This window comes from Vombatus ursinus, unplaced genomic scaffold (genome assembly GCF_900497805.2).
Source record: "Vombatus ursinus unplaced genomic scaffold, bare-nosed wombat genome assembly UNPS02014847.1, whole genome shotgun sequence".
Taxonomy (NCBI): Eukaryota; Metazoa; Chordata; class Mammalia; order Diprotodontia; family Vombatidae; genus Vombatus; species Vombatus ursinus.
In genome coordinates, this window is record NW_020954625.1 from 1,022,966 (window position 1) to 1,133,604 (window position 110,639).

The 110,639-nt window shown below is 43.2% G+C and overlaps 3 protein-coding genes across 5 annotated transcripts; all 3 read left to right on the forward strand.

The window, feature by feature from the left end:
* Positions 1-17,343: 17,343 nt before the first annotated feature.
* IREB2 (iron responsive element binding protein 2) lies at positions 17,344-59,775 on the forward strand. The gene is made up of 22 exons (XM_027840639.1): positions 17,344-17,493; positions 19,610-19,699; positions 24,864-25,029; positions 26,104-26,241; positions 29,206-29,427; positions 33,142-33,211; positions 33,507-33,690; positions 34,741-34,880; positions 37,002-37,173; positions 40,254-40,354; positions 42,765-42,881; positions 43,391-43,550; positions 44,862-44,997; positions 46,330-46,414; positions 47,601-47,757; positions 48,026-48,150; positions 50,778-50,882; positions 50,982-51,124; positions 52,437-52,584; positions 52,676-52,798; positions 53,797-53,982; positions 56,579-59,775. The coding sequence occupies exons 1-22, from the start codon at positions 17,475-17,477 to the stop codon at positions 56,687-56,689; spliced, it is 2,898 nt and encodes a 965-aa protein (XP_027696440.1). The 5' UTR covers positions 17,344-17,474; the 3' UTR covers positions 56,690-59,775.
* A 3,914-nt stretch (positions 59,776-63,689) lies between these two features.
* Positions 63,690-74,959, forward strand: HYKK (hydroxylysine kinase). Of its 3 annotated transcripts, XM_027840730.1 has the most exons (6): positions 63,690-63,791; positions 65,486-65,671; positions 66,429-66,779; positions 68,191-68,330; positions 70,990-71,173; positions 72,842-74,959. In XM_027840730.1, the coding sequence occupies exons 3-6, from the start codon at positions 66,434-66,436 to the stop codon at positions 73,297-73,299; spliced, it is 1,128 nt and encodes a 375-aa protein (XP_027696531.1). In that variant the 5' UTR covers positions 63,690-63,791; positions 65,486-65,671; positions 66,429-66,433; the 3' UTR covers positions 73,300-74,959. The 3 variants fall into 3 exon arrangements, with proteins under 3 accessions (XP_027696531.1, XP_027696530.1, XP_027696532.1); XM_027840729.1 differs by lacking the exon at positions 65,486-65,671; XM_027840731.1 differs by lacking the exon at positions 65,486-65,671 and having other exon boundaries at positions 72,567-72,935.
* Positions 74,960-78,862: 3,903 nt separating this feature from the next.
* Positions 78,863-89,262, forward strand: PSMA4 (proteasome subunit alpha 4). The gene is made up of 9 exons (XM_027840725.1): positions 78,863-78,969; positions 81,268-81,293; positions 81,558-81,600; positions 81,879-82,041; positions 83,935-84,012; positions 84,857-84,945; positions 86,099-86,229; positions 86,540-86,663; positions 88,859-89,262. Exons 2-9 carry the CDS (start codon positions 81,291-81,293, stop codon positions 89,011-89,013), a joined length of 786 nt encoding a protein of 261 aa, XP_027696526.1. The 5' UTR covers positions 78,863-78,969; positions 81,268-81,290; the 3' UTR covers positions 89,014-89,262.
* The last annotated feature ends 21,377 nt before the right edge of the window (positions 89,263-110,639 follow it).

Consider the following 110,639-nt stretch of genomic DNA (forward strand, 5'->3'; position numbering starts at 1 on the left):
TATCTATCTATCTATCTATCTATCTATCTATCTATCTATCTATCTATCCACCTATCTGTCTGGTTTCCAAATGTTTCTAATGGGATATGCAGGCCTTGAGTATGTTTTTACACACTCAATTACATATAAAATTGCATTAATAATTGCAAAGAAATTTTAAATCATTGTTAATTTTAAGAGACAGAAGGGCTCTGCCTGATAATTTTAAGAGACAGAAGGGCTCATTTTCCAAGTCAGGTCCTCATGGATTTTTTTTTTAGATCCCTCCTTCAGCTTGTTAATGGCAGGGTCTATATCAGGTAGAGGGTTTAGGTAAAGATAGAAACAGCAAGTGGTGTGTAAAAACTGAAATTCTCTGATGTTTCAGGTGAATTATGGCTTCCTAATTTAATGTTCTTCTTATAGCTCCATTGTTAATAGGCTTAGAACTATAAGATACTAACTGGCTTTCACCACATGAACAAGTTATTGGAAAACTAAATTTATACTAAATTATATTGAGTTGTTACTGGCGGATTTTAGAAGAATTACCCAGGAATCTGTGCAAGTGACTTAGAACCAGAGAAGCAAATCTACAAGGAGAAACTCCCTTCAGAGCCGTCCTTAGAATGAGACTTATTCTAGAATGTACAAGCTGACATGCTTCCAGGGACCAGACTACTACATGGGACGTCTGGGCCTCAAGATGAAATGTGCTGATTAGATGGACATTGGGAGTGATCACTAATTTACAAGGAGATTGATATTACTTAATACTGATGATTGTTATTGTATTACTCCAGCCTTTTTGTTTCATGGTGTTTGCTGAGTTTTCTTGGTTACCATGGTGATGTAAATCTCCCTTCTCAAATTCATCCATGGTGAGCCCTCTAGGTAGTTTGATCTGTAGCCTGACTTAGTCTACATATTGAGCCTATTTAACGAGGGTTGTCTCCTTACAGATTTTTGCCCCCTTAATAGTATTTTCCCCCCAATTCCACATAAAGATAGTTTTCAATATTCCTTTTTGTAAAATTTTGACTTCCAAATTTCCACCCTTCTCCTTTGCTCCCCCTCCCCAAGACACCAAGCAATCTGTTACAGGTTGTACAATCATGTTAAACACATGTCCCCATTAGTCATATTGTGAAAGGAGAATCAGAACAAAAGGGGAAAATCACAAGAAAGAAAAAACAAAAACAAACAAAAACAAAAGAAAAGTGAAAATAGTATACTTTGATCTGCATTCAGATTCCATAGTTCTTTCTCTGGATGTGGTTAGCATATTCCATCATGAGTCTTTTGGAATTGTCTTGGGTCATTGTATTGCTGAGAAGAGCTAAGTCTATTATAGTTCATCATTGCACAGTGTTGCTATTACTGTGTATGATGTTCTCTTGGTTCTGCTCACTTCAGCCAGCATCAGTTCATGTAAGTCTTTCCAGGTTTTTCTGAAATTGACCTGATCATCATTTCTTACGAAAAAATACTATTCAATTATATTCATATACCACAACTTGTTCAGCCATTCCTCAATTGATGGGCATCCCCTCATTTTCCAATTCTTTGCCACCACAAAAAGAGCTGCTATAAATATTTTGTACATGTGGATCCTTTTCCCTTTTTTATCTCTTTGGGATACAGATCTAGTAGTTGTACTGCTGGATCAAAGGGAATGCACAGTTTTGTAGCCCTTTGGGCACAATTCCAAATTGTTCTCCAGAATGACTGGATTAGTTCACAATCCACCAACAATGCATTAGTGTTCCAATTTTCCCACATCTTCTCCAACATTCATCATTTTCCTTTTCTGTCATATTAGCCAATCTGATAGGTGTGAGGGGGTACCTCAGAGTTGTTTTGATTTGCATTTCTCTAATCAATAGTGATTTAGGGCATTTTTTCATATGACCACAGATAGGTTTAATTTCTTCATATGAAAACTGCCTGTTCATATCCTTTGACCATTTATCAATTGGGAAATGACGTATTCTTATAAGTTTAACTCAGTTCTCTATATATTTGAGAAATGAGGCCTCTATCAGAAACACTGGCTGTAAAAATGATTTTTCAGCTTTCTGCTCTCCTTCAAATCTTCGCTGCTTTGGTTTTGGTTGTGCAAAACTTTTTTTAATTTAATGTAATCAAATTTATTCATTTTGCATTTTATGATGTCCTTTGTCTCTTGTTTGACCACAAATTCTTCACTTCTCCATAGATATGAGAGGTAAACTATTCCTTGCTCTCCTAGTTTGCTTATAGTATCATCCCTTATGTCTAAATCACATACTCATTTTGACCTTATCTTGGCATATAGTATGAGATGCTGGTCTATGCCTAGTTTCTACCATAGTATTTTCCAGTTTTCTCAGCTGTTTTTGTCATAGTGAGTTCTTATTCCAGAAGCTGGAGTCTTTGGTTTAACAAACAGTAGATTACTATAGTCAATTACTATTTTGTCTTGTGTACCTAACTTATTCCACTGATTCACCACTCTATTTCTTAGACAGTACCAAATAGTTTTGATGATTGCCACTTTATAATATAGTTTTAGATCTGGTATGGATAGGCCACCTTCCTTTGCATTTTTTTATTAATTCCCTTGATATTCTTGACCTTTAGTTCTTCTAAATGAATTCTGTTATTATTTTTTCTAGCTCTATAATTTTTTGGTAGTTTGGTATGGCACTGAATAAGTAAATTAATTTAGATAGAATTGTCATTTTTATTATATTAGCTTGGTCTACCCATGAGCCATTGATATTTTTCCAATTGTTTAGATACGACTTTATTTGTGTAAAAAGTGTTTTGTAATTGTGTTCATAAAGTTCTTGGGTTTGTCTTGGCAAGTAGATTCTCAAATATTTTATATCATCCACAGTTATTTTAAAAGGAATTTCTCTTTCTGGCTCTTGCTGCTGGGCTTTGTTGGTAATATATAGAAATGCCAATGATTTGTGTGGGTTTATTTTATATCTTGCAACTTTGCTAAAGTTGTTAATTGTGTCATGTACTTTTTTTTGGTTGACTCCCTAGGATTCTCTAAGTATACCATCATATCATCTGCAAAGAGTGACAGTTTTGTTTCCTCATTGCCTATTGTAATTTCTTCAACTTCTTGTTCTTCTCTTATAGTTGAAGCTAACATTTCTAGTACAGTATTGAATAATAGTGGTGATAATAAGCATCCTTGTTTCACCCCTGATCTCACTGGGAATAATTCTAGCTTATTCTCATTACATATAATACTTGCTGATGGTTTTAGATTGATACTGCTTATCACTTTAAGGAAAATTCCATTTATTCCTGTGTTCCCTAGTGTTTTAATAAGAATGGGTGCTGTATTTTGTGAAAAGCTTTTTCTGCATCTATTGAGATAATCATATGATTTCTTTTAGTTTTGTTATTGACATGGTCACTTATACTGATAGTTTTCCTAATGTTGAATCAGTCCCACGTTCCTAATATAAATCTCACTTGGTCATAGTGTATCCTCATGATAAATTGCTGCAATCTCTTTGCTAATATTTTATTTTAAAATTTTGCATCAATATTCATTAGGGAAATTGGTCTATCATTTTCTTTCTCTGTTTTGGCTCTTTTTGGTTTAGATATCAGCACCATATTTGCATCATAAAAGGAATTAGGTAGGACTCCTTCACCTATTTTTCTAAATAGTTTATATAATATTGGAATTAATTGTTCTTTAAATGTTTGGTAGAATTCGCTTGTAAATCCATCTGACCCTGGAGATTTTTTTCTTAAGGAGTTCATTGATGGCTTGTTCAATTTCTTTTTCTAAAATGGGGTTAAGTATTTTATTCCCTCTTCTGATAATCTGGGCAATTTGTATTTTTGTAAATATTCATCCATTTCACTTAGATTGCCAGATTGATTGGCATACAGTTGGGCAAAATAGCTCCTGATTATTGCTTCAGTTTCCTCTTCATTGGGGCAAATTCACCCGTTTCATTTTTGATACTAGTAATTTGGCTTTCTTCTTTCTTTTTTTAATCAAATTAACCAAAGGTTTATCTATTTTATTGGCTTTTTTCATAAAACTAGCTTTTATTTATTAGTTCAATAATTTTCTTACTTTCAATTTTATTAATCTCTTCTTTGATTTTTAGAATTCCTAATTTGGTATTCAATTGGGGATTTTTAATTTGTTCTTTTTCTATCTTTTTTTAGTTGCATGCCCAATTTATTGATCTCCTCTTTCTCTGTTTTATTCATGTAAGCATTTAGAGATATAAAATTTCCCCTAAGAACTGCTTTGGCTGCATCCCATAAGTTTTGGTATATTGTCTCATTACTGTCATTATCTTTGATGAAATTATTGATTGTTTCTATGATTTGTTGCTCAACTCACTCATTCTTTAGGATTAGCTTATTTTGTTTCCAATGAGTTTTTAGCATATTTTTCCTTTGCCCTTTATTACACATAATTTTTCTTGTACCACGATCTGAAAAAGATGCATGTAATGTTTCTGTATTTGATTGTGAGGTTTGTATGCCCTAATACACGGTCAATTTTTGTGTAGGTGCCATGTACTGCTGAGAAAAGAGCATATTCCTTTCTATCCCCATTCAATTTTCTCCAGAGGTGTACCATATCTAACTTTTCTAAAATTCTATTCACCTCCTTACCTTCTGTCTTGTTTATTTTGTGGTTAAATTTATCTAGTTCTGAGAGGGGGGTGGTTGAGGTCCCTCCACTCCCTAGTATAGTTTTGCTGTCTATTTCTTCCTGTAACTCACTTAACTTCTCCTCTAAGAATTTGCATTCTATAACACTTGGTGCATAAATGTTTAGTAATGATATTACTTCATTGTCTATGGTACCTTTTAGCAAGATGGAGTTTCCTTCCTTATCTCTTTTAATTAGATTTATTTTTGCTTTTGCTTTGCTTGAGATCAGGATTGTTACACCTGCTTTTTTTACTTCAGCTGAAGCAAAATATATTCTGCTCCAGCCTCTTACCTTTACTTTGTGTGTGTCTCTTCTTAGGTAATTTTTGAGATTATGACTCTGATTGTACTTTGTGCCTTTCACTTCCACCCTTTGATGCCTCTTAAGGTAGACTATCATTCTGTCTAAAAATCTCCAATAGATAAAGCGATTAAATAAGTGATGCTGGAGGTTGAGAACCCCGGGATCAAAGGGGAGAATGTTACATTAAAAATAACATTAATGACTTCTTTTTGCTTTTATCCACCATTTTGTGAAGCTAAGTCTCAGCTGCTTGTAAATCACCTGATTTTAAGAAGCCACAAGATTGCTCCCCTCCCAAAGGGGGAGCTTAAGGAATATCACAAGACTACTCCTCTCCCTCTTACCTCAGTCTTCCAATTCCCTCCACTAGTAAGGAACCAGGTGTCTCAATCCCTATAATCCTGTTTTTCCTGTTTTTTACTCCCTCCAAATTGTACATTAACTGTGTGGAAACCAAGGTTCTGGGTCCTTGGCTACTAAGAGCCTTGGACCTGATGTGTTTTTGCAACCACATGCATTGCTAAATAAACCATTTGTCTTGATGAAACTCGGTTTTTTTATCCCACCATAACACAACATCCCCTTAAGCACATCCAATCTCTCTTGAGCTTCTATTTCCCCCATATGTAAGATGGAAGATAATAATCCCTTTCCTACCTAGCTTTCAGGGAGGGATGTTTGAGGATCAATTGAGATATCCTCTATTGAGCACATTTTGTCACTACAAAGGGCTATATAAATGGCAGGTACATTTACTAGCTGTGTGACCTTGGGCAAGTCACTTTGATGGGGTACAGGCCCTGGGAAACACACTGCCCCCAACTCTCCTTGAGTTTTCTCCTTTTCCCACATGGTCAAATCTCTGGCCTTCACCATTGACCCATTCCAGTAATCTTCTCAACTGACCTTTCATTGTGGCTACCTCTAACCTAGCCCAGCTCTTACCTCCCTTGGTCTGTTACCTCCCAATTGCCTCCAGCCACTCTCCATATTCCACCTAGACTTAATTCCATCTAGATTCCTTCCGAGTTCATCTTGGGCACCTGGTCCTTCAGGGATCTTCTCAGTTACCTTATAGTCACCCCAGACTACTTGGCCACTCCTAGAGCTCTCCCATAGTCTCTCTGTATATAAGATCCATCTTGGCCTCCATTAAGGGGCTCAGATTCAATCTGGCTCACTTGCATTAGTGATACAAATGCTTATATTCCTTGAAAGTCTTGACAATATGGAGGATTCTTAAAACCTCACCTACCCCCAAACTGGTGTTCTAATAAATCTTGTCTTTGGCTGAAAGAAGATTTGGGTCAAATTCATATGGGCAGGACCCACGTGTTGCTATTTTGGGGTCCCAGCACCTCTAAACCTCAACAACTTAACCCTATTTGCCTCAGTTCCTCATCTTTAAAATGAGCTGGAGAATGAAATGGCAAATCACTTTAGTATCTTTGCCAAGAAAACCCCAAATGGGGTCACAAAGTCAGACAAGAGTGAAACAACTGAACAGCAACAACACTAGGGTATAGTAGAAAAGGTCAGGAAGTCTGGATTCCAGACCAACTATATCATTTGGGCAAGTCAAGTAATCCCGGACAAATCCCTTAACCGCTCTGGGTTTCAATATTCCTATTTGTGAAATGGAGGTGTTGGACTACATAAATGAATGAATGAACACTCATTTCTTAAGTGTTTACCATGTGCTGAGACTACAAAAAGAAAACATGAGACGATCCCTGTTCTTAAGGAGCTCATGCTTTAATGGGGAAGACAATATATACAAGTTCATAAAAACATCTCATGTATGTTCAAGTGAAGATACAAAGTCCCAGAAGGCCTAAGGGTGCAGTGGCAGGGCCCAGGGGCCCTTAGGGTGCACCGGCAGATCCGATGACAGAGCCTAGGGGTCTGGAGGGCATAGCAGCAGATGGTACAGTACCCAGGTAAGGCTCAGAGGACTTTAATCTTCAGGAGCAAGGCAGATGGCAAAGCCTGGAATTTCTCCTTAGAAGATCCCTATGGTCTCTTTCCAGCACTAAGATTCCAGGTTCCTGCTCTAACATACACAAAGCTGTGTCTGAACCTCATCCCTGGTTCTTCTGTGACACCCTGGTCTATATTCCCAAAAACTTTTCATGCTAAAGAAAACATTATCACTGCTTCTAATATAGGGCTGTCATATAGAAAAGAGACTAGGCTTATTCTGTGCAGCACCAGAGGGTAGAACAAGGAGCAATAAAGAACATGGCAGGAAGAGGGACAGGAAGGCAAATTCAACTCAAAGGCTACCGTCAAGAGGCCTTTTCTGATTCTCCCAGGTGTTAGTGTTCACCACCCCCTATCACTTTGTATTTCTGTTGCATATATCTTGCATTTACTTATCTGTGAATATGTTTAATTTCTCCCAGTAGAAGGTAAGCTCCTTGAGGGCAGAGACTGTCTTCTTTTTGGGTTTGTATCCAAAGGGCCTTTAGCTGGTACTTAATAAATGCTTGCTGATTGATAGCCATTTCCTCTCTCTGGGCCTCTACTTTTCTCATAACCAACAACCACAACAACAAAAATGAGCGGGTTGGACTAGATGATGTCTAGACAGCTCTAGACAGATGACCCTGCGATCGCCATGACTGAAGGAAGAACCGTGCAATAACGGAAGCTCATCCACAGCAGAACTGGAGGCCTCAGTGGATGAGGAGCTCCCTGTTGTTGCCACTGTTCAGGAGGAGGTCATTAGGCAGGTTGTAGAGGACTCCTTGCAGCACACAACCTTGGAGTTCCCTGGCAGCTTTGGAGCCCAGGATGCACAATGATCCTCAGCTGGTACATCATATGGTGGTATTTCCGGGCAGAACACGATGCACTTACTTATGTACACGAGCTCACCAGCATCCTGCTAATAGTTCAACTAAGCCCCCAGCTATTTGTTTGGAACCGACTGAGAAACTTCATTCTCAAGTTGCTAAGAAGACCTCTGGGCATCTTTCTGTGCCATTCCTAGTCAACAACTTCTGCGGCAAAGAGATGCTTCAGAGTAAACCTGATCCAAGGCCACAGTTTCTGGAAAAGTTTAGTCCTTTCTAAAACAGCTGCATCTGTTAGTTAAACATCAGTCTTGCAGCCCAGCAGGAAGTGCCAAAGTGATCTATCTGTGTTAGAGAGCATTTACAGGATTTAAATCGTTCCTAGGATACAGTATTTTGGCCTGAACTCTAATGCCAGAATTATTCAACTGTGAACAGAACTAGTATTTGCTTTCCCTCAGGATCAATGAGATCTTCCAATATGGTATTATTTCTTCTTCATGCCAAAGACAGAGTGTGGTGAACTGGAATTAGCATTTCTGGGCTGGCTTGAGTCCCTACACTGTCACTGCCTATTAGTATGACACTTGCCAAGTACCTTAAACTCCATGGGACTCAGTTTTTACATCTCTGTAAGATGAGGTGATTGGACTAGCTGTTCTCTAAGGGCCCTGGAAGCTATAGACCTTTCGAGCCTTAGAGAGGTTAAGTGATTTAGCTCCAATCACAGCTCGAAGTGTCAGAGCTGGGATTCAAATTCAGGTCTCCAGATTCCAAGCCCAGCGCTCTTTCTAACTCACAAGCTGTGACTCTGCGTGTAATCAGCACTGATGTGTCTGCTCCCTCTCTCCTCCCGACTTATGTGCCCCTTCCCCATTTGAATAACAGGGGGAAGCAAAGTGTATCCATGCCAAGGAATAACACATACACACACATCTGTATGTACATAGAGGTGTGTATGTGAAAAATGACTGAACTGAATGCGTATGTGGATGTATGTGTGTATATACATATATGTGTAATATTTACATACATATATGTAACATATATTTGTTCAGTTCTTAAAGTTGTGTCTGACTCTTCGTGATCTCATTGAGGGTTTTCTTGGCAAAGACACCATATGAAGTATGACTATAGAGTAACCGGATTTCTTAGCGGATGTACCAGAACTTGGGCATCTACGTGAGTGACATCCTTAAAAGCTGTCCCTCTTGAGGCTAGCCACTTATTCCACTGCTCAAAATACTTGCTGAACGTCTCCCTTGGAACTTCATTGGGAGCCAGGATGTGAGCTACTACCCAAAACGATCCATCTCATTACTGCAGTCATGCCGTACTTAACCTGAAACAATACACCCCAACTTGATAGAACCCATCTGCTTCCTCAAACTTGGCTCTAAACAACTTCTGGTTTCTTCCAAAAATCAATTCTACCTTCTGAGGATGACTGCCAACCACTGCAGCTTTTCATCAGAATGTGCTACAGGCCCTGGACAGAATTACCAAAGAGGAGTTTCAGATTTCGAGTCAACTAAAGTTTATAAAGCTCCTACTGTAAGCAAAACATGGTGCTTGGGGAAGACACAAAGTTTAGGTATAGCAATCCCACTCAAAAGACTTCACAGTACGGTAGGGAAACAGCAGAAACTACTATCATAGAAAACAATACACAAGTGCATTGAAAAGTACGTACTCCCTGAGGTCTGAGGAACCAAAAAATGCTTAGAAGGATGGTAGTAGCAGGGTTGAAGTAGGTAACTATGAAGGACATTATGAATTTGAATGTATTGATCCTACTATATTCATTAAGAAACCGGCCTCACTATTTTAAATTACATCTCATGTATCTGCATAGTTAAATCTGGGCCACTATTTCTAATGCCATTACCAATGTGTTATTAACCACTGATACTCAGTGCCTGTACTTGGTTCACATTTCTCATCTGTAATGTTTGCATTTCCTGAAGGAATAATGCCATGTTTTGCTGCCACATAGAGGCTGTCATGGCAAACAACACCTGAAAAAGTTAATACTGTATCCATCTATCTTTACTAATCCTTGCATCCTTTCTTTCTTAAATTTTTGTTATTTTTTTTAATCACAAAATTTCCCCTTGGTATTCCTCTCCCTCTCTCCCCGAGAGTCCTCCTTATAACAAATATTTTTAAAGACCAAAAAAAAAAAAAAAGGGAAAAAGGAAAAAAAAAAGCAATGTATCAATACATTGAAAAAGTCTGAAAATGTTTAATATACTGCACTCTTGGAGAGCCCACCTTGGCAAAGAGGTAGGGAGGGGATATCTTCTCACATCTCTTCTTCAGATCCATGTCTGTTCTTTGTAATTTTACAACTTACACCTTTGATTTTTTTTGTGGTTGTTCTATTTGCATTGTTGAAGTCCTTGTGTATATTAATCTCTTGGCTCTGTTTGCATCCCTCTGAATCAGTTAATGCAGATCTTTCCATGCTTCTCTATATTCATCATTTCTTATAACACAGCAATAGTCCATTGCACACATTCATGGACGGACCACCATTTTTTTAAGCCATTCCCCAACAGATGGGACACGTACTTCGCCTCCAACTTTTTGCCATCACAAAAAGTACTGTTACTTTGGTGTATATATGAGGACTTTTTTTTTAATTAGTGTCCTCCTAGGGGGTATAAGACTAGCAGCAAAATATCTGGGTCAAAGAGTATGGCCATTGGCACATAGTAAGTGCCTAATAAATGCTTGTTGAAATGAAGCTTTCTTTGAATAAGTTTGGTCTTCATAATTCTATAGGAAGAATCCTTAGGGAACAATGAGATATTTTTGTTCCTTAAATGTTTTTCCATCTGACCCTAAGTCTAGACCCCTTCGTATTGTTATCTGAATGTTCAGAATCCCATGTGTAATGCTCCTCTTGACTCTGTCCTCTTTGGGTATGGACTGTTAGAGGCAGAAGCACTATGGCAGGGTAGAGGCAGCCACCCAGATGAACTCTGCCAACATTCCCCTCCACACAACTTTAAAATAACAGCTCAAATCAAATTTTAGAGCAGCAGAGACAACAAAAGGTCAGCGTGAGACCAGCCTAACACAATTTAGGAGGTTCGTAGGAGAGGCTTTGACACTAGGGTTGGGGCTGGCTTGGAATCCATGGGGGGGGGGGGGGGGCTTGGGGGCGGCTGTGATAGTGGCAGCAGCAGCTTCAGCGTCAGGAGCTTTCAGTCCAGAGACAGTAAACGGGTTGGACAACTGGCCAGAGGAGTACTTGCGGTTAGTTACAAGGAAGCAGGGGTTTTGGTCATATTACCAGCACCGAGAGGAGCACTAGCACTTGCAGCTACAGGAGAACAGAGGACCTGGTCACAGTTCCAGAGTCGAGAGAAGCACCAGTGCTTGTGACTGCAGGGGGGCAGGGGCCCTTCATGGGTGAAGACCACAGTGCAGACCAGCAGAGCAGGGACCACATCTGTCTTCACATCATGCCACCTTGGAAGCACCAAAAACTTACAGACTCCCCCAGAACTAGCTCTGAAAACAGTAGCAAAAAGAAGCCTGAAGCTTGGGGTAGTACCTTCCCACCTTTAGGTGGGCAGACCCCAACTTTAATGTAAAATTTGAAGTCAAGAAACAGACTGGAAAAATGAACAAACAACAACAACAACAAAAACCTGACCATAAAAAGCTACTATGGTGACAGGGAAGATCAAGACACAAATGCAGAAGACAATACCGTGGAAACAGCTACAAGCAAAACATCAAAGAAAAATGCGAATTGTACCTAAGGCCAAAAAGAATTCCCAGAAGAGCTAAAGACAGAGATAAAGGTGGTAGAGGAAAAACTAGGAAAAGAAATAAGAATGATGCAAGAAAATTATGAAAAGAGAATTAACAACTTGGTAAAAGAGGCACAAAAATACTTTAAAAAAAATAACACCTTAAAAACAAGAACTGGCCAAATGGTAAACAACTGCAAAAATTCATTGAAGAAAAGAATTACTTAAAAAGCAGAACCAGCCATTGGCCCATTCCTTAAAAATCAGAACTGGGCAAATGGAACTAGTGAGTGACTCCAAGAGGCATTAATAAATAATAAAGTCAAAAGACTAAAAAAGATAGAGGAAAATGTGAAATATCTCACCAGAAAAACAACTGACCTGGAAAATAGATTGAAGAGAGATAACGTAGTAATTATTAAACTACCATAAAGCTATGGTAAAAAAAAAAAAAGAGCTTAGACATAATATTTCAAGACATTATCAAAGAAAAGTACTCCAATATCTTAGATCTAGAGGGCAAAATAGAAATTGAAAGAATCAAATGATCACCTGAAAGAGATCCTATAATGTAAACTCCTAGGAGTAGTATAGCCAAATTCCAGAGTTCCCAGGTCAAGGAGAAAATATTGCAATCACGCAGAAAGAAACAATTCAGATATTGTGAAGCCACAGTCAGTATCACACAAGATTAGCAGCTTCCATGTTAAATAAGTTGAGGGCTTGGAATGTGATATTCAGGAAGACAAAAGAACTAGGATTATATAACCAAAATCACCTACCCAGCAAAACCGAGTATGATCCTTCAGGGAAAAAATGGATATTTAATGAAATAGAGGATTTTCAAGCATTTCTGATGAAAAGACCAGAGCTAGATAGAACGCTTGATGTTCAAACACAAGACTTAAGAAAAGCATAAAAAGGTAAACAGGAAAGAGAAATAATGGACTTAAAAAAAGTTAAACTGTTTATATTCCCATATGGGAAGATAATACCTGCAACTCCTAAATATTTTATTGTTACTAGGGCAGTTAAAAGTAGTCTACATAGACAGAGGGCATGGGAATGAGTTGATTACTTTGGGATGATCTCAAAAAAAAAATGAAGAGGTGAGAAAGGAATGTACTGGGAGAAGGGGGGAGAGGAAGAATGGGGGAAATATGTCACATAAAAGAGGCGTGTAAGGAAGAGCTTTTGCAGTGCAAGGGAAAATAAGGGTGATGGTGAGCAATACTTGACCCTCACTGTCATAGGAATTGGTGAAAGAGGGGAGAATACAGAGACATTCTCAGTTGGGTATAGAAATCTATCTTACCCAACTAGGAAGTAGGAGGGGAAGAGAGTAAGAGAAACGGAATGAAGGAAGGGAGATGATAACAGCAAGGAAGACTAAGGAAGGTAGTGGTCAGAAGTGAATTCCTGTGTCATTTTACTTTTGACTGTCCTATCACCAAAAATAATTTTTACTCCTCTCTCAACTACAAAAAAAACTTCACAACATGGAGTAAATGCCATATTTTGGTTCTGTGATTTCAATGATATTTACTCTCTTTACCCGCCACATGCCATCTGTAACCCAACCATGCCTTCTCACCTTATGTTCATATCCTTCCAAAATTCTCCGGAGGATCTACCCCCACCAGTGGAAATTAGTGCAGACTGCAGATACTTCGTGCTGAACAGATTGTTTCACTAGTTACTGTAGCCATAAAAGTTCACCACCTAGTGATTGACCTTCTGGTGTTACTAGATAAACTTACCCATATAAATTTTATGGCAAGTTCACTGGTTCAAGAGCTGTAAGAGAAAATGTCACTATGTCTCTCCAGAGCCTCAGTTACCTTATCTGTAAAAAGCACATAGCGCTGGTGGTACCTACCATGCAGGGCTGTTATAATGAAAGGTTAAAGCATAACCCAGATTGGAGCTGTTGTTTCTTTAGCTAGGTAGCTTACTGGATAGTGTGGGACCTGGAGTCAGGAAAGCCTGAGTTGAAATCTTGACCTCAGATACTTATTAGCTGTGACTTCTGAAGAAGTCACTTAACCTCAGTTTCCTCATCTGTAAAATGGGGATAACAGCACCAACCTCTCAAGGTTATTGTGAGGATCAAATGAGATAATAATTGTAAAACACTCAGCATGGTGCCCAACACATAGTAAGCTATCATTAGTTCTGATATTATCATGAATATCTGGACCTGTCCAAATCTGCTACTGAAGGCAACAGTTTCAGGAGGGTAGCTCTGTGGCCTTAGCGTAAATGAAGTAATTTCATTCATTCTGTTGTCCAGAAGCCGGATCTACCCTCCCCTAATTTATCCCTCCCACTTTTGTGCTTTCCTTCCCTTCCTCCCCTCCAGGATTTTACAAGTGATTATCAATTTGAAAGACCAGTTCAATTGAAATAGCCCTAGGCATGACACCTTATGACCCCACACTCTCCTTAATAGCCTTCCTTAATATATTATTCAGAATTATACCACAGATTTTTGGGGTTAAGGCTGATCTTTAATTGATTGGCCAACATTGGGTTGCAGGCCAGCCCGCTTGGTCGTTGTTAATAAACCTTGTCTGAGTCTTGGGTCAAATTCTTTCAGGTAAGATTCGTGTCTCTCACTCTCAATATTTTGGGGTCTCAGCACCCCTAAGCCCCTAAACCTCAACATATGGTTCCCTGAGTAATTTCCTTATTTTTCTGAAAATTCACTTGCTTTTGAAATGCAGTTCTTAGGCAAATTCTAACAGGCAAATTACCATATAGTCTCTCTTTCCCCTATCCTCACTCTTCTGATAATCCCATCCTGGGTCAGTAGTGGGAATAGCAGCTGTTCCTGGGGGGTATTTTGGGGGTCATTGCTAGTCAAACAGTTCCCAAATTTTGGGGCTTGTTCCTAGATTCTCCTCTTCTCCTCAGTGGTACAACAGGTGGACAAAAGGACATGCAGATTACCCTAAGAAAGCTTGAGCCCTCAGTAAACTTAGTGGGATCTTTTGAGTATTGCCCCAGTTTCCCTTTAATCTGAATGAGGTCTGAAATGGAAAATGGAACATGCACCCCAATTGTCCCATTAGGCAAGACAGGAACTTCCCTTAGAGGAAAAAGCCCTGAAGGCACCGTGGGAACTGGGGCTAGGGGGAGGTGGGATAGGAAGTCTTGTGACTTCTTGTGACTAAGGGACCGGGGAATGCTGGCTGAACTGAACTGGACTACAAAGCTAGGGGATCCGGCTAGCAAGGAGTAAAATCAGCTGGCACAGGAGGAGGGGGACAGGTCAGGGGAGGAGATACCACTGAGACTGGGGCTGAGGCCAGGGCCTAGGGGGTCCTTGCCTCAGGGTAAAGGTCCTGGGGAGGAAATGCAGGGTAGGATCGTGGAAGGTGAACAAGGCAGGACACGAGGGGGGTGGGCCACAGGAAAAGGGAAGGAAAACCAAGGGGGGGGCATGGGAAACAAGAAGGGTAAGGGGAAAATAGGGTGGAGATAGGAACTGGGGTGGTGGTGTTAATGGAGGATGGGAAGAGGGATGCTCTAGCACTGGGGGCCATAAGAGGGTCATCCAAAAAGTCTAGGATCCCCATTCTCCATTTGTGGGGCGGCTCTAGCTAGGAGCATCCTACAATCTTTTCTGAGAATGGGGTCACGGAAAAGTTTGACAAAAGTCATCATGTAGAGAATCTCCACCCATTTTCCTTCTCTGCTACAATATCTTTCTAACTCTGAGAATGTTGCTGTAATGTCCCCAAAATGGGCCATGCCTCGTAATTTTCCAGGTGATACTGAGGCCAAACAGTGTTGCAAAAGAACATCAGCCTTTTCTTTCTAAGTTCTTCAGAGAAACTAAATTTTTCCCAATTTTGTAAAAGACAGCCCAAAGGTGAATCTTTGGGAATTGAAGAGGATTGACCCTTTGTGGGTGTGGAGGCTGGGAGTCCCTTCCTCCTTAAAGGTTTTGGGAATAAACCTCGGGGAAACAAATAAAAAAACCAAAAGCCCCAAAAAGTTCCTGAAGTTTACCAAGTCCCTAGCACTGAGAGAATTGAGAGGATTGGGCCTACACTTCCAGATAGGGAGTCCGAAGGTGTGCCCAGGTCCACGGTCAAACAGAACCACTGGACCAAGAGCCTGAGAGCGTCAGGCTGAGTTCGAGACAGCCTGGTAGCTGTCTGACCTCATGGGGCCTGAGCGGTCAGGCCAGAAAAGCACTTTGGAGCCAAGCCTTCCTAGTTGGTTGGAAATCAACCAACTGCAGAGCAAGAAAGGGAATATGTACCTTCCAGTCTTGGCTGAGGAAGAGCTTGGGATTAGGCAGTTCTTCCCGGTCAGGGAACCACAGGTTGAGATTTAGGGTTTTAGGGGTACTGGGACCCCAAAATATTGAGAGCAAGAGACACGGATCCTGCCCAAAAGAATTCGACCCGAGCCTTCTTTCAGCCAGAGACAAGGTTTATTAAAGACCCGCCATATTGGCCAGACTCTCAGGGAATCTGAACATTTGTGAGCTATGGGCTAGGTTCTTAAGGAATCTGAGCACCTTAACGGAGAAGAGAAGGAAAGCCTGTGGGAGGGACCTGGGAAGGATCTTGATGGCAGTGACTGAGAGGTTGAGAGCGGGGGAGGAGGTGGGGGTGGTGGCGGTGGTGAAGATGGCATGTAGACAGGGCCAAGGGTGGGACCTGGCCAGGGGCCATCGGGAGGTAATAGACACTGGCGGGCTGGGCTAGGTTAAGGATAACAGAACTGGGATACTGGGCCTAGCTATAATGAAAGGCCAGCTGATGGGACCATAGACTCCGGGCAGTCAGAGACCTCCTGGATCAAGTGGGAGAAGTCAAGGAGAATCCCTCAGACAATGGGACCCAGATTCTTTTTGGGGTGAGGGTAAAGGTCTCGGCTTGGACCCGTACCCCATCAGTTCCCTACTGCCTCCGGGATGGAAGGGACCATCCTGCGGGCTGGGAAGTCCTTCCTAAGCCTCCATCCCACTGCGCAGTGTGCAATCTACGCACTAATCCACATCTCCCCACTCCGAGCCTCTACCCTGGCCGTGCCCTCCGGCCAGACCAGGAAGTCTTTCCCAGTACCCCTTCCCCCCACTTGGGCCGACCTGTTCACACAGTGGTCAGCTACCCCTCCCCTCCCCCACTATGCTACGAGCTCCTCCAGGACAGGAACCGTTTGTTTTTTGTCTCTTTTTGTATCCCCAGGACTTAGCACAGAGCTTGGCACACAGCAGGTGCTTAATGAATGCAGGTTAACAAACTACATCCATTGGAAGACGGCCAGCTCCTTGGGGGCAGGAGTTGGACCGGCACACAGCAGGCGCTTATTAAATGCTGGCTCACGGTCTTCGAGGGGAGCCTGGAGACTGGGCTGGAATCCCTGCTTTCCTGAGGCTCTCTGGGCCTCAGTTTCCCCAGCTGTAAAAGGGGTGGGGCAGCCGGAGCTGTCACAAACCGTGTGGTGTAGCTGAAGCCTGGAGGGGCGCTCGCTTTCCAGGGACGGGGCGGGGGCAGCGCCCCCAGCGGCCCCTGAAGACATGACATCCCGCCCGCCTTTTCGGGACGCGGCTTCGGCGCGGCGGGGGCGGGGCTCCGCTACGGGTCGCTCCTGGAGCCACGCTTCCTCGAAGGAGCGCATGTGTGCTCGGGTCCCGGGCTCGCCCAAAGCTCGCGAGATTACAGTCGTGGTACCTCTCGCGAGCTTTCGCCTCCTCCTTCGCTCGCCCGTTCGCTTAGCTTTCTTTGTTCCTACGTCCGGAGGGTCTCGCGGGAGCCGGGCGCGGGGGGGAGCACGAGGGGGCCGTGGCTGTGGCTGTGGCCGTGGCGGCAGCTCTCGCGGTGTTTGCGCGGCTCTCCCCCTGCCCTCCGGGATCCCCCCTCCCCTCAGCTCCGCTACCCTCCCCTCCCCGCCGGGAGAATATGGTCGCCGGCGATGGACGCCCCCAGTGCAGGTCAGTCCGCGCCGGCCCCGGCCCCGGCCCCGCGTCCTCCTGCCCGGCACGGGCCCCGCCTCGAGCCGCTCCCGGGCCCCGGGCTCGGGCCGCGCTCCGCACTGCGAGCTGGACCGGGGCCGCCTCCGCCTTCGGGCGCCGGGGCCTCGCAGGCCGCGCCGGGCCTGTTCCCTCGGGAAGCGGGAGAGGCACCGCTGCCCCCGGCCCCCTGGCCGCCGCCGGAGCGGGCCCTGCCCTGGGGCGGCGCATCGGTCATCGCGCAGGCCTGGGCCGGCCGTCCGTCGGTCCGTCCTTCCTTCCTCCGCCCCCCTCCCCCTCCCGAACCCGCGTCGCTCCTCCGGTTCCTCGGCGGTCCTAGGATTTGTGAAGCGCCTTGGGGTTTGCCCCCGGCCCTGGGAAGGCAACCCCCTCAGGTCAAGCCACCTTTCCCCTTTTATCTCTTCAATCTCGGGCCTTGGGCGTGTGCCATGTGTCATCTCGTTTGACAGATGGGGGAACTGAGGCTGGGAGCGAGCAAGAGCAGCTGGCCCAGGGTCACAGACCTAGTGAGCGGCCGAGGCCGAGCTTGAGCCAAGAGCTTCCCGAGTCCGGGCCGGCCCCTCGTCACATCCCCTCCGGAGCCTTCCCTCCGTGCATCGTCCCCGTTTTCTCGGGCTGCGGCCTGGGAGCTGTTGTTCCCTCCGTAGATTAGGAGTTCCTTGCGGTCAGGGGCTGTCCAGCACCTGCGTGCCTGGCTACACAGCAGTGACTTAATAAATGCACTTTGAATGACCGAATAGCCACAGTCACCGCTTCCTGGTTCTCTCCTTCAGCCAATCAACAAGCGCTAATTAAATTCATTCGATATCAGCAGACACGGGTTAAGCTCCTGCTATGTGCCAGGCCACCTGCTAAGCATTTGGGATACAAAAAGAGGTAAAAGACAGCCCCTGCCCTCAAGGAGCTTGTAATCTAAGAGGGGAGACAACCTTAACGTTGAAGTGTTCATTGGCACCTCAGATCTTCATACCCATTCCTCCAGCATCATTAAGCACTTGACGTTTCTTAGTGTAGCTTACAAAACCCCCCCCAAAAAAACAAACCCCTTTGTATCTCTCCTTTGCCCCCATTAACCCCAGTGTTATATTTTGTGAGTGTCCTCTCGGGAAGGCTGTGTCTTTTTAAAATTTTTGTATATCCCAGTGCCTCACATGTAGTAGGTACTTAATGTTTGTTGGCCTGAATGGAAGGGTCTGAGATGTTTGGGTGCTCTCTCCAGTAATGTAGACTGCTCACCTTGGGAGATCAGAAAAATCCATCACTTAGTGCTGAGCCTCTTCCACATTTAGTTGGCCTGGTCCTAAGACTGACCCATTTTTCTAGCTCCTTACAGTTTACCGGGTGACTGGACTTCCCTTATAACAGCCCTACGAGGTAGGGCATGTGGGTTTTATTGTCATCCCCGTGGTTCAGTGACCTGGACAGGGCTAGTGACTTGTGCAGGGGATTCAGAATCAGAATTCTTCTGACCCTGGTGGAACTGCAGGTCTCCTTGGGTTTGGTTTTCATTATGATTGTTGTCATTATTGTTGTTGCTTTGCCAGTGATGGAGGGCACAACTATATAGGGGTTACAGCCTGCCATGAACAGTGAGTCTGTACAGAAGACCTCTGCCAAGGACTTTGTACCAACGAGGAGACCAGTCAGCTCCTGATCTTAAAAAAGCTGGTGACTCCCCCCCAAGGATAGGCCGCTTCACACTGTGCCTGGCCAGTTTGCTTTGCTTTCAGCACAAGACAGTCTTTCTTTGAGAAGTTTAGATTAATGAAGCTCATTCCATTATTAGAATTCCTGCTAAGGTCATTGCCACCTTTTCTGTTCTCTGTGTGAAGTTCCCCAAAGTCTCCTGAACCTCTCCTTGCCAGTGTCTAAGTAAGTCTTTGTTAAAACACACTAAAGTAAGGATCAGATCTCTTATCTTGTCTCAGCTGTTACCTTGGAAAGAGGTAGTATTTTATTTTAAGGAACTCAATCTTTTAGAAACCTAGATGCTGACTTCAGAATGTTACAGTGTTTGTGTGACAGCTTACAATAAATAAGAGGAAGTATATAACTTTTTTATATTTTTCCTCTCCAGGAAGAGCCTTTGAGGACTTTATTGAAGCCCTAAATGAGAGTTCAGATAACAAGTTCTTCAATCTTCCTAAACTTGGAGGCACCAAGTATGGTAATGTTACTGTTTGATGTTTTGGGTTTGATTATTTAATAACCTCAATATTCAGAATGAGGAAAGTATATACTTTATGTGCACCATTATGGTTATAATAATGCACAATATCTTGCTTAATATTTAATATGTAATTTTCTGAGACTGCCTTCCAGAAAGGGTAAACCTTTCAATTTTAAACCTTCAGGTTAAGCTGAACACTCTATACTAAAAGAGATAACTGCCTTTTTTTTTTAAGTTTGAGTGAGCTCATAAGTGATGTTCTATTAAATGAGTATTTTCATTTTCTGAAGTTTGATGTTTTCAGTGGTAAGTGTCTTGACAGGTTGTCCTTTAGTACTCTCTATATGAAGATGATACTACTGGCAATCCCCCCATTTCTCCCTATGGTTTAAAACCCAACTCAGATACCACCTCCCCCGTGAAAAGCCTTCCTGTCCCTCCCCCTATCTGCGGTCTCACTTTGCACACCTCTTCTGCATATCGTGTATTTTGTGTTATCTCTCCCCATAAGAAGTGTAAGCTTCTTGAGGGCAGGCAAGGGATTATCTTACCTAATATTTGTATGATTTTCCCAGCACCTAGCACAATCTTTTGCACACAGTAGACTTTTAATAAATCCATGGTTGTTAATTGAAAACTACGAATTCTTTTTCCACAGTAGGTCATAGTTTTGGGATGATCACACTATACCTTTCCTTATGATCCCCCTAGTCACCAATGAATTGTATTTGCAAGGCACCTAGCAGGGAATGCAGGTATTATCTGTGGTCACAAAATTTAGTGAAGCTAATTGGGTCACAGAAGATGGGGCAGTTTACTGGGCAAGGGACAGAAGATCCGTGTAGGGAGAGGATTTCCATGTCTGAGTTTGTGTGGAACCAGAGGAGACAAAGAGAATGGTGCTGGCCTGATTTCGGGCATGTTGGCAGGTGGCCACAGAGGGATGCCCCTCCCCTTTGTTCTTTGTGATTAACTAAATTAACAGAATTGTCTCTGTGGTTTGTCTGGACATTATATTGGATTTAAATCCCTGACTCTGACTTATTCAGGAATGCTGCGTCATCCTGGTACAATGAGAGGATTTAAATATTCTGAGGCACCTTACAAGATCTCCCATTTAGAGAGAGGAGAGTGGGGAGGGCAATGCAGAAAAGGCTCAGGATTTGGGCACAAAACCCGGCTGCCAGGGGTCTCAGACAAGACCTCGATTTCCTCAGTTGTAAATGGAGGAAGTTGGACCAAGTGATCTCTGAGGTTTCTCTCAGCTGTACATCTGTAATCGATGAGCAGTGTTGTCATTTTAACATGATTCATGTGTAAAATGTCAAACCAAACAAAGGATGTCACATCTTGCATTCTTAGTTGCCATGATTTGTGTATTGGGTTAATATTTTTGATGAGCACTTCACATTAGTGAAAGGATGCTAGCAAATTTAAAACTAAAAGGATATAGTAATCATATTTCATCTGAATTTTTTGTTCTTTTCTGGTTTGCTGTGAACAATTTGTGTCAGAAAGTGGGAGAACATGTACATTTTTCTTTCAAAATATTCTAATCTACTGGAAGCACAAAAGATCTTTGATTACCTGTATACCAGCAACTGAACTCAGTGTGAAAGCTTTTTTTTTTTTTTGTTAAACCAGAATTGTTTATTCTAACAGGTATTTAAACACTATATATATATACACATATATGTATATATATAATTAAATGTATATAATTTGAGTCATTTGATTCTTCTGTATGTTAAAAGGTTCCATATCTTTTGTGCATATATAAAAATGTGCCCATTTTCAGTCTGTCCTTACACATTGCTGAGAATTATTGAATGTCATTGAAAACCAACTGACATGGCAATGTACTTTGAAAAAAGGCTATTAATAAAGCAGAAATATATTTTCTGCTTCTAAGAAGTCAGATGTAACAAAATAATTAGCTATGGTGAAAATCCAAAGCAGTAGCCCAAAAGCTTTTCAATGTTAACAGGTGGTTTTGAATTTGTATTGGATTTGTTTGACTCTGGATGTGTGACTTGTCTGCCGATGGACAAGTATACACATGTGAATCCTAATAGATTTAATCTAAATATAAGCCAGTTAAAGGCAAATTGAGATAAACTAAAATTCAATCAGTAAATGTGTTTAGCCCCCCAAAAAGGCACCAAGGCATGCAAAGAAATGTGAGACCTTATCCTAAAGAGTTGATAGTTTAGTTTACCTGCCTGAAAACCAAAGAAAAGAAAGACATGAGACACCACCTCTGTCACGCAATGTTGCATTTTGTCATTGTGTGTAGTGCTTGTTTTTTCTTAATTACAAGGGAAGGTCCAATTTGGTTTGCATGGGATGGGTGGGTCTGTATCCAGAAATGAATGGTACAAGAACAAGGCATCAACAAAACTTATAAAATGTAAATACAGTAAATAAATTTTTATAAATATAATAAAGTGCAGAATTTTAGCTTTCTAACCAGAAATGCAGTTTCTGCAGTAGAATTTATGGTAGATGAAAAGATAAGAGTATTTAGAAGCCTTTGGGGAGGAAAAAGTACAAAGCTAAGCTACTGGGAAGACTTATTTTGATGGAAAGAGGGAACACATTTTATTAGACCTAGCTATGTAATAGCTTGAACAAAAAGAGAGAGACATGAATGAGAATGATAACATTTGGCATGGAGATAAACTAAGAGCGAGGAAAGAAGAGAACAGCCTAGAGAAACCTGGATTGAATGTGACATAAGGCCTTGGTAGAAAATGAGGCTAGCAATCCTTATCCCTGTTGGCCTTACATATTGGTTGTAATAAAAACTGTAAGCTGGAAACCTTCTCAGAAAGGTGAAGTATTGCTCTTATCTGTTTTCTAAATTAGAAAATCCATATAAAATTAAATTGAGGGGTACTGTACACCTCTGACTTAGAAAACCATAAATTATCTGTGCTGTATATTTATTTTGTTAAAACATTTCCCATTACATTTTAATATGGTTTGAACTTGGGGGTTTTTTGACTGAGAGTTTGGCACTTCAGCTGTACACTATTTTGGAACCCCCTTTCAGATGAGGATACACATCAGAACTAGTGAAATGACTTACTTGCTTAAAGTTACACATTAGCTCTCATTTGGCAGAGCTGTAGCTCAGACCTAAGTCTTTTATTCATGCTCTTTCAACCAGATTCATGATGATATGTGTAATATGTCTGTATCATGACTTGCAGTGTTATATGGAAAAGAAGTGTGAGAGACTGGCATAGTGGAGAGGGCTGGACTTACAAGCTATAAGTACTTATTTTCCCGTACTTGCTAGCTGTAAGTGCTTACTTTCCAGTACTTGCAAGCTGTAAGTACTTACTTTCCAATACTTGCAAGCTGTATTTACTTTCCAGTACTGTACTTACTAGCCATGGGCCAGTCACTTAAGTTTTTTGAGCCAGTTTTAATATACAGTGGGATAATATTACCTGTAACATTTACTTCCCAGTGACAGTGTATATAGTCAAGGGCTTAGAAATTCCTCATAAATGCTAATTATTCTTGTGGTAATAGATTAAGGATGGTAGGGAGGTGACAAAACACCTGGGGTTGTGCTTCCCTCACTCAGCCTTGACAGTCCTTACCTATTGCTTTTGACTTTCTTTTTTTTTTTTTTTTTTTTTTTGGGTGAGGGCCTGAAGGGGAAGAGAAATGAAGGACAGCCTAGGAGTAGAATTAAATCATTACTCCTTTCTAGATAGCCACACTTGCATGGAAATCAAACATGTTAGAGGCTTGCTTGAGAAAGCCTCAGCATTTCTGTGTATTCTGGCCTTGGACTTCTTTGATTATAGTCTTAAGTCTTTGATTTGGCAGTCAACTGGGAGTTGGAGCCAGATATTAAGGGTGGAATGAGGAAGGGAGAGATTTTGGGAGAGGGGTGAAAGAATACTTCTGAGGAAGATGGAAGACAGAAAACTGAAGGAAGAAATAGAAGAAATGATATAGAAAGAAGACAGAAGAGCAGAAAAAAAATGTTTAAGGGAGGTCTCATTGCAGTCAGGCCTCTAGCAGTCATTGTATTAAGAAATGAAATAAGATAGCCTCAGTAGTCCAAGTAATATGCTTTGGTATTAAATTGCCTTGTTAGCATATTATGATTAGGTAAGGTTCTTTCTCTTTGAAAATATTTCAACTAAAAAGTAATATATTCTCTGAGATTGTGTGTTTCAAAAATCTGAAGAGAAAGAGCTGTTCTTTTACTATTATATGTATGCCCTTATATGTTTTTCTCATAATTAACCAAATATGATAATTTATTCTTCCTCTTTTACCTCCCCTATCCCCAAAATGCACACTTCTAGGGTTTTCTTTCCTAGAGTACTGAGTCTGTGACTTCCTTTAGGGTTTCCTTAAAATCTTATTTAAAACTTGTAAACAGATTGAGATTTATGAGAAATAGCAAAATCTACTACCCAAAAAAATGAGATTTGAGGTAATCTTTGAAAATAGTGAAACTTCTTACAGTAATATTTCTTGTATTGCTAATAACTAAGGTATTCCACTTAATTTTTTCTGGATAATTGAAACTTACCCTTTTGAACATTGAAACTTTTTTAACTTGATCAATTTTGAGATGCAAATCTTTAAAAAAAAAAAAAAAACATACACACTTCCTTGACTTCTTAAACACAAGTGCTGAATGCAGTTTAACCTTAAAAAAAACTGTTCTGTGTCATTATTATGAACGTGTATTACACAGCATTATTGTATTCTGTAGTAATACAGTTCTGTGTGTTTTGGTTTCTACTTTCATTTTCATGTTGTTTCATTGGGGCAGCCTTTATTAACTCTGGCTTCATCCCTTTTTGAATTGCTGCTTTTAATCTGTTGTGGGCTGAGAAACCCAGATAACCAAGCTTGTTAAGAACTGTGAATTAAATTTAGTTAATGAGGCTGCCAGAGAAAAGCTTAGGAAACATGGAATGTTAGCTTTAGAGCCCAAGCTTTGTGGAAGCTGAATTTGGGTGTCCTTGTTAGGGAGGCCACAAAGATCTTTCTCTTAGTAAGAAAATCACCCTGTAGGTGGTGGTGTTCTCCAGGGTTTCTTACTTGACTTTTCTTTTTTTTTTTGAGACACAGTTAAAGCTAATCTCTCCTTAGCTAATTGAATGATTTTCTCTCACCCCAGATGCTCTGCCTTATTCCATACGGGTACTGCTGGAAGCCGCCGTTCGAAATTGTGATGGCTTCCTAGTAAAAAAGGAAGATGTTATGAATATTTTAGATTGGAAGAATAAACAGAACAATGTTGAAGTGCCCTTTCTCCCTGCCCGGGTTCTCCTTCAAGATTTTACGTAAGTCATATATACTCTTGACTAATGCATATTATGAAAATGTATTCTGTTTAGGATCACTGGTAGACATTTTTTCCTTACTTTATCTTGACCTGTAAACAATAAGATTGCATTTTCTGAACTGAAATATTTTATTAAAATCAGACTTCCTTTTCACTTCTTACATTTTGGCATGAACACTCTGTACTACCAGCTTTGAGAATGAAAATGTGAAAGCATTGTAAATTCATTGACAATGTCAGGATGCTGAGGTAACGTGTAGGACTTTTAACCATGAGATGATTTGCAAACAAAGTAAAAAACAAAACAAAAATAAAAAACAGACTTTGGCTTAAAGGCTCCATGCCACAGCTCCCTCTTCTGGAACAAGGGAAGGCACATGGTGGCTCAGATTTTTCCCATACAGTTTACTAGTTAGAGATTCCTGGGAGGGGGCCTAAAGTGTAAACAACACACCGCCTTTTGTTCTACCTCCTTTATAACCAGCAGTAGCTTTCTCCTGTGAAACTTTAAAGTGTGTAGGACATTTGGGACTTGTGGGGAGTTCTGAGATAATTTTGAACCTTGGCACGAGAAATGTCACGTCACAGTCATTGACTGGACAGTCACAGAGGCTGGGGGATAGAAAGGAGTGGGACCGGTGTGGGGGACAAATGTGAGAAACTACATTCTAATGAATAGGATCCTAACTGGAAGGGACTTCATTCCCATCTCCTGGTTAGATGGATGAGATGAGGGCAAGCAATTTGCACAGGGTCACATAATAGTAGAGCTGGGATTCAAACCCAGGTCCTCTCATTCAAAGTCCAGTCCACTTGGTGCTATACTGTGGAGCCAAGCAGAAAATCTCCTTGGATAACCAGTGAGTCTGTGGTTCAGAATGAATGCCCAATGAAGAGGTATTTTAAAGCTGAGGATATAAGAACAGACACAGTTTAAAGATATTTTCCTTGATAATTTGTACTGGGCCTTAGTGTTTTATTTACATCTTGAGTATTTTATTCATTTTAACTCTAGTTGAAGAATTGATTGTTCTTTTCCTTTGTTTGGTTTTTGGTTTTTTGTCCTATTTAGTGGGATACCAGCGATGGTGGATTTTGCTGCTATGAGAGAAGCAGTGAAAAGTCTTGGGGGAGATCCTAAGAATGTCCATCCTGCCTGCCCTACAGATCTCACTGTGGACCATTCTCTGCAAATTGACTTCAGTAAATGGTATTTCACTACAGCTGTGTTCATTAAAACAGCCTTGCAAATAACTAGCAACCTGCTCTCTGAGAGATAAACTGTTTCTGTTGCATAGCGAAGATATTGCTTTCTTTTAGTTGTACTTTTAAAAAAATTTTTAATTAATTTATTTTGAATTATCAACAATCACTTCCATAAGCTTTTTTTTTTTTTTTTTTTTTTTTGCCTTAGGCAGTTGGGGTTAAGTGACTTGCCCAGGGTCACATAGCTAGTAAGTGTCAAGTGTTTGGTCTGAGGCTGGATTTGAACTCGGGTCCTCCTGACTTAAGGGACAGTGCTGTATCCACTGCGCCACCTAGCTGCCCCCATAAGCTTTTGAAGTTTAAATTTTTCTCCCCCTCTCTCCCCAAGACAGCGCGCAATCTGATACAGGCTATACATATACATTCCTATTAAACATATTTTCACATTAGTGATGTTGTAGGGAAGAATTAGAACCAATAGGAGGAACCACCAGAAAGAGGAAACAAAACACAACAGAAGGAAAAAAATAGCAAATAGTCTGCTTTGATCTGCATTCAAACTCCATAGTTCATTCTTCTTTGTGGATAGCATTTTCCATTATGAGACTTTTGGACATTTCTTAGATCCTTGTATTGCTAAGAAGGGTTTAGTCTATCAATATTAGTCATTGCAGAGCGTTGTCTGTTACTGTGTACAATGTTCTCCTGGTTCTGCTCACTTCACTCAGCATCAGACTATACAAGTCTTTCCAGGTTTTTCTGAAGTCAGTCTGTTCATCATTTCTTACAGCACAATAGTATTCCATCACATTCATATACCACAACTTGTTCAGCCATTCCCCATTTGATGGGTATTCTCTCAATTTCCAATTCTTTGCCACCACAAAAAGAGCTGCTATGAATATTTTTGTACATGTGGGTCCTTTTCCCATTTGTCTGATCTCTTTGGGATATAGCCCTAGAAGTGCTTGTGCTGGGTCAAAGGGTATGCACATTTTTATAGCCCTTTGGGCATACTTCCAAATTGCTCTCCAAAATGGTTGGATTATTTCACAACTCCACCAACAATGCATTAGTGTTCCAGTTTTCCCACATCTTCTCTAACAGTTATCATTTTCCTGTTTTGTCATGTTGGCCAATCTGATAGATGTGATGTGGTATCTCTGAGTTGTTTTGATTTGCATTTCTCTAATCAATAGTGATTTAGAGCATTTTTTCATATGACTATAGATGGCTTTACTTTCTTCACCTGAGAAACTGCCTGTTCATATCCTTTGACCATTTATCAATTGGGGAATGACTTGTATTCTTATAAAATTGACTTAATTCTCTATATATTTTAGATATGAGGCCTTTATCAAAGAGACTGGTTATAAAAATTCTTTTCCAGTTTTCTACCTTCCTTCTAATCTTGGTTGCATTGACTTTGTGCAAAAATTTTTCAATTTAATGTAATCAAAGTTATCCATTTTGCTTTTCATAATGTTCTCTTTCTCCTGTTTGGTCATGAATTCTTCTGTTCTCCATAAATCTAATAGGTGAACTATCCCTTGCTCTCCTAGTTTGCTTATAGTATCAGTCTTTATATCTAAATCATGAACCCATTTTGACTTTATTTTGGTATATGGTGTGAGATTTTGATCTATGCCTACTTTTTGCCATATTCTTTTTCAGTTTTCCCAGCAGTTTTTGTCAAAGAGTGGGTTCTTATCCCAGAAGCTAGGGTCTTTGGGTTTATCAAATAATAGATTACTGTAGTCATTGACTACTATGTCTTGCGTACCTAACCTATTCCACTGATCCACCACTCTATTTCTTAGACAGTACCAAGCAGTTTTGATGATTACTTCTTTATAATACAATTTAAGATCTGGAATGGTTAGGCCACCTTACCTTGCATTTCTTTTCATTAGTTCCCTTGATATTCTGGACCTTTTGTTATTCCAAATGAATCTTGTTATTATTTTTTCTAGCTCTCTAAAATAATTTTTTGGTAGTTTGATTGGCATGGCACTGAATAAGTAAATTAGCTTAGGTATAATTGTCATTTTTGTTATTTTAGCTCATCCTGCCCATAAGCAACTGATGTTTTTCAAATTATTTAGATTTAAAGAAAAGGAGTGGTAAAAGTTTGTAGGCTAGTGAATTTTTTGTGCTAGTAAAGATTTTATTAGTGTTTATCCTGTATTTCTAGTTTGAATGTTGCTATCGACTTTTAGATAAGAATTTGTACCTTTTCTGAAGTTTTTAGAGAAACTACCTTTTGGTCAAAGGAAACTCTAAAGTGCATTTGTAACTTCCTTTTTTCTTCCAAAGGCCTTCTTATGGGTCATATCCACATGGATAGAAGTGATAGATGAAAGTATTGAGCCCCTTCAGATTGTTGCCCTTCCATTAACATTTCAGCTCTCTCCATTGACAGGCCTGTCTCTGATGAAGCTAAGAGAGGAATATGAGGCTTTTGTTTAGTCAGCTGTTTTACAAGCAGCTTTCCCATCCCTTGGATGGGTAGTAGAATGAATTTTAAACCAAGGATTCATATAACCCATGAGAGAGATTGTTATCCTATACACTAAATTAAAGCTCTGGCTGAAGAACTGGTTTTAAATTGGTGTTATTTAATAAGAAAAAGGTCCATTGTAGAATTTTAAAAATACTTTGTTATTTAAATGTAATAGAATATAACCTGAAAACCATGATTTCATTTAGATGCTTATATAAAAATCTAATTCTATCTTATGTATTAAATTAATTCCTATTTGTTTTCTGTAGTCTGGACTTTGCTCTCTTGTTTTATGTTGGGTTAGTTTTTGTTTATAAAATCTTCATTTTCCTTAAGGAAAGCTAATGAGCCCATTTTGAAGTCTTTTCTTAAACTTCACGTCAGTTATTTTGGCAAGCTAAATTTATTCTACTTTTATTCAACAATCTTGCTTTATGGACTGTTTTTTTCTTTTCGGAATAATAGTGCAATACAAAATGCTCCAAATCCTGGAGGTGGTGACCTGCAGAAAACAACAGGCAAACTTTCTCCACTTAAAGTCCAGCCTCGAAAAGTCTCTTGCAGAGGCCAGACCGTCTGCCGAGGGCCGTGTGATACTGGAGAACTGGGCCGCAACTCAGGAAAATTTTCTGCGCAGATTGAGAACACACCTCTCCTGTGTCCTTTTCATTTACAACCAGTGCCTGAGTATGAACCTATTCTCATTGCCATTTACTAGTGCTCGATTGTTTTTTTCCCAGTGGAAATGACATCTTTTTTAAAAAAAAAGCAAAATATGATTAATATGAAAGGTTACTAGCCTATAGTAGTGGTAGTATTGAGTGTTTTTGCATGTTTGAAATGACCTTCCAACAATATTTTTATTTTTCTTGGCAATGACAGTTTGAAGAATGAGGGAAACATTGTTATCAAAGCAATCAAATTTGTTATCAAGGGGATGAAAGCCGTACAGTTTTGAGAATTGCTTAAAAGCACCAAGGAAACTCTATTCTGTTGATTTTTGCTAATGAGGCAGACTGATTCACATGTTCTTCCCTCTCCACTTGCAAGGAAAGGTAATTGAAGAACTTGGAAGCCTTACGTCAATCTTAGTAGAAAGTTAACTTCCCCTAAATAATGGGGTCCAGAAATAGGCTTCAGCTAGTCTTGGAGCGACACCATTAAGTGAAGTTGGGGGACTTCAGAATGTTTGCCAACTGGCATTGCCCAATTGGTCTAGAGGTTCAAACAGCCAGGAAATGGCTTAGAACCTACCTGTTTCATTGTGTCCTAGTTCCTGGTTTGAACTCCATTTCAAAGCTGGGAAGCATTCAGTTCTTTGCTTTTCGAGTTTTCAAGCAAGCCATAGTAATGAATTTGGCCTGTCACCTGCCAAGTGTTGGCGGGCAAGAGAATCCATTTAGATGTGCTGTGCTGGGTGGCCTTGGGCTCTTCACTTGCCCTCTCAGAGACAGAGCTGTCCCATCTTTACAGTGAGAGTAGCTCCAAGGTCCCCAACGGCTCCAGAATTTTGTAATGATTTCTAAGTGCTCACTGAAATAAATGACTTATTGCCATCTAGATGGGGAATGATCATGAGCTCAGCTTGGGAAAAGATTTTGTGTAAAGTCAGTTTATGAATTTGATTTACTACAGAAAGTGTTATTTACTGCAGAAAATAGATTTCCTTTTTGGTGGACAGTCACTGAGAGCTTTCAAAGGTTATCGGAGCTGTGGTAAGCTGCTATAATTGTGGTAGCTTGGCTCTGACATTGACAGAGTACTTTGAGTTTTAGACAGCATTTTCCTCAGAACTGTTGTGTTACACTTGGCTCTTTAGGTGAGAAAACTAAGTGTCAGCAAAGTTACCTTCTTGCCCAGGGTCCTCTAGGAGTAGGTGCTGGGACTGGATTAGAAGCTGGCTTCAAGGCTTGCACTCTTTCCTCTGCATCCTCCTCTGTCTTAGTCTTCCAGAAGACATTTGATTACAAGTATTTTAGTTTACATTTTGATGGAAAATAATTTTTAGGGAACTAAAGGTTGTATCACTTTCCCCCATAAATCCTTCCAAGTAGAGTTGCTTATTTAAGCACTGGTAGAGCTATAACATTTTCTTCAAGTTTGTCATTTTTCACAGCAAATCTTGGGCGTGGATCCCTGATTGATTCTGAAGTTGCCCTAAATAATTTTTTTGAGACATGAAAATCATTGTAATTAACATAATGAAAATAAAGTACTATTCCTTTTAGTGATGGAGATGGCTGATATCTTGCTTAGAGCTCGAATTTCTTTCCTTTTGAAGATAAAACACTTAAAAAGAATTCCGAAAGGATTCAACCAACCTGTGCATTTTGCTCGGGCCTTCGTACACAGCATCTTGATTTGTTATTGAACTCCAGTATTTCTGCCTAGTTTATAAGTGACAATCTATAGAGCCCTCACTTGCCCTTTCCCAGAATTCTGTATAATCTGTAAATCTTTTAACAACCATCTAATTTTGTAGCCACTCATGTCATCCTGACTAATTAGATGGCTGTCAACTTTGAAATATAACATATCTTCCTATGTAGAAGCTAATCTGAAAGGGAAGATGATATAAGAATGCATTGATTCTTTTTTTGCTAATGCTCTAAATTCATTATCTTCAAGTTGGCAAAATGTGGAATCCTTTTGAAGTAGTGAGAGGAGAGTTGCTTGCTATTTTTTTTTAGTACTAGTATTTCTTTTGGACTTGACTTTTAAATGATAGAACTCAAAAAAGGTTACAGTCCACCCCACTGCTGCATGCATGGAAGCAAAGGTAGCATCTTATATATTCATGAATACAAGAAGGACCAGCTGCAACTATTGAGGCAAACATTTTATTACAATTTCACTGTGAAATAAAAATTTTCATTTTATCTCTATTTTCTTTGCCTTGTGGATTAAAAAAAATTTGCTATGTCAACTGATGCAGCTTGACCCTTCAAGATATTCTTAAATTCCAGCTCTTCTTACAAATTCATTAGAATTTGCATGATAGAGATGTTTGAAAGAAGTCAGTAACAGGAAGATAGAATTCGGCAAAAAGTAAGGGAATGGTAGTATGAACTCCACATTTGGAATTACTGCTGCCTACTTTAAAGAATAAGATTTAATTCACACATTTATTATAGAGTAAGACACTGAATTTGAGTGTCTAGGAAGATTGTTTCTTCCTTAGAGTCTCCCATAGGGTACCGAAAATTCATATGGGTTCAAGTGATTGCAGGTCAATGCATTGTTCAGAGAACCCAGATTGGGAAAATGCTGTAAGAACTGATAGTGCCTAGGGGATAGTTAATATACCTTAATTGTAAGGTTTATCATTGAGGATATAGTCAACAGTTAATTGTCAACTGGCCACTGAAATTTTTTCTTCTTAATTTCACCTTGATTGAAGTAACTTCAAACATTAACCTTATAATAATGGTTGTTTTGGGGAGGAAAACAATTTCTAATGATTTCTTCTTCCTTAGAACTTGAGTACTTAGCACTTTTGTATAATACACTGATTAGACCATTTAAAATACAGGCATTTCCTGTGGTGAAAATGTGATGCTGGAAACATTAGTTGGAGGGCCTGGAGAGTTAACGCTTCGGGGGTTTACACATGACCTTTTTATCTGGGTCTGAATATTGTTCCAGCTAGGTTTTGTGATGATATGGCAGGGTTTGGTTGTAATATGTTGGTTGACATAATGTAAAATCGCAATATATGAAGTGTACTTGTAAATTTCTGTAGCATAAGGATTGATAGAGGAGTAGCAGAGGAAATCTGCCATTTGGAAGGAGTCCATGTCTACACTCCTGGTCAGGTGGTTGGAAATTCATGTGTTGGTTTCTGAACTCACTTCCAATCATCTATCTTCTTCACCTAAGCTCCTTTAGGGTAAGGCTCACTATGGCACCCTTATATTTGTTTCTGTTCCCTGGGCCTAACACAGTAGTGACACATGATAGGTGTTAAAGGTGTTTATTTATTGATTGTTGATTTCCTTCTACAGCAAGGCCCACCAAAGCCTCTCACATGCTTTTATCTTGGTTTTGTCTAAACTGTAAGACAAACGAAAGTAAATTTCCCCAAACTTCTCCTAGTGTTGATTATGTTTTGAGGACCTAGCAGAAACAGGAGCAAATAACAATAATAGCTAATATCTATGTAGGCTTGTCAAAGGGTTTAACATTTGCTATCTCATTTGATATTATAAGATGACAAAATCCCCATCCTCTGGCTTAAGAGGAATGCTTTTTTATGGTTGCAAAATAAAATCATATAATTGGGGAAAGTCCAGTAAATCCTAAGGATTTATGGGGTGGAGGTAGGAGGGGTAGATTTAAAGAAGACAATGCTTGTTTTGTGTAGCAATGAGTAGGTTTAATAGTGGCTGTTTTCCTCTCTAGGCCTGAAACAGTGTTAAAAAACCAAGAGGTAGAATTTGGCAGAAATCGAGAGAGGCTCCAATTTTTCAAGGTATTTAAATCATTGGAGGAATTAAAACACTTGCATGGAGATGTGCAAAATAATGAAAGATTTCATACATCAGGAATATATTGAGCATTTTTCTTTTCTTATGTATTTGAAGTTAAAATTTTTTTCTTCCAAGTTTATTTTGTAAGGTTAATATTTTGATATTTTGTTGTCTTGTGGAGACCTTAAATTGGGCATTATCTCCTTAAATGTTGATTTATGCATAATTATGAAATAATCACAAATTGCTACATGCATGAACTAACATTTCCATTTTTTTTATTTGTAAATAATATAGTGGAGTTCAAAAGTTTTTAAGAATGTGACTCTAATTCCCCCTGGAACTGGAATGGCCCATCAAGTAAATTTGGAGTATTTGTCGAGAGTGGTGTTTGAAGGAGAGAATGTATTCTTCCCAGACAGTGTGGTTGGAACAGATTCTCACATAACGATGGTGAATGGCTTGGGCATCCTGGGGTGGGGTAAGTAACGGCACGGCCTGTTTGTTGCAACTAGCCTAGGTGCTACTGTTATTTCTTAAGTGAAAATTGATTCTCTCATTTAGTCTAGAAGTGACCGGTTTTAAAAGGTCCATCATCACTGTGTCTCTTCTTTTCCTGCTGCCTGTTAACCAGAGAGGTTTCATGCATGCAGACAGATGCCTAGGTCAGGCATATCTGATAAAGATGCAGCCTCAAAAGTTGTCATTTTAGGTCCCACTGCTTTTTAAAGCTGTCGCCTTTGCAATCACTGATGAGTCAGAGAGGCAGCCCAAATTCCATGTGTCACAGATGACCCGTCACTGTCATTATGAAATGTTGATGAAGCTTGTAGCTCTTCCTTCATCACACAAAGACCCGCAGTGCAGCAGTGCAGACCATCTTGGTCTTCTCTCATTTGGGCCCTGGGAAACTCACTCACCCAAGGAGGGTGCATTGAGTGGGAGTTGTGGAGAAGCCAGCGTGACCCCTGGAGGGAGTGAGAGCTTCATCTCGGGTGAGCTCTTCGGTTCTTGCACAACTCCTGGCTGGCTGCTCCTCACCCTGCTCAAGAGAGTTGGCTATCAAAAAAGAATGTCTAGGTCAAGGATAGAGAAACATACAACTGTTTTGGTGGGTGAACTCACAGTGTCAGGGTGGTAAGTGATCCCATAATCCCTGCCACAGGAGTCAGGAGACGGTAGGACACAGTGGCTCTTCCCCCGTCAGTGTAAAGCTCATGTGATTCACCCTACCCCCACCCCCTCAAGCCCCCAGCCTCCTCATCCATAAAGGTGAGAGGACTTAGCTATTCTGTAACTTGTTGCTCTGGAGGAGCTTGCCCATCTCAAATTGCAGTACTCTTAGCAGACTGACTTTTGGATAAAGACTGCTTCAGGGGTTGAACTGGGCATTGGCACTCCTTGTCCAGTGCCTCCTACAAAGAGCCACCTCTTATGACAGTTTGTGTGAGGTGACATAAAGAAAATGCAGACATCATTGTTTCTGAATACAGTGTGCATACTGATAGGTGCACTTTAATCTGTTTCTTAGGAGTTGGTGGCATCGAGACAGAAGCAGTCATGCTTGGTCTCCCAGTCTCTCTTACTTTGCCAGAGGTGGTCGGGTGTGAGTTGATTGGGTCGTCAGGTTCTTTGGCGACATCCATAGATGTGGTTCTTGGTATTACAAAGGTAAGTTAAAATACTATTTCAGTAGACAGTCTTGCTAATTTTATTTCTAGGAGAGTTTTGTCAGCCACCTTCTCCAGAGCCCTGCTCTGCTTTGTCCTGACATGTAGGTAACTTCGTTCTTGAAGGACAAGCCAGTGGAATGTAAACTGACCTGTCCTGCTGAGTGGGACAGGCCAGCTGAGGAACTGAGGAACATCTTTGCTACTGGGATCATCACAAAGGATGAATTTTTCAGCCAAAGCAACTCTAGGAGCTCTGCTGAGTCAGAACAGGAGAGTTTTGTGTCCCTCAGTGTCCCTGCCTAAATCACAGGTCATTAAACTGTTGAAATGGCAGTATTTTTCAGCTCAGGGCCTTGAGTAAAATTATTAGCTAACCATAACACTTCATTGGCTATAAATGCCTTTATAGAGAAAAGGCTAAACTAGATCTCTCCTACCTAATTTAATAATTGGCCCTTTAATTTTATTTAGTCAGAGAAGCAGCAGGGAGTAGTGGGTAGTACTGGCCTTGGAATCAGTCTCCTTCATCAGCTTGTGAGTGGTCCAAGGTCCTACAAGGAAAGGGGGGGAGGGAGTGTATGCTGGCATCCTCTGTGTGTGTATGTGTGCGTGTGCAAGCGTGCGTGTGTGTGTTTCACATTGGGTAGGTTGATTAATAAATGGGAGATAGTTGTTTCCTTCTAGCTTCAGTTTTCTGAACATTTTCATTACTTTTTTAACTGAACCTTGACAATTTTTGATCCTAAAAGCACAATGATGGCAGGTTGTCAGTGAACCAATTCTACTTTTTTAGTTGAGTGAATCTTTGATAGCCACCCCTGGGAGTGCATCTAGGGCATCCCACAGGGGAGCACAAAAGGGTAATTTCCCACCATGAGTACTGCCCTGTTCCCTGATTAGGAGATAGGTTGACAAGCTAGAGAAATGATTGATAAAGGTCTCAAAAGATAATAGAGGCTAACTTGAGGCTTGTGAGGGCATTTCTAGTAAAAAAGGAAGAATCCATTAGGTTTTAGAGAAAATCTGAGATACTGCCCCTCACCCTCCTATATCCATCCCTAAAAATTAGTGTTCCTTTTTAGAGCCATTTGGTATAGCATTATTTTAATTTGGTTTTGATGATCAGGTCCACTGGTTGGTTTATATCTTTCTTTTGCTGTTTCTTCCCGAGTGCTTTTTAATCAGTGGCCTTTCAGCATTAATTATCTTTTGTTTTTCAGGAAGGTCATTTGGGCCCTTTATTAAGCACATGACAAAAACATGCCACTCAGCATTTTTCTCTGTCTTCCTCTTTTAGCTACCTGGAAGTGTATCACAAATATTTGGTTTCCTAAAGTCACTTCTAGGTACACGTCCCCTCTTCTGTAAAAGGAAAGCGCAGGAGTAGATGATCTAATCATTAGGGCTCCTTCTGACTCTTAACCCTTCTGTGATTCAGTGGTTTGTTTTCAGTAGTGAAAGAGATGGGGCCCTTGGAGAAAAGTTCCTCCCATGACTCTGTGCTGGGCAGGCCTCTTCTCCGCTCTAAACCTCAGGTTTTCCTGGTCTGTGAGATGGGGGTGGGCCAGCTCAGACTGTCTGCCTCATGACTAGTCAGAAAAGATCTTGAAAGAAAGAAAAAAGAAAAGCTTGAAAGCCTGTGAAGTGTAAGGAATTCCTGCTGTAGCTCTTCTTTGCCTTTGATGATTGTGTGTCTGGTAGGGGAGTGTTGATCAAGCAGAGCTTTTCCCTCACCTCCCCTGGAGACAATTGCGCTGGTTGGACGAGGGTCAAGTCCTGGTGTTCTAGCTGACAAAGTCAGAACCTCCTGTTAAACTCAGTTACGTCATTGGGATGAGGGCCTGCACTAAATGCTCTCTTTGTGCTTGATTGACTTCAGTAACACAGGAAGTAGTTGGGTCTTTAAGATTTGAACTGCTGGTCATTATGAAGACTTTTCAGTGCTAATGGATTTGTAGCCTGTGATGGCTGAAATGCGCTTTGTGGATTTTCGGTTACCCACATCAGGACCTTGTCTCCTATGAGCCTGAAGAATTTGCTCTATTGGTGGTGATGGGCTTTGGATCCGACACTTTGGCCGTGGGGAATAACTCTCTTCTCTGTGCATTCCTCCATGCAGCACCTCAGACAAGCAGGAGTGGCTGGAAAGTTTGTTGAGTTCTTTGGGAGTGGCGTTGCTCAGCTCTCGGTGACTGACCGAACCACAATAGCAAACATGTGTCCTGAATATGGTGCTATTCTGAGCTTTTTCCCTGTTGATAATGTGACACTAAAGCACTTAGAACATACAGGTAAGAAGACCTTGAGGTAACAGACAGTGATGCTTGATGGGTTTTATAATGTTGGTCAGACGCGCTCCTGGAGGGGGCCCAGGGTCTTCAAGTGCTGTGGCCTCAAGCCAAGAGACACCTTCAGCCCATTCCCAGAACTTTGTGAAGGGTCATCCCTCCAAGTTGCCGCTGTCCAGCCCTCTTCCTTCTGCCCTTCCAGGGCTGGCTCTAGGTCGAGCAGTTTCAGGAAGCCAAACCTCATACAGAAGGCTCTTCTCCACTCTTCAGTGGGGATGAGAGTCCACCAGACCAGAGCATATAGAAGCTGCTGAAACAATCTCATGCGTCTTACTCTTGGGCTGAGAGCTGAGGCCGGAAGCAGGCCACATTCATTCTAAGAGATCCTCTCTGCTCCTCCCTGCTCCACAGCTGCCTTGTCAGGGCCTATGCCGCTCCTTTCTAGGACTCGATGGGAACTTTAGAGAAGAGGCCTTTGAAGGGAATAGAGTTTGACCCCCTCAGTTTAGAGTGAAATGCAGAGAAGAGTCACTGACAATCACACATGGTGTGAGTGCACTCAGGTCTCTGGCCTAAAAATCCAGGGCTCTTTGCACTAAACCATGCTTCTCCCCTTGTGAAACACACTTATTAGTGCCTACTGTAACCAAGCCACTGTGCTGGGAAGAGAGAGATGAAAAGTGACAGTCCCCTCCCTCTGTGCCATTACAGTCTAATTACAGAAGTTGGATTCAGAGAGAAAAGACCACTTTGAACTGGGGCAATGAGGGAAGGCTTTGTGGAGGTGGTGGCATGCTAACTGGTTCTTGGAAGGCAGAGGATTTCAGCAAGCAGAGATGAGGAGGGAGTGCAGTGGACAACAGCCTCCATCCATGTGGAGGATTGTGGGAAAAGGCAGGATAAGCATGAGGATCCAAATTGGCTAGAACTTCAGGTGGGACGGGGGAAAGAGTAGAAAATGAGGCTGCCCGGGCCTGTTTCCTAACCTCAACTCAGCCCTGTTTCTGTCATTTTGCTTCAGTCTGCTCCATGTCCTCACTCTTCCGGCCCTAATCTCTCCCCTGACCTCCAGCCTCACATCTCCGGCTGCCTAAGGGACATCTTACACGCAGCTCAGCCAAGACTGACCTCCTTACCCTCCCTCTTCCTGAGTTCTCCGTCACCACATCATCCTCCCCAGTCCTGAAATCTGGGCGGTGACCTCGATCATGCACTCTCACCCCTCCTAGCCAGTCTTGGTTGTATCTTCAGCAACATCTCCTGTCCACACCCATTCTCTGACATGGCCACCACCCTGGGGCAGGCCCTTGTTCCCTCGTCCCTGGACCATTGCAATAGCCAAGGGTGCTGCTTACAAACATCCTCATCGAGTTACTGCCCAGAACCTCCCTCCTTCCTCTGCTGCACATCTGGAAAGACCGGTGTATGCATACTGCCTCGGCGCTCCCTCGCTCCTCACGTCCTTTCAGTGTGACTCAGGCCCACTGCTCCACAAAAGCTGCTTTCCAAAGGTTACTGCTGCCCTCCTCATAACCAGCTGGGTCTCCTTTTCCCAGTTTCCGTCCTTCTTGACTTTTTGTCAGCATTGGGTGCTCTTAACCATGCCTTTTCCTGGGTACAGCTTCCTGTGACTTCCATGACTGAGCTCTCTGGGTTCTGCTGCCTGTGTGACCCTACCTCCTATCTCTCCGTGCCCTGATTCTGCTTCATTTTGCCTCCTCTGTATCTCCAAAGGTTTGTTCCCCAACCATATCATCCTCCCTTCCGTAGCAGCCACCGCCATCTTGTCCTATCCAGTCAGTTGTCACGTCTTGTTGATTCTCTTCCTAAACTGTTCCTAAACATGTTTTCTTCTCATCATGTACGGGGCCACCACCCTAGTTCAGGTCTTTATTGAACTTTTTTTTTTTTAACCTAGTCTATATTGCAACAGTGCTAGGTGTCATGGTGGATAGAGTATTGGGCCTGGAATCAAGAAGACCTGAGTTCAGATTTGACTTTAGACGTTTACTGACTTGGAACCCTGGCCAAGTCACATAACCTTTATTTGCCTCAGTTTCTCAACTGTAAAATGAGGATAATAATAAGACCTATCTTGCAGGGTTGTTGTGAAAATCAGATGAAATAATAGTTGTAAATTAGCTTAGCCCAGTGCCTGGCACATAGTAGGTGCTTAATAAATGCTTGTTCTCCCCCTTTCCCTTAATAGGGTGTCTTGCTTCTAATCCATCTTCTACACAGCTACCAAAATCATCTTCCTAAGGTACAAATCTACTCATCACTCTCCAGCTCCAGAATCTTCACTGGTTCCTCATTGCCCCAGGAAAAAAGACAGGCTCCTCACCCTGCTCTTCAAGGTCCTCCATAATCTAATTCAGACCTTACTCGTATTGCTTTTTTCATTGATTCTGGCTTTCCAGCTGAGCTTTTCCTCCAACTTGATGTATTATCATCACCTTTCTCCTTGTTTTCATGCAGCCCAATTCCCACGTCTGGAAGAGGAATCCCCTCTCTATTTTTCACATGTCTCCTCTTCTTTCAAGTCTGCTCCCAGGTACGGTCTCCATGTAGCCTTCCAGTCTCTTCCTCCAGTGTTCTTGAAGCCCAAGTAAAATCTCTTCTTGTCCCTCACACTGTGTCATGTCTATCTGTGAGGAGGGCTGGTCTCCGTAGGCTGCACGTTGCACAGGGCTCAGCACGTGGTGGACCCTTGGGTAATAAGTGATGATTGAGGTGAAGTTCATAGGAGCCAAAGGCATCTCTGGGGCAGAGAATCCAGGGAAATGAGATGATTGCACATCCACCAGGGACCGATTGTCTTTGATAAAATGAAGTATTGTCACATTTCCTGTTTCAGCGATCAGTGTTTCTGACCGGGTAAGAGAATGGAAAGAATGTCGATGTGTTCTTGACAACCCGTATGGGAGAATTTTTGTGAAGTACACAATCTGTCCAGTTTCAGGATTCTGTCGAGAACTGCGTTACAGAAAATTCAGTGTTGAGGTTTCATTGTAGTAATAAGTGATCTTCCTCCCTCCCTAAAAGAATTATTCCTTACAAAACCTTTCTGCCCTCCCCGTCAGGTTTTGACAGAGACAAGCTTGCATCAGTGGAAACGTACCTTAAAGCTGTGAAGTTGTTTAGAAGTGACCAGGATTCTCCGGCAGAGCCCGAGTATTCTCAGGTATGACGGGCCAGTTGGTGGCTCTCGTCTGGGGTCCCCAGGGCCTGGTGCCGTGCCTGGCACCGAGAGAGCACGCGCTCAAGCAGCACTTGTTGCTTGTGTCCTTCTACTTCATGTTAATTTCCCTTAGTGTTCAAACCAATTTCATAATTTCTTAGCAGTTAGTGTATATAAATGACTCTGTTTTACTCGCAAAAGGTAGGTTTCCCACTCCAAAATATATATTAAGTAGTAGGAAGAAATCTATATCAACTTTCATGTCTCAAAAGCTAGGATTTAGGGGCAGCGAGGTGGCGCAGTGGATAGAGCACCGGCCCTGAAGTCAGGAGGACCTGAGTTCAAATCCGGCCTCAGACCAAACACTTGACACTTACTAGCTGTGTGACCCTGGGCAAGTCACTTAACCCCAATTGCCTAAAAACAACAAAAAAAAAAAACTAGGATTTATTAGGAGAATAGTTATTTCTTGTTTGCGATGCGAAAGACTCTTGACAGCATCCAACTTTGAACTTTAGGACAAAACAAAAACTAATGCAGGGATAGATTTAATTGAATAAAGTCAAATGTGTTGTAAATTAGCAGTGGTTCTTCTTACGTTGGTATATTGAGAGCAGCCCAGGGGCCTCTGGTCACTGAGTGTTCCTTAGGCCTGTCTGGAGGCCTGCTTTCCTTCCTTCCCACCTCCTTTCAGTGCATTGCCCCAGGATCATAGGCACCTGAAGGACTACGAGGGATCTGAGTGGTCAGACCATCAGTCAGGTCATCTGGTCTCTTCTGTCTTAAAACTTCCATGATTCTCATTTCTTCTCCCCTGCTAAGTAGTTATTATTCCAAATAATAAGTCATTTATTCCAAATTAGGAAGTAAATAAATAAATCATAGAGTTCCTGCAGAACTTCCAGGGCTGATACCTCTGGTTGTCTTTCACATGGGAGAAGGGTAAAACATCTTTGTGGCGAAGATGAAGAAATGTGAGGGGAATGATAGTCTAGTTAGGTGCACCCATACCAACAGAATGTTGACTAATGGACCCATATATTAATATGGGAGTATGTTCCCTAATGGAATTCCACAGTCCACTGTTCAGTCTTGTCAGCTTTTCCCAACAACTGATAAAAAGACCTGGAAGGATATGTTTGCCATATTTATCGTTATAACAAAGCTGAATTCATTGGATATCAGAGTCAAGATTCAAAAATGTCTTGACAGGCCAAAACTAACCTGATGGAAATTTAATGTGCATACTTGTTATTCATTTGTTGTTACAAAATCAATTACACAAGTACAAGATGGGGGAGACCTGGCTTGATGGCAGTTGGTGTAGGAAAAGGTCCTGGGGTTTTCTTACTACAAGCTATGTTTTAACTATTAATATCCTTTGTGACTCCTGAAAGAAACAGATGCATTTGGAAAATGTTGAATTACCTTTGTTCTCTGTGTTGGTCAGACATCTAGTGTGTTGAGTTCAGTTCTGGGTACCACGTTTTAGGAAGGATGTTGACTATGCAATGAGTCTGGCAACCAGGCTATTAAAGGGTGGAGAACTTAAGTCTCTTGAGGAACAGTTGAAAGAAACTGGGGACGTTTAGCTTCAAGAAGAGAAGACTTGGATTGGATGTAACACTTGGCTTCCAATATCTAAAAGGCTGTCATGTAAATGAGGAGTTTAGAATCTCTGTAGCTCCAGAGGCAGAACCACAATTAATCCTTCCAGCCCCAGCTCCATGATTTCTATGACTAATCCTGTTACAGTGAAACAGCTTTTGGCTCATTGTGTACGGAAGAACTTTTTTAAAAATGGAGACTTCCAACAATGACCTGAGCTCCTTTGTGAAATAGTAATTCAAACAGTCAGGGATGTCATGAAGAGGAGAGTTCCTACATGGGTGGGAAATGGCACTAGACGATCTGATTGTGTGACCTCTCAGATCCCTTGTAGCCCTTCAGATCCTGTGATCCTGTGGTGGGAAGGAAGGGCAGTATATACCAACATAAGGAGAACCATTGCTAATTTATGACACATTTGACTTTGTTAAATTAAATCTATCCCTGCATTAGTTTCTATTGTATCCCAAAGGAAGGTTCAGCAAAGTCAGATGTACGCATGAACCTTTCATATTGAACTCAAGAATACATTTACACAAAAATAAGCAACTACTATCGTGAGGTGTCAGCAGAGGGTCATTCGAACTTTGGGTTACTGACTGCACACAGCCCCTCCTAGGGAGGGCTGCATAAGATTCTGCTCTGCTTTTAGCACAGTGTTCAAGCCCAATATGAAAGTTAATTAAAATTGGGCTCTTGAGTTTTAAAAATATGATCATATGGATGGACTTAGACTGCTAAGATAGATGGTACTCTACACACTGGAGACTGCAGCTATGAATACTAATTCTTTTTCCTCTCCTAGATAATACAGATTAATCTGAACTCTATAATTCCATCTGTCAGTGGTCCAAAGAGGCCCCAGGATCGAGTGGCTGTGAGTGATATGAAAAGTGATTTCCAGGCTTGCCTAAATGAAAAGGTAAATCATTTCGGGTTGTACTTTCCATGCTCATTTAATAGCGCGCAATGTTGCAAAAAGGTAATATACTTAGCACACCAGTATTTTGTATAATAGGAATGTAAGTAACCAAATACTGCTTGCCTCTTTCTCCAGTAACCCAGCCGAGCCATTTCTTTTAGTCAGCTCTTCCCAGGCTTGCTGGGGGAATGGCAGCACTTTCCCTGATGGCTTTTCTAGCCCTATTCCACAGCCTCTTTTTTAAGGCCTTTATGACTGCTCTGAAATTCCCGTGGTGGGAAGGTTATATGAGTGTTTTCTGTGGCCTTGGTCTGATAAAATGAGAGGCAGCTGATTGTTGGGTTACCTTAACAGGGATAATTTGAAAATTGACTCACTTGTAGAAAGATGTCTCCTTCCAACTGTACATGCTTGGTGTTGGTTAAATGGTGGGGAGGTGGTGGGGGGTAAAACTACTGTGTTGTAGACAAGGGCAAATGAAGGTAATGGATTTGTACGATTTTGTGCAGGTTGGATTTAAAGGCTTTCAGATTGCCGCTGAAAAACAAAATGATGTCGTGCCTATTCAATATGAAGGAATTGAGTATGAATTGTCTCATGGATCTGTTGTCATTGCTGCAGTGATCAGCTGCACCAACAACTGCAATCCATCTGTCATGCTTGCTGCAGGTATACCTTAGCTTACAGCCAGCGGCCCTTCCCTTCCCCAGCTTCTCTTTGGCTGTTTATCCTCACCACTAGGGAAACGATGCAGAAGCATCACCTCCCGCAGATGTGGCACCACATCCCTCATGTGGTGCCTCACCCCCAAGAGGCTTTCTTATGGGTTTTGATTGGCTCCAAGATGTTTTTGTTACAGACTTTGGTTTAATTATGCGGAAATATAATTAAACATAATTATGCGGAAGTTCTGGTGATTCTCCACCTATTTGTTAAGAAATAGAGTGACTGGGGGCAGCTAGGTGGTGCAGGGGATAGAGCTCCAGCCTTGGAGTCAGGAGATCCTGAGTTCAAATCTAGCCTCAATCACTTAACCCCGATTGCCTCACCAAAAAAAAAAAGAAAAAAGGAATAGAGCGACTATAAGTCTTAGGCTTTTTATTTCATGTTCCCATCTGGAATCATGGTAATCAGTCAGTGAATCTTAGGTTATTTACTCTGTCCCTGGTACTATAAAGATGTTCAAAAGAAACATCAGAAATGGTGCCTGCATCCAAAAAGTTTAAAAGACCAGACAAATATGAAGCATTTACTGAACACGTTTGTGTATAATTGAGTGTAAAACTTGCGTTATCATGATTTTTGTGAATATCATTTTTTAATGGCAGGGATCTACCACATTGTGGGTTACTTTTAATGGAAAAGGTTGACCAACTGGAGCAGCCAGTCTGGCGTATTTCAAGGCTTTATGATTTCATGGGTGTCACTAACTCCCTCCACCCATATAGCTCTCAGTCCCTCTGTGACTTGGTGATGGGCAGTCTTCAACAAGTTGCTGTCATTTTAAAATAAATTACCTTAAAGCCAACCTGTTGAGGAGCCTTTCAGAGCTCAGAAAGGCTGGTCTTTGGTAGGCGGACAGTTTGTCTAAAGTCTTTCTGGCTTGGGGAAGGCTCTGTTGAAGCTTGGGCAGTAGCACACTTACGTCTCATCATGATATGGAAATGACTCAGAGTCATTTCCATATCATGATGAGGCATAATAATAGGATTTTAGTTGAGGAGGAAGGTGATGTCTACAGTAAATGAGGGAGGCTTAGGTTTATTTTATACATAGTAAAAGATATTACCACGTCTCCTTCTGCCTTGAAGAGGAAGAGTTGTCTGTTACCCTTCTCAATGCAAGAGATCACTTTATTATACCGGATGAGTCTTGGGGCAGAGAATTAGGCTTTAAGGTATTTTTAAAAAATTTTTTTTGTCCTGGGGCTTATTGTTATTTGAAAACTGGTATAACATGTAGCATGTTGACTTTGTATAGGTCTGTTGGCGAAAAAAGCTGTTGAAGCTGGTCTCCGGGTTAAACCTTACATCAGAACAAGCTTATCTCCTGGCAGTGGGATGGTTACTCATTACCTCAGTTCAAGTGGAGTGTTACCGTACCTTAGTAAACTTGGGTAAGTGACAGTTACTAAAGTGTAGAGTAAGTCAGCAGCCCCAAGGGGAGGAAATTGGGAGGTGGAGGCCGCGGTTCACACCCCAGCCTTGCCACTCATTAGTGAGAAAAGCACTTTGCAGACTCTCATATGGGCTGTTAGGTCAGAGCTGGCACTGTACCAGTAGCTGAACGATGGGCGAGTCTCAGTCTCTAGCGTGAAGGGTGGATGACCGGCTGGGCGCTGGGCTGTGAGTACAAAGACGACGAGCATGAAACAGCCCCTGCCCTTAAGGATCTTACATTTTATTTAAATTTAAATATAGACGAAAAACGGGAAATATCTCAGGGAAGCAGGAGCATCCGGAGAATCAGGACGGGGCTCTCAGCAGCTGGCTGCAGATCTGAGCAGTTGGAGGCGAGGGCTCTGTTCTAGGCATGGGAGGCGCTCTACCCTGACGCATGCACTGGGGGACTGGGAATAGCTGGAAGGCCAGTATGGCTGAACCAGAGAGTTCTGGAGCTGAGCTTCAGTGCCGCGCAGAGGAGCTTGTTTTTGATCCTAGACGTGATAGGAACAACTCAAGCAGACTGAATAGATTGGGAAGTAGGAGTATTGCTTCATCAGATATATGGATGAGATTTGGAGAGGCATAATTCTTGAGACTCAGGGACCAATTAGGAGTCATTTTACTGGGGTAGATGAGGCCCGATGAGGGCCTCAGCTCGGTAGTTGTTCTGTGAGTGGAGAGAAGACAGAAGGGGAGATGTGTTGTGCTGGTCGACTTGACAAGCGGTTGGATGTGGGGGACGTGAGGGAAGAAGGAGGAGGCGTCCTCTTCACTGAGGAAGAACATGAATGAGAGGAGAAATGGAAGCCGTGAGAGCCGAGAGTGAATGGATGATAGCTGAGGGCACAGTAGAGTCAGGGGAAGGCTTTCTAAGGCATATTTGTCAACAGCTGGTAGTGAGCCAGTCATTTAAGAGAAAATGGAGATGGGGGCGGGGTGGTGAGATGGGACTGAAGAGCCAGAGGTGAATAGTAATAAGGGTCCAAGCAGAGCAGTTGTCCTTGGCAAGGAAAGGAATCCCCTCTTCCTCAGCAGCTGCAATCAAGGCTGTGGGCTTCTGTGGCCCTCAAATGCCATACCTGAGTCCTGATGCTGATTTGAGGTTAGATGGTGCTTGATGAGAGTACACAGATGAAAACACCAATGAAACCTGTGTCTGATGTGTGACAGATGAAGCAAATTCACTTAAAAAATGTTCAGAATGAAAAAAAAAATGCATCTGTGCTTTCCCAGTATAATGTGTAATATAATAACTTCTCCTTTCCTTTTTTTTTTAAATGTAGGTTTGAAGTAGTTGGTTATGGATGTTCAACCTGCGTTGGAAATACAGCTCCCTTGCCAGAAACTGTTCTGAATGCAATAAAAGAGGTAACATTTATAGATTAGCAAAGACAGGTTTCAGAGTTGCTCCCAGAATTTTCTTAACCACTTTCTAGTTATTAAACTAGTAATTAGCTTCATAATCTTGAAAGAATTTTGCAACATACTTTAGAGTCACTGTACTATTCTCATAGAAACAAGAGATGAAGTGGAGGTAGTGAGGGTAGGCAGCTTTTGCTGGCAGTGAAATGATGATAGCTGGAAGGGAAGTCAAGTTTCTAAGTTAGAAGGGTCCTAGAAGGTGCTTTGGTCTAATCTATGGCTGGACAGAAATTCCCTCACAAGTGATTATCCCATCTGTACTTGGAGATCGCTCTCCATAATGGGGCCTCCCTTCTGAGTTAGCCCATTGGAATCATTATTGCAGAACCAGGGAATTGCAAAGTGGCTTGAAGTTTGTCTAGCTCAAACTGTGCCTGAAAGGAGTCCCTCCACAATATCGGTGAATGGTCAGCCGGCTTTGGCTTGAAGATCTCTAATCGAGAAGAGAGCTGACTGGGCCGTGTCCTGGCACGGCCTTTTCCACTCTGGGGTAGCCCTTCTTCTTCTTAGAAATTTTTTTGCTTATGTCAAGCCTCAACCTACTCTATGACTCTCCTTGTTATTCCTATTCCTGCCCTCTGGGGACAAGCAAAATTATTTTAATTCCTCTTTTTGCGTAATAGCCCTTCACATAATTTGAAAACAGTGAGGAGATCATATCATCCATGCTCCCAGGTCTTGTTTTCTTCTAGTTCACTATTCCCAGACCCTTTAACCAGTTTGCGTATATCGTGGCCTCCATCCCTCTCAACATCCTTGTAACTGCTTCTTGTTCCAGAGAACAAGCATTGGGTCCATGACATGGGTGTTCACTTTCAGTGTCTATAATTCTCTTCTTCTGCTTTGGCAGGGTTTGGGAGAACTTGGGGCTGGGAGTCGAGAGATCTAGGTCTGCTTCTGTCCTCCTCAGTTCCTTCAGCTGTCAAAGGAAAGGATGCATTAAGTGATCACTTAGGTTCTGAATTCTGAAATTCTGGGGTGTCTCTGGTCGTTCTGAGGTTCCTTTCTGTGCAATCATTTTTTGCTGTTTGGTAATAGAACCTGTTTGGGTTATCTCGTTAGTCCTTGTTTTTGTTTATATCTGAGTTGTTTCTTCTCTTGACGTGAAATGTTTTTTCCCCTTTTTTTTTAGGGTGACTTAGTTGCCTGTGGGGTGTTATCTGGCAACAAGAATTTTGAAGGTCGTCTTTGTGACTGTGTCCGTGCCAACTACCTTGCCTCGCCACCTCTGGTAGTAGCTTATGCCATTGCAGGAACAGTGAATATAGATTTCCAGACAGAGCCTTTAGGTAACTTGATTTCTTTCTGAAAGAGGTGTTTATTCTCTGAAATGGAATCATTTTTATTAGAGTAAAAATTGGCTAGTACACTTACTTTCTTTCTATTCTTATATGTCAGCTAATATGGATACTCTAGTACATAAATTCTGTTACTTAACTTGAAGCAATCTGTAGGTCAGTTATTTACTTGGCTAATGATGTATTATCTTTGAAAAGCAATAAGTATTTTATCATTCTTTGCTTACATTGAACATTTTTAAAAAATCTTTTAAAATAGGTACTGATCCTCAAGGCAGAAACATCTACCTACATGACATTTGGCCTAATCGAGAAGAGCTTCATAAAGTAGAGGAAGAACATGTGATATTCTCTATGTTTAAAGAATTAAAAGAAAAAATGGAGGTAAGGATGCTCTCTTAAATAGTGCAACATAAGTGCACTGTTCTTCTGTCACATACCTGGATTTCTGAATTGTGTCACGAGACATTTTATTTACAAAATGAGCCTTTGGAATGGAATGTTTTCAGTGTCAGATCTGACATGACTCCTTTTAAAATGATTCAAGACTCTCAGGATCTGATCGCCTTTAGTTAATGAAAAGAATCGCCGTTATTTTGATGTGTGAAGAAGACTGGTACAGATAGGCTCCGTTGACATGGGGACAGGGATTTGAGAGCCAGGAAGCTGGGCTCGAGGGGCAGAAGGCATCCCAGTGCTGGATCCAAAGAAGGAGAACGGTGCTCAGGGGCCGTATAGAATGACATGGAGCAAGCAGCAGAGGGGCAAGAAGCCCCCTGCTTGTATTGGAGTAACTTCAGCGGGACTGCGCTGTGAAGCAAGGTAATAGTGGCCAGCGTTAGGAGGAGTTTGTAGACATGAATTTATTTCCAAATAAAAATCAAAGAACTGAACATTCAAAAATACTGCAAAGCATCAGTGAGTTAAAATTAGAACTATCTGTTAATATGGAAGGGTTTTTAAATTCCAGTTTGTTTTTTTAAATTAATTTATTTTGAATTATCAACAATCACTTCCATAAGCTTTTGAGTTTTAAATTTTTCTCCCCTTCCCTCCCCACCTCCCTCCCCAAGGTGGCGTGTAATCTGATATAGGCTCTACGTATACATTCCTGTTAAACATATTTTCACATTAGTCATGTTGTAAGTAAGAATTAGAACCAATAGGAGGAACCACTAGAAAGAGGAAACAAAACACAACAGAAGGAAAAAAAATAGCAAATAGTATGCTTCAGTCTGCATTCAAGCTCCATAGTTCTTTCTTTGGATGTGGATAGCATTTTCCATCACGAGGCGTTTGGAGATGTCTTAGATCCTTGTATTGCTGAGAAGAGTTAAGTTTATCAGTATTAGTCATCACACAACTTGGCTGTAATTGTGTACATTGTTCTCTTGGTTCTGCTCACTTCACTCAATATCAGACCATACAAGTCTTTCCAGGTTTTTCTGAAGTCAGCCTGTTAATCATTTCTTATGGCACAATAGTATTACATTACATTCATATATCACAACTGTTCAGCCATTCCTCAACTGATGGGCATCCCCTCATTTTCCAGTTTTTTGCCACCACAAAAAGAGCTGCTGTGAATATTTTTGTACATGTGGGTCCTTTTCCCATTTGTCTGATCTCTTTGGGATATAGCCCTAGAAGTGCTTGTGCTGGGTCAAAGGGTATGCACATTTTTTTAGCCCTTTGGGCATAGTTCCAAATTGCTCTCCAGAACGGTTGGATCATTTCACAACTCCACCAACAATGCATTAGTGTTCCAATTTTCCCACATCTTCTCCAACAGTTATCATTTTCCTGTTTTGTCATGTTGGCCAATCTGATAGGTGTGATGTGGTATCTCTGAGTTGTTTTGATTTGCATTTTTCTAATCAGTAGTGATTTAGAGCATTTTTTCATATGACTATAGATGGCTTTACTTTCTTCACCTGAGAAACTGCCTGTTCATATCCTTTGACCATTTATCAATTGGGGAATGACTTGTATTCTTATAAATTTGACTTAATTCTCTATATATTTTAGAAATGAGGCCCTTATCAGAGACACTGGTTGTAAAAATTCTTTCCCAATTTTCTACTTTCCTTCTAATCTTGGTTGCGTTGGCTTTGTTTGTGCAAAATCTTTTCAATTTAATGTAATCAAAGTTATCCATTTTGCTTTTCATAATGTTCTCTTTCTCCTGTTTGGTCATAAATTCTTCTGTTCTCCATAAATCGATAGGTAAACTATTCCTTGCTCTCCCAGTTTGCTTACAGTATCAGTGTTTATATCTAAATCATGAACTCATTTTGACTTTATTTTGGTATATGGTGTGAGATTTTGATCTGTGCCTAGTGAAATTCCAGTTTTACTATAGAATGTATTTTCTGTCTACCTTGGAGTTATTTAATGAAGGATATGGTGATATCTTTCTGTGCTGACATGCTTTGTAATATAACTCCAGTCATGGCTAATTCTCTTTTAATATTATTTGTTGTGAATCTGTCAGCCATGATTTTTTCTTTCAAAACTTGCTTATATTTCTTTAACTTGTTTTATATTTTTATCCTTTTGGAGCGAGGAAGGTTAGGGTGTTGGTTTTTTTTGTTCTATTTTTTTTTTAATGTTGACTCCATACTGTATATACAAGTTTTTGTTTGTTTGGTCATGAAACTCACCTTCAATCTTTGGAGGTGGCCATTTATTCTTATATCCCAGGATCTGATAAGGATCTAATTATTTAGCCTGTGCCTCCGCTTGAAGGTTTGTAGATGTCATGTATATCCTCTTTCAAGCTCCATAGCCAATGGAGATCTGCCTCATCTTTTGTCTAGTCTTGTGGGTGAACATTCTGGAAAGTAGAATCACTTCTCAGTACCCTTTCCCAGCTCCGTGTCATCTGGCTTGTGCCATGACAGTCTGATCTCCCCATGGCATTCCAGATTTCTTGTGCACCGTCCTCGGGGTTGCACACGGAAAAGACTTCCATAAGCTTGCCTGTTTATTAATGTGTTTTTTCTTCACAGAAGGGAAATAAGCGATGGAATTCCTTAGATGCACCAGATTCTGTTTTATTCCCGTGGGATTCAAAATCTACTTATATCAGATGTCCATCCTTTTTTGATAAACTTGTAAGTATTCAGTTACAAACTTTAAAACATGATACTGTTTCTGTAGTGGGGGGTTGTGCTATTTGTGATCTTTACACATTTTTATTGCTTGTCTTATAGGCCAAAGAGCCAGTTTCACTGCAGCCTATTGAAAACGCCCATGTCTTGCTCTATTTGGGAGACTCTGTCACAACTGATCATATATCGCCTGCTGGAAGCATTGCCAGGAGTAGCGCTGCTGCTAAGTATCTCACAAACAGAGGGTATGTATCCACAAGGGCTCTTTTCTTGCCAGCAGTGAGGCTGCTTCCTACCAAGATCATCCCCATTTGGACTGGTTCCCAGGGGAAGCCATACGTGTTTGAGTGTGGGTGTGCTTGGTTCAAAGGAGAGGTAGACCTCTAGTCAGATCCTTGCTTGTTTACTCTTTTGACTATGGAGCTCACTTAAATTGAGCCTTTGTCTAAATAGACAGCTTCTCAAAAAGAAAAAAAATAGCAGTTTCCTCCTTTTTTCTCCCTAAATCTTGTTGATTTAAGAGACTAGTTTAATGTGCCCTGCCAGAATAAAGACTGATCATTTGAATCCTGTTACATGCCCGTTATGAGAAATGCATGGAATCGTGTACTATGTTTACTTGGATAGTGACATACAAACTTGGGGTAAGTTGGTTACGAGCATTGTGGGGTAGATGGCATCAAGGGTGATGGCCTTCTGCATCCTGATAAATGCTTGGGAATTTACAGTGAAAGTAATTGTCCATTCATGAGATCATAATCTGGGGGTAGATAGATCTTATTTCACTTTTAAATGATTAATAATGCAGACATTGTCTTGTTACCTAATAGGTGCCTTGGCACCAGGGTGAAAGTTATGCACAGAACTCTCTTTGCAGAGCTATATTCTGGTTAGCTTAGAAAGGATTTACTTATTTAGTATATTAAACCATTCATTGAAAGAATTTATTGAAAATGCCTTGTGAAAAGTAAATAGCTATTCTGTAGAAAGACCAGTTTATTGTCACTTTCCACAGAAAAAGATTTGTTTCTTAAACTTCTGATATTAGGTCTATAAAAACAATTTTTTAAAGAAAACTATAAATAGATATTTGTAGACTAGACAGTGTTAGATCTAGGATCCTTCCCGTGAAGAGACTTTAGGATTTTGTGGAGATTTCTAATACTATAACAATGAGAACTAGAATAATGTCACTTTACCCTCATTTTGTGTATGCTTAGGACCTCCCTTAGCTCATAAGTTTGGAAGTATTTTGAGGAAAGGAAAGTCTTCGTCCCATTTTCTCTCAGCTCTAAACTGTAGGAGTAAAATCAATAATTTTGTTAATTTTTTACTTGCGTCTAACCCTTTTACTGTCTAATGGACAAATTTAACCGTAAGATTTCACAGTCTCCACTACAAGGAACCTTAGAAGTCATAATTCAACCTCATTTTATTGATGAAGAAACTGAGACCCAAGGAAAACAAGTGATTTTCTTGCTGAGAAAACAGAAAGCAAAGTTAACTTAAATGTTGACTGTACGTATCCCAGCAATCAATTGGTATCTTGTTTTCTAGCCTTACACCTCGTGAATTCAATTCCTACGGAGCCCGGAGGGGTAATGATGCTGTGATGACGAGAGGAACCTTTGCAAATATCAAGCTCCTCAATAAGTTCATTGGAAAACCAGCTCCCAAAACGGTCCACTTTCCATCAGGACAGACGGTGAGGAGAGACTCAGATTGTTCCAGTTACTGTTTACTCGAGTTCTGCCTGCTGACTTAATGGGGAATTTTTGTTTGTTTTTCATCTCTAGCTGGATGTGTTTGAAGCTGCAGAATTGTACCAGAGAGAAGGCATTCCCTTAATTATTTTAGCAGGGAAGAAATATGGCTCTGGAAATTCAAGAGACTGGGCTGCCAAAGGACCATATTTGATGGTATTTTATACTTTTGTACAACTTTTCTTAAGGAATGGAGAGATGGGAGTGTAAATTCCCTTAAATCCATCTGCAGCTTCTTAAATTTAAAATGCTGTCTAGACATTTGCATGTTGTTTGCCTGTGGTTAATTGTTCATTTTGACCTTTTTTTTTTTTAGAAGATTGTAGTTAAATTTTAATGTTCTTTCACAGATGTTGACTAGGACTAGATAAGCGTTTTTTTTCTTTATGCATAGAAAAAGTTGGGGCCAGGGATTTTGTTGTTATTTTTAGTAATTATTTAAAGATGGGTGGATGGTTGAATGGATGGACATGTCAGTCATTGTGCCCTCCCCTCTAGCTCCCTCTTCCACAGTGGGGATCCATCACACTCAGAAGGATTGTCAATTCTGTATTCACTTTGTGACTGGAGAAAGGTGAGCTCACGATCACCCATCAGTAGAACATCAATGTCCATTAATTGAGGACATCTTGAGAGAACATTCTCCAAAATCTCTTAAAAAATTTTGGCTACCATGCCCAACTTTTCAAATAGATTGATCTTAGCACCTGTCATTTGGCCATTATTATTTTGTTCTTTGTCATTCCTTTGGTCCTTGGTGGGTTTTCAGTGTTAAATCCACTTTTCAAATGCAAACTATCCCAGTCAGTAATAAGAGGGAATCAGAAAGACTTCACCAACCAGCACAGTTTCATCTAGTGCCAGCCCTGGAAAAAATGCCATGTTTCATGCCAGGGCCATAGCTTGCCAATCTCTCCTGCAGTTCATCTCAGTAGTACTAAGAAGAATATTTGTACATCTTGGGAGCCTGGTTTAGGGTCTATCCAGGAGGTGACAGGTTGTCCCACTCCAGGTCAGAACATAGAAGCCTCTTCTACTGAGCTTAGAGAAGGTGCTGCTTCGGCTCTACAGGCTGGAGAATCTTCTTGGAGTGCATGCCATATGCCATTTCTCTTTTCTTAGAATTTGAAAGAAATAACAGTTGTTTATTATAGGGTGTGAAAGCTGTGGTAGCTGAGAGTTATGAAAAGATTCACAAAGACCATTTGATTGGAATCGGCATCGCTCCACTGCAGTTTCTTCCAGGAGAAAATGCCAGTTCCTTGGGCCTCTCTGGCAGAGAGCAGTTTTCTTTTTCATTCCCTGAAGATCTGTCGCCGGGAGTCACCTTAAACGTAAAGGTATCTGCAAGGTTTTCAAGTCTGGGGCTGTGCACTTTCCAAAGGGAAGCTGGGAGAGCGGGGTCCTGCCTATAGATAGCCATGCTTACCTTACCCTAAGTGGGTGTCGGTGGAGTCCTGGGTTCCTTTCTTAATGCTTGTAACACCTCTGCATTCTGAGAGCCTCACCTACAGAAAGCGTGACCAGTGAGGGGGAAAAGCAAGCCAAAAATTATGCCAGAGAGCCTATAGGTTTTCCTCTTCTGAAAGCCAGCCTGGCTGTCCTAGAACCCAGTATCATTCATTTTCATTTCTGGTGAGCTCAGATATCCTGCCTCAAGCTGATTAGCATGGATAGGAGAAGGGGAAAGCTTTGCTGTACATACACCTCAAAGGCATAGCAGGGTAGGGCTATTCCATCCCCTGGAATGTCACTGCAGGGACCATGTCTGGTGGCCAGCCCGTAATGTTAAATTAGGCTTTGATATATTCTGTTTAAGAATATGCAGAGAAGTGGGATCCACTCAAGGGAGAATTCCATCTAAAATATAAAAAACTTTGGTGCTTGTACAGGTAAATCTTTGACTGGAAAATGGTGATCTTGAAAAACATATTTCCCAGTAGTTCTGTACAGTCAAACCTTCACTCTACTTTGGGCTTGTGTTGACATTTTTGGAGGTATATGTTCTAATGCCCCCAGTTAGAGCTTTGGTAGAGGGGTGATACTTGATTGGATTGATGGTATGTACATTTGCTTCTTAGCCATTTGGTTTTATTCAACTTTTCTAGCATGTCACCGTGCTGAGACTAAATGAAACTTAAAACCACATGACTTGGGTCCTAATAAATAACAAAGTTATTTATGTAGCCATATTACTGTCATTAATTACCTTAGCACCCTTAGGCATTGAATCACATTGGGTTTGTTGAGTAAATTCACAGGGCTCCTTGCAGCATTTATAAGTTGAATAGAATTTCCCAGATCCCCCTCCTAATGTGGGTTCTGTATGTTGGACTTTCCAGCAGTAAAAGTACCACAGACCTGTAGAGGGATAATAGCAGGTCCTTCAACTTGTGTAGAAAAAAAGTTACATCTTTATTTTCACTCATCTCTAGCTGAATTTTAGCATTTCCTTTTATTATAGGGGGGAGAAGATCCTTAGGTATCCCTAGATTTCACCACACTGCTAAAGGGGTCTGTTACAAACAAACCAGTCTAGTCCAATGCCTTCCTTTTCCCGAGGAGAAAGGTCTGTCTACAGAACTTGCCCTAACCTGGAGGCATAAGCAGTCTGTGGACGGACACCCAAGCATCCTGGCTTTCATCCCCTGTTCTAATCCATTTTCAAACTCTGCTTGTTTCTTGGCTTCCAAGTCCTGTTTGAGATCTTTATTCCTAGATTCACCACTGAGTAAGCATCTCATTGCAGAGTGGAGGCATCCCTGCACTAGTCCTGAGGCAGGAGCTAGGAGAAGAAAGTCTAATTTCAGCTCCTCCCTAAAAATTTAAGTTAACCAGCATATTTGCTGTAAATGATAAGTTCTAGATGATTATAACAATAACTGACTTTGCAAGGCTCTTGGAAGTTTGCAAAAACCTTTTCGTGTATTACGTCATTTGAGTCTTGGAGCAACGTGAGGAACTTGCCCTGGGTTTTATCCTTGTTATTCCAAGGAAGAAACTCCCTTAGTCCTATAGTCCCACGGCTTAAATGGGGCTTGTGGCAGGGAGCTGGGCAGGGCCCACCAGGCAGGGTCACAGACTTCTTCATTCCATAGATTGTGTGCCACACGTGGCCAAAACAAGATCTCACCTGGTGCCCACCTTGTGATGGAGCCTTCCCACATTTACAGCACATGCACCACTTGTTGCCATGTCTGTATGCACAAAGCTTTGTTAGCTTGGTTAGACCTGCCAAACATGATGCCCTTTGGCATTGGCATAGCCTCCTGGGGAGCCCAGGATCACTTCCATGCTGCCTTCAGAGTTAGGAGGAGCAAGACTAAGCATCTCTTTTTTTTTTTTTTTTTTTTTTTTTTTTTTTTTTTTTTAGTCTAAGCAGTGGAGTTAAGTGACTTGCCCAGGCCCAGGGTCACACAGCTAATAAGTGTTGTTATGTGTCTGAGGCCGAATTTGAATTCAGGTCCTCCTAAATCCGGGGCCGGTGCTCTATCCACTGTGCCACCTAGCTGCCCCCTAGGACTAAGCATCTCTCTTTGGGTTTAATATGTTCTCTTCTAGAATAGAAAAAGATCCTGACTTCCACTTGTTAAAAAAAGGATTTATGAGAGACATTTGATATCAAGAAAAGTGTTTTTTGGCAGAGAAGGCTTTAGGCAGTAAGAAACACTGTCCTGCAATTTTGAGAATTTACCAGTGACTCATTCAGACCTTTATTAGAACACCCACTCTTTACAGAGTACCATGCTGAGTCTAGAAGGAGCTACCTCGTGTAGCCCTCATGGAGTTTATTCTGGCCAGGGAATGGAGGACTAATAATGAAGTAGACTGGGAGGCCGGGTGGAAAAGGTTCAGAGAGTGCTTTGTTTAGGAGGAATGACAAGTTGATCTTAATAGGTTCTGGTTTTTTGTTTTGTTTTGTTTTTACTTTTAAAGACAAGCACTGGAAAAGTATTCAGCGTGATTGCTTCATTTGAAAATGATGTGGAAATAACATTATACAAACATGGTGGATTATTAAACTATGTGGCTCGAAAATTCTCCTAGTATCTACTGAACATGGATCCCCTTCCATAATTGGTAACTGCAAATGCCTTGTGTGATGGACCTAGGAATCCATACCATGGAGCTACAAACAGTTGCTGTATGCTCAGTTATCTCATCCATGGGTGTAAATGATTGTGAATCATCGTAGTGACCACAATGAGATCTTTCTTGATTTTAAATACTATACGAATGGTGCTATTAACATTGCTAAAATCAGCCTAAGTGTGTTGTGGAAGAGAGCTGTAAGTATGGGGGGATGGGGTGGGGGGGATATTTTATCAAACCATTTTGTAAATAAACAAGGTGGAGTTTGAACTTGAATTGTGGTGAAGACTATTATGTAAGAGCAGCCTTCCTGCAGTTGTTTTCCTTTAGTTTTGCACCTTTAAAACTGGGTACTACTGTTTGTTGGTTTAAGAGTAACAGATTTACGAATGAGAAGCCAAATCAGATTAATGAATTCTGAAAGCTGAGAAGCTGGGATCTAAATGGACTTTGAACTTTGATTCTGTAGCCTTAGAATTGAGGTAAGCAAAGCTGGTGTACTTAGGTAGGTGTCTGCTCTAGTTTGGAAATAGAGGCCAGAGCTAGCTTCAGCCGTCGTCCAAGGGACATGCTCTTAAGAAACAGGGTTTTGTGTAGGGGAGGATGGGCCTTTCCAGATTGCTTTTAGCTATGAGGATCCAGGAGGAAGGTGACACTAGCCTATTCCACAGTAGTCCAACATGTTACCTCCAGATGTTTTGTAATTTGTTGGTTAAACTGCAAGGCAGGATCATAGAATCACAGATGAAACAGAAGTTATCCACCTTCATGGGAGACTTTTACTTCCAGATACACATCATTTACCAAAAACTTACCTTTTTACTGTTGTTCAGGATCTGAGAAAGGAACTATTTATTTGACCAGACAACTCTAAAAATGATCTCCAGGCTTTCAGAGATGGCCTAAAATCCTAGCCGATGTTCAGTCTAAGGTGGGAAGTGGCTGAGCAATTGTAGCAGTTTTTATTTTAACATTTGGGTCATCTTTTGAATTTTTTAAAAACATTTTCTGTTGCTTTGAGGCATCCTTTTATTTCTTTGGGTCGGCATTCGTACTAATTGTGTTATCACCCTCTTTGAGGGCAGCAGTGTTTAACCTATTCTGAACACTCTTGTCTTTCAAGCATATATTCTTGCTTACCAGAATGAATTCCTTGATATAACCCAAAGAAGCTGGACCACTTTTCTATTACCCAAGGGGTTAGATGATTATTTCTGAAGCTTTTATAAGTTATTTTAAATTTAAGGAATTTCATTTTAAGAAGTAAAACTGAGTGAAAGGAAAAGTAATGTAGTATTCACTTTGAAATATTGTTATTGCAATTTTAAATCAATTAACATTGCATATATAAGGAATGATAAAACCCTTCTGACTATTTAAACCAGTGGACAGGGACCACTGAGTAACTATTGCACAGAATTACCAGTGTGAGAGTTTACAGATAAGTCATAAATATATATTTGGCTGATCAAATGTGCTAGGTTGAAGCTAAGTGATTTTTCTTCTCCCATCCCTCGCCTTTCCCTTCCCACCACTCACATGCACTAAAAACAAATTCTCATCTGATAATACTCGTTTCCTGTCACCTTTAAACCATATTGTTTTTTCTATACTTTATCATTCTCCTGTATATCCTTGTCAGTGTGTTTTTTCATTTACGTGGAAACATGTTGTAGTTGGAATTGTTACATTCTAAATGTTAAAATAGCCTTGGCGATTTTCAGAAGGAAGTACTTGACTTCCGCAGTTGCAGATCATTTGGAGACAAGTCTTTATAAACTTGAGACCATCCTGCAGCCTCTGAGGAGAGCTACGAACACGCACGAGTCAACTGTCCACCCGGCCGAGGCCATTTTGAATTCTCCACTAGGAATAAAGCATTTACAGCTCGACGTCTAGTCCCTGTGGCCGTTGTTGTGGTCAGCGAGCCTTAATTTGCTGTCTAATCCCACTTCTCTTGATCTGATATTTGTATATTGCAAGTAGAATTTCCTTTCCTGGAAGGTGGCTAGATCTTCCTTCTCAGGAAGAACTGCTGTTGGCCAGCTCTTTGTTCCATGAGGAAATCCTGGCATTCAGTGCTGTTTGTGTGTGTGTCCCTTTAGTTATCGATGTTTCTTGCATAGAAGTCGCCTCTTGCACACTGAAACTAGAAGAAATAAAGTAATGTTTAAGGAAAGGAAGACCTGTGGACATGTCACAGAAGCACCTCAGGGTTTGTGATCTCAAGTACACTTGTAAAAGCCCATCATCACCTGAAATGGTGTGTTGTTTTTTTTTTACTTTAACAGTAAATTATGCTAAGTGGAATGCCCAATTTCATGACTTATAGGTCTGCTGCTCTTTGATATGAAATCAGTGAAAAAGCTCTCTTGTTCAGCCATGAGTAACCACACCGACCCCGATAGTTGTAGTTGTCTGTTCAGTGACTCTGACCGACTTCTGAAGGGAAGGGGCTGCATGCCTGTGCTTCAGAGGGCAGGAGTGAGGTCCCCACAGCCTTGCTTTGTTGTGCACGTGGGGGGAGGGAGTACATTCCTATGGAAATGAAGCCCAGACAGCCCAGCTGCTGCCTACGTGGCCTGGAAGATTTCCCATCTTGTTAGGACAAGTGTTGCACCTGCCTATAGTAGGGTGGAAAGAAGTTATTTGGCCACTGTGTGGGCGTGGCCCCAATTAAAAGGCAACTTTTTTCTTTTGGCATTTAATTTATCTTTGAGGGTGGCAGAGGGAACAAAATGGACACCCTAAGCCTTCCTTGGTTTGTTTGATTTGGGAGAACAAACCAAAAAATATTATTTGGGCTTTTGAAATGTTTATTCCCAAAGTTGTGATAGTGTTGCTGTTTCTATCCATTTGACATCTAGTATATGGCTATAGAACCATATGTATAGTAATCACATTTGAGTAATTGCAAATCGATGTCTACTGTTTAAAGCCAACAAAACAGTATAACAGTTTTAAGTTCAACAATGTTAAGTATTGTATAGAAATATATCTGGAGGCAAAGTTCAATTGATGACAATTGTGCATATAATGTTACCAATGTTGTAAATTATTTTTAATAAAGAAAATTGTATTATCACTGATTTTGTTTTTTCTATTTAAAAATACTAGTAAGGAGAATAGAAATCCAGCATTGATAAAATCAGACTAAAATGAGCCTAAAGATTAGAGGTGTCCCTTCAGTTTACACAACTTTCTTCATAGTTTTACCATTCACTTGTTCATAAGGATCATCGGATTCAGGGGCAGCTGGATGGCGCAGTGGATAGAGCACAGGCCCTGGAGTCAGGAGGACCCGAGTTCAAATTTGGCCTCAGATACTTACTATCAGTGTGACCCTAGGCAAGTCACTTAACCCTGATTGCCTTGCAAAGAAAAAGGATCATTGGATTCTAATGGCTTCCATATGGAGGGATCACTTAGTCTTAAACCACTTGTTTTTAGATGAGGTGTTGAGGTCCAGAGAAGTGACTTGGAAAGAAGTAGCAGGGCTTGGGTTTGAGGAGCAGTGGGTGACCATCACTACAAAAAAAATGGCTTTGGAGTCATCAGACTAAGGTTTTAGGCAAATGACCTTCCCATCTTGGCCTCACTTCTTCCAACAGGGAGATTGGCCCTCAAAATTCTAAATCCTATGATTCTGGCATTCTTCCTGCTATACCACAGAGACTCATAATTATTCATTACTCTCATTTATTTGACCAAGTGGGACCTGAAAAGGTGTGTAGTTCTCCAAGGGCAGGAACTGTTGTTAAATTATTTTTTTTATTGTAAATCTAATAGTAACTTTTAACATTTAAAGTCAGCAAAGCACTTTTAAGTGCAGGGCTCCAGTAGGATAATATAAACTCTGTGAGGTCCATACTACAGGTCTCAACACTCATTAAGAAAGAAACCAAGAGGTTGTGTGATTTGCCCATTCCATGAAATATCAAGGGTGGGATTCAGAGCCAGGATTCAATCAGTCCAGGTCCTAAATGATTTGCTGTGCCATACTTCCTCTTTAAATAATCATCGTCAAGGAAATCACTGAGAAAACAATGGTATATAGTGGAATGGAATGTTACAGGATGGTAAAAAATGACAGCTGTGAAGCAGAAATGAGGGAATGTGTGTATGCATTGATGTAGGACAAAGTGCACGATGACTAGTGATGTAGATGAAGTAATCACTAAGAATCAAACATGGCAAGATGAAAAACCAATGGAGTCAGTCAATATACATTGATTTAGCAGCACCAGCACCTACTGTGTGCCAGGGGCTGTGCTGGGGTGCAGATAAAGAGCATATGCTGTATATGTCCTAGAGACTAGGTAATGCAAAACAGCAGAGAGCTAGGAGAGGATGATTTTATATACAGGCGTTCATACACACGTGTATATATATATATATATATTATATATGTATGTGTGTATGTGTATATATATATATATATATATATGTTTTCAGATGTCACTGTATGAGATGTTTTTTGCTTAATTGTGTTTGTTTTGTCACGAGGGCCATAGGGTTCGTCCTGGAGGGGGCATTGTAAAATGATCGAAGAACCAAAAGTAAAATGTATTTTTAAAAATAAGCATTAACAAAAGCATTTAGACACAACAAAACTAGGAGAAAAAAATTTTAACAGGGCAAAACCAAAGTAAATTCCAAACAAACCATCGTCAAGATGCGTTTGTTCTTTGTCTCTTTTTTAAGGCCTGTCTGAAAATTGGACATGTCACCCTGGTGGTGTCCAACTCAAATAAAAATGGGCCACTCAAGGCCATGAGGATCCCTGCTGGTATGTATGGACTTAGGAAGCCTCATGTTAACATTCATCTATATGTCACTGTATATTTATTTTGTTAAAGATTTCCCAATTACATTTTTATCTGGTGGGCCCCAGGAGTGTTGTGGGTGGTGTACAACCTGATGCCCTGTATTGATAACTTAAACCCTGTGTTCCTTATTTTTCTTTATTTAAAAAAAAAATAGCATTTATATATGTATATATGTGTGCTTTTATATATGTGTGTATAAAAAAACATATATACTATTTCTGCCAATGTCACTGCCCCTCATTTTTTGTTTCACATTTATCATATTTTATGTCACCATAATATTCACTACATTAATGTCACTTTAAACAAATACTTTTGGTTGATCCAGAGCCAGAATCTCCATTCCAGGTATTAGGGTTTAGAGCCTTCACAGAATCTGGCCAGCCTCTTCGCCAGGGAACCAAATTCCTTAGCATTAGTGAAATTACAGACTAGACTATATAAGGGGCCTGGAAGCCAGCTCCTGAATCGTTTTACTAAGTATCTGTATAAAAATCTCTACCCCTTACTTGGTAAGTGATCATTCGGCCTTTACTTTATTACCAAGAACCCAAGCCTGAGGCAATTCATTTTACTTTTGGAAAACCGTAATTGTTAGGACGGACGTTTTCCCTTACCTCAAGCCAAAATGTGCTGCTTTGCAACTTTCGACCCATAGGTCCTGATTCTTCCCTCTCTGGCCTTCGTTAGCTAGGTGGCCCTCTAATCACCAGATGATGCGTAAAATAGGCAGATAAAGAGCTCTCAGAGTGTTAGCCGATGTCATGGAGAAGGTCCAGTAGAGCACAAATCAAAGAGGGATTCCCTTTTAGACGGCTGATGCCCTAGAACTTGAGTTAGCAAGCCCAGGAATGTTGCAGAACCACTCAAGAGTCTGACTTAACCGCCCCCACCGGATGATCCAATTGATTAACAAACATGGCTCTAGAGTTCTTTCTTTGAGCAAGGCATTTCTTTATTTCATATACCTGCAAGGGAAGGGTCATCCAAACAGACTCGGCATAGGGTTTTAGTGCCATCTAGAATCTCCTTCCCCAAGTGAGAACAAGCCTGAAGTTACAAACTTCTGAGAAGACAACTCGGTGGAGGGTGGTACAAGGTTAGGAGGCAAATGGAGGTATGATTAATCTCTAGCGAAGATAAGCAAAGTCAAGTCATTGAAGCCCAATGGCCAGGTTGGGGTTGCGGGGGGAAAGAGGGATACTCTGAGAAGAAGCTTACAGACTAACAAATAATTGATTACAACAGGTCGAGCAGACGCTTTTTAGTGTTCTGCCCACAGACCGTCAAGTTTCTCCTGGGAGAAACAATTTCCCAAAGACCTTCAAGATAGCAATACCTAACTGAGACCCCTTGCAGTAATGCCAAACTCGGAGAATAACCTTAAAATAATCAGGTATCACAGTGCCCGCTGTACTGAGGTTGCAAAACCTGATTAAACAAATCCTGCCCTCAAGTGGCTTGCAGTTCTTTCAGAAGAGACAGTCTGTGCACTTAGATGTATGCATTCATGGTCAGGATGGGGGAAAGCATTAGCTGCTCTGGGGAATCCAGAATGGATTGCCTGTAGAGGAACAGCAAGGCCAGTCTGGCGAGTGAGTGAAGGTGAGTAATGCATAACCTTGGGAAGGTGGGCTGCAGCCACGTTGTGAAAGGCTTTAATAGCCAAATGTGAGGCTAGGGAGCATCGGAACATTTCCAAGGCTGAAAGTGACTCAAAGCCCGCGGAGTCTCTGCTGCTATCCGTGATTGGAGGGGGCAGTAACACGCCTCAGGACGTTAGCCAATCAGGTGGTCGGTTTGCAGTTTGGGGGCGGGGCCTCCTAGAGCAAGATTGGGGCGGAAAAGTCAGGAGAGCCAATGAGAAACGTGGTTTCTTCTTCTAACCACGGTGACCGATTGAGAGGACTCTTGACCCATCAGAATCTGGTTCTTTTGCAAAATCAGCTGCCAAAAGACGAGAAGAGAGGAAGTGGCCAATCAGGAGTTGGGCCTGACGCGGGGGCGCGTCCCTGCCTCCTCCGCCCCGCCCAGGGGCTTGCGCGGACCAATCCGGAAGCGGAATAAGGAAGGGCTCCGCCCCCCAGGCTGGCGGCCCGCCCCAGGTCTCCCGTGAGCCTGGCGGGGCTCAGCTCGGAGCTGGGCCCACGGTGGAGGCTTGCGGGCGGGCTGGTGCTTACGTGGCTCCCTCTGACGGTCCCCCAGGCTCTTCACAACCGCCCCGGGAGGTAGGTGCTCTGATCGTCCCCATTTTGCTCACGGGGAAGCTGAGGCAGGAGGGGACGTGCCCTCCGGGGTCGTACGGCTAGTTTAGTAGTTGGGGGAGGATTTGAACTCAGGTCAGGCTCCCCAGCCACCTCGCCGCCTAGGGCTGGAAGGGAGCTCAGAGGCCGGCCGGGTCCTTTTCCAGATGAAGAAACTGGGGCTGGCGAGGTTCGTTGACCGGCCCAAGGTCAAGCCCCCGGACCTTGTCAGGCAGTGACCCCTCTGGGATCCGGCCGTAGGACCCCGGTCCGGCCGCCCTGACCGCGTCTCGGCTGGTCAGGAAAGGGAGGGGAGCCTCAGAGTGGAAGGACCCATCCGAGACCCCCGGGCCCGCCCCTCTCCCCACCCCCGCATCCGCCCATTTTACAGATGAGAAGAAAGCATCCCCTGGAGGCCGGGGGCCGCCGGCGGGAGACGGAGACCCCCCCCCTCCGGGTGGGAGCCCCCAGGTTCATCCGGAATAAGGGCAGGGGTAGGAGAGGTGCCCGGCGGGGGCATGGACCACCCCCTTCGTAGGACGCCTCCCCCACGATGCCCTCCGTGCCCAGCCCGGAGCCGCCTTCGCTCCTCGGACCGGCGTTAGCCTTCCCTGGGCTCTCACGCTCCGCTTGCTCTCCGGCTGGTCCGGGTCCGGGTCCGGGGCCAGCTCCCCCTCCCTCCGCTCTTAAAGTGGCTGCTGAACCTCATTTCCTGGGGTCGGCAAACAGCCTCCTCCGGACGCGATGTCAGCACAGGGTGCAAAGTGTAGACACACTTGAGGACTCTGTGGCCTCGGCGCCTCCTGTCTTGGGAAGAGATAAGGGGGAGGCGGAGGGCCTGAAAATTACCGGCCAAAGTCTCCCTGCTGGGGGTGGCCAGGAAGTGCCCCCCGGGCTCCACGCCTCTGCCAGGGGGTGAAAGTGCCGGCGGGTGTTACCAGGCTGGAAAAGCCAGGGCTCTAGGATAGCCTGCTTCCACTGAACTCAAGAAACACTTATTAAATGCCTGCTGTGTGCAGAGCGCTGTGCTCAGGGCCCGGGAAGAGACACAATTTAGCCACGACCTTATCTTCAAGGAACTTAAAATATGGTAGGGATTTTATATATATATATATATATATATATATATATATATATATATATATATATATATTAAATATACATATATATATATAACATATATAAATAGATATATATTTTACATATACCCAATACTACATAGGTATAATTTTGCACTGTAATTATTAGATGCAAAAAAAAATTATTTTCAGTCTGAGGAAGGAGAAATCTTTACCCAATTTGGAGGTGAAGGGGGTGGGAAGGGTAGAAGGGAAGTCTTAGGGGGCAAGCAAGAGGCATTCAACTTGGCCCTCATAGGACAGGCTAAAACCAGGAAGGAGGCCGTTCCAGACACCAAGTTTAGCAAAGACTCAGAGGCAGAGTTTTGCTGCTTGTGTTGTGAATAATTCAGTTTAACTAAAGCATGGAAAAGGGTCGGTAGGACTTGGGGCTTTCAGCAGGAGGTCCCACAATAAGGAAACCATTGATCCTTCATTTTCATAGGATAATACCTGTCAGCAAAGATCCAGGAAGGTTTTAGATTTGCTTTGTAGAGAAGGATGTGGGCAAGACTTTGAAATAAACACCATGACCACCCCATGGGTGTATTTGGTTTTTAGGTCCGCTGAAGGGCGCCGAGGATAGTTTCATGGTTGGAACATTGAAGCCAAGAGGCAGATTTCAGCTCTTCAGCGCTGGCACAGACTTTTTCATGAGGTGTTGAGCTCCTGTTACTGGAAGCATTCGGGCAAAAGCTGGATGACCACTAGCTGGAGATGCTGGAGAAGGAATCCTCCAAGCATCAGGTGGACCAGAGTCTCTGAGTGCCCTTCACATTCTCATGATTCTGTGAATCTCATTCAGACATAGTTATAGCTTCTGAAAACTGAAGGACTCTCCAGGAAAAAAAATCCATAAGTTAAATTTTCAATTCATATGACTCTCTGAAAATTAGCCCAGATCACTTCTAGTGGTCAGCTAAATAAATCACTTGATAGAAGGCTTAACTATTTGCCGGAATTTGAAAGGCCTTAGCACATTCAATGGCAAGGAATATTTTAATCCCCGACTCAAGCTTCTGTATATTGTCTTGGGACGATATCGACAAGGGAGATTATTTAGCTCATTTCTAACAAAAGAAAACACTCTGGTCAGAAAATAAACAAGGAAACTGTTTTTAGTAGTACCAAACAAAACTGAATGGACTCAGAGTCCTAAACAATGCCTCTGGTCCAGTGTCAGGGGCACAGGAGAAAGGCCTTGATGTTCCCACACAGTCTCTCTCACACCTGTGACTGAGACCTGAAATTCTATCAGCCAGCCTTCATCTGTTTCGGTTCAGGTTTTTAACTGCTGACAATGGAAATCACCCTGGGAAAGGCCACCCTTTAATCTGCTGTTAGCCTTTCATAACTTAGTATGAGCGAAGGGTCATATTGTTGGGTGTGAAGGAGAATGAGGTAATCCGAGAGGGCTTGGGAAAAAGGGTAGGGCCAAAGTCTGTTTTGAGAACAAGTGCCTCCTGATTCCCTTCTTTGAGCCTCTTTCCCGTTTGCCTCCTAGAAGCCATGTCGAGCCCGGAGCACCAGCAATCCCCGGCCCTCATCAGACCCGCCTTCAGTGAGCTCCAAGCCTCCGAGTTGGTGGAGTCGGTGTTTGGGTTAAAGGTGACCCAGATCCAGCCTCTTCCCAGCTATGTCGATCAGAACTTCCTCGTGCAAGTTCCGAGGGCCTCCAAAGCAAGTGGTGATCCCCTCAAGTATGTTCTCAAAGTGAACAACACTGAATCCAGCAAGAACTCTGACCTGGTTGAGGTGCAGAGTCACATCGTGATGTTTCTGAAGGCAGAAGGCTTTCCAACCGCCACTGTGCATCCCACTAAAGGGGGCAGCCTGACCTCTCTGATGTCCGTAGGTAAGCCGTGACCAGATCTCCAGAAGCATCTGTAGCCCAGCTGGAATCACCCATGCAGGTGTGGGGACAGAGAAGGAGCAGTGACCCCAGGGGCCCCAGTTTGAGGCCTTTGCTTCAGAAGTGGTCAAAGCTGGGAATTCTGACGACCAAGAAGTATCCTTCTGGTAGCCAAGGGAGCAGCTGGAAATTTGTTCAAATGCCTCTCACCTGCCTTCTGTGGATGGAGCACTGTCCTGGGGCAGAGGAAGAGGCCAAGTTTAGATAAGACACAGTTCCTGTCCTCAGGGAGCTTGTAGTCTAGCAGGAGGAATAGCACACATACACAGGCACTAGCTGTAAAACCAAGTGATACGTGATACCGCATCCCCAGGCTGACCTTCCTTATGAGACTCAGGCCCTGAAGTTTCCTGCTGCTCAGCCCTGTAACACGCCATACTGTGTGTAATTCTCCGGCCAGCTTTATAAAATGATTGCCTAACATTGTACTTTTATTGTATGAAATCAAACTAAAAACCACACCACTCCCTAGTTTTCTCAATCCCGCCATCAGGATTTGTGTTGTTAAAAACAGCCATGCTTTCCCTGAAACACTGGGTGAGTCTAGAGTTGGGGCCCCCTTACCCCCTCATGGGGACTCGTAAGGCACCCTTGCCTTGCCCCAGTCCCCAGAGGATCATGGTGGGGGGAGGGGCAGGGAGGGCTGGCTAGGAGCCTGCTCTAGGAGAAGTAGTTGAAGGTGAAGGTGGGTAGCACAAGGACCAGCATGGCCACCTGGTAGGCTTGGCCAGCCCTTTGTTTGCAGAAGGTACAAAGCTGGACCTGAGCCTGTCCTAGGCTCTGACTGTCGGGTTGCTGGGCCCCCCAGGGGGCTGTGGGGTTTTGGGTTCTATGGACTTGGCTTTCCTTGTTTTCTAGTTTTTTCTTCACTCTTTTTTTTTTCTTTGGTTTGTTTTTTCTTGTTTTTTTGCTTTTCGATGAGACAGTCAGGGTTACAGGGTTAAGTGACTTGCTCAGGGTCACACAGCTAGTAAGCGTCAAGTGTCTGAGGCTGGATTTGAACTCAGGGCCTCCTGACTCCAAGGTCCAGAGCTCTATCCACTGCGCCACCTAGCTGCCCCTCTTTCACTCATTTTAAAAATCTTTTTTTTTTTTGGTGAATATTTCCAGGCAGAACAGTCTTTGCCCTAATAAATGATAGTCGATAACTGTTACAGAATGCTGTGCACGTTATTCTCCTTGCAATGGGTCTGTGAGGTGGATGGTGTATTCTCCCTATTTTCTGGATGAGGAAACTCGGCATCTTAGACATTTAGTGACTTGCTTGTCCAAGCTCACCCAGGTGACCATAACGCGTCAGGGCTGAGATGTGAGCCTCCTGAAGTCTTGATCATCTGTCTCTCTCTGTGCATAGACAGCGGCTCTGAGACCAGAAGTTACTTAGTGAGGCTGTTCAGTTTCCTGCCAGGAAAACCCATAGCCCAGGTTCCCGTCACTCCGAAGCTCCTATATGAAGTTGGCAAACTAGCGGCCCAGATGGATAGAAGTCTGGAGGTAAGGGCTTCAGCTCCCGAGTGGGCGTTTGTTCTCTACTAAGTTCGGCCTCACGGCTTTTCATTCATTCACCAGATGATCACTGAGTACCTGCCGTTTGTTAGAGGCAGGTCCCCTCCCAGGGCATCCGTCAGGCAGGAAAGACAAGACGCATAAGCAAAACTTATCATGCAAAGTATAAGGTGGATGAGGAAGTGCTGTGTGGGAGCCGGCCGTTCAGCTAGGCGGGCTTGCTAGAGAAGCTGCTGTTATCTGGGTTGGGCCTCGAAGGATTGAGAGGGAGTGGAGAGGAAGCTTCCAAAACCCTGAGCCCAGAGCCTGTAAAACCTGGGGCGTCCTTGGGTCTCCACTGGCTGCAGTTGGAGGGTTAATGCTTCTGGAAGCTGTAGAAGGGTAAACTGAGGCTGGATGTGAGGAGGAGGAGCTTCGTGACAACAAGAGCCGTCCAGAAGTGTGATGGAGTTCTAGTGCTCAGCCTCTGGGTTGAGAGGTCCTGGGGGACTGAGTGGCTACTGAGGGTTCTCCCCACTCTGAAATTCTGTGACTTTTAAAAATTTCTGCCATCTCCAGGAACCTTCCCCATCATGTATTAATGACACAAATTGTTTGAGGCCATTTGAAGGCTTTTTCATTTATACCCATTAAATTTCATCCTTTAGATTAGGCCCAGCATCCCAGCCTGCTGAGCTCTGTCCATCATCCAGGGGGCTGTCTCTGCCTCCTGTCTTTGTAGCGGTCAGTCAAGCAGCACGTATTCATTAAGTGCCTCCTGTGTGCTCCATGCTGAAGGTGTAAGTGCAATGGACCGAGCACTGCCTGTTAGTCCGGAGTTTAGAGATTAAGATTTTAGGTCACCAAAACATTTTATTTTTTTTTTTTTAGGCAATTGGGGTGAAGTGTCTTGCCCAGGGTCACACAGCTAGTAAGTGTCAAGTGTTTGGTTGGAGGCCGGATTTGAACTCAGGTCCTCCTGATTTTCAGGGCCAGTGCTCTATCCATTGCCCCACCTACTCGCCCCAAGAATGAGAATTTTTTTTTTTAGGCAATTGGGGTTAAGTGACTTGCCCAGGGTCACACAGCTAGTAAGTGTCAAGTGTTTGGTCTGAGGCCGGATTTTAATTCAGGTCCTCCTGACTTCAGGGCCGGTGCTCTATCCACTGTGCCACCTAGCTGCCCCTACCAAAACATTTTATGTTCTACATAAAGACAATGAATATAAACAAACACAAAGTAGTTAAATAAAGGGGAGTTGGGGGGAAGTAGAAAAGTTTTGTGTAGAAGGTGGTCCTTGGGCTGCATCTGGCAGGAGCAGAGGTGAGGAAAGAGGATGTTCCGGATGCTGCCAGGCTCCTCTTTGAGAGTCGTGTGGGGACCAGAGAGGAGGCCAGTTTGGCTGCATTGCAGAGTCTGAGGGGAACTCGCGTCCAGGGAGGCCGGAGAGATTGAGCTGCTGTTGGTGCCTTTTTCCACGTCATTGATAAAAACGCCCAAGACAAATCCCCGGCTCGCTCCAGGAAAACCTCCTTCCAGGTCGACATTGAACCGTGGATCTCGCTTTGGGTCCAGCCATTCTGAGGCTCTGAACTGACCTGATGGAGCCGTTACTTGGCCCACATCTCTGCATTTTGCCCACAAGTATACGAGGAGAGACCTGGTGCAAACACTTTGCTAGAATCTAAGTATATGTATCTGTAGCATTCTCTGGATTGACCAGAATTTCCCTGTCAAATGAGGTCGGTCTGGTGTGACTTGTTCTGATGAAACCATTCTGGCTTTTGGTGATTACGGCTTCCCTTTCTAAATAATTATAACTTAAATTTACATAGTGCTTTACTCACAACAAACTGGTGAGGAAGGAAATGTACAGATTATCCCATTTTTACAGATGAGGAAACCAAGGCTTTGAGAGATTGACTTACCTAGGACCACATGGGTAGGTTGTGTCCAAGGTTCCACAGGAACCCAGATCTGACTTAGAAGGCCATCATCCTACCTGCTGACATGCTGCCTCTCTGACCCCCACTTTCAATAACAGACTCTCAGATTTTGCCAGGACCAGAAGCCAAGCTCACTGGCCTACAGCTTGCCTAGTTCCCTCCTTTCTCTTCCTGCCACTCTTCTCCTACTCACCATGATGGGTCATCTGTCTGCGACCATAGCTCAGCAATCCCATGTCTTCAGTACGGTAGGATACGGTTTGTCCATGGCTGGTCCTCTGAATACCTGGGTTCACATCCTGCTTCACCTGTTTATTTCTCACCATGTACTACTCTGTAGACAAATCATTTCACTTCATCCATACAATGAGGAGGTTGTGTTAGATGACCTCTCATTTCCCTTTTGGCTCTAAATCTGATCCTGTCAATTCCCAACTTTCTCCTTATCTCCTCCTTAAAATCCTCCTCTTCCTTCAAGTCCATCCCAAGTCATGTCTCCTTTTTAAAACCTTCCCTGGCATCCCCCTCAACCAAGACTTATCTCTTCCTCCCTCTAATTTTCCTTGAGTACTTTGGATCTCTTTTATCTCTATTGAATTCCACTTTGTATCACCCACAAGGGTCCAAGTGTCTCTCCTCTCCCTCCCCCTCCAATAGACTGCACGGTCCAGTACACGGCTTTCTCATTACTTACCATGTCTGTTTGTTCAATCCTTCCTTAGAAATTCCACCATCCAAAGATAAGCAGCCTGCATCGGGGGGACTTCATCTGGAACCTGAGAAATGTTCCTCTTCTAGAGAAATATACTTATGCCTTGGGCCAAGGCAAAAATCGAGAGATGGTGGACTGGGTGCTCAAGCGCTTCAACGATGAGATTGTGCCAAAGTTAAGTTGTTTTCGAGAATGTGAGTTTTTCCCCCATCAGAGATTAGCCCCCAAATTAGTAACGACTGTCATCTCTATCCAGGGCAGTAAACCGCTGCCTTGCGATTAACGACAAGCTCTTTGAGATGGGGGAGGAGGTGATGAGACGGATGAGGCTTTCCCAGATATCTGCCCATTTGCCCAAATTCCCTTGTGGATCTGTGGTCTCATGATTATCATTCCTCCTTCTGCCAATTCAGACTGTGGCCCCTCCCCCTCCTCCGTAGAGCATTTGCCACATGTGTGCCCACTTACTGGCTGCTGGCTGGAGATTACACCATGAGAACCCCAATGAGAAGATGAATGCCTGCAGCTTTGGGAAGCCTTAGTGCAGCCCCTGCTCCCTTTCCCCGACCCTGGGGAATTAGAAAAGCCAGCCCCCATCTGTGGCTGAGCCTTTATGAATTTCTCTTGGCTGGCCCTTCAGCCGTGGACACCGTTGACACAGGCTTTGCCAGGACCCCCCTGGGAGCCTTTCCCACCTGGTAGAACCTCGCAGGGCATATGCTTTGTAGACATGGCCTTTGAGAACTGAGGGTTCTCTCCATGCCATGATGAGCATTGAAGCAGGACTCTGAGGGGCAGGTGGGGGGATGCACCATTCCTTCTTCAGTCCTGCAAAGATTTGCCATTGGTCAGTGTGGAAACACCTCTTCCCAGGCAGATGGAGGCCCCTCAGTAACTGACTGGATGGTCTTAGAGAGGGGCTCTGGCCAAGAAATTTACACACACACACCGCCCCGGTGATGTGCTTGTCTGGATTTAGTGAGGGTCTCCATTGCTGGCCTCACCCAGACTGTATGCCTGTTGTCCTAGGACCAGCCAGGCACTACATCATTATCACCTTTTCAATAACTTCTTATAAGAGCATTGTGTTATTATATGGTAGTCATTTTGGGGGAGGGGGACATATCTCTTATTCCTTAAATAATGTAGAAGCAAGTAACGTGAAGGGCCAGATAGTCAAGTGCTTAGAGTAAACCTCTGGATTTTGACATCTTATTGTGTCTATAGCACAGAAGTACAAAATTGCACAGTGATCCATGGCATTCAGGGTAAATGGGATAAAACAGGGATTCCCAGCCCACGGCTCTGGGTCTGCCTGATGCAAAAGCCTCCAAGCTCGACTCTCATTATGGCCTCCTGACTCCCCTACCATCACCACCATCAGGCAGCATTTTGCCCACAAGAAGAATAATGAGATTTGAGGGTGAAATTAAAACTATTCTCAAAGCTCTGGGATAAAGTCAGTGAATCTCAAATTAATCTTAATTTCCTTTGTGGGTTTTGAATTTCTGTTGAAATATAATTTGTGCTTTATTCAGATATAAACTTTCTGTGATAAAAGTTAATTTTTTCTCTTTGCTCTTTCAGTGGTCATGCTCAGAACATCCACATTTCTCTAGTTCCCATCTCTTGGCTTCATGAAGGCTTCCTGAAAGCAGAGAAATCTGCTTCTGTCCTTTCTGTATTCAGGGCTGTGCTTTTGTGTGAAGCAAAGAGGCACAGTTTGGGTGCCAATTCGTTTTCTGCTGACTTTTCCAATAAATGGTGTGAAGGACCTTAGTGAGAGTGAAAATATAAAACTAGTGATTTGGGGGGCTTAACCCCTTGCCCCATCTCCACTGGTTTCATTGGTCTGCTTTCAGGCATCAATCATGGGGACCTGAATAGCTACAACATCTTGGCGGAGACCAGCAGCAAGGCTTCTGGAGACCCAGCATGTCACGTGTCTGGAGTCCTGGACTTTGAGGACATGAGCCAAGGCTATTACGTGTTTGAGTTAGCCATCACCATCATGTACATGATGATGGAGAGCAAGGATCCCCTCGCCGCGGGCGGCCACGTGCTGGCCGGCTTCGAAAGCGTCATCCCGCTGACAGCTGAAGAAAGGGGGGCCCTCTTTCTGCTGGTGAGCAGTCGATTTTCTCAGTCGCTCGTGATGTCTGCCTATGCAAGCCAGCTCTACCCCGAGAACAAAGACTATATCATGATCACTGCCAGAACAGGCTGGATGCACCTGCAGAACCTGCTCAGTAGGGGTCAGAAGGCCGTGGAGGACATCTGGTTTGAGACTGCCAAGTCCTACACGGCAGGGACGTTCTAGAGCGTATCAGATGAGGTGGCCTATGGTAAGCACTCGAAGGTGCTACACAAACACCACTTACTAGCTGTCACTATCAGTGTTCACACCAAGGGCAGCTCACATTTCTACTATCTTATGGTTTATAAATTAAGCTGAGAATTGTTTGACTGAGCCTGACTTTTCATGTAGTTTCATGACACTATGAGACATAAGTTAATTCAAATGATTAATTTTTATATTAATAATAATGCCACTGAACACAAGATATCTGTGGAATATCTGTGGAAACCTGCCAAAGGTTTGTACCACTGTTCATGCCATGTCTTCTCAGTAAATATCCCTTTATAAAAACGAATTCATTTAATTGGTTAAATGACACTGGCCTTAATCACTCCTGGTGATTGTCACTGAGGAAAACACACCAGAGTGATGGCATTGGAGAAGTACCCCAACTCTTTAGGAGGACCCCCAGAATCCAAAGGGGAGACACAAGTTTGCTTTGGGGTATCTGACTCAGTGAGAGGGGGATTGAGATAAAGAGCCTCAGAGCTTTTGAGGGCTACACTTGTAAAACCAGCCAGTAGATTGGATCTGTTTTCTTATGCAGACCTAGCTTCTGAGAGTCTCCACTTTCCTGACTCTGCTTCCTTGTCTGGCAGCTTCCTCGGGTCCTCCTCCCCTGGTGGGCGTTGGTCCATGGACCTCTAGCTTTCCTCTCCAATCCTGCCTTTCTTGGCGATCTCATCACCCTAATACGGGCTCTATTACTGCTTTTGTGCAGATGACACTCGGGTCTCCAATCCTAGCCTTTCTTCTAAGCTCCAGTCCCAGAAAATCTGCTGAACAGCTTGTAGCATCATAGATTAGAACTGGGAGGGGCCTTAAAGGCCACAGAGGGCTGATGTCACCTGAACCTCAACAGAGTACATCTTCCAACTGAATATGTCTCCAAGGGCTGTTAATACATGGCTCCTTTTATTTCCATGTCTATGGTACAGAGGAGGGAAGGCCAGGCTTTGGCGTTAGAGGGCCTGGATTGAAGTTCTTCCCCTGCTTCTTACTACCTGTGTGACCTTGGGCAAATTGGTTCATCTCTCGGTCTCGGTTTCTTCATCTGTAAAATGGCGGGGGGAGAGGTTAGACTAGATGATGCCCAAGGTCCTTTCCAGGATCCTTTTGAGAACCTTTTCACCTCATATCTGGACTGCGGCAGTGGTTTTTAATTGGTTTCCCCCCAATCCATCCCAACTATGGAAGGCATCATCATCTCCTTAAAATACTACTTTGATCAACAGTTGTCTTTCTCAAAAATCTCCATTGGCTCCCCATTGCCCACAGAATAAAATCCTGTCATTCCAAGTCCTTCACAACTGGATCTCTGACTCTTGCTCATGTTTCCCATTTCTCCCTTCAAGAACCCTCCACTTAACCTTATCAGCCTATTTCTTCAAAAGATACTTCATTGAGGGAGATGAGAAGATACTTCATCTTTAACCATCACAGAGGTGGGGTGCCAGTGGTGGTAGCAATAGTGTTCTCTGGGTGTGGAACATTGCATATAACATCAAATTTTTTAAATATATTAATAATATTATAATAATGCTATTAATTAATTGCTGAATTTTTCTTTTTAAAAAATCTTTGTTAATTCTTTGTTGTAAACTTCGAAGCACTAAATAAATGCTATCTATATTAATATTTTTAAAAAGATACTTTATTGATGTGGGCTGTCCTTCCACTAACACTGATCACAACCACTCCAAGCCTTAGTAGACAGGACTTTATGAATTTCTGTGACTGAAAAAAAAATTCAACAACTGGCCAGACCACTGGCAAAGACCAAGTTGGTGCTGGAGACTGCAACTATTAAATGTTCAGTGTTCGCCTTTACACCTCAGAAATCCACAAACACTACAAATCAGGGCTTAATTTATTCGTTCTACTGTTATCTAGTCTGAAGAAAGTGATGGAGAAAATGTTAATAATGCTTATCAAACTTAAGTGTGTACATTTTTTAGGGGTGGTGAGAGCCAGTTGTTAAACATTCACCAGCAAACACTGAGCTGCTCTGACCTGATCTCCCTAAAATTCCAGCTTCTACAGGAAACCTTCCTTAATCCTGCTTATCAGACTCTAGTGCCTTCTCTGTTATTTCTTGTTTATCTTGTATATAGTTTATTTGTGTGTATGTTTGTATGTTGTGTCCCCCATTATATCGTGAGCTCCCTGCAGGCAGGGAATGGCGTTTGCCTGCTAAGTGCTTTGCACAGTGCCTAGCACATAGTAGGTACTTCATACATGTTTACTGATTGACTGACGGATAGTCATTGTATTACAAATATTCCACTGACAGGCCCAGACTCTCCCCAGTTGTCCCCACCTTGAGTAAGGACCCCCAGGCCTTGGGCATGGATTGTTGGCAGAGCCTTTCAAGACCCAGAATTATGTCCATGATGAAGTATGCATAGGGACATCAGCAGACCATTCAGTACTCCCATATTTCTCCTATCTCTCTCCCCCCATCTAGACACCACCCCCTCCAGAATTCAGCCTTAAAACCCCCACCCCTCCCCACCCCGTGCATGAAGCCTTCCTGATGGCCCTGGCTGAGGCGCTTGTCCACCCTCTGGACTAGAATTATGCCACCGACCAAGTTGGTCACTCCTTTGGCACAAAGCCGGTGCTGCCTCAGTTAACCTGCCACTTCTGTGTCCCCTCCCTCCACCCAATCTGTAAAGTTCCCTGAGGATGGGGACTGGATCTTAGAACTTTTAGTATCTTCCCATTCTATGCCAGCCATTCATTAAACATTTGATTATATTTTTAAAGCACCCTAAGTTCAACATATATGGACGATGACTTTCATTGATTAACAATATCAGTTCTGATAAAAAATACAAAGACAAAGCCTTCCTGGCTATCCAGGGTTGTTACGGGGCCCTTACTGACATGTGCAGTTGTATCCCTGCTTATTCAATGTTAAGCTTCTTGAGCGAACAGGGTCTGTCTCCATCTTTGCATTCTCCGGTGCCTTGCACGTAGTAGGTGCTTCACACATCTTTGCTGGACCTCCCAGGATGGGCTGCTTCCACTTGGGCTTGGCCATTTTCCCAAAGCAAGCAGCATGCTTGGCTGTCTTGGTGGAAGGAGGGGAAAAGGAGGTGATTCTGCACAAATGCATCTCCTTCCTCTCTCCCTTAAAAGCACAGGGACCCAGAGGGTGGTCCCAACGACCTCTATGGAGTGTCCAGAAGACAAGGGTCTTTTCCTACCTGATTCCTGCTGGAGAAGTGTCAGCTAGGTGACCACAAGACATTCTAGACTGAGGAAGCAAACCTAACGAAGCTTAGAGTTTGCAGTGGGAGTGCAGAATTCACTCATGGAATTAGGATGGTCAGAGTTAGGGCCAGACGTCCAGGCTTGGAGAGGCAAGTGAGGCCAGGGTACGTGGATTAAGCTGTAGGGAGAGCCAATGAAGAAAGACAGACATCAGGAAAAACTGGAACATCTGAAGGGTACAGTTTGACAAAACAATGTAACAGCTAGGCAAGAACAGAGATGAGAGAAAACAACAGAAGGAAATAACAGTGGTCAATATGAGAGCAGTACCAGTGGTTTTCAGTGTAACAGGGTAACCCCCACTGGAAGAGGGGATTTTAAATGGTCATGTGGAACCAGGGTGCTAATCACTGGTGGTTATCAGTGGGGAGGAACACAGCCCGGTGATTCAAGTCAACAGCATTAGAGAAGTGACCCCCTGACATCCTCAGGGGTACTCTGGAACCCTATAGGAAAGATGTAGCCCATCTTGATCTGGGAGAGCAAGCTCAGGGCCTCACTATGGACCCAGGCAGGAGTGAGGACTAGGCCCCAAATGGTACAATAGGCGAGATTCATTCCCCCAGAGAAAAGCTGGTTAAATCTCCCTCTTGGGGTTCTAAGGGCACCCCAAGTGGAAGTGGAGTGGCTTTCTCTGATGCTGTTGCACAAATATGACCACATCATTCCTGTACTCTATAAACTGCAATGGCTCCCTATCTATTTAAAGACCATCACCACCTGGCCCTGATGTACCTACCTAGCCTCACGGGGCTTTACTCCCCTTCATACACGGTACAGTCCATGCCCACTGGCCTGTTTACTGCTCCTTACCCACCCACCAGTCTGCTCACCCTTGCACTGGCTCCACAGGTGTCTGGAAGGCACCCCTCCTCTTCCTTCACTTCTATGGAGTCCTATTTTCTTTAGCAGCTCTTGGAAGGGGCCGCTGTCTGAAGCGTTTCTTGGTTTCAGAAGAAACCTCAGATTCTAGATCATCTTCCCCCAATAACCTTGAATGCATTTTATAGAATATTGTATTTGAACACATTGTCTTTCCTGATAAAATGTAAACCTCTTGAAGGGAGGGATTGTTTTGCTTTTGCCTTCGTATTTCCAGGGCCTGATGTATTCAGCAGAAGTTAATAAATGCTTGTTAATGATTAAGTAATAGCAAAGAACTTGGGGGACAGCACAGGTAAAGGAGTGGAAGAAGAGAAGATCCTTACAGCCAGCTGGACTACTCAGTCACCTTGGCTGGACCATCACACAATCAGACCCCCCACTGTTTGTGGCTCAGAACTCTGTCCTTAACCATCTGCTCCTTTCTATATACACTCAGCGGCCTCATCAGCAACTAGGGTTCGGTTATACTCTACACAGATGATGTCTGCATCTTATATATAAGTTCAGTCTCTCTGGAGCTCCAGTCCCCATGGCCAAGAACAAAATACTGAAATGCAGCTGGGGGACCATGGGTGTGGAATGGTGCATACCAATCAGATGAGGTCATTTAGTGGGTTTGTTTAACTTTTGAGAGCTCGTGGATTCCAGTTAATATCAATTTATGACTGATATAAAAGCAAAAATTCCCAGTAATAAATATTGCAGGATTTTTCCTATCAGTTCAGCTAGCTAATGCCAATTATGCCAGCGTGAATCAGAGTAGGTTTTTATTAGACTCAAAATAGCAGAAATGCCTATTGACTATATGCTATTGGGATATGGCACCTATACCACAGCGGTTGTTGGGGAATGCATCGTCAATTACACAAGCCATATTTATACATTGTTGAAACAAAGAGAAAAGTTGGCTCCTTACAACAGGGCTGGCCATACGCTTGCTAAGGCAAACGTAAATGATGAGCTAGAGGAGATGGATGCATGGGGAAGGAGCATGCATGCGGCGTGCATTCTGTGTGGGGGCAACGTCAAGTATGTGCATTTGGCACGTGCTTAAAAAGGCAGACGAGGAAAGACGGGCAGGAGGCGGAGGGGGTTCAGACAATTTGAATCAATGAGGCCTCAGTTTTCCCGCCTGTTACCCGCGCGGCTCCTCCAGCTCCGGAGGTCCAGGAGTGCTGGGGGGGCGCAGGGGAGAGGGGAGGCGACGGGGGCCGGCCCGGCCTCTCCTCGTCGCCCGCCCTCGCGCAGCTCCGCCAGGCCCCGGCCCGGCCCCCACGTGCTCCCTGCGCCCGCCAGGCCCCCGCGTTCTGCGCAGGCGCGGCCCCGCCCCCACCCCGGGCAGTGCGCAGGCGCGGGCGGCCATTTGTGGCAGCGGAGCTCGGCCTGTGACTCGCGGAGACACGACCCGGACCCGGCGGAACGAGCAGCGGCGCGGCCGGAGAACCCCGACCCCTGGCATCCCCGGAGGTGAGTGCCCGCCGCCCCCAGGGCCGGGCGCGGCCGGACCCTCCCCCGATCCGCCCGGTTGCCCGGCCGGCGCGCGGCGCGATGACGGTGCAGGAGCCGCCGCCCCCGGGCCTGACGAGCGTGTCCCCTGGCGGCCTCCGGCCGGCGGCGCTTGGTGGGGGGAACGCCGAGGCGGCCGGGCCTCAGTTTCCTCCTCTGCACCGGGTGGTCGGGCGGGAGCCGCGCGCGGGGAGCCCGTGGGTCCGCTCGAGCCGAGGGCGTGGGAGACCCTCGCTGGGGGCCGTGACGCTGAACTAGCCCGGGGCGGGGGAGCAGCGCGGGCTGACTCCTGGGGACCTCGGGCACCTCGTTTCCCTCCGAGACTCAGTTTCCTCGTCTGGAAAACGGGGCCAGGGACCCTTGGGCCACCCGGGGTCCGCGGGCCTCGTCGTTCTCCGTCGGTGTGGTTGTGTGCGGGTCCCGCCACCCCGCGGTGCTGGGGGTGGGTCGGCACGGGACACCAGCCCCATCTCCTGTTTGCAGACGGCTGGGCTACAATGTATCGCTCCGAGCCTCGCGCCCCCCGTGGCGGCTCCCTGACGTTGTGGGGGCTGAAGTTGTAACTGCCTGACTCTGGTTCCATACATTCACTTTCACTTTCTTTGCTTTCTGCTTACGCATCATACAGCCAGGAAGGCTTGCACCAGAAGGACCTTAGAAATGCTCCAATCCAACCCTCTCCTGCAGAGGAAACTGAGGCTGAAGTGATTGACTTGGGGGCTCAGAGCCGATAAATGTCAGGGCTGAGCCTGGGATCCGGGGCTAGTTGGTGGGGTGTCCGAGAAGCTGGAGGAGGAGGAGCGCTGAGGCTCCTCTACTTCCTAATGGAAGGCCGAAGTTTGTAGATCTTATAACACCAACCAAACTTGAGAAATGAGAGGAGCTGTATTTTATAGGATGGAATCAAAAGCCTCTGTCACTAGAATGCAGGTTTCTCCTGAATTTGCCAAATTGACAGAAAAGAAGTCTTTTATTTGCTGGCACTTTGTGTGACTTCTGGTGTAGCTAAGCAGTTATTCCTCGACTCCTAATTAGGTAAAATGAGTCATTTGTCCTCAGAACAGGTGAATTTGAGAGTGAAATAAATAATATATTGGAAGCTTTCAAATATCTCAAACAAGTAGGGCTTTAATTTGTATGGACTTTTAATTATCATGGAAAGATTTCGGGGTTTTTTTTTATTGTTTGGGATGAAACATTGTACAATAATGATAGCTCATAGTTCTTCACAGAGCACTTTCGTTACAACCTTATGAAGCTTTTTCCTCAGTTGATACATTTTATCAGGAAAGACAATGTGTTCAAATAGAATTTTCTATAAAATGCATTCAAGGTTATTGGGGGAAGATGATCTAGAATCTGAGGGGGGACAACCAAGAAAGGCTTCAGACAGTGGCCCCTTCCTTGAGCTGCTAAGGAAAATAGGACTCCATAGAAGTGAAGGAAGAGGAGGGGTGCCTTCTAGACACCTGCGGAGCCAGTGCAAGGGTGAGCAGATCGATGGGTGGGTAAAGAGACAGACAGTTAATATATTTAAAGTCACACAGCTACTAAGTGACAGAGCTGGGATGTGCTCTTCCCATGAAAAGCCTCAAAGAGTCATGATCTCTTAGTTTTTTCTTCACAGCAGCACTGTAAGGTGAGTGGTTAGAGGATGCGTTTAACATGTTAGAAATGACAAATTAAGGATGGCCTGTGAAAGTTTTTTCCCTGAGCCTCACAATATCATAATTAAAACATGAGAATTAGAATTCAGGATCCCTACAGGCATTGGTAGACAGGCAGCTGGTGACAGAAGGATAGAGCGCTGAACCTAAAGTGAGGAAGATTCATCTCCCTGAATTCAAATCTGGCCTCACTTATTAGTGGTGTGACTCTGGTGTGTCACTTAACCTCTGTTGGGCTCAGCATCCTCAGTTGTAAAATGGGGATAATAGCACATTGTAGTGAGAATCAAATGAAATATTTGGAAAGCATGTAGTACAGTACCTGGCACATAGAAGGTGCTTAGTAAATGTTTGTTTCCCCTCTTTCCTTCCATTGCTGATTTCCCAAGACTTCCTTTCTAATTTCAATCAGTAAAATCTTTTGATAAGAGATTGCTGTGCTTTTTTTTCCCCAGTAGTATTTATAAATGAAAAAATTCAGACATTTGTTATCAGTTACTGTCATAAAAAACTTGTAATACATGTTTTTTTAAATGGCTAGAAAACTGTCGTAACATTCTCTCTTACTAATAGACTTGTTTTATTTTTCTAGGAATAATATAAAATACAGGAAACATGGTGAGTCACATACATGCCAGTATTAGTTTCATAGTATGAGTAACAAAGAGCATTGTTTGTACTTCATGTCTGTATAGCATGAGAAAACTAAAGTGGGTAGAAAGAAGTTGGAGGAAGTACTCCAAGATTGCTAAACCGTTGCTATCTTCTTATTTAGTCTGCATAAAACAACTAGGTTTGGTGGGTGTGGGTTAGGAGGTGTTTCGGAATTTATACGCATATTTTTGGAAAGGCAAAATTTCTTTGTATGTATTTCTTTTATAGTCTCGAAGATATGACTCGAGGACCACTATATTTTCACCAGAAGGTAAGTAGAAATCCTTTAGCTTATCTCAAATCACAGTGAGAGAGAACTGTTGGTTTTGTTTCAGTGTCTTTTAAAAAAAAAAAAACAAACTTTTCACTTTTAAAAATATCTCAGCTTTCTGTTGCAAGTTGAACTTTCTGATAATAAATCTTCTAGGTTAGTCTAATATTCTGCATAGAAAAACCAAACTTCTTGGTATCGTTACTGTCCTGTGGTTTCTTTTGAGTCTTGTCTGTCAGCCGTGACAGGAAGGTTTGCTTATTGGTCTTATTTTGTAGGTCGCTTGTACCAGGTGGAATATGCCATGGAAGCTATTGGACATGCAGGCACCTGCTTGGGCATTTTAGCAAATGATGGTGTTTTGCTAGCTGCAGAGAGACGGAACATTCACAAGCTTCTGGATGAAGTCTTTTTTTCAGAAAAGATTTACAAACTCAATGAGTAAGTGAGGTCTTTGATTCTACATGATAATGTAGATACCTGTGACAGAGTGGAAATTAGAATTTCTCTGTGTCCTGGAAAAGTGGAGTTGGGTAGTATATAGTAAATGAGGCTTCAAGGCACCTCATTAGATCTTGGGCTCCTGAGAACTCCTTCGAGTTGCTCATATTGTCTGTTGTCCAGAGTTAAGGCCAGGTCTGGCCTGTCAAGCCCAGTTCTTCAGTACTTCGCACAGTGCTGGAACTTAGCAGGCACCCAGGAAACGTGGTGATTTGTTCTTTGTGAGGATTCTCACTTCACATGAGGAGCGGACCCAGGAATTTTTAAAAGGCCTCCTTTTTTTTTTTGTCAAGGCCTGTGATTTCATCAATATAAGATCTCTTGGAATGGAATACAGATAGGCAGCTCACTGGTAACTTGCATTAAAGTGGCCTGGGGCATTGAGAGGTTATGTGACCCAGGGGCAGCCAGCTTTGTGCCAGAGGCGAGACCTGACCAGTGTCTTTGGCCCTCAGTCCAGTATACACTGTCACACTGCCTTTCCTTTATGAGATGAGAACTTTCTCATTCCCTGCCACATCATAGGCAACTCTGCCCTCTGCTTCCCCAAGTGACAGCCTGAAAAGGGAGAAAAACTTGGGGTGGAACTGCCTATAGCCTTGGTATGGCGCTACTACCCGATGTTGGCCTAGCTGTGACAAGGCGCAGGAATGACAAGTTTGCTTCTGACCTCACCCCGTCTTAACTGTGTTTGTGTTGCACTGGGGGCCATTTACCCAAACTCTCCTACTCTCTAAAGGGCTGGGGCTGGTTTACATGGTCTCCAAGGTCCCTTTCAACTGTAATCCATAAAATCTCAAAATGTTCGATCCTTCCCTTGACAAAGATGGCATTTCTTTATGACAGGTCTGTAGCTGGAATCCAATTGCCAGTTGGCCTGCTTTCGTTTCATGTGGTAGAGGGTAAATGGCATGTAGAATTGAGGATGTCCATTCCATCTTAAACAACCAAAAGGGAACTTAGCTAATGTACATAAAGTAGAAAGAAAGTCCTTTTTTTCTGTTTCATCCCTTATTCTTTGAGATTTAGTTTATTCATACACACACAGCCACACATGCTTGCATACATACATATTTATCAATATAAATTTTTAACTTCATGTTACCTGTATTCCCCCATTTACAGTAAGATGTGGAATGGATAAGTATTTATTAAGTGCTTAGTTTATGCTGAGCACTGGACTAAGTGTTAGGAATATAAATAGAAAAGTGAGACAATGAGACAGTCCCTGTTCTCAGAGAAAACACATTCTAATTGAAGGAGACAATACATAGAAGAGTTCATGTGTAGAAAGGAGGACAGACAGCAAGGCACAGTAGCGGGGCCAGTGATCAGGCCTGGTGCTCCTCCATCTTCAGAAGGATTATAGTTGGTGACTCCCTCTCCATTGAAGAGATGTGAGTAACTGTGTCTGGCTAGCACCCCATGTCCTGGAGGACCCATGCCAGCAACCATGAGGGAGGGGGAGAAATCATGGTGGGCTCTGGGCAGGCCAGGGCAGGTGGGGAAGGGAGTCCCTCAACTATACAGGAACAATATGGGTTGAATTTCCCAAAATGAAATATTATTTCAAAGGTCTTTTACAATGACAAAAGCAAAGTTGTTGTGATTTCCTTTATATGGTGATGTTCTAAAGCAAACATTTTGGGCTACTAATAACACATTTAAAAATAATAGATAGTAACCAACTTATCTTGTCACCAGAGTTGAGTGTAGCTATTATGCAATATTATTAGACATTTACAGATATTTATTCTTTAATACTGTCAAATATTCTCTACAGGAATGTTCCCTGTTTATTTGATAAGACCTGTTTTCTTTTTTTTCCTTCAGGGATATGGCTTGCAGTGTGGCAGGCATAACTTCTGATGCTAATGTTTTAACTAATGAACTGAGACTCATTGCTCAGAGGTAGGTTCACACGGTGAGGAGAACGCACAGCAGTTTGGGGTTAATACCAGGGAGAGCTCATCTGTGGCAGAGTGTCGAGTCGATGTCATTAAGTCATTGAGAAGATCACCCCTCCAAAAGAGGCTGAGACTGCAGATGTTACTGCCACTTCAAAGCTTTTGTTAGGGATCTTGCCGAGTTGTAATCTATTAAGATAAACAGATCCTTGGCATCACACAACTGTATATTTCCAATTTGTAAAAGATTCACTATTTCATCATTGGTTATGCACAGATCAAAGCTGATCCAGTGCCTTGTTTATTATTATTAAAAATAATATCATAACTTGTGTCACAAATTGAGAATTGTGATATATGTAATATACCAGATCTTTTCTCTTGTTAGGTTTACAAAGCTTCTTTACATATGTTATCTCATTGTTTCCTAACAACAACCTTAAGAAGTATACTTGGGAGCATTATTAATCCCCATTTTATGGATGAGGAAAGAAAGGCTAAGTGACTTTCCCAGGCTCACGCCGCTGGTGTGTGACAAAGTATTTGAGTTCAGTCTTCCTGACTCCCAGTGGTGCGCTCTCCATGACACCCCCAGCTCAGCTGCCTTAATCTGACAGCATGTGCACATTTGTGTCCCAGTGGTAAATAATCCTATACACTGGCCTTTGCTGCCATCAATATACGATCGTAGTATTTGGGACACGTTAGGAGTGCCTGTGTTGGCTTGATTCCTCCATGTCGCCGCTTGCTTCAGTGGTGTAGGACTTGAAGATCACATTTCTGTGCAGTAGAGCTGCTCAGCGGCTTTTTGGTCTAAGTATTGATATGTCAATCTCTTTGCACACTAGGTACCTGTTACAGTATCAAGAGCCTATTCCTTGTGAGCAGTTGGTCACAGCGCTGTGTGATATCAAGCAAGCTTATACACAGTTTGGAGGTACTGATTATTAATTGCTTGGAGCCCGTCTAAAAAATGTTCAAAGCTTGTGAATAAGAAACTGCTTTTTAGATAGCAAAAAGAAGTTGGAAATTATGTATATTAACATTTTTTCCAGATATTCTTGCTTCTGTTTTGCAGGCATTTAGTTTAGGCCTGAAATTTTGTTGCTAAACCTTTGAGAGGCTAAAATAAACATGTTCAAATATGGAAGAGAATTTCTGTTTACACAATAATGCCACTTAAAACTAAGCTTTATTCTGCCTTCTGGCTCTGTGTATTTCCAATGAACAAAAGTAGGATTTATGGTAGAGCTTATCAACAGTTTATTAAAGTTTTAGTTTGCAGAAAAGGGTTTGGTAATGATTTTTTTTTGTTTTTATTTTATTTTTTAAATTAATTTATTTTTATTTTTCAACATTCACTTCCATAAGCTTTTGAGTTTTAAATTTTCTCCCCCTCCCTCCTCAAGACGGCATGCAATCTGATATAGGCTCTACATATACATTCCTGTTAAACACACTTTCACATTAGTCATGTTGTAAAGAAGAGTTAGAACCAATAGGACAAGAAAGAAGAAACAAAACAAAACAGAAGGAAAAAAAAGAGCAAATAGTATGCTTCAGTCTGCATTCAGACTCCATAGTTCTTTCTCTGAATGTGGATAGCATTTTTCATCATGAGACTTTTGGAGATGTCTTAGATCCTTGCATTGCTGACAAGGGCTAAGTCCATCAAAGTTAGTCATCGCACAACATAACTGTTAACTGTGTACAATGTTCTAGTTCTGCTCACTTCACTCAGCATCAGTCCATACAAGTCTTTCCAGGTTTTTCTGAAGTCTGCCTGCTCATCATTTCTTATAGCACAATAGTATTCCTTACATTCATATACCACAGCTTGTTCAGCCATTCCCTAATTGATGGGCATCCCCTTAGTTTCCAGTTCTTTGCTACCACATGTATAGCTGCTATAAATATTTTGTACATGTGGATCCTTTTCCCATTTTTATGGTCTCTTTGGAAAACAGTCCTAGATGTGGTATTTCTGGGTCAAAGGCTATGCACATTTTGATAACCCTTTGGTAATGACTTTAATGACCACTGTGTGGATCCTACATTTACTCTGCTAATACGGACCTTTTTTTTTGTAGGAAAACGCCCTTTTGGTGTTTCACTACTGTACATCGGCTGGGATAAGCATTATGGTTTCCAGCTGTATCAAAGCGACCCCAGTGGAAATTATGGAGGTTGGAAGGCCACTTGCATTGGGAATAACAGTGCGGTGAGTGTCCTGTAATGGCAGGAAATGTAGAGCAGCCCCAGGAGAAGGCAGCCAGGTGTCATGGAAAGAGAGCCAGTCCTCTGGAGCAGACCCAAGTCTGACCTTTGTTACCTGGGTTAACCTGGGGATGGTCTGGAATCTCTCTGAGCCTCTGCTCCCTCTCCCACTGGCTACCTCACAGGGCGGTGGTGAGGAGCCTTACACATCGAGCACCTGGAACGATGCTTGTCTTCTGGCGTGCATATTTGAGAACTTTATCCGGAGGCTAAAGGGGATTCTGGGCATTGATTTTTCCCTCTGTGTCTTATAGGCGGCTGTGTCAATGTTAAAGCAAGACTACAAGGAGGGAGGAATGACTCTGAAATCAGCACTTGCCTTGGCAATTAAAGTGCTCAATAAAACCATGGATGTTAGTAAACTTTCTGCTGAAAAAGGTAACCTGTGCCTCGCCTGTCCTTGTTGTCCTATGAGCTGATTGTCTTTGTGCTGAAAATTCCCAACCCAGTTAAGAGGATTGGATGTATTTGTTCTGTTTTGTAGTTAAGGTAAACTTGTCCAAAGACAGATTCAGCAAACTGCTTGCTCTGGCCAGGATAAGAACGTAGAAAGCCCGTGTGCCTTGCCCTTGGCTACAGTCCAGTGGGGAAGAGGGGACGCAGCATGCAAGTAACTAGTGCAAAGAAGGGATGCAAAACCCCTGTCAGGGTTAGACACTGACATGTCCGTGTTCTGAAGGATTGCCATACTTCAATTTTTTAAAATAAAATTCAAAGTTACAAAAAATAAGTATATAAGAGACATAAGCCAAGTCTAATATGAGGCCCAAGGTCAGGTATCATGTCGAGGATGTAGGAGTAAGGATGGCTTCACAGATTTGAGTTGGATAAGAATCTGATAAGTGAATAAAGGAGTCTCGGCGTGGCCAACTTCAGTCTCTTAAGTTGCAAAAACTTCCTTGGAAAACAGGGTGACTTTCCTCCTAGACTCTTCTCTCTTTTGTAGTTATCTTTATGTTAGGCCTTTGAAGAAAAATGGGGGAGTAAAAAGAGTTCTGGGTGTGGTGTCAGGAGTTCTGGGCTCAGATCAGAGCTTTGACGGTTGACACAATGAACTTGGGTCAGTCATGACCTTCCTCAGTCTCTTTTGTGAAAGGGTGACAATGTTATTTATAGTCATTAGTCTGTAGATAGGGCTGCTGTGGAGAAAGTGCTGTGTAAACTTTAAAGCATTGTATGTGTTAATATTGTCGTTATCATTATTGTTACTATGAATAGTGGCAAGTAGGAATCTAAATCTAACTTATTGTGGATTCAAAACCAACCATCTCATCAGGTTAGGGAGGTGCCCAGAAATCCTAAGTCTACAAAGGGGAGAAAATAGACCCTTAAGGCAGCTAGGTGACACAGTGGTTAGAGTGCCAGGCCTGGAGTCAGGAAGATGAGTGTCCCTGAGTTCAAATCTAACCTCAGACACTTACTAGCTGTGTGACCCTGGGCAAGTCACTTATCTGTAAAATGAGCTGGAGAAGGGAATGGCAAACCACTCTAATATCTTTACCAAGAAAGCCCCAAATGGGATGACGGAGAGTCAGACTGGACTGAAATGACTGAACAACAACAATAATAAATAGAACCTTAGGTAGGCTTTACCAAGCTAGAAAGGCTGCTGGCTCTGTCACCTGGCTAGTGTCTTAGAACCAGCTTGGCCGAGTGTGAAGGAGCCCAGAGATTGGTTCCCAGATAGGACGTTTGTGGCCAGAGCAGCTTTTGAAGCCTTGCTCTGAGGTGTGAGGGTTGTGCCACCCCAGTGGAATCACAGACACTGAAATATTAGCAAGAGTTCAGTTAAAAAACAACTTGTAGTTACTACCTTCTTGGTTCAGGTGCATTAGAACTTAGCCTCTTGAGTTGAGTTGAAATGTGCCTTATTTCCCCCACTGTGTATTCCCACCTTCATTCATGGGGTTCATGGGGGGCTCTTTGCTTGGTAGTAGCAAGAGACCCCCCCCCCCCGAAGGTGCATGAGAGCGGCTAATGAAGTGTGGAAGGCCTTGATGTGAGAAATAGGAAGAAGTGGTCAGAGAGGCCTTAATGCGGCTTGAGAGAGCAGGAAAAGGAGCCCTGCCGAAATTTGGAACCAGGAGACCTGGATTCAGGTCCAGTTCTGGGCGTGGTTGACCTTGGGAAAGTCACTGACCTCTTGGGGCTTCCTTTCCTTATCTGTAAAATGTGCATTAGATGATCCCTAAGGTGCTGAGAAGGAAGCTGTGGTTGACCCCAGGGGCATAGCTCCTGGCGGAACAGCTGGATCTGCTGGGGCTTCCTTCAGCAGTGGTTCACAAGCCCTCCTGCCTCGGCTGTCACCTTGGGGCCGGTCCAGGGTCTGGATGGGCCCAGGTCACTGAAGTCTTTCCAGTCTTCGGTCTGCCTTGGAGAGCCTGGGCTCCATGGGCTCAGAAGGGGTGACTGGAATGTAGGTGAGCATAATGGTTAGAGATGTGGAGACGACGTGAGGAGCTGGGCTGCGGTAGTATTTACAGCGCAGAAACTGCAGAAGTGGGGGTGCATTTGTTGGTAGTTTTGAGGGTGATTTATTGCCTTGGATAAACATTCCTTTGTTTTCTTTGTAGTCGAAATTGCCACATTAACAAGAGAAAATGGGAAGACGACAATAAGAGTTTTGAAACAGAAAGAAGTGGAACAGTTGATTAAGAAACACGAAGAGGAAGAAGCAAAAGCAGAACGTGAGAAGAAGGAAAAAGAACAGAAAGAAAAAGATAAATAGAATCTGAAAGCAGGATTTTTTAAATAGATAACCTTAGGGTTCCTTTTCAGCTTAAAAAGCTGCTCTTAAAATTCCACACAGAGGAAGCCTCAAGCCTGGTTTTTCTTAGTCTCTTCAGTGAGGAAATAGGACATTACTTACTGGACGGGGTCATTGTCATTCTGTGCCCCTCAGTACTTGACTGTAATGGTGATTATTCCTCATGGACACCTTATGTCTGCTTTTTGAATAAAACTTGGAAAAACTGGACCGGTGTGTTTATTCCAGCTTTGTCCGTGAGAGCTGAGCGCCAGTAGAGGAGGCTGATCCATCCACCTTCTGATAGAGCGGTGATTGGTTGGGAGGAATGCGCTGGCCATTGCTGAGCACAGACTAAATCTTTGGAGAATTTGCATCTGGGGGGAGATAAATGGCAGCTGACAGATAACAGAGGCAGGAGGCCGGTTTCATTGTCATCAAAGTAGCAGTACAGGAGAGGTGAGGAGGACCAGTGTTGGCCCCTGAGGATGAAAAAGGAGACATTTCCAAGGTAGTCAGTGCGACTTAGCAGCTAGGTAGATAACCAGTTCTGAGCTTCATGGTTCAGACCTGCATTACCAACTGGGCATCTCCACCCAGGGTCTCACTGTCACCTCAAATAGAACATGTTGAAAACCAAACACACTCCCTGCCCCTCTTAATCTGCTCCTTGGGACACACCATTCACCTCCTCTCATGTTGGTCACCTGGAAATTAGATCCCTGACTCCCCTCTCGCCCCTCATGTCTATTCAACAAGTCCTGTTGATTATATGTCCCCAACATTCTTGTTTAATTCAGCACGTGACTTTATCCTCATTGCCATCCACCACCAGGGTAATCTTTCTTGTCTGTATAGGTGTCCCACTGACTTGAGGGCACCCATTCTGCTGCTGGACAGCTCTGCTCAGGAAGCTTTCCTCTGTTGAGCCTAAATCTGCCTTTGGAAGGCTTGAGGACAGCTCCCACGGCCCTCTGCCTCAGCCCTGCGTGTATTCGGTGCCAGGCACTCTTCCCTGACTCCCAGCTGAACATCACACCAGTGTCTCAGGTGACAAATCTTGCCATTTCTAGGGGGCCCCGCAGTCCACCGCATCCCCCAGGCTTGTCACCTCGTCATCACTGACTGCCCTCTCCTTAACACTTTAACATGGAGACAAGTTCTGCGGCTCCTGCCTCCCACATCTCTTGGATCAATTCTGTACCACCACCCTGGTTCAGTCCTCGCCCCCACCCAACAGACGTCTTTGCCTTCCTTGGTCCTCTCCAGTCCACCTTGCACATACCGATAATGTTTCTAATACACCTGCATGATGACATCCTGCTCAGGTGCCTTCAGTGGCCCCATTGCCCTGAAAGATAAACTCCTTTACATATCCCAATGTGATTCCAGCCTGCTTCTCCAATCCTGTCACACTGGTCTTTTTCACACTCATCTTCATCCAGCCAAAGATGGCTTCTCACCGTTTCTTGGTCTCCTTCTGCCCTTTCCTGCCTATGTTGGTACAGGATGTGCCCCATGACTGGAATGGAGTCCCTTCACATCTCTGTGTCTTCACATCTTTCTACTCCAAGACTCAGTTCACACCCCACCTCCTCCATGGTCTTTATGATTTCTGCCCTGATCACAGATGAGCATAGATTTAGAGCTGGAAGGTTATTCAATTCAACAAAGGATTAAGTGCCTACTGTCTGCCAGATAATGGGGATACAAAGACAAATGAATGGGAGCTGGAAGGTTATTCAATTCAACAAAGGATTAAGTGCCTACTGTCTGCCAGATAATGGGGATACAAAGACAAATGAATGGTACCTGGCCTCGTGGGGCTTACGTTCTTGTGGGAAGGATAACGTGCACAGATAGGACAATAGAAAATCTATATAAATCCATTTGGAGGGCTAGGAGGGTCACTGGAATCTTGGGATTCCAGGAGGGACAATCTGCATGAAGGAACGATGACAAGGTGGAATGCTAGACAGTAAGGGGTCCACTGGTCCCTTCTGTCAAGGAACTCAGAGTCAACTGGGGACAACATGGCGAACCTGACATGGCTGGAGAACCATTAGAGAGATCACGGTGGACTGGAGTGGTCAAGGAAGGATTCATGGAGATAAGATTTGAGGTAGGCCTCAAGGGAGTAGTTAGATAGACAAGGAAAGAGTAGGAGGGAGGACATTACAGATGGGAGAAATAGTGCCATCTACAGAAATGGCCTATTCTGTTGGACATTTATCTCACTATCATCAGTGGATGAAGGCATTGATGGGATGTTTGTCAAATATGTGCATCACCCACATCCCAAGCATTCTCTCTGCCCCTGCACCCACACCAAGACCTCTGGGAACACATGGACTCATTCAGGGGGCTGATCCAAAGAGAGTGATTTTCTGTTTTTGGCCCAAGGTCTCCCAGGTAGTTAATAGCAGAGCCGTGCCTTGAATGTGGATCCTCTGACTCCAGGTCCCTGACTCTTTCCATGGCTTCACGTTTCCTTCCCCGACTCCTCCTTTTATACGTGATGAAACGGGCCCAGAGTGGTAAGATCACTTGTCTGGGGTTGTCCAGAGATTCCAGGTTTGAACCCAGGACCACTGCCTCCAAGTCCAGTGTTCTGTAATCTCTCCAGCCAGATGGAGCTCCTCAAGGCCAAGGATTATATCAGAATCATGGATTTAGAGTTGAAAGGATCCTTAAAACCCTCATTTTGCAGAAGAGGAGACCGATGGTCATAGAAGTGGAGTGACTTGTCCAAGGTGCAAAAAGAGTAAGGGGCAGATCTAGGAGTCAAACCTGGCTCCTCTAATGCCAAATTCAGTGGTCCAACCACTGTACCAAGATGCCTCTTCTTTGTGTCTGTCTCAGAGATACAAAGAAACAAAATTATTTTTTATGATTTTATTATTTAAAATATTACGAGATCACTGCTGGGTGGAGGATGCTGGGATGCTGTGTCCACTTCCTCCCTCACTGAGGTCCATTTGCTATGGACCCAGGAACATGGCTCAGACTGAGTTTAGTCTCACCAATGACATCTAATGGGTGCTCTGGAGATACTTTAAGGAAAGACTTTCCAAAACATGCATATCCACCCATTTTAAAAAAAGCACTAGGTTAGCCTCTTTGGGCTAGATATAAACAATGATTACTAAATGTATGTGCAAACTCCTTTCATTATGGCAAACTATTAGGCAAGGTTGTTTAGTTAACAAGCATTTATTAAATGCTCACTATGTACCAGACACTATGCTAAGTGCTGGGAATAAAAAGACAAGCAAAAAAAAGACAATCCCTCCCCTCAAGGAGCTTATATTCTAATGGGGAAAAGGGACTAGAAGGAGGATCAGGGCTGGGGAAGAAGGAAGTTCCCTGGTGTGGGACATGATGGAGGAGGCCTGATTGAGACGTGCAGGGATAGCAGATGTGGGTGCCTTCCTTAAATGAGATTCTGGGAGGAGTCATGCAATCAGAAGGAGGGAGGGGGCCAAGGAGCTGAGGGTACTTCCCAGGTGTGCGTGCCAAGGCTGAAGTGATCTTCCAGGATGAAAAGTTTTCTGGGGTGATGGAGAAGTTTGGTTTGCAGCCTGGTGAGAAATGAAGGTTGTGTTCCCACTAAAACAAACCAGCTTCTCCCCAAAGCAAGAATAAGCAATGGAACTGACAGCGTACATGCACTTCTTTGTGTTTTCCTTTCTGAAGTTTTCTGCCTAATTTTGGCATAAACAACTCCTAACGTAAATATACTTTGTTAAATATTTTTGTCCTTCCCCAGAGGTGGCCACCAACAATAGCCTATATTTACATTGTACTTTTCATGTACATATATATATATATATACACATGCACAAATAACGTGTGTATGCATAGATACATGTGGAATACATAGATATGTGTACACACATGTATACACCCAAATATAGATATGATACTGGGCAACATGGTTCTTTTAGCATGTAGGTGGTACAGTGGCTACTCATCTTCCTGAGTTCAAATCTGGTCTCAGACACTTACTAGCTGTGTGACTCTGGGTAAGTCACTTAACCCAGTGATTACTAGAGACATCTAATTGTGGGAGAGGAAAAAAAAAAAGTAAATCACAAGATGAGAATAATTTATGCCAAAGCCTAGCCAGTAATAAGAAAGCTCAACACAAAAGAAACCAGAATTATTTATTATGATTTTATTATTTAAAATATTATGAGATTGCTGCTGGGTAGAGGATGCTGGGACACTGTGCCCACTTCCTCCATCGCTGAGGGTCCCATGTGCTATGGACCCAGGTACATGGCTCAGACTGCGGTCAGTCCTGGAGGAACTTGGCCTCTGATGAGAGAGGGCTTATTAGTGGTGTGCTGGATCCTGTCATAGTGATGGGGTGCTTGGGTGCTTGTGCTTGTACTTGGACCCCAATTTCTCCCTAGTCTCACAAACACTGTCTCTGACAATCACTCCCCAGCCCAAGGACACTATGCCTAGCAATTACTCATGAGTGGGCCCCAGAGAGACCCTTACTTCTCTCCCTGGTGCAGCTACACAAAGCTGGGTGACAGAGTGCTGGGCTGCTCAGGACCCAGCCCTAAGATCAAGTCTCTGGAAGCTCCCAATTCCTTAGTAAGCTCCTGTCTTGTGAGAAAAGTTTCTCTTGTTGCTAATCAGGACAGAGGAGAGAGGGGTGTCTTGTCTGGCCCAAGGAGTTTTGTCCCTGACTGGCCCAGGGACTCTTCCTCCTGCCAGATTCCCAAGATACATGCCTCTGACATCTCCCTCCCTGTCTGGTATACTCCCTACACTTTCCCATCCATAGCTCTCAAAGACACCTGGACCTTTAGCTTACCTAATCAGTATCCCTGGCATTCTTTTCCCATGCTCTTTTCCATATAAACCCTAGCTCCATCCTCAGTCTCTCATAGGTTCCTTAAGAATCCTTGCCCACTGAAAAGTGTAACAATAAACTTTTTGCCAACTTGACAAAAAGAATGCTTGAGTCTGTGAATTCATTCCAGACGACCCCGTTCTGTACTTCGGTCTTTGAGGGGTCTTAACCTCTCAGACCGCAACAATAGTAATTTGGGAGAGCATTTAAGGAAAGCACCCAGGTCTGCTGTCCCTGCACTTCTTAATCAGGACTCCTCCATCATGTCCCACACCAGAGAACTTCCTTCTTCCCTAACCCTGATCCCTCTTCGGGTTCCTTTTTAGTGTATGAGCTGGAGAAGGAAATGTCAAACCACTCCAGTATCTTTGCCAAGAAAACCTCAAATGGGGTATTAATGGGTTAGACTGAACAATACAAAAAAAAGTTTTTTAAGAGAAACTCACATTTTTTGACTATACCAGTAAGTGCTGTCACTTTAAAGAAGGAAACTGAGGCACCAAAAAAATGTGACTAGTGAAAAGTTTCTTTGATATGCTCGGGGTGACCCCTCACTGTGGGGCTCTGGGCACTGAGCCAGTGCTGAGTCTGTGCTCCAGCCCTTAGCTACTGGCCTGGGCTGGGGCTCGTCTAAGATCAGCTCTGGGAATCCCCACCCTGCACTGAGTCCTTTACCCATAGTTCCTGCCCTGGTCACTCGCCTATAGGCTGAATTTTGTGATCTTGGGTTGGAAAGAAACTTTAGTTTCTTCTTCAATTTCCCATTCACTTCCACATGCAGGACATTCTTCTTCTATCATCGCTGGGGTAACTGTAGGGTCGGCTGGGCTGTACGCTTCCTCCTCCCCCACCATCTTGGCTGGATTCCTCTCTATCATCCTCCACCTGGCCTATTGCAATAACATCCCAACTGGTCTCATTGTTTCCACTCTTTCATCATTTTGTAACAGTCTGCTCTCCCAAATTACCGTGAGCATGCTCCAGCACACCACTAATAAGCCCTCTCTCATTAGAGGCCAAGTTCCTCCAGGACTGACCTCAGTCTGAGCTGGGTAACTGGGTCCATAGCAAATGGAACCCTCAGCGATGGAGGAAGTGGGCACAGTGTCCCAGCATCCCCTCCCCAGCAGCGATCTCATAATATTTTAAATACTAAAATCATAATAAATAATTTTGGTTTCTTTTGTATTGAGCTTTCTTATTACTGGCTAGGCTTTGGCATAAATTATCCTCATCTTGTGATTTACTTCTTTTTTTTCCCCTCCCACAATTAGATTTCTCTAGCAATCACTGGTTCTATAATGGAAAGCTTGGCAGCAATGAAGATTGAGTCTGGTTTTATTTCTGGTCTTTTATTGCAAGAGTATTTGTAGTTATTGCTGTGCCGTGGCACACGGATGGTGTGTGTGATGAACATGTTCCGAGACGCTGGGGTGACATACTTCACTGTCCAGAGACTCCATCGAGCCTTACTTCATAAGGTTGTGTTTTGTTACTGAAACCTAATAAAAACAAATTAGTTTCCTTTCTTAGAGTTGTCCAGAGGAAAACATTGCCAAGCTCTTTAGCATTTTGATTACTGTGTCCATTTCCATTGTAACAACTCTACTGGACTTTTTATAGCCTTTTGGAAGAAGGTGATTGGAACATCCTTTAAATAGTCACTTCTTTGTTTCTTTACTTTACTTGGTGAAAAACACATTTCATTTTTGCTTCACAAGTGTCCTCCTTTTATTTCTAGATATGCCAGTGTAACATAGCCATGCCCTCTCCTCCCGCGTGCCTCTTGTCTAGCTATGTCCACTCATAAATTCTGAACAGGGGCCCACTCAATGTACGGGGCCTTCCTCTAGGTCTCGCCATTGCGTCAGGAGTAATGGAGCATAAAGGCTGGTCATTGGTGCATTCTCTCTCTCTCTCTCTCTCTCTCTCTCTCTCTCTCTCTTTCTCTCTCACCATCCCTATCTTTTGTTTCTACATCACCTTCCTGTCCTCACAGATCCCTCTTCTTCTTCCCTCCCCCTATTCTGGTCCTTTATCTACCTGAAGATATCCTTTCTGCCACTTCCCCTGGACTGTTCTTGTCATGGGTGGCAGCCAACTCATGCCCACCATGTGCCCTTTGGGTAACCTTCACCTTGAGTTCTTCAGAGACTGGTATTACATGGCTCACAGTCTTACCAAGAAAAGATTATTGTTGTAATTTTAATTTTATTTTAACAAATTTAATTTAATTTTAACAAAAATTTAATTGTAATTTTAAAAAAGAGATGGATTTGTAGTACAGGCCTCATGAAAAAGCATTCAAAATTCTTATGATAAATTAAGCTTTTTGATTGGAATTCATCTTGGAGGCCCCTGACTTTGTGCAGAATTTATTCTCAAGCAACAGCAGAAGCTTGAGATGGAACATTAGGAATGGGGGTAGGAGGGTTCTTCAATACTCCCAGTTTAGCTCAGCTGACCCCATTACACAAAACATAACATCACTGGAGTGAATGACAATTCATGAGACTGCAAGGCCCACTCACAGTTAGCTCTGTTTATTTCTGACTTGGAATGTAATGTCATCTGACCTGATTGTCTTCCCATGTGCCCTATTTTACTCCAAACTCTTTTTGATATTATCAGGAGAATGGAGCTTGGAATAATGTGGCTAGAGGGCGGACCCTGAAGCCAGAATGACACATACTGGCTTGTGATCCTAAGCAAGTTCCTTAACTTCTGGGCAATTTTCTAAGACTATAAATTACAGAGAAGGTACTGACCTGAATTAGTAGAGGGAAGTGAGAGTGAGTCTGTCAGTGTACATAGTGTTTCACACCCATAGTCCTATACTTCTGCAAAGAAATGATACAAGGTACATTTTTTCATTTGCTCTCTATAATGGCTAAGCTAAGCTAGGGCAGCTAGGTGTTACAGTGGATGGAGCACTGGGCTTAGAATCAGGAAGACCTGAGTTCAAATCTGGCCTCAGACACTTACTAGCTGTGTGACCCTGGACAAATCACTTAATCCTGTTTGCCTCAGTTTCCTTATCGGTAAAATGAGCTGGAGAAGGAAATGGCAAATCCTTCCAATATCTTTGCTAAGAAAACCTCAAATAAGGTCACAAAGAGTTGGGGTCACAAGTGAAATGACTGGACAACAATAGGCCTATAATTAGAATTCAGCTTTGTTCTTTCCATTAATATAATTATAGTCATTGTGTATACTGTTTTCCTGGTTACTTCACTTTGCATCAGTTCAGATAAGTCTTTGCTTATTTCTCTGAATTCTTCATATCGGTCCTTATAAGCAAAATTCCATTACATTCATGCACCACAATTGGTTTACCCATTCTCCAATTGATGGGAATTGACTTTCAAAAGAAGTTCTTAGCTGCCACAAAAAAAGTGCTGCTATGAATATCTTGGGGTCAGTGGAACCTACCTCTCTATCTTTGACCTCCATTTTGGAATATATGCGTTTATAAAAATGATATTTAAAAATTATTCCTTATTGTACTTCTCTGTCTTTTTCCCTCCCTCCACTTTACATCCTCGATGCTTACCTACCTTCCAAGACTCACTTTGTGGAGACCAGTCCTTGGGGACCTTAGCTTCTATCTGCCCACTATCATTGGAGAATAACAAACATGGCCCCAAAGGGGCAAATCTTCTGCCTCTCTGGGCAGCAGATCCCTCTTGGAATAATTTTTCTGTCTAGTATTTGCTTGCCCATGTCGCTAGCCAGCTTGGCCAACAACACCCCAACACCTCGTCTAGGAGTACCCATCGCTGCCATATCTACTCCCTCTGAGTCTCCCTGACCTTTGATCTCTCTATACTGGTTCCCGTCCTACTCCTACCTGCTCTTTACTCTCTTTATCGAATCCTTACTCTGGCAACTGGTTCTACCAATGGCCAACACCTGGTTCCACATACAATGGGCTGGCTACCTGGAGGCTGTTAATAGCCCTGTGGTGCCACCTCCTGGTTAAATGTCTCATAGTTGAGGCACCCTCTGGCAAGAGGACTGTTAGGTTCTTTTCCCTCCCTCTATCCGTTGAAGGACTTGGTTTTCATATGACAACTACTTAAATGAACAATGAAAAACTATTTCTTCTACCTGTGTTTTGATCACTTACAATGAACAATCAGGGCGTTGATCTGAAGTGCCATAATAATAGCTGTCATTTATACAATTCTTTAAATTTTGAAAAGTACCTTGCAAAAATTTACAAATAGTATTATCTCATTTGATCCCTACAACAACTCTGTGAGGCAGGTGCTATTATCATCTCCATTTTACAGTTGAGGAGACTGAGGCAGACAAAGATTAAGAGATTTGTCCAGGGTCACACAGTGAATGTCATGTTGTCCTGACTCCAAGTCCAACACTCAAGTCACCTTGCTGCATTGAACTATGTTTTTCTGTGTACATATCATATCCCTCAACAGAATGGAAACCACTTGAGAGCAGGCTGGTTCGGGTATGTAATGGACTGTGTGGCCTGTGCCTGTATGATGGTTTCATTGTTTGGTACCCCCAGTGCAGTGCCCCGAGCACAGAAAGTGTTTAACAAATGTAAATTAAACCAATAGGTCCAACAAGAACATCTGCTCAGCTAGCAGAGCCTTCAGGAGCCCCTCTCCACCCCCCACCGAGCCCCCAGCAAGCTATTGGAGAAAAGCATTCAGTACAAACTTAGAAGTGTCCTGGTAAATGACTAACCAGGGAGTCTCTGGGGGAAAAATATACACAGGAAGCCCTTTTAAGTTTAAACATCCCTTTCTTAAGCAAAGATGATTAACAAAACAAGAAATCAAGCCCAGCTTCGTAGAATTCCAATCTGAGGTGCGAATGCTCACACTGAACATTTAACAGCTGATCTGTTAGAGATGCCCCAGCATTCCCCAACAAGCTCCCCAACTAAGAGCAGATGTTCTTAACCGTTTCTGTGCTCTGGCCCCATTCAGGAGTTTGGTGATGCCTTCTCAGACTCATGTTTTCAAATGCATGAAGTGAAATACGCAGCTAGGTGGTATCATAATGCATAGAGCATTGGGCCTGGAGTCAGTAAGACTCGTCTTCCTGAGTTCAAATCTGGCCTCAGACTTTTACTAACTGTGTGACCCTGGGCAAATCACTTAACCCTGTTTGCCTCTGCTTAGAAAACTCCAAATGGGGTCCTGAAGAGTCAGGCATGACTGAAACAACTGAACAACAATCACAAAGTAAAACATTGGATTACAAAGCAAATCAATTATAGTGAAATAGAGTTATCAAAACAAATTTTTTTTAAAAGTTCATGGATTCTAGATTAAGAACCTATGATTCAGGGATAGAAAATGCCTCAGATGGATTTTAGAGAAACCTGGAAAGACTTACATGAACTGATGCTGAGTGAAGTGAGCAGAACCAAGAGAATACTATACACAGTAACAGCAACATTGTTCGAGGGTGAACTATGATGGACTTAGCTCTGCTCAGCAATGCAAGGATCTAAGACAATTCCGAAAGACTCATGATGGAAAATGCTATCCACATCCCGAGAAAGAACTATGGAGTCTGAATATAGATTGAAGCATACTATTTTTACTTTGCTTTTTCTTTCTCATGGCTTTTCCTTTTTTTTTAGGCAATTGAGGTTAAGTGACTTGTCCAGGGTCACCCAGCTAGTACACGTCAAGTGTTTGGTCTGAGGCCGGATTTGAACTCAGGTCTTCCTGACTTCAGGGTCAGAGTTCTATCTGCTGCGCCACCTAGTTGCCCTTTGCTTCTTCTTTCACAATATGTGGAAATATGTTTAACATGATTGTACATGTATAACCTGTATCAGATTGCTTGCTGTCTTGGGGAGGGGAGAGGGAAGAGAGAGAGGGAGAAAGATTTGGAACTCAAAATCTTATGAAAATGAATGTTGAAAACTATCAATACATATAATTGGAAAAAAAACTATTAAGTAAAAAAAAAAAGATGCCTTAGAGGTCATTGAGTTCAATTCTCTCCTTTTATAGATGAGGAAACTGAGGAGCAGAGAGTTAAGTGATTTGCCCAAGGCCACACAAGTAGTTCTCTGACTCCAAATCCCATCTTCTTTCCATTGTAGCCATACTGCCTCTTGAGCCAGATACAAGAACTCCAACCTAAATATATGCCTTTTTTTTTCTTTTGTAATTTCCCCTTTCCTGGGGAGCTTATTTTATTTATTTATTTGCTTGCTGCACAATATGCAGAGACAATTGTTCAAGTGATTGGGGCTTGCAAATGACAGGGAGGTTGAGGAGTTCTCTGGCACTGCTAACAACTGGCTCATTCTTGGCTTTGCCATTGATATGACCTTCACTATGATCTCTAGCTATTTACAGAAGTTGGCTCTGTTCCCCATTATTTCTGTTTTCATGGCTGTGTTCAGAACTAGATCACTGCAACTGTTTTCTATGTTACTCAGATACTTAGCAGCCAGAAAAACCAGAAGTTTGCTTTTCCAATAGTCTGTGGCTTACAGTCCTCTAAGATTGACCAAGAAGAGTCAGCCTCAGAAGGCTCTTCTATAAGAAGTCTACAGCATGCTCAGCCACTGAAGTTCAGAGAGAATTTGTCAGCGTCTCTTCTGCCAAGTCGACCTTTCTAATCAATTATGAACAGTAGCAGCAGAATTGGAGGACCTATGGAGATTTGGAAAGAGGTTTTTAACTGGCAACTGAGAATCATCTCCCAAGTTGCTAAGCATTGGCAACAGATGGAGTCAGTGATATTTATAAATGTTAATTGATGATAATAGAGTGCTGGGATTACCTAGCCATCTGAAGGAGCCGTGAGTCATCCCTGCTGATATCAGAGAAAGACAGAGCTGGAAGGGGCCTTTTGGGTCACCTGGTCTAATCCCCTCATGTTAGAACTGGATCAGCTGAGCCCCAGATGGAAAGAGACTGGCCTAAAATCTCTGTGGGGGAGCACTGAGACTGCAGTAGCCTTATTTTGGGGTCTGAACCCATGATTCTTGTCAATGCAGGGACTTCCTCTATAATTTAGAATGTAGAGGTGAAGTGACTTGTTAAATATAAACTCCTCTCTTTTGCTTTTAAAGTCCTTCACAACATGGACCCAAACTATCTTTCCAGACTCATCGGAAATGTTCCCCCTTCCCATACACGATGATCCAGCCAAACTGGCCTTCCCTCTATTCTTCACATATGGGGCACTCCATCTCTCCCATATTCAAACTTTTGCATTGGCCACCCCCCATGCCTGCAATGCATTCCCTCCTTACTGCCCTGCGCTTCCATAGAATATTTCTTCAAAGCACAGGGACAAGATTAAAACCCAGGTCTTCTGACTCCTAGTCCTGGTGTTCTTTCCAGGACATACAGCTTTAAATTCTGACATTTGGACAGTATTTCCATAAAGAGGCAGAAGTAAGGTGAGGAATAATACTTCAACACTTCGAAAATCTGTGATTTCCTTTATGACTCCTCCACGTCTTAGTATAGTCTACATGGGATGCTAAAGCCAGAAATCTTGTCTTTTATCGACCAGCCTTCTGGATGGAAGCCTTTTTGCCCTTTGCTGGGCTGGGTCTCCTTAAAAAGACACAGTCCAGGAAGCCCTCATTGAAGCTTTTTGAAATCTGGAGTCTCTGATCCCCTGGCATAGTATTCAAGGAGGAAGGGTCACTACCTCACTCAGCTGAGGCATTGGAGGGAGACTTTGGAAGAGGGATCATTCATTCATTCATTCATTCATTTATTCACTCCACAAACATTTCTGCCAACTTGGGATAAAAAAAAAATTAGAGCTAAGAAGGACTTTAGAGGTCATGTAATCTGCCCACTTCTCTCATTTTAGAAAGGAAACAAAAGCCTAGGGCTGGACAGACTTGCCTGTCACACAGACAGTAAATAGCAGAGTCAGGATCAGAACTCTGGACCTTTCTGACTCTACAGTCAGGACTCTTCCCATTCTTCTATATTTTTAATCTGTTAGCAATGTCTTTTGTTTTTGACTGCACAGTCATTTTTGGATATACACCTTCACCCTAACAGAGCACTCCTTTGTAAGGAATAAAAACAAGTCAGCACCACCAACCAACACGTCAGCAGTGTCACCTCAACCCAAAGTCCACTCACTGCCTCTCTGGAGAGAATGGAGGCCAACATTTATATTTAAGCTAACGCTCTATTAATGCATAGTGGATCAACCAAGGCAAAGACAGGCTTAGCTACAGAATCTTGAATGCAAAGAATCTTGAAATGCAAAATGTCTAAATGAGCCATTCTGTCAGCTCAGGCACCAAGCTCGCCTCCTGCTCTAAATCCATGCAATCATTCAAAATATAAGTAGACACAGAGAAAATATCAGAGCACAAGAAAAAAGGCTAGAATACAAAGGGGTTCTGGGCTCCCCTGGACAGACAGAAGCATCGGAAGTACCAAAAAGTACCGAAGAGAGACAGTGTCCGGATTTAAGGTGGAGGAAGGGCCAACACACCTGGACAAAGCCCTGTGCTAGGGCCTGGGAGGGGAGCCAGATTCTGATCCTGTCTGGCTAGGGGATCAAATATAAAGCCCTTTGTTTGAGGTTGGAAACACTTCACAAGCCGATCCCCTTCCTACTTTTTCCAGTCTTCTTACAACTTACTCCCCAACACGCACTCTTTAATCCAGTGACACTGGCCTCTTGGCCGTCCCATGAATAAGACACCCCATCTCTTGGCTCTGGCCACTCTCTCGGGCAGTGCCCCATGACTGGAACGCTCTCCCTCCGCCGTCCTGACTACTGACCTCCCTGGCTTCAAGCCCCAACTAGAATCCCACCTTCTACTGGAAACCTTTCCTAGGCCCTCTTCATTCTTATGTCTTCCCTCTCTTAATTATCTCCTATTTATCCTATATATGACTTGTTTGTCCATATTTGTTTGCTTGTCGTCAGCCCCATTGGATTGTGAGTTCCTTGAGAGGCAGGGACTGGCTTTTGCCTATTTTTGCATCCCCGGCGCTTAGCACAGTGTCCGACACGTAGTAGGCTCTTAATAAATATTTATTGACTGACTGTGAAAAGTAACTGCTGCCCCCGCACATGTGCCCAGTATTGAGAGCCCCTCCCCAGGTCCCCGCCCCCTCGGGTGGTGATTGGGCTTTGAGGTAAAGGCGTGGTCGGGAGGCTGGCTGGGCTGGGGCACTGAAAGGGGGCGGGAAACCGAGGGATGGGGCAGGCCGAAGGGATCGTCACTGAGGAAATGGGGTGGTGGAGGAGGGGGTTTGGGCAGGTGCTGGGGGTGGTGCGGACCCTGCTGGGCAGGGGGGAGGCTGAATGGGGAGGGGCTCAATGGGGATACGTGGCTGAACGGGGCGGAAGCCCCGTTGAGGCACGTCCCGAGGGGGCTAAGATGCTGCTTGGATTCTGGGCGTGGCTGTCGGGGGGGGAGTGGCTGGTAGGGAGGCGGGGCTCAGCGGGGTTCGGTCCCGAGTCGGGCTTCCAGTGAGACTAGCTGGACTCCGGGCTGAGCGCTCCCTACCTGGGCGCCTCCTCCAGCCTCCGCACGGCCTCGGGACCCTCCCCGGGGGGCCGGAGGGTATGGCTGCAGTGGGGCGGCTCCTTTCTGCTGTCCTCGTTGCCCTCGCCCCTAGCAGCCCCTGCCCCCGCCGCCGCCTCCTTCTCTTCCTGCCCCTGCTGCTGCTGCTGGCTCGGGCCGGCGCCCCGGTCAGCGCTGCGTGGACTGGTGAGAGCTCGAGAGAGGGGTCCGGGGTGAGGTTGGGGGGCGACAGGGCACGAAGTCTGGGGGGAGGAGGGAATGCTGGGTATGGGGGCAGAAGGTCGAGGGGGTCGACGTAGTACCTGGGTGCGGTGGAGGTACGGAACAGAGGATCTAGGGGATAGATACTGTGCGTGCAGGTCACGGGGTGGAGGGGAGATGCAGGACCCAGGGAGAGGGCTGGGACAGGCGGGGAGATGAGGTGCGGGGGTGAGCGGGTCGAGGGCTGGGGCAGCCGAGGGGAGAGGGAGGAACTTGAGTTAAAATAATGCAGGACCTGGGAGGGGAACTGGGGTAGATGAGATTGGGGTAGGGATGCGAGGGAGGGGGACCCGAGGAGCCGCATAGAAGGATGGGGCAGGTGCGAGGAGAAAGTGTTAAAACACCAGTTTTACGCAATCCCCGAAAGAAGGCAGCGGTTCCCGGGTGGGAGGCTCTCGAAGGGAAGCTTGTTCTGCACCTCCGGATTGAGTTGTTCTGTGTGTCGTTTGTACCTCGTGCCAGCGTCCTATGGCTTGGGGGCGGGGGAGATAGAGATTTCTGAATAATGTGTTTGCTTTATGCAAGTATAAGTTTCGGCACATGTGTGTATGTTTCCATACTCCAACGACCTGCGGGCTCCTTGGTCTGGGGTCTCTCCACAGAGGCACTTGGAAATACGCTTTCACAGAGCTGATCTGGGCTCTAGCTCTGTGACCCTGGAATTGGTGATGAACCCCTCAGAACTTACTTAGCTCATGGGTCCTCAGAGCACAGACGGACAGCGCGTCCAGCTCATCCCAGGAGATTTGCCAACCGTGAGAAATCATGCTAATATGGGCCGCGGTGAACCCAGGGTCACGTCTAATCATGATGAGGCATGGCGGGGGTGGGGGGGGGGCTGGGAACTGAGGAGCAGCAGCTGACTTTCTGGGCACGTTCGTTTGTATAAATATGCAGGTGTATACACACATGTGTGTAACAGCTCACATTTATATAATTGGCCACAACCCTAAGAAGTAGTGCAAATATTATTAGCGTTGGTTTGCAGAAAAAGAAAAGCTCAGAGAATCAAAATGACTTACTCAGCAAGCACGATCAGAGCTGGAACCTCAGTTCTGATCCTGTGACCCCAAAAGCTCTTTCCACGGAATATACATACCTTTCTGCTTTCCACATGTCTATGTACAAACATTCATTAAAATGTACATGTACAGAGAGAAATGCAGCCCTGTGTAAACGCTGCAAAATGAATTTAGTAGTATCAACTACATAGATGTATATTATATATGTATATGTATATTTATTTATTTTAAGGAAAAGCTAAGGACAGATTTTAAGAGACTAGAAACAGGGCTGGAAGGACTTTTTCCCCCTTGGTGATTTGGCTTAGGGTTTCATTTTGTTAATTGTTATGACACTTTAATTACTGTAATGCTTTAATTAGGGATTTTAAAAGTCCCTAGACTTTTGGGACTTTGTGTTCAAAATGCAAAGAAAGGTCAACTTTTCTTTTTTTCTTTTTCCTTTTTTTTTTGTCTTCAAGGTACGAAATACTCGCTGCTCATGTCCTTAAGTATAACTTTTTCAAGCTAAGAGAGAATCTATTGTTACCTGACCTATTATTTTTAGCAATTTGTAGACTGGGTTTTCTGCTTTTATTTCTTCTCCAGGGCTTCTAGATTCTCTTCCTGTGTTGGGAGAGGAAGCTGGAAACTTGGATCTGGTCTTTGAAATGGGTACAAAGTTAGCATTTCATTTGGACCAGTAGTATTAATTTTTAAAATCTTGTTCTTGAACAGAAGATAAAAAGGGTATTTCACTGTATCCACCATTACGATCCCGTTATTCCTTTGGGCACCATTCCTTTGCCTGAGCAATGTATCTCTGTCAGGACATGGAATACTAATTTTGTTTGCTCGGGCACTTTCTCAGGCTCCTCATTAGTTCAGCAAGGAAAACAACACTGTGTCAACGTGCCTAAATATGTTTTTGAGAGAGAAGATAACAACAATGCATGGTACTTTTCACTATAATATTTAATTGAATAAATTAATTAAGTGCCTGCTATGTGCCAAGCATGAGGAATTCGAAGACATAAGGGAGATGGTCCCTGCCCTCAAGTAGCTTGCATTCTAATAGCAGAAGATAGGTATTAGTTATAACTTCCCTCTAAAATCCAGGGAAGGGAGTTTTGATCTATGGAATCACAGGTCTAGGGAATAGGGAGATAGGGCAGCCAGTTCTGTTGGGGGCTGGGGTTGAGGTATGTGCCCAGCAGCAGGGCAAATGGCAAAATGTGTAGGGTGGCTGGGTTATGGAGTATGCTCTGGGACCAGCTGGATATCATTGGTAAGGTAAGTTTTCAATCACTCACTGACTCACCAGCTAGGATAACTCAGGTCCAGGGCAGGGTTCCAGAGGTGGGCAGATCATTTCCCATGGCAAAGGGCAAGTGGTCTCTAAAAGTCTTACGCATAGAGAAAGCCTACCTATTTCAGAGCTTGGAGAAACTGTGATTTCACCCTTGTTTGCTTGTCTTTAATTATTTCTGTGCTTATTGTTCCTCCCTCCCCCAATCTCAGTAGAATGTAAGCTTCTTGAGGGCAGGGATTGATTTTTCTTTTTTCTTTGTACCCCCAGCACCAGTGTCTGGCACATAGTAGATACTTAAATATTACTTGTGGAACTGAATTGAATTCATGAATACAGAATATAATACCTCCATTCACTAGTAGATACCTTAATGAGTTGTGGCCGAAACAATTCATCACCTGCTGGCCAGTCCTCTGGGGAGAAGCCTTTCTGAATTTAGCTGAACCGATTCTCAGATGATGGATGCGATGTCCATCTGGACTGGAAGTCTTCTAGCTCAGCGTGTGCTCTGTTAGAAGAGTCTTCAAGAGCCCAGGGTCACACCAATGACAACAGGTCAAGGCCCCAAAGGAAGACCAGTAGTGTGGGTATTCATAAGGCAAAAAGGTCACGGAACAGAACGAGACCCAGACGAGAAACTAGGTAGATATCGTTCATGTTTCAGTAGTCAAAAGTGATTCCATTCGTGATCCAGAGGAAACACAGATCTGGAAGATAGTTTTTGTTTCTGTTCTTTGTTAACAGCTTTTAACAATGGTGATTTACAAAGCATGCACATGAGCGTAGCAGATCATTAGGTTCAGGATTCTATTTAGTGCTAGGATATGTTTTACTTTTGCTTGTTGGAGCTATTGTGGGAGGCAGCAAAAAAAAAAAGCAGCATAAATCAGACTATGAAGCAAATACAGGATGATCAAATATCAGAGTTGACAGTGAACTTGGATTTTCACCTTGCCCAGGAGTTCTTAACCTCTTTTGTAGTGTGGCCTGCTTTGGCTGTCTGAGGAAGCCTGTGAACCCCTTCCTTCTCAGAGTAAATGTTTTTAAATGCACAAAATAAAATACACATAAAATGCAAGGAAATACACTTATCAAAATATTTTTTAAATGATTTCATAGAGCCCAAGTTAAAAAAAAAAGCCTGATTTAGGCCAATGCTCCCATTTTACAGAGGAGGAAACTGATGTCCAGAGAAGAAAAGTGACTGGTTCACTCAGGGAGTGAGTAATAGAGCTGGAATTCAAATCCAGGTCCCCTGGCTCTAAAAACCCAGTGCTCTTGATCATACCAGAAGGCACAAAGGGACCATTTTGAACACAATTCAGCAACAGCAATATAAAACATCAGCAGTAAGTTTCAAATAAAAATACCAAACAATAATTCGAGTGGATCCTAATGAGTGTATTCATATTTTTGAGCAGTTAAGTCTTGTCTGAGGAGCTGAAGCTGCAAGATTTTTGCAAAGCTTTTTGCATCTGTGTGGTCTGTATTTTGCTGCTGCTAACTTTTTCTACTGATTTGTGTTTTGGCTGTATGACCTTTCACTATATCATGAGAGAAATCATGAGCATTTCATGAAATAAGCTTGTGTACCAAATGTTTTAAAGCTGAAATTCATCTTGTGAGGTCAGCATATTGAGGATCTGTGATTTGGGTGAGTGGGGGAGCTCCTTCCTCCAATGCAGACTGCATCCAGTCTGTCTTAGAGTGAAAGGAAATTGCCTGATGTTGCATGCCTTTGCGTTGATTGTCTCCCATGCCCAAAATTCGCCCCCCTCCCTCTTTCTCTCTCTCCTCCCCTCTCCCTCTCTCTCCTCCCCTCTCCCTCTCTCTCCTCATCCCTGCCTTTAAGCTTTCCTGGCTTCCCCCAAGCCTCAGTTAAAATCTCACCTCTTCCTAAGGCCTTTCCCAGTATTCCCCTCTCCCCTCACCCCTCCAAACTCTTCTCATCTTCCCTCTGGGACTAACCTTCCATTTTTTTGTATGTGTAACTTTTTGCATGCTATCTCCCCCATCTATTAAGATGCTTCTTGACCGACTCCAAGTTCATCATTCTATCCATCATGACATACTCCTGAATGGGAGGTACTGTTTTTCAAAAATTAGTTCTGAAGATCTCTTCATTAGGCAGCTATCAAACCTAACGAACCAAGTCATGATGATCCAAAGAGGACCAATGGAGTTGGCTGTTGATTATAAATGCCACCATACTTTCCTGCTCAGTCTCTTGCTGTATCTTCATCTAAGTCATACCCATTAAACATAGGTGTCCCCAAGACTCTGTCCTGGGCGCTCTTCTCTTCTCCTTTGATGCCACTTTACTTGGTGACCACATCGTTCCCATGGATTCAGTGATCATTTCTGTGCTGATGATTCTCAAATCTACTTATCCAGTCCTAGCCTCTCTGCTGACCCCCAGTCTTGCCTTTCTATCTGCCTATTAGATATCTCAAAGTGGATGTCCTGTAGACATCATAAACTCCACATGTCCAAAAGTGAACTCATCATTTTTCCCTACAAACTCTCCTTCCAAATTTCTCTATTATTGTCAAGGGCACCACTATCTTCCCAGACCCCCAGAGTCATAACCTAGATGTCACCCTTGTCTCCTCACTCTCTCTTACCCACTATAACCAACATTTTGGGGAGGTCTGTCGATTTTACCTGTCTAATATCTCTGATACACTCCCTTCTCTCCTCTGATACTGTCCTCACCCTGCCCTCATCACCTCACACCTGGACTGCTGGTACATCTGTCTGCCACTCCAGGCAATCCTCCATTCAGCCACCAACACAATTTTCCTAAAGTGCAGGTCCAACTGTGTCACACCTTCCTATCCAATAAACTCTAGGAGCTCCCTAGCACTTCTAGGATCAAATTCAAATCCTTTGTTTGGTGTCCAAAGCCCTTCCTAACCTAGTCTTCCCCGTCCTCCTGCCCCATTCCTTTCTGGTCTTCTTATACTTTACAACTGCCCCCACCCCCTACATACTCTTCAAGATCCAGTGACAGGGGCCTCCTGGCTGTTCCTCAAGTAAGACACCCCATCTCCTGACTCCTGGCATTTTTCCTGGCTGCCCCCAATCCCTGGAATGCTTTCCTTCCTCATCTCTGTCTCTTGGCTTCCTTCAATTCCCAATGAAAATTCCGTCTTCTACAGGACTCCTTTCCCATCCCCTCTTAATTCTAGTGCCTTCCCTCTGTTGATCCTCTCCCAAATACTCCGTCTACAGCTCATTTGTGTAGAGTTATTTGCATGTTGTCTGTTTTGTTAGATGATAAACTCCTTGGGTCAGGAACTCTTTTTTACTTTTGTGTATGGTTAGCCCAGTGCTTGGCACATAGTAGGTTCTCAATAAATGTTTATTGCCTGCCCGCCTATATAAACATCTGGAGTCACAAAACAGCCCTGGTTTCTGGGCCAAGTTCTGCTGCTGGAGAGCTGGGTAACTTTAGGCAAACCATTTATTGGATTAATTTTCAGATTGCTTTTAACTCTCAAATTAGATGATTTTCAAGTAAAGCTTCCTTCCTATTTTTTTTAATCTGCTGTGCCTTATGGTTTTCAGTGAGTTGTTCTCCAGAAAAAATTAAATCTCTTGTCTACCAACTTCCATATTTAACAAGCTTATGGAAAGGCAATGAGTCATAGAAGGAGAGCCCTAGGGATTAATTATTTCTCTATTAAAGCATGTATCTTAAACAGCACATATAGGTAATACAAAGCATTTAAATAATGACTTAATCATTCATTAGAACCCACATTGAAGAAAATGAGTTATAAGCACTTATTCCAGAGGCAGTATGGTATAGTGGACAGAGGAGGTCAAAAGACCAGGGTTCAGATCTCTCTTCTAGCACATGGGCAAGTCATATGGAGCAGCATGCTGCAAAATGCCTAATCAGTCAGTCTACAAACATTTTATAATCATTATAATCATTCCCTATGTGCCAGACACTGTGCTAAGCACTGGGGATGCAAAGAAAGGCTTTGACCCTGTCCTCAAGAAGCTTACATTCCAATGAGGAGATAACAAAGTCATTTCAGAGGAGAGAGGAGGGATTGGAAGGACCTCCTGCAGAAAGTCGAGTTAGAGCTGAGTCTAGAAGGAAGTCAGGAGGGCCAGGAGGTGCAGACAGAGAAGGCAAGCATTCCAGGCATGGGGGGGTGGGGTAGTCAGCAAAACCCTGTGGAATTTGGAGATGGGGGGGGTCATGTGTGAAGAAAACAGAAGGCCACTTGGTGCTGGATCCCAGAGGACAAGATGGGGAATAAAGTATAAGAAGAGTGGAAAGGTAGGAGGGGTCAAGTTGTGAAGGGCTTTGAATGCCAAACCACATCTTATATTTGGAATTGAATGTAATAGGGAGCCATTGGAGTTTATTGAGTAGAGGAGTGACATGATGAGACCCAGGCTTTAGTAAAATCACCTTGGCAGCTGAAGATTGGATTGGAGTGGAAAGAGATTTGAGGCAGAGAGAGCAAGAAGATGGCTTCTGCTATAGCCCAGGCAGGAGGTGACGAGAACCTGCATAGTGCTAACAGTTGCGTGAATGGAGAGAGGGGTCAGAGAGGAGGTGACGAGAACCTGCATGGTGCTGACAGTTGTGTGAATGGAGAGGGGGGTCAGAGAGGAGGTGAC

Excerpts from the sequence above, each read along its gene's own strand:
- PSMA4 (XM_027840725.1), top strand. Across the intron at positions 84,946-86,098 it reads AGCTTATACACAGTTTGGAG|GAAAACGCCCTTTTGGTGTT; the intron begins GTACTGATTATT and ends TTTTTTTTGTAG. Across the intron at positions 86,230-86,539 it reads GCATTGGGAATAACAGTGCG|GCGGCTGTGTCAATGTTAAA; the intron begins GTGAGTGTCCTG and ends TGTGTCTTATAG.
- HYKK (XM_027840730.1), top strand. The coding sequence starts at position 66,434 with ATGTCGAGCCCGGAGCACCAGCAATCCCCGGCCCTCATCAGACCCGCC. Across the intron at positions 66,780-68,190 it reads GACCTCTCTGATGTCCGTAG|ACAGCGGCTCTGAGACCAGA; the intron begins GTAAGCCGTGAC and ends CTCTGTGCATAG. Across the intron at positions 71,174-72,841 it reads GTTAAGTTGTTTTCGAGAAT|GCATCAATCATGGGGACCTG; the intron begins GTGAGTTTTTCC and ends GTCTGCTTTCAG.
- IREB2 (XM_027840639.1), top strand. Across the intron at positions 33,691-34,740 it reads CTTGGGCATCCTGGGGTGGG|GAGTTGGTGGCATCGAGACA; the intron begins GTAAGTAACGGC and ends TCTGTTTCTTAG. Across the intron at positions 51,125-52,436 it reads AAGTATCTCACAAACAGAGG|CCTTACACCTCGTGAATTCA; the intron begins GTATGTATCCAC and ends CTTGTTTTCTAG.